This window comes from Arvicanthis niloticus, chromosome 1, assembly GCF_011762505.2.
Source record: "Arvicanthis niloticus isolate mArvNil1 chromosome 1, mArvNil1.pat.X, whole genome shotgun sequence".
Classification (NCBI taxonomy): domain Eukaryota; kingdom Metazoa; phylum Chordata; class Mammalia; order Rodentia; family Muridae; genus Arvicanthis; species Arvicanthis niloticus.
Window position 1 is genome coordinate 99,106,036 of NC_047658.1, and position 144,179 is coordinate 99,250,214.

The 144,179-nt window shown below is 47.2% G+C and overlaps 1 protein-coding gene and 1 pseudogene across 4 annotated transcripts; one reads left to right on the forward strand and one right to left on the reverse strand.

Annotated features, from left to right (window-relative positions):
- Positions 1-6,256: 6,256 nt before the first annotated feature.
- Chst15 (carbohydrate sulfotransferase 15) lies at positions 6,257-100,177 on the reverse strand. Of its 4 annotated transcripts, XM_034493827.2 has the most exons (9): positions 99,955-100,177; positions 58,243-58,293; positions 53,057-54,049; positions 51,923-52,262; positions 49,726-49,872; positions 45,674-45,830; positions 31,309-31,465; positions 25,129-25,276; positions 6,257-22,689 (listed from the first exon to the last, which is right to left on the reverse strand). In XM_034493827.2, the coding sequence occupies exons 3-9, from the start codon at positions 53,600-53,602 to the stop codon at positions 22,499-22,501; spliced, it is 1,686 nt and encodes a 561-aa protein (XP_034349718.1). In that variant the 5' UTR covers positions 53,603-54,049; positions 58,243-58,293; positions 99,955-100,177; the 3' UTR covers positions 6,257-22,498. The 4 variants fall into 4 exon arrangements, with proteins under 4 accessions (XP_034349718.1, XP_076768108.1, XP_076768124.1 ...); XM_076911993.1 differs by lacking the exon at positions 58,243-58,293; XM_076912009.1 differs by lacking the exons at positions 58,243-58,293; positions 99,955-100,177 and adding an exon at positions 99,355-99,843.
- A 36,570-nt stretch (positions 100,178-136,747) lies between these two features.
- LOC117721272 (interferon-induced transmembrane protein 2 pseudogene) lies at positions 136,748-137,314 on the forward strand (annotated as a pseudogene).
- Positions 137,315-144,179: the final 6,865 nt, after the last annotated feature.

Sequence of the window (144,179 nt, forward strand, 5' to 3'; positions counted from 1 at the left end):
TCCTGTGTAGGATAGACTGGAGTAGAGCGTGTTGGCAAGAATTCATTCTGGGACTTACCAGGAGCCACATTCACTGTGGGGACTGAGAGAATGGCCTCAAAGTGGCAGTGGAAGGGAGGCAGGGAGCCAGCCCTTCAGAAGATGCTGGCTCAGAGCCCCCAAGAGACAGATTCCAGTCCCGGAACAGGCAGACCCTACAGGAAGGCCAGGAACAGAGGACCTGGCCCAGAATTCCAGAGTTCTTTCTTTGGTGGGGAGGAAAGCAACCTGCCCCTAACTGGTGGCGAGTGGGGCTGTAGAGGACGCCAGCCCACCAGCCCTGTTTCCTAGGGGATTTGGGGAAACTGCATAGCTGGTGGAAAGGGAGCATTCCCAGCACATTCCCAGGCCCAGCCTGCCCCCTGCTGGCCAAAGGGAAGACATAAAAAGTCAGCCGCCTGCAAAGGTGGTCTTTGAGGAGCTCAGAGAGGCTTTAAATCCAACTCAATTTGAAAGGTTGGCAATTGTGTGTAAACTTGTGTCATCCATTCCAGCTACTCAGTGGATGGAGAACTTTCCTTTTCTGTCCATTTGCCTATGATATCACTGCATGGAAGGAACTAAACGTGTGGAATAGTTCAGTCACAGCTTGGGGTAGGAAGATGAGTATCAAAGTCCAGGGATAAACAAACTGGACTCCAGGGCCCCCTACCCCTGTGTTTTTGAAGTCCATTCATGGAAACAAGACTGTGACTGACTTAGAAGACTGACCCCTGGCCCACGTCAGCAGAACCTTGGTGAGAGCCCTTGGAATATGACTCTCAAGACATAAATGCCCAAAATATTTAACTCAAAACCCAAGAACAGAATCTCAAGCAAGTTTAGATGGCATGCATTCTCTTTCTGTTGGCACCATCAGATCTACAAATGTAAAAGCCCTTCCACAGTCACGTGATCCCGTAGGCTCTACAGACGCATGAGGCTGGCTGAGTCTTTCAATGATCCAAACTTAGTCACTAACAGAACCCAAGGCTGGCTCTCTGCTGGCTTCTGATGTTGACGTATTGGCAACGGAAAGTTCCAGATGTTGACTAGGACCCAGGGCTTCTATCTAAAGCAAGAATGAATGCCCAGTCTACAAGCAAAGCAGGTACTATGCTCTTTGAGCTGTACTTAATTTCAAAATCAAGCCCCCACTCACCTAATACCAGTATTATGAGCCCCTGAGGGTGGCCCCAATCTTTGAGAGGTGATTGGTTCATGAACACTGTGACTTCTTCCCCACTGTCTGGATGTCTGGACATAGGGGTCCCATTTTCCTGGAGCCGATTCAAAAAAATTAAAAAATAAACACAGGAGGACTTGATAATGGTGAAGAAAGTTTATTCAGAAGCAAAGCAATAGTGCAGACCGGATATGATGCAAGTAAGCAGCGGGCTCCTTGACTGTGGTACTCAACAGCATTAGTTATTGTTTGGGACTTCCTTTTATGGGGTCCATATGGAGCAAGAGTTAGTTACTAAGGTGCATACCATAGGTGGATCTCTTCTTTGATTGACAGATTTTAATTCTGCACATCTAGCTAGCTGTGTGCATCCTTTCCCACGGTGCATCTGATTTTAACCATATGCATACCCAATCATACACAGGCATAAAATGGTATCTCAGTCAGGGTTTCTATTGCTATGATTAAAACACCATGGCAAAAAGCATGGGAGGAAAGGGTTTATTTCATCTTACATTTTGTATTCCATCATCCAGGGAAGTCTAGGCAGAAACTCAAGGCAGGACATGACGCAGAGGCCCTGAGCAGTGCTGCTTACTGACATGTTTCTCATGAATTGCATGCTCAGCTTGCTTGCCTAAACAATCTAGGATGCCTTCTGGGAGGAAGGGCCCCTCATTCTCTCCCTTCCCCAAAGGATGTATAAGGTCCTTCATCCTCTCCCATCCCTAAGGATAAGTGGATTGATTTACTTACATCCTGTGTCTGTACTTCAACTTGGCATATTCAACTGGGTCAGGAATACACTTTGCTTTCTTGAATACCCAGTCATTTATGGATTTCTAATCTGGGAGCAACAGAACTCTGACCTCATTGCTGGTAGCAGCCCTATCCAGCTCTTGAAGTTCAAGACTCTTCAGAGCCTGTAGGACAATGACATTTGACTCATTCTTCCCTGGTTTTTGGCAAACTCTGAGCTGTACTTCTTTGAGTATTTCAGGCCTTGCCATTTCTCACACTTGTTCTTGTCTCCCTTTGTCTGAAGCCATTTTGCTGCTGATTCTGGTGCCGCCGACTTGCTGAGCTTCTGGGCACCACTGCTCTGAGCTGTGCTGGCCTATTCCAAGTTCTGGTGTTTGACCCCTTTCCCTTCCAGAAGCAGATGTGCCCCTTGCCATCTGCTGGCTTTAGTCAGAAAGGGGAGTGAATGTTGAGAAAGGGGGAATTTTTTAAATCTTTCTGAATCTTTTGCTTGTTCCTAGAACAAGGTTCTTGAACTTAAAAGCTAAGTAACCTTAACATTTTGTTTCAGTGGCAGTTTATCCTAGGGTGGTTAGTAGGGATTTACTGTAGTCACAGAACAGTTGAAGTCTTTGGGGGAAGTTAGAGCTCATGGGGACTTGGGTGGAAAGCTCAGTTGGTAGAAGCTTGTCTAGCATGCACAAAGCCCTGGGGTCTGTTCCCAGTAGTGCATAAACTGGGTGTGGTGGTGTACACTGTGAGCCTAGCACTTAGAAAGTAGAGGCAGGAGGATCAGAAGTATAAGATCACCCTTGGCTGCACAGCAAGTTCAAGGTCAGCCTAGGATACCTAGAACCCCCTCTGCAAAAACAAGGGTCCTAGTATCTAATTTTTTCCTATTCTGTTGCAGAGTGACACACATGGCTCTGCCTGGCCTGCCATCCTGGATGACTCCCAGCTTATGAATCCTCTCTTAGAAAGAGACCAAGTACCCTAATGTCCTGCCCTGACTGTGAGATGTCAACACCCTCTGGTGTATGACATTCTGCCCCCTGTCTTGACTCTCCGTGTAACTGTTTTGGGGCAAATGTGTCACAGCAGAAGCTTGAAGCAGGGTTTGGATTTTTCATTTTCTTGCTCCAGGAGGAGAGCAACATGAGGCAGAGCTAAGTGACCCCAGAATTCCTGCCACATCCCTCCTAGAACAGCCAGCCTGAGGCTGGCCACCACACAGGCAAACAAGCTTAGCCAGAACCAGAACTGCCCAGCTGAGCCTGCCCACGTCCCTGACCCTCTGACTCTAGTTACAATTAATACTGTGACATTAGGATGTTGCAGTTGGTGGGGGTTTTGTTTTTGTTTTGGGGTTTTGCTGTGTGTGTGTGTGTGTGTGTGTGTGTGTGTGTGTACATGAATGTATGCCTTCATAGTGTATATATTTGTGTATGAGTAGATGTTCATACAGTTGTCCTGGGAAGGTGGACCCAAACATGTAGAAGCCAGAAGTCAACACTGTGTGTCCTTCCTCAGGAACTGCCTACCTTGTTTTGCGAGACAGTGTCTTTTACTCATCTGGGGCTCATTTCTGGCTAGGCTTGCTGGCCAGCAAGCAGCAGAGATCCTCTTGTCTCAACAGCACTGAAGGTGAAAGCAAATGCCTGGCTTTTGTACTTTGGTCTCAGGGATTGAACTCAAGTCCTCACGAATGTGCAGCTAACACTTTGCTGACTGAATCATCTATCTCTCTTGCCCTGTGTCTGCATACATCTCCATATCTCCTCAGATTGAGTTGTCTCATCTCTGAGTGATCATTACATGGAGCAATTGTGGATCCGGGATGGTTTAAGAACTTTTTTTAGACATAGCTTGTTAACCTTTCACCACATCCCTGTAACGTGGAGATGTTTTGCATAGGAGAAGACTGAGCTACAGTGAGATTAACTGAGTAGATCAAGACACATGGCCAGTGCTGCTGCGTTAACTTTGTGTGTGTGTGTGTGTGTGTGTGTGTGTGTGTGTGTGCTGCATTAACTTTGTGTGTGTGTCTGTGTGTCTGTGTGTGTTTCTTTGAGCAGTGTGTAGAAGTATTCATGTGATGATATAAGATATGACATAAGACATAATATGATTGACATAACATGCTAATATGACATGATGAAAGATGGTATAGCATGAAGTTTCATGATATGACATGACATTGCATGACCTCATATGAGTGATATGAGTGGCATGACCTGCTAAAATATATGCTCAACATGACATGATGATATGCTACAATAAGATTGACATAATCGTGACATGATTAGTCATGGCATGGTATGATATGCATGGTATAACATGACAAGGCATGAAAAGACTTTACTGGCATGACATGACATTTAATTGACATATGGCATGACATGTTTTATAATATATAATATGGTAAGACATGATTGCTGTGGCATGATATATGATATACATTATTGACATGTGGCATGCCATGGTATGGTATGACATGATTAGTATGATGTGAAATATTGGTTGACATAATATGGCATGACACTGCATGATATAATATATGATATATTATTAACACAACCACTGATGCTATTAGAAGAACATGATATGGGATGACATTAGCATGGGGTATGAGTTACATGACATAATATTGATTAAACCAAATACATAGAAACAACTGGAAAATATGATATATATGTATGCATATATATACACATATATGTATATATATATATACACACATATATGTGTGTATATATATATATGCACAACACTTTCCTATAAATATTGGGCTTTGAATCCTTTTCCTTTTTAATTATGTTAGTTTCTTGGAAGTGAGTATTATCTTTTTGTAAGATGTAACCCTGTGGTGGAGGCTGACCCACATGCCTGAGGTTCTAGGCTTGATCGCTGACACTGATAAGATGCACCATTTTTAAAGCTCCTCTCCTCCAGTATTTACTGAATTCCTGTATCTCTCAGATAACACGGATGTCTGGCTTTGGAACTGCAGCCTTTGCGCTTTTATTGCTATTTACACAAGTCCTTTTGGTCCATCAACTTGGAAGAGAGCTATTGCAGGCCACTTTCCCTTAAACACACATTCCTGTGTGCGGACTAAAATCTGTATCTGTTAGAGGGGGGCTATGTTAGGGCAACACGTAGATTCAAAATACACAGTAGCACAAACATGAGAGAGATGGATCTGTGTGTCTAGCTGAGATTACAACCTGAGAGAGGCCACACCCCTAACCAAAATTGACTCTTCCCCCAGTGGCCATCAACCGCCAATAACTTTTCGTTAGGAGTTGAGCCTTGTGGGACCCTTTGATGTCTGAGCTGGACCAGCCTGACCTTGTGCAAGTCTTGTTCAGGCAAACTCAGTTGCTGTGAGCTCGTGAGCACAGTGGTCCTGCCATGTGAAGAAGACAGCATTTCCCAGCAGTCTCTCCAACCTCTGGTTCTTATATGCTTCCTACCTCCATATCTTCGATGCTTCCTGACCTTTGTGGGGACTGGCATGGCTGACCTGTTCATAATGATGAAAATTTGTCTTTGCTCTTCAAATTCAGCCCTGAAGACTCAGTTCCAGGCTCAGGTGCTGTAGACTCCGCTTAGCTCTTCCCAGCTCGGATGTTCTCACAAGTCTTTGAGTCATTGCTTCTTTTAATGGAGTTGAGCTGAGTGCTACTCCTAAGGTTTGAATTTTTCTAAGGTGAAAGGCTGAGTCTCTAGAGTTCCAGGAGCCTCTAATGCTCGGACTGATCCACATCGAGCTCTGTTTACCTTTGTTCCTGAGGTGGGCATCTTCTCATCAGAATCAGTGACAAAGCTTTCTATAGCCTGATCTAAGGATGTGTCTATTGGTAAGGCCAGTATCTCCTTTTAGGCTCTCTTCTTTCTCAACCGTCTCCTGATGATGCTGGGGAGGATACAGCTTTCAGAGAACATTCTTCTTACTGAGCACAAGAACATGAATGTACTTGTTGGAAGCTCCGAAGAGCCTCAACTGTCTTCTGATGATGCTGGGGAGGATACAGCTTTCAGAGAATATTCTTCCTACTGAGCACAATAACATGAATGTACTTGTTGGAAGCTCTGAAGAGCCTGGGAGGCCCCAGGATCAGAAGGCCAAGATTTCACAAAGATGTAAGTGGAAGGACTATACTCTGTGTGTGGGAATGTAAAATCAGTAAGGACACACCTCAAAAAAAATAAATAAATAAACCACACAAAAATAGAACTACAATATAATCTTGCTAAACCACTCCTGGGTATATGTCCAAAGGAAGTGAAGTCAGCATACCACAAAGAAACTTGCACATTGAGTGTTTATTGAAGATTATTCGAAGACCCAAGGTATGGAACCAGCCTAGGTATCCATCAACAGATGAATGGATAAAGAAAACGTGAAGTATATACCCAGCACAGCTTCATTCACCTACAGAGACAAAAAGAGGGAGGGATCCAAACACCCTTCAAAGACCATCTCCTGCCACCTCCCAATCATACTATCAATGGATTCGACCATTGATGAAGTCAGAGTCCCTGGTGACCCACACCCAATTCCTCCCACAACTTTCTAGACTGCTAAAGTCCCTACAACCTCCAAAACAGAGCCTTCAGCTGGAAACCGATTACTCAACCATCTGAGGCTGTGACCTCACTCATGTGGACATGTGCACATGCACCTGCACACACACACACATACACACACACACACACACACACACACACACCCTACAAGAAACGATATAAAAAGAGGACTGGCCCTGGGTCATGTAGCCCAGTGGGTAAAAAGCCTGACTAGTATATAAGGGGCTCTGGGTTCCCATCCAAACAAAGAAAAAGTGACAGTACCAGCTATGGGAGCATTTACAGGAAGATGCCACAGAAGCCAGGAAAATGTCACTTGTACAGACATAGCCTAAGCTCTAGGATGAGCCTTGAGAGCCATGAGGGAAGCTTGACCTACACGAAACTCTGCCCTGGGCAGAGTGAGCCCAACAGCACTACTCCTTCCAAGAAAACACAGAAAACCCAAAAGACAAGCCCAGAATAAATCAGGCTCTGCTCAGGAAAAGCACAGAAGAGCATAGAGTTAAAAGTGAAACCCACCCCAGTCAGATCCCAACAAAGTCAGTAAATCCCTCCCCTCTTGCAAAGAAATCAGTTTCTACTGCTGGGGACCACTCCAGCTCCACGGGGACACATGAACAGCCTTTGGAAAAATGTCAAGAGAGCTCAAAACCAACCAGCACTTCTTTATTATTTATTATTTTTTAATGCACATACAAAGTAATAGTTTTCCTTGCAGAGTTTTCTATGTTCTCCTACTTCCCAGCCTCCCCAGGCCCTTCACCTCCCAGGATTTCTCTTCCATTTTCATATAATTCCTTCAAAGTTACAGGCCTCACTTCCACTCAAAATAGGGGAAGTAAGTAGATACAATCACTGGGGTAACTGGGTCCCCTGGCACTCGCTAGCAATGTTCCAGATCAAATTACAAATCCAATGTTTAAAAAGATTAAATGCTTAAAAGGGAATAAAAAGTATATTGAAAGAACAATATTCTATGAGAACAAAATAGTAGCCAGATATGAAAAGAACCAAATTATAGTTTGGGAACTAAAAATAATTCCTCCCCAAATCATTTAAAATTTAATAGTTTTGATAGCACAGTCAATGGTATAGACCCATAGTAGGCTTAGTGACCTGGGAGGTAAACACATGGGATTTTATGGAGGCTGTGCAGATATGAGGGGGGAGAAAAACTACAAGAGGCTGATGCACAGGGAGGAGGGAGTGAGGAGGGACATCAGGAACATAGGAGGATTCTCAGCACAGTGGGGACCCATCCATATATGTGTCCTGGATGCTGGGATGCTGGGGTGCTGGGATGCTGGGGTGCTGGGGTGCTGGGAGGCTGGGGTGCTGGGAGGCTGGGGTGCTGGGGTGCTGGGAGGCTGGGTGCTGGGGTGCTGGGAGGCTGGGGTGCTGGGAGGCTGGGATGCTGGGGTGCTGGGATGCTGGGATGGGCATAGCTTGTCCTCTGGACACTTAGTCCATGTCTAACTTGGGCTGCTGAGGTAAGACCTTAATGAGTCACTTCTCAGTGGATGCTATGCAGGTTCCCATTAGACACTGACCTGAGCAGCCTGTACCCAAACAGGACATCTCTGAAGTGAAGAGCCTGGACAGTTGGACAGACCGAAGGACTGAAACTACACAGTTGCAAACTAGACCTTCCAAAAATGCTCAGAGTTCAGTTGGTATTCACCCAACGTCCTGGCATCTGGGATCTGGTTGAGGTGGGCTTGGCTTGGCTTCTTGTGGGAATTGTGAGCTGCCCTAGATCTGTGCTGCAGTAGCTGCCTTAGCTCCTCTGCCCTGGAGTGCTCCCTGGAGTAATCCAAACACAGTCATCTGTAGTGGTTAATCTTGATTGTCAGCCTGAACAGAGACTAGATAATGTAACTAGAGAAGTAACCAGGAGACTAAGTAAAGTGTTCCTTTGGTGTGTTGTGTGTCTATGAGAGAGTGTCTGGAGAAATCAGATAGGGGACATGCCCTGAAGGTGGGCAGTGCCATCTGAAATCCCAATAGGAGGCTCAAGTAGAATGACACAGAGGGAAGTGAGAAGTCATACCGCTCACTCTGTTGTTCAGTCTCCTTCCAGTCACCGTGATGCAACCTGCTCTTCTTGGCCACACCCTCCCTGCCATGCTGTACTAAAACCTCTGAAAACCCCAGTAAATACATCCTTGAGCTGTTTGTGTCAGGCATTTTGGTCAGTGATGAGAAAGCCAACCCACACTTCAGCCCAGTCTGGCCAAGCAAACCTTGTCATTGCTGAAGGGAGACAGCCAAAGGTCATGGGAGGAAGAACCCAAAAGCAGACAGGCAGGGAAGGACAGGCTTGCCCCACTTGGCCATTGCAAAACAGATTGAGACCCTATTGCCAAGATAAACCTGGACCTGTGTGTCCAAGCTAGACCTAATAGATGGTGATTAGCCCGAGGGGCAGCATGGGAAAGGGACAGGATGGAGTGAGTCACAGTTCCCTAGGCCTGACTGAGGTCTGGGAGGAAAGGGTCTGAGAGCAAAGACTAAGGGGTCAGAGGTGTGGAAGCTATTGCCTGGAACTAGGCATCCAGCCAGCAGGAAGGAGGGAGGAGAATAGAGAGCAGAGGGAAAGCCTGGGAGAAGCAGAAAGGAGAGGACAGAGCCAAGGTGAGTGAGAGCCTTGCTGATCTGCAGGAGGAACCTGATGCTGCCACAGGCCTTCCCACCTCCTCCAGTGGTCCTCTGGCAGAGGTAGAATCCCTCTGGTGTCTACAGTCACAGAGGGTTGCAGAAAGCTGGCTCTAGGGGAGATAGAGGAGGGGGTGGGGGGTTTGGCCACTACTAGCTACAAAGACCCTTGCAGGGGCGGTGTCTCAGCCTAGCCCATTCTCAGCTGTGCTCTAGGTCAGAGATAGACAGTGGTGGATAGAGGCCAGGCTGACAACTGTGCACCGTCTCCCAGCCTCACTTTCCTGAGGGCTATTGTCACGCTCTCCAGGACTTCCTGTAAGCCTCTACTGGGAACAAGTAGTATGTGGGACTTGCTACTAGGAGAATCCATAGTTACTGCTGAATCTCTTCAGAACCACAGCCCAATGACTGACTTCAGACATGTCTTTCAAATACCCCTTTGCTGAGGTTAACCCTGAACCAGGTCAAAGGTGATCCCTGTATTTAAAAGTGGCCCTCCTGTCTTGGTGGAGTTACTTGCTCAAAGACTAGTAAAGGCCTTTCTGGTGCAATACCTATGTTAACCACAAGAGAGCAGTGCAGGGCTGCCTTTCGGATCTTCCTGGTAGCTAGAATACCAAGGTGCTAGGGAGGGAATCGCCCACATTGCAGCCCCACCCTCTCTTCCACACCTTTTTGCAAAGACATTGTGGGAGTTAGTGGCTGGAACAAGTGGGTTGTTTCCAAAGTCAATAAAGGCCCCTTTGAAAATCTCTAGATTTAACCCCAATCAGAAGCCGGGAAACTGAAGCTGTCCAACTCTTCCTTTGGAGAGACTTGAACACTCTTAGAAATGCACTGCACTGCTGTGTGTCTGGGGATGGGGCCAGCTCTTGAAGAAGCAAAATAACCCTTGAAGTTGGCGTTGGGGTAAATAAGGAACCAATGCTATGGAGCAAGAGTGTGGAGAAAGACAGAGCGTGGTTCATGGGGGAGGGGAAGCGGGCCGTGACTCGGGGATAAGACATTTACCTAAGCCTAGTCCTTGTAGGCTGCCTTTTGAACTGCTGGCTCGCTCCCTTAGGAACTTTCCAGAATTCCATTTTGCTGACCGTGCTGTCCGTGGCAGGAGTTCCCTGGATTATCTCATGTGGAGGTGGGAGAAAACAGGCAGTTGCTATGGCCACTGCAGGGAGGTTCAATGGCCCCTCTGTGGGCTGGAGGGCAGCCCTGGAAGAAACCAACCTCAACCCCATTCCTCCATCATGATTCGAACCCACAGTAGCCCAAACTGCTGACCACGAGGCTCGTAAGCCAATTTATGGAACTGGCTGGCCGTGGCAACCCAGCGTTCCTAGCCTCTGCGGTAGCCTCATCTGAGAGGTGCGGGGTCCGCACGACACACAGAGCCTGTTATCCGGTGCAGGAAGGATGCACAGGGCATGAAAAGGAAGACTGAGACCACTGTGGCACTCCCATAGGGACAGAACTGGGTTAGAGCCAAGAGGGATCCCATTGGTTGTTTCTTGGGCTTTCGTGAGTGAATGGCATTAAAGCTGCTTCCCGGCCTGACCTTGGCCCTCACTACCCCTGCCTGGTGCTCTACTTTTAGAACTACCTGGCCTCCCAGCCCAGCCTCAGTCAGTCCTCTGGCTCCACTCGCCTCTTTAGGGATCTTTACACAGACTCTGATTTGAGAAGCTGCAGCTAGGATTGTCTCTGGGCCAACAGACCTAAGCGCAAGGCCCAGATCTGCCTCTCACAGGCTCAGGACCTCGGTATGTTCTTTGACGCCTCTGAATGTCCAGCCTATGGCCTTCATACTGGAACCAGAGCACAGATAGGACCTGCCCTAGAGGTTGATGGAGAGTCCAATGAGAAACTCACAGGTACCCTCTCAAGGGACCTGGTGCCTACCATGTGACAGCCAGTGGTAGCATGACTGGTCCCGCCCCTATCACCACAGATGCTTCACATCTGGTCTCTCCAGTGACAAGCTTTTTACCATGTCAGGAAACATCCCACAACGATGCTCAGGACATGTTTTAGCTCTCCCAGTTTTAGGCCATTGTGCAAAATGCTCCAGTCAATTTTACATCTACGACAATTTAATTATATTTGTTCCCAAGCCTCTTTATCCAGTTGTTTTGGACATTATAAAAATCCTATTTAATTAAATATTAGATAAATCAGCAGTTTTTCAAAATAGCTAGTCGCAGGAGCCTTTACAATCTTAATTACAGTCTTAACATTACTCAAGAGCACAGGAAGCAGCAACATATATTTTCTCTGTGTGTCTCTGTCTCTCTTTCTCTGATAACCCCCCCCCACACACACACACACACATAAAAATAGGAAAAGAAAAATAAAAGTGTGGAATAGTTAAGAAAGAAGCAGAAGTCAAGCTCTGGGCCTCCACAGGCATGCACATATGTGCACACAAGCCTGGCACACTTGGACACGCACAAAATACACAAGTGTGTAAGTGAAGTGCTTGCTGGAAACCAGGCCTATAGTTTCAGAAAGTCACCCACACGTGAGAGGAAACATCATCATGCCACAAGCAACAAGTGTGCTTGCTCCCAGTGGCTTTTCAAACCCCCACCCCCACCCCAGTTCCCAGGCTCCATGAGAAAAAAAACCAGAAAACAAAATGGGAAACCAGTGCTGACTCATCACACGTGGTTTCTGGAAGTTAGATAACACTGTGCAGACCTAGCCTAAGAAAAGACTCTGCCTTACACGAAGAGACAGACAAACAGGTGTACTTTCATATCTTAAGTAAAAATGGTGTTTAATAGTCTTGCAAGGTCCTGGGTTCAAGTCCCAGCACCATCAAATATTTTAAATGTTTAAGAAATGTCCGATGTTAGGATTGCCACCCTATCCAGGATGCCTATGACCCTAGCTCCACTCTGTTGCTGTGTGCTTCGAATGCAACTTGGCGTGTTGGGGGAGGGGCTTACATTTCTAGGTCACAGTCCATCATTAAAGGAAGTCATTATAGGAAATCAAGCAGAAACCATAGAGGAACACCGCTCAGTGCTTCATGCTTAGCTTTCTTACGAGCTTGGGACCAACTGCTCAGGAAAAGTGCTGCTCACAGTAGGCCAGGCCTTCCCAGATCAATTAATAATCAGGACAACCCCTCACAGACACACACACAGACCAATATAATCTAGACAATAATGACTCCAGTCTATGTCAAGTTGACAATTCAGGCTAGCCAAGACTCCAGACTAACTCCATTTACAGATGATGGCTCAACCAGGTGCCCTCACATCATGGCATCATAGCCTCCGGCTGGACACCAGCTCCGTCTCATCCTTGCCTTGGGCCATGTTGCCTTCAACCCCTCCCCCCAATCGTCTACCACTTTATTCTTCAGATAACAGAAGCCGGCCTCGTGGTCTTGAACACTGGTTTCTAAATGAATTTAAAGAAGCCACCAAACCTCTCTAATCCCCAGCATCCTCCATACACGTGAGCTTACTCCCACCAACAGCCAGGTATTCTTGTGGCATGCTGGTGCTGATGTCACATGCCACAAGCACGGTGCCTCGGAGGCAATCCTCACATGTCCACCCCACTCTATTCCCATCTCGGTGGCCTGTCACCAGGACCATCACAGGCTGTTGCCTCAGCCTCTCCTCCAGCTCTTCCACACCCACTCAGCAAAGCCCCAGAGCCCTGCTCTGACTCCGTGGCTGTTGGCTCAGAGGGTCAGGTGGGAGAGTCAGTGCAGCATCGACTCACCCGCCCTCGTCCACCTCTCTGGTGGAGCCTCACCTCCTAAGCACATAGCTGATACTTCCTTGACTGGGCTGTAGATGCCCAGAGCTAAATAAATTCCTTTCTGTGGTCAGAGAGAGTAGGCATGTCTCATTCTGCAGGGAAGAAGGCAAGGGCAGAATGGCACCAGGTCCTCTGTATGGAGCACACATATGAGCCAACGGAGGTCAGTCCATATGTCCTTGATTCCAGCCATTCTGGGAGACATTGAGACCTGTGCCCTCCCACCTCCTTGCCAGGCCTTTCTCCCAAGCTGATCTCCCTGCCCCCCTCCAGATCTTACCAGTCTTCAGGACTCTGCTTAACACCAACCATCTCCTCACCTGACTGGCTGGCAGCCCTCGCTATCTGCAGCCCCTGCCAGTGGTCTGAGCTTTCCAAAGATTTCTCTGCAAGTTTCTAAGGACTCATCCATGACCCTGGAGAAATCCCAAGGCCATGCCTCTTTGGTTTATAGCTTGAGGGCACCATTTTGCATTTTCTTGCTCTAAGGTTTGCTGAGTCTAGGTTCCGAGGACATGGCTATGGACAGAAAGATCTTCTGCCTAAAGCAGTTGATGGTTCTGGTGAATGGAAGGACCATAAGCCAAGCAGGACACAGATGGCAGATTTCAGGTGACTCTTATGTGATAAGTGCTCTTAACACAACCAAGTGATCAAGACTGGGAAATACACATACTCATACATAAACACAAACACACATATGCACACACACAAACACACATGCATGCACACACATAAACACAAACCCCATATAAACACACATGCATGTACACACTCACACATAAACACAAACACATGCACACATACTCACACATAAACACAATCACACATGCATGTACACACTCACACATAAACACAAACACATGCACACATACTCACACATAAACACCAACACTCATACACAAACACACATGCACATACTCATACATAAATACACTCACACACAAACACACTCACACACATACATGTGCATACATACATGCACACACACAAACACACATGCACGCAAACACACATGCACACAAAAACATTCACACTGAAAGGCACATGCACACACTCACACATAAACACAAACACACTCACATACAAATACACATGCACACACATACAGTCACACACAAACATACATGTACACACACTCACACATAAACACAAACACACATACAAATACACATGCACACACATACACTCACACACAAACATACATGCACACCCACACATAAGCACAAACACACATGCGCACACACACACAACATGTCAATGACCAGGTCTCAGACCTAGAAGGCTAGTGGGTCAAGGTATAGAGTATAGAGGGCGGCAGCAGCTGGAGCTGAAATGAGGGTGAGTTGGAGAAGCTGAAGTCTGTCTGAAGGAGCAACTGGGTAGAGAGGGCAGGCCTTCCCACTCCGTCCTGCATGAGCTGAGGATGCCAGGGCTCCAAAGAGGAGAGCAGCGGGTAGTGCAGGGCAGGGGTAGACAATGGTGGGTCCGGAAGAGAAATGTGGGGCTGTCAGGCTGCAGTGAGAAAGGATATTGAATGTTTTCTATTCCTCGCTCAGGTTTGGTGAGGCCAGTTCAGAGGTCCCTTAGAAAGCTTATCACTCACAGCTCCGCCATGGAGATGGGCCACCCTACACCATGTCACCCAGGGTTTCCAGGAGAGAGAGAAGGGGGGTAAGGACCTTGACTGTCCTCAAGTAAGTAGGTGTCAAGTAAGTGTGCTGTTGAGTAGTTTGAAATGGGGTGACCTGCCTTAGCCGTCTGGTACCTACCTGCTCTAGGGAATGAGGGAGGTAGAGAGGCCCCTTAAAGATCCATAAATGAGGGATTTCCTGGACTTTGCACTAATGTCCTTGCATATAAGTGACTCTCGGCGCAGCCCATGAGCAAACTGGAAACCATTAGGTACTACTAATCTAGCAGAGAGAAAAGGATTGCTCTCCAGTGAGGCTGGTGGGGTTCAAAATACAGGAACACAGCATGTTTGCTTGACAGGGATTCCTTCCGGGCTGAGTGACATTTAGCTTAACAAAGCTGGCACAGCCTCTCAGATAGATGGCAGGTGCCCTTCACAGATGCCATTTCTAGTTCAGACTCTTAGCCCCACAGGCCTCTCAGACGGCTTCCTTCTTCTGAAATGGTCATCCACCAGCCAAAATGGTGACTACCTCTCCTCCTACCTTCTCATGCCTGCAGCAGTGAGCCCCAGTAGACCAGGCTGCAACCCCCCTGCTCAAACAGCCTTTCCACAGCTGGTCATCACCAGTCCCTGACGTCATAGCTTCTCTCACTGAACTCCCAGCTCAAGGCCAGAATCCCAAGCTAGTGTACCTTCTGGGGTCAAAGGTGTCCTCTCCAGCCTGAGACAAGTGCGGTGAAGAGCCTGGGCTCCAATCTTCCCTGACAACACTCCCATACGGAGCCTACTTCAGCCTTTAGGCTGAGAGCCCTCCAGGGCTGACCCCTACACTTCTTACCTACTCTCTGGCTCCCACAAACCTTCATTGGGAGCCTCTCACCTTGGGTGTGGTTCCTTAAGGTCAACCTCTGTGTCCCCCCACTCCTCAGGTCCTGAGATCTCTCCTGTGCTGATTAAACATTATTCTTGGGGATCTCGAATACTTGCTGTCAACTGGGCTTTTAGAGCAAGAAGGTATCTGACACCTGCTGAGGGTGGATGGGGCCTGTGTAGTGGCTCTCATGGAGGACAGAGTGGAGACTCAGCAGGAGCCCAGTGCCAGTATGCCACCAGGGCCTAGGCATGCTGGAGAGCCATCCTTACCCTGCCTGGGGAAAACCAGATAGATCACTGTTCCCAGCCATGCTGTCAGGCTTGGTCTAAGGACTAAGCACACAGGGAGGTGACAAAGTACAGAGGAGGGTAAGAAGGGTGGGGAAGCCTCAGATTGAAGGTCTCACTGTCCCCGTCAGCTGTCTTCATGGCTGCCAGAATTCTGTGATACTTTGGGTAAAAGATCAACTTTTGTCCTCGGCAGCACCAGGCTCCATGCAGCTGGGGCTTGTTCTCCACTCAAATGCCAGGCACACATGGATGACCCACCAATACTTCCTGAAAATAGGAAGTATAGATGAATGTGCACACGAACTACAGGCCAGCCTCACCCCAATGCCTGGCTCAGTGCCTTGTGCAAAGTAGATGTTCAGAAAATATTTACTGAGAAAATGAAATGTTAGTTCTTTGAATAAGCTCTAGCTAGGGCGTGTACCTTGGTGCCGCCCAAGCAAGCCTGAGGCCAGAGGGTGGAACCCTTCTCTTTAGGTTGTGACTCAGGTCTTGGGGGACACCTCACCATAGGCTAGCCCCCAGTAGCCTGTCTGTGTGGGAGGCTTAGCCCATGGGCCATCCACCCTGAGGCAGGAAAGGGAGGGCACACAGCCGGGCTCAGCACAGCAAGTCTTTGAGTGGAGCAAGTGTCTTTAATGTGCTTTGGTTCCCATGTCAAAGTTTGTCACCATCCAGACCCCCAGCCTGGGTAACCTCAGAAGCAGCTCAGGGCATTTGAAATGAAGCCTGAAGAAAGTGAGTTATGACAGTCAGGATGCAGATGAAGAAACACCAGGGTGCCAAGGTCACACAGCATAGCACCAGGGCTAAAAGCGTTGACCTGGAAGTAAAAGATTAAATATTTCGAGTTGGCATTGTGCAACCCCTTTCTGAAGACCTGTACTTTGTGACTTCAGGCAGGTGTGCAGTCTCTGATACTCAGTTTGTCTCTGATACCAACAGAATACCCACTCATGAGGACATCAGAACTGTAGTGTCTCCATGGTTACAAAGAGGATCTGTCGGGACATGGGCCATTCCCAGGCTCACACTCTCCTTCCATGCTATTCTGGATGAATGGAATTTGAAAGTGTCAACTGGAGCATCCTTTTCGGTAAGGAATAGCTAAGGTCAGGGGAGGTGCCACCTCACCTTCGTTCCCAAGACCCATCCTTTCTCTATTTAGCCAGGAAGGGATTCTTCAAGGACTTGACAAGTTCAGTCCCTGTGGTCACCTCATTGTTTTGCCTTGGGCGAACCACAAGTGTACTATGTATGACCCATATCTCATCCTTAACTGAGATTCACCTGCTTCTAGATATGACCTGGGCCTGACTCTCTTGAGGCCTTTCAAAGTACAAAGAGCTTCTTATACACCCCATGAAAGCCCAGAAGAAGTTTGACTCCCCCAGACTGCTGCCCCAGTAAGGGGTTCTCCATGGTGAAATGGAAGGTTCATTTCATGTCTGTGGCTGTATCCCATCACACGTCCTGCCCAGCAGAGTCCATTCCTCTTCCTGCTGCCCTGAAGACTCTGCACAGGGCACACCCACTTACAGGTGGCAACTGAGGCACATGGTTGTTCCCCTCCAGCCGATATTCCTGATTGGCATGGTACCTGGAACTCACTCATCATTGAACCATGCATTCCCCCCTGCAGTTCCAAGGACCCCATGACTGCCCGTAGCCAGGCCTTCGGCCTGAACCATGCTCAGCAGCCAAGGAAGAAAAAGAGCCAGGTTGCTGGCCAGACTGGGAGGACCAGGCCCAGGGCCTATGCCAATGCAATAGGGCAGAGGGGAGGAAGACAAAGGCCAGCCCAGGCCATTATACAGATAGATGCCAGTAGGGTTGGAGGTCAGCCTAGCAAAAGGTAGGGGCAGGGAGGTTGTGAGCTTGAAACTCTCTTGGGAACTAAGAAAGGATTCTATTTTTGTAATATTTTTTTTACAAGCAGTTGTCTCTACAGCATGATGAACCCAACAACAGCCAAGCTTTGAAAACTAAAGCTGCCCAGTGGCTACAATGGAGGAACTGGCAGAGCAGATTCACAAGCACTAACAAGCAAAGGCAACCATAAGCCCTTGAAAGACACTTCTCATGTAGGTATGTGGTCCTGTCTAGGGCGCACAGCACTCGGCCAGGTGAGCTTCCTGAGGAAAGGAACAAGCCAAATGGCTTACAGTTGAAACTCCTGCCCCACTGCCCCATCATAGAACACTAGGGTATTACCTCAGAGCCTCCACTGTGCTGCTGCTCCCCCAGTCACGTTAAGGTCTCCCATGGAAAAGCTATAAAGGACCAGCCACTGAGCACCCATTGCATACCACTTGCTGGCCTGGCCAGCTCCCAAGGCCACTCCTGTGGTCAGCTGCATGATGGCTTCTAAATCTGTCCACAGCACAGGTGCCAGAACCTATTGATGAATTATTCCATTAACATGGCCAGAGACACTCTGTGAATGAGATGTTAAAATGGGGCAGTAACCACAGGTTATCCCATGTAACTCCAAGGGTCCTCCTCATGAGAGACAGGGTGTGAACAAGAGGCCATGTGACCAGGGAAGCAGAGGGAGATGAAGTCTAAATATGGCACTCTAGAAAGAAGCCTACAAGCCAAAGTACCTGGCAGCCTCCCAAAGCTGAGGAAGGTCTGGGCACAGCTTTCCCTGGGGTCCCAGGAGATGCACCCTAGCTCACACCCTGCTTCAGCCTATGGTGCCTGGTGTTAAGACTGCTGTCCTCTGGGACTGTACGATGAGAAATTCACTGTGTTTGAAGTCACCATGATGACCTTAGTGATCAATGGGAAGGGGCTGGGGTCATAGAAGTTAGACCAGCCTGAAGCCATCACAGAAATACATGCTAGAGAGGCTGACTTCCAAAGGTCAGGATTAAGAGAGTTACTCCTCAGAGCTCTCTGTGATAGCCAGGCATTCCAGATGAAATGAACTGTTACAGCAGTGGCTAAAAATTCACAGTCCCTGCCCCACCGCATTCCTTCCCTGGTGCCCTGCAGGGAAGCTGGTCCCAAAGTTCAAGGAAAACCAAACTCCTCAAAGCTAATTTTTCCTGCAAGTCTCTACTAGATCGGCCTCACCTACAGGGCCCAAGGCTCTCCTCGGGATGTGGTCTCCACCCTAACAGATAAATACCATCCTGCATAGTACCACCCAAGCTGTGGGGCTATAGGTCTGTTTCCTAGCAGCAAGGGTAGGGGAGAGCTCCAGGGAGAGGAAACTAGCTTTCAGAGGTATGCCCTGGCCTGTCTGGCTTCTCGAATCCACCATCCTCTATCCTCTCCAGGCAGGAGCATCCTTGCTGAGGGAAGCCAGCCCCAGGCTGTGCTGAGTCTAGCCCCACACTCAACATACCACAATGAGGATCAGTACTGGAAAGGTCCCGGAACTATGGGACTGACCAACGGACCATTCTCTGCTGAGCATGACCCAAGCTTCAAAGTGGGAGCTAAGCCCTCTCTGCAACTGCTTCTTTCCCCAAATTGATGTGTCAATGTCCCGAATAGGTTGAGCCTCTGAGTATAAAAGAGAAGTCCTTTTAAAAGGTTATGAAGTTAAATGAGATCCTTAATGGTGTCACTGGCATCTTTATGAAAAGAGAAAAAGGTATCATGGACATGCCCAGAGAGATGGTCATGTGACAAGGAGGTCAGAGAGCAGGCTCTGGGAGAAGAGGCCATAGGGAAAATAACATACTGGCCCCTTGAGTTCATACTTAACGCATGAACAGCGACAGTAAGCATGTGCTGTGTGGTGAATGGATGTCAAATGTCCCGGTCGGCTCCCACGGCTGAACACTTCAGCTGTTGGTGCTGATCAGTAATGCTGAGGCGCCTTTAAGGGGTGGAGCTACACTGGAAGAAAGTGTGTAAGGTACCCTGAGTTACTTTGTTACGGTGACCTGACCCATGCAGACTGGTACACCCTCTCCTTCTCTAAGCTCGCCCATGCTCCTTGAGTGCTAGCGGGACCCTGCCTACCATGGAATGAGACACACTCAGCTGCACCAAGGATCTCAAACTCAAGTTCTTAAAACCAATAGTCACCTCAGTTTTAGATTCCTTTGTCTGAAGACCACGTGAAGGGCACTTGAAGCTGGACAGAACCTCCCACCCTGACTCCCAACCACAGTAGGCCTCCACAGGAATTCCCAGAGAATGAGTATGGCCCTGTGCCCACTCTGAGCTTGTCAGTAAGGCAGGGGAAGTGCTGACCTTCCTGCCCGGGACTCTCTCACACACAGAGAACAGCACGGAAACAACTGGCCAGCAAACTTGTGATGGAGGGCCCGCTCTCGGCAGGCACCAGTTATGTGGGTCCATCTTTAATTAGTTTAAATATGAATAAAAGTACAGAATAAATGTGACTTGCATATCATACCTTACATGATAAGGGAGGGAGGGAAGGTGTCATACACCCTGGCACAGAGCTTTGGGAATATGAAGTGTCTTCGGTACCAGGTCTGCGTTTTGCTTTGGTTTGGGGTGACAGGCTCTAGAGCCATCACCCAAAACACTACCTGTGCTCTCAACAAGAGGGGGCTTCAACCGAGCAAAAGCAAAGGCGGTGCTGGTGACCCTTGGGGAGAGACCAACAGAGAGAAAACTGGGTCTGGATGGCCACGGGTGGCAGAAAGGAAGGGGCTGCACATATAAAAAAGACCAGCAATGAACCAAATAATATTGGAAATAATACCTTTGGCAATACTTCTGTAAGAAGCAGAATTACGCCACATGTTATTCACATGCATAGGAGTGCGCAAGAAAAATCTCTTCTAGTCGTGGGTGGTGTGGGGCGGTAAGATATGTCCTGGAAATGACAGGCTAACTGGTGGAGAAATTAATCCATAAAGACATCATGTCTCTAATGGAGGAGAAGTCCCATCAGCAAGACAGCTGAGAGGGGCCCCTCTCAGTATAAGCACACACACACACACACACACACACACACACACACACACACACACACACGGTATTCAAAATAAATACTCTCATTCTCTCTCTCTCTCTCTCTCTCTCTCTCTCTCTCTCTCTCTTTCCCTTCCTCCTTCCCTCCCTCCCTCCTTCCCTCCCTCTCTCCCTCCCTCGTCATTTCTTCCCAAAGCATCCTTGTACTCAGGCCAGATTTGCCCACTGGCTGCCGAGCCGAGTGGCACAGTGAGAGAAGGGGGAATTGTCTTGGAACACAGGCCACAAGACACATGGTCCCTTCAGTAGCCGCACTGGCCCAGTCCATGCTGATGCCCAGAGCTCTTCCCAATCCTTCCATTGGGCTGAGAATCCTATGTCCAACAAGGGTGGGCCACAGAAGGACTCACACAGCGGAGCAATCGCACATCCTCCGGCTGCCAAAGCCCAGCTTTTCCCACACGTCCAAGTGACAGTTGGGCATGTAGTGTGTACACTTTCTGATGCTGCTGGACAGGCTCCTGACCTGAGAACACAGCTTCATGGGCAGCATCCCTTGGCAATGCTCCAGTGAAAAGCTTTGTGACATTTCCACCTCATCCTGTGTGCCAAATGGGCTTAAGCTGTTCTCTCTGGTATTCCCTGGGGTCTTTCAAAAAAAATGACAAGACTTTCAGCATATCCATTGCAAACCAAGCTGCTAACAGGCCTGGAAAGGTCCATAAGAGCAAAGCTATCTCCTAGTCACACCACATGTGACCCGAACTTAGTTTGTGAGATGTTTCTGAGGACATGGGTGTCTTGAGACTCATCCTTAGTGAGTTTCAGAACTTTGGCTGTACGTGACAGAGAATGTGGATAAAAGAATCCTCCAACAGGAAGATGGAGGGGAGCCTGTAACCAGCCAGAACCAAAAACTGAAGCATCCTCATACTCTCCAGTGACCCTCCACAAATGGGGAGAGCTTCACTTCCTTTTCCACTGTTCCACGCCTTGAGGTTGTTCTATTCTGGCATTAACAGCAAAACTTCCCTTTCCAAATATAAACTGAATTCCTTGAGGAAAACATCCAAAAAAGCAGAAAAGAGAGGCAGGGCAGTCAAGTGCAAGAAGCAGTTTGTTTAAAAACGCTTCTTCTCTATGCTGGGCATAAACAAAGTCTACCGGCAGAGCAGGTCAGAGAGATGAGCCTGCTGCCAAAAGCTGACTTCTGGGTTTCTTCTGAGCTCAGCAAAGGGAACTGGGCTTATTTCTGATGTCACTGAAGGGCTGACTTGGAAATACAAAGAAAAATAAAAGAGCCTCCATTCTCCAAGCAGCTCCGTTCTCTGCCCACATGGGGTTATCAATTTATGCAAGGCCTGCTGGGATACAACATGTGAAGGATAGCCCCAGAGCATGGCCTTAATCAGATCCCAGAGCTGTCCAACCCTACACCCAGACAAACTCTCCTGGAGGAAGGAAGGCAGGGCTGGTCTGTGGCCTCCCATGGCCTCCTCTTCCTACCTACTTGGTGCCAGAGATCCATTACCCTCCTGAGATCCAGGGCACTCTGGGAACAGACAGAAACCTACCCCCAGGGTACTTTCCAAGGCTGCAGGTGGAAGAGCCTAGTGATCAAGAGCAGAACCGCTGAACATGGCAAGGAAATTTTCAAAAATAGTTCCTACAACAGGTGCCTTGGGAGAAAAAGACTGGGTGGGGTTCCAGCGGTTTTCTCCACACTGTGGGGGACAGTTCTCCACCTGGAGACTTTTAAAGTCATGGCAATGACAGACTCAGTGGGCCCAGTTTCTGCAGAAGGGACTCAGCTCTCACGTTGTCTTCCAGGCAAATGCTTCATCCTCCAAGACCTGTGCCAGTCTTGTGTTGAAAGGCCCGTAGAATTCCCTCAGGATCTTCTGGGTGATTGGCCACATGGGTCCCAGGCTACGATCCTCAGGACGCCGTGTGTTGGATGCCGGACTCTTGGTCATCAAAGCTTCTTGCTTCTCACTTAGAGGCCCTAGAATGAGAAAGAAATTGGTCCTGTAAAGCTGGAGGTGTCACTTGAAGTAGAGGGGACTGAGCTGACCTTCAGGCTTAGCCAAGGCTTTCCTAAAAGAAGATATGGTTGGACTGGAAAGATAGTTTAGTAGTTAATAGCACTTACTCTTGCAGAGGACCTAACTTCGATTCCCAGCCCCTATGAGGGACTCACAATCATCCATAACTCCACTTCTAGGGGATCTGATATACTCTTCTGACCTCTAAAGACTCCAGGCACACACGTGATACACATATATACATGCAAACAGAATGAATGTAAACATTAAATAAAACAAATACATCTTTTTAGAAATAAAAATAGATTTGGTTGGATTCACTTGGAGAAACCAAGGAAGGGAGAAACTACGAGACCCTGCAAAGCAACTCTAAAGCCCAGGCTCATGCTGGCCATCAGGGAAGCCCTGCTGATAGTGAGATGGCATCCCTTCACCTTTGGGCCACCTGAGAGTTCATGTCCATCTACTCTGCGTGGGCTGCCTTCGAGGCCCATCACTTGTCCCAAGTAACTATGCACAGGGACTTCTGTTTCCTGGAACTCTGCCACCATTGGTTCCAGTTTGGGTTCCCGTGTGACACAAAAGGACTTGGGCCTGAGTGAATTCTGCTTCCTCTTTCTTGCTGTGACATGCCAGAAGGGTGGGAGGAATGGCGGCCCCTGTATCTGTAGCAATTATATTGTAGAGAGATGCCCCAGTGCAGGCCAGAAGAGGCTGTAAATGATGCTCTACCACTCCATCCCAAATGTCTGGGTCACCAGCTGCTTGCTGGCCCAACTTCTGGTCACTAGACCACCAGCTCCTCACGCTTCTGGACCACAAGCATGTAGGTAGGACCCAGCCAAAATAATGGCCCAGTGTCTCAGGGTTATACAAGGCAGAAAACTGACCTTACAGTCCTGTCCCTCTTAGAAACAGGAACCACATTAAGGCAAGACAGCTCTAGGTGGCCAAATGAAAGAAAACATGGATCTAAGTCTTCAATGGGAAATGGAGTGTCTATATTCAAGCCCATTACCAGCCCTCAAAGGGGGGGGGGGGCGGGGAGAAAGGAGAGGAAGGAAGGAAGGGAGGAAGAAAGAAAGGAAAGAAAAAAGAAAGTTAATTCACTGGCTGAGAGTTCTAAATTCCATTGGTGGCTAGATATATTTCAAGAAATATTCAGTTAATAAAATTTCTAAGCTAGGTCATTAAATAGAACTATAGGAAATGTCCCGTGAAGAAAAGTGGCCTGTGAAGAATGTGAAGATGTCCTGTGAAGAAAATTTAGAGCCTCCACAGTTGTCCTTGGGTGACTTACACACCCACACCCAGGCAGGACACCTCAACTCTGTATGTGCTTCTGCTAACCTGTGCATGGTCAGTTAGCGGAGCCTGTCAGCTGGTCTCCTCAGGCTGACAGCAGGCCATGAGCCTCTGACTCCAGAGACTCCCAAGCAACATCTGCCATGATGTAATACCCCAGCCATTCTCAACCTATGGGTCATGACCCCCTTGGCAAGTGTCTAGTTCTATAAGTACTTACATTACAATTCCTAACAGTAGCAAAATTATAGTAATGAGGTAGCAACAAAAATAATTTTATAGTTGGGGGTCACCACAACATGAGGAACTGTATTAGGAAGGTTAAGAACCACTGTACTAGTCAGGCCTCACATTACTATAGGACTGTCCTAGTCACCTACTTGAGCAGCTTCAGAATTCAATCCATCTCCTCTTCTCTTTCATTAATGCTTCTCTGGTACCCTCAGCAGTGCTGGTTCCCCTTCATTACTAGTCCCACTGTGAAAGCATCTAACTTCCCCCTCTGGGATACAGTCATTTCCTGAGTAAGACTAGGCTTCCTTCAGCCAAGTTGAAAGATCTCAGAGGAGTGCCTCTTCTCCAGAGCTTGCCCCCTATCCCATGCACAGTGCTCCAAGTAGCAGTCACTAGGTGAGCAGGAACTGAGCTGGCATCTCTTCAGGAGTCCCTCAGCCTCCCTCAGCCTATCTCTTCCTAATTTACATTTAACTTAGAGCCTTCCTAAAGAGCCCACATGCCATGGGGAGGGGGAGCAACTCCCTCAGAGGGTGAAGTGCTCATGAGTGTTTGTTCTGCAGGCATGAAGACCTGAGATTAAATCGGCAGTATGCCCCTAAAAAGCTGGGTGTGACAGCGTGTGCCTATAATCCTTACACTGGGAAGGATGAGCTAGACAGACCCTCACACTCCTGACTAGTCAGTCTAATCAAAACAACAAGCTGGGTTCAATGAAACATCAGACGAAAATACCAATGTTGACATTTTACCTGTACACACACTGCAAACACACACACACACACACACACACACACACTGCAAAAACCCATATCCCTGGAGTTTGTGCTGAGCCCCACTGTCTGAAGCACGACACATACCCAGGTTTAAAAACTGGAAGACCTTGTGCATGGTATACTTGACATTGGATGCGTGGTCTTCCAGACGTAGAATAAGGAATTGCTCCTTACTAAAGACAGTGAGCCAGTCCAGAAGGTACACAGCATACAGGCCGACCTGGAGCCTCACCTAGAAAGAAGGAAGAGGGTGTTACTGCAGGAAAACCTTCTCCAGCCCTTGGAGGTGCATTCCCAAAGCATGATGGACATTTCTCTAACTAACATAGTCACCTGAGCAAACAATTACCTTCCACAGTCAAATCTTAACACAAGGCTCTCTGTGCCATATGTGCAAAGAATCCCTACCCTTAGCGTTGCATTAGTCTTCCCAACAGGTGGCTCCAATCTCTCCTCATAAGTGGGAAGCACAGGAAGGATCTCAAGGGCATACAAGTTCTTCGAATAACATGGGAGGCTGTCTCCCCACTGTCGATCACAATAGACTTCGAAAAGTCAAACCAGACTCCTAAAGGCAACCTAGACATTGTAATACATAAGGACAACCATGTCCATGGAACTGTGTGATGTCCCATGAATGTAAGCATGGGCTGGAGGGGTAAAACCAAGGCAAGGGAAAGCCTTCCTCCTTCCCTCTGACCCATGTCCCAAATCCTTGCCTGGTTCCTTCCCTTATGCCAAACTGCAAGCTAGGAGTAAAGAACTGACCACTCAAAGATGGTCTGGTTCCTGCCCTCTGCCCTGGGAGATGACTGCCAAAGCCCCTCCCTGGTTTGCTTTGCTCAACAGGAGCAATTTGATTTCCCTAGAAAGTCAAGCTAACACAGTGATTTCTGACGGAGCTCGGTATGTTGATGGAGCCCCAGTAAGAGCTCTGGACACCGCAGCTTGGGGTGACAAGCTTCCTCATTGTAGTCATGTGAGCATCTACCATGGCTAGGAGGTACTGGCAACTCTTGTGACTCTGGAGGGAGAAGTGGACTAGAGGCTCTGCCCATTCACTTTCCCTCGCTGATGTGACCCTGAATCCTTGCCATGCCTTGAGTTGTGGCCATGGTCACAGCAGCCTTTGGTGAGTCCTGTGAACCCTACTCTAATACCAGACTTGCAGATGGTTGGTGACTTTGCCCCAGAACTCACAGCTGGTGTCAGAAGAGAGAGCAACTCACCTCAGCCACCTCCCTAGTCAGAACCCCTCTCTTTGTCCACTCCCAACAGCACCTGCTAAACACCCACAGGCTCCTGGATGGTTTTCCCATCAATCACTTCAATACTCTGTCCTCCAGTCACATGCTTTGTAAAGCTGTGAGCAGGCCTCTGGCTGGCCCTGGCTTAGGGCCCAGGACTCTCCATCCGGGACTCTCCATTTGGAAGCTGCTTTCAGCTCCCAGTTCATTCTTCCTCCATAGCCCCTCCCAGTTCTAAGCTCCTCCTCCAGGCCTTCCTGTTTTTGAGGCAAACATTCTTCATCATTCTCCCTGACAAACATGATTTTGAGATTCCTGGGGACAGGGCCATCAAGTCACCATGGGCAAAGCCTTGTGTCAGCATGCACGGTGGCTCTTGGTAGAACTGTTGAACTCAGTGTTAACCCACTAAGAAAATATTTGACCAAGCGCACAAGGGTGCTTACTGGTTTCATCTCTCACTGTTCTTTTTCCATTGCACCATTTTTTTTTTTTTCTAACTATGCAGGAAGATGCAAAGGAACGAAAACAATAGAGCAAATAGCTAAGTTGCTCCCAAAATCCATTAGCTGACATTCTAAACCTCGCCTTGGCACTCATCAAGATATCAAGCTAGACTGAAAAAGATGAACATAACACACACACATGTGGCCTCCAACATGGAGCAGATATGCAAACACCATGCAAGGTCAGGAACTCATAGGTTTTTTGCCATCTCTTCCCAGCCAGCTTGGAGCCAGCTTTGTCTCATCTCTTTCAGAGAAATGACTTTTTATAACTTGACAACTTTCCAGTAGGAAAGGAAGTAACTGTCAGGGACAGGACACTGGTGTTAGAGTAGTTGTTTCCTGTCCCTGTATCTACCTCAGGGACAAAACATCCTCCAAAACCATCTTGGTGAAAGTCGAGCGTTGTCCTTCAAGACCTGTAGAGTCCTGACTGTACAGGGCCTTCCTCACAGGCAGATTTGGTCCAAGGAGGGAGGACATGGGATTCCTAGCTATGTGCTAGCTCCAAGGAGCGAGAGTCCTTCCAATCCACTGGTTCCAGAACCCTTTTCCTCAGCCAGGGAGCGCTCTGGGCCCCTCAGGAACACCATCTATGCATGCAAGACCACCAGCGTGACTGGGAACCATGAAGACACCCTAAGACAGCAGCAGACAACGTCTCATTTCCCCCACGTCTGTCCACAGGGAAAGAACCAAAATAGAACAAGAATCAAAACAGAACCGATGTACAGAAGCTATTTAGGGCAAGGGCCCAATCCATGTAAGATCAGAAACCACCAAGGCCAAGGGGAGCCTTTGAGCTTCTGGATGCTTGGTGACTCACTGACAAAGAACCAAGACCAGGAGGGCACGGCTGTCTGCCTGGACTCAGCAGCTAACTCCTGACAAAGCCAAGTCAGAAGGTCAGTCCCTCATGGATGTGACACTTGTTCCACTACAGAGCAGCTCTGGCACAGAGTGAGCACCCTACAGGTTCCATGAGGTGCCTCAGATGGCCAGGGAGCACCTGATGGGGAGCCCAGGGAACACCTTAGGGAGGCACAGGGTCCTAAGAAGTGCCTTGAGGAATCTAAAGACCACTGGGGACATCTCATGGGAATCCCAGAAGGCACCTAGGAGGGGTTCAGAAAGCACCTGAGGGGATTCAGGTTTAAGCTAAACCTGGTCACATCCCAACTCTGCTACAGACGGGTACCCAATCCTCCTTGTTTCTTCAATTTCAGTCGGCACTCCCCACCCACCCTTCCTTCTGTCCCCCAACTCCCCACTCAGACATTCATTTCTTCATCAGTTTATCGAATGCTGTATGTTCACACGGTTTATCAGGCACCACACTAGGTAGTGGAGATGCCAAGGCCACTTAACAGGCGTGGCCCTGACTGCTCAGAGATGCCTCTAAACTGATAAAGGAACAGACACCTGTCATCACCGACCCTGACACCTGTTATGGGGTAAGGGCGGGGGGGTGGGGGGAGCGAGTCAGAGTAAAGAAAGATCTGAAGGACAAGAAGCTCTTGGACTGGCAGGGGAAGCATGTCATGGGAGAAGCATGGGGAAGGCTCCCGAGCCCGTGGTTCCCACACCGGAGCACATGCTCATGCGCAGAAGGCCTGTTAAGCAGCCATGTCTTACCATCTGCACTCTCCCCTCAAGGCTTAGACGAGTGACTACAGCTGAACCCTCCATATATGACATCTAGGAGGAACCTTGCATTTCTGATCAGCTTTCGGGGACCTCTCTCTACGAACCCTGCTCAAAGGCATGGCCACCTGAGGACCTAACTCGGGGAAATGTGGCCATGACACAGTGATAGGGCAGGAGAGGCTGTAGGGAAGGGAGGAGGCCCACAGGCAGGAAGGTGCCACATGAAGGCCTTAATATAGACCACGCAGGGCTAGCTGTAACAGGCACACCTGCAGTGCCAGGACCGGGAGGCTAACCACATTCCCCCATGCTGTAGACGGGATGCAGCAGCAGCTAGAAGGGAACTTTTTTCCCATCCCAGAGGGGGGAAAACCATCTCCCAAAGCAGTGTGCTCACCATCCCTAACTGCCCACCCACCTCTTCCTGTGAAGAGTCCCTCCTGGACCTCAGCTACTCTGACAACTGCCACACCACTGGAGCTCTCCCTTAGACAAGAGGTGCTAAGCTATGGTGTTGTCATGTTAGACCTGTCATGAGATTTACAGTGCATGCCTCGGAACCATTTTTAATAGCAAGGAAAGGAAGACAGATTTCAAAGGCCATCAGAATTGTTATTAGCTGCAGGTGAAGTACACCTTCAGTGAGCCTCACTGGCCCCATCTGTAAAATGGGAACAACTTTAGAGGTCAGTTTGGAACTAAAGTTTAGGATATCACCCAGTGAGCAACAAACTGAAGTGAGATACTTCCTATCTCTCACCAGTGGACTTGACAAACATTAAATAAGGATGTATCTAGCACACCCAGAGGTGGAGAGACTCACACGGCAACCCATGAACTTCCTGCCCAATCACAATGGTGTTCCCATGTTCAGTTGGCCTGAAGACAGCAAGGAGAGGAAACACACCAGGCACACCCCCTCTTCTCTGTGAGAGGATGTAGCTGAGATATCCGGTCTCTAGGAAGCCTATTTAGAGGCAGCCAGAATGCATCTAACTTAGTTCTGCATTTCCTAGGGCATACCTCAGGGTGGGATGTAAATATCACATCCGGATCTGCTTATATCAGACACTGTTCCTTCTGTAGGGCAGGAGAAGCCCTGGTTTTAAACGCAACTATGCCTGTGTCAGGACTCCCAAAGCCCTGCCTCTTTCTACCCAAGACATCCGGATGACTTAGGCTGGTATGAGCCTACATTTGCCCCTCCCTCTCTGAATTCTCAGGAGATCTCCCAAAGAAAGAGCTGGGTGGTGACTGCTTGGGTGACTTCCTGCCCCTTCTAGGAACCACCTTAGCCAAGTACCTCACCCCTCACTCTTCATCTGGCCTGTTCCTGCCTCTCTCCGCCCCTCTCATCCCACCTACTACTTTGCAGGCTCAGGTTGAGAGTTTCATAGCATCATCAAAACCAGGAAATTCCAAAAAGACCAGGGTGGAAGCAACCCTGAGGCAGGCTGCATCCAGGCACATCCGGATTCTCCTAACTGGCTACCTGCCTTCTCCCACCCTCCAGAGCTTGCCACACAGCAATAGCTAAAGAAGAAACCTCTGGAGGCACACCAGAGCCCTGAAGAAAGCTGGGGTTTCAAAGCCTAGACTTGAGCCTTGGATTCTCCCCCCCCCCCCCCAATCAACTGGGTAGCTGGCTACAGACGGCAACCTGACAGAGCCTTGGTAGCCACACATGTTAAAGCAAGCCCCAGCAATAGGGGAGCCCGCATCAAAGCGCAGCCCTGGGCTGCTGGGCAGCCAATGCTGGCAAAATCTATCACTTTCCTATCAGGTTGGAGCACTTCCACCCCTCGGTTGGCTCTGCCTCTGTGTGCCAGGGTGCAGTACTATAGTTTGTCAGCATGGCACATGTAAATGACTCTCAGTCTCCAGTTCCCATAACAGCCTAGAATAAAGCAATTGAATTTCAGAGAGGCTAAGACACATGAGCAAAGCCAGGAAAAGCCAGAATGAACCCACACCACAAGTTGCTTCCAAAGCTTACCTGACCGAAAATGTGGTTATCTATGTTGAAACCTCCTTGCTTTCAAACTACAATGAGTACAAGAAGACAGCCCGGAGTCCTGCTTGCTGGCCCTGACTTAAGAAAAGATGGACAGAGGAACTGACATCTTTCCCCTGAGCCTCATTGCCCTGAGGTGGGGCACATCCACATCTGTGAATGCCCCAGGTGAAACATGGCCATGCATGGAGCAGGTAGCTACCTGATTCGAGAGCCCTGCTGGGGAAGCACTTAGACCTGGGAGCCTTGCTTGGGAGGTGTGACCTCAGGTAACTTAACAGGATTTGCTGCCAGCAAGAGTTTTTACATATGACTGCAATGTTAGCTGTATTCCTTCAGAGGAGAATAACAGAGGGGTGGAGAGAGAATATCTTCAGTGGAGAGCCTGCTGGAGCTTTCAGTCACTGGTGGGTAATTCTGAAAGCCAATAAAGACCCCCAATGCTACAGAGATGCTTTGAAACAATCTGAGGACTGGGTGTCCTCCTGTCTGCCAGCTCTAATTGCAGAGCTTCGTTCAGAGCCTCACTAAATGGCAGGCCTCCTAAGTGCACCCTGGGTCTCTAGGAGAGGGAGGGGGATGCATGATGCAAAGTGTCTGGGTGACAGGCAAGGAAGGACACAGACAGCAGGCTCGAAGGCCCAGCTGCTGCCCTGCCTCTCTCAGCCTCTCGGCCGGGAGTATTTGCTTTCACATTAGCCACTGTTCAAAGGCAGCTGGCTCAGTTTCATTTGCACATTCAAACACGCGGTCCCCCATCTCTGCACTAAAACCCTGTTCACAATGCTCCCTGTGCATAATAGCATCAGAGTGTGCCTTCTCTGTATGGGCTGGCTTGGTGAATACGCACGGGCATGGCATTGTTCAGGGTGTTGTTGTAGACACAGGCGCGCAGTGAATAATCCAGCATGCAATTTTCAAACAGCTGCAGAGCCTCCGTCACTTTCTCATGGAAGTCATCTGCGGATTTATTTGAACTTGCAAAGTAGAGATAGTCTGAGTACAACCTGCGAATAAAATAAATGGATAATCTTACCATCCGAGGATGTGAAATCACACCATGTGGGCGACAATGAAAATCAGCTTACTGTTACATTAGCTGGTTTGATTTATTAAAACACAACAATTTTCTTCTCTTTCTTTCAAATGAGTCCCTACCCCCTCCCTTCTTGCTCCCACCCGTAACATACTGCCCACCCTTCTTGCTCAGATCCGTCTACACTGGCCCCAAACACTAACCAATACTGTACTGTTATTAGTTTGTGATTTTTTTCTCTTTCTTTCTTTTGTTAAATTTATTTTATTTATTAGTGGGGTGTGGGGAGGTCATGCCAACACAGCACAGGTGTGGAGACCAGATGACAGCTCTGTGCAGCCAGGTCTCTCCTTCCACCTTTATACAGGTTCCAGAAAGGAAACTCATGTCCAGGCTTGTCGCTAAGTCGCCTTGCCTACCTTTGCTTTAAAAAACAAACCAACCGAGCCGGGCGGTGGTGGCGCGCACCTTTAATCCCAGCACTTGGGAGGCAGAGGCAGGCAGATTTCTGAGTTTGAGGCCAGCCTGGTCTACAGAGTGAGTTCCAGGACAGCCAAGGCTATACAGAGAAACCCTGTCTCAGGAAAAAAAAAAAAAAACCCACCAAACAACAACAACAAAACCCCACAATTATTTTTGGGGAGTGGGGTGGCATAGTGTGTCACAGTATACATGCAGAGGTCAGACCACAACATGTGGTTCTCTCCATCAACCATGTGTGTCCAGGGATTGAACTCATGCTGTCAGCAGAAGGCACCTTTACTCACAGCAAAGAGAAGCCATGAAAAGTTGTATACTGTCCCATCCCCTTCTCTTGAGGGGAAACCAGGGCACCTGCCATCCACGCAGGATTACAACCCCATGTGAAATTCCTGACTTTTCCCATTGATACTCTGAATGTCTAAAGTTACATTTAAAATTGGACATGACTGTTCATGCCTGTAATCTCAATATAGGTAGGGGATCACTGAAGTCCGGGGTCTGTAAGGGATAGGTAGCAACTTATCAGGCCAATTTTGGCTATAGTGTAAAAATCCTGTCTCAAAACGGAATAAAAGCCTCCACACATAGGCACAGAAACCTCTGCAGACCGGTATGTTCAAGAGTCCAAGCAAACACCACATATACGTGCATTTGCATGTAGCCACATTTTCCACAGGAGTTGCCAGTCTCCCTTGACAGTTACTGGTCCGATTTTATGTTTGCAGTGTGCCATGTTAGCAAGAATCTTGCTGTTAAAGGAAATCTTAGGAATGGTGAAGACCTGTGATCCCAGCACTCAGGAGTGCTGAGGAGGAAAAATCTTGAGTTCAAAGACAACCTGAACCACATAGTGAGTTCAAGGTCAGATTTGACTACATATCTAGGCCCCTGGGACAAGGATGAGAGAAGAGAAGACAGAAAGGGAGAGAAGGGGTCAGCAGGAGAAATGGGGGAGGAAAAATTCATGGGAGGCAATTAGCTCCTCCAACTAAATAAATCTGTTGACGTTTCAGTTGTAGACATCGCCAAGCTGGTTTGGCTATAACCCACTCCTACTCCCAAAACTTGACCACCGCCTGACCTGGTGGATCCTCTGACGGCAATCCTCCTAGCCCAGCAGATGTCTTGTTGGCCTGCTGAGGGAAGAATCCTAGCGCAGCAGTTTAGCCAGGCTCCCCCTTACCCTCTGTGTTCCCTGTTAGTGACTTTCCACTCCTAGCCCTGCTTCTTGCTTATAAACTCCCACTCCCCGCTGTGCTCCAGGCTGAGTCCAACTGCTCTCCTGTGCGGCTGAGCCTCATCACGGCAGTCCTACACCTCTGGCAACAGCCGGAAATGAAGTCTGTCTGAATGTTTCAGCAGATGTTGGGATAATTTCTTCACTTTGCGAACTCCCGGGACATGCTTCCTACTCCCTTTCTGCTTGCAGAAAGGGAATAAGGATTACCCCCTTTCAGCTTTGTTTTTCCAGATGTTTCTCTCCCCACTCCTGCAAACACCTGCCCATAGGAGCTCTGTAGGACTCCCTTCATGAAGCCCTAGCTGTCATCTCCTACCAAGGGCGATGCTGGGCCACCATCAGGTGACTACGGCTCTATGGCATGCTGCCCTCTCTCCCCCCAGCTCTGTGCTCTCTAGTCCCCTGCATCGCCAGCTTGACACCTCTCTTTCCAGTGGGTCTCCTCATCTTTGTGTATCTACAAGAGGGGTACCTTCACTGAGTATCACCCCATGGTTCCACGTCCACTGAGCATCGTGCGTGTGCTACAGAGGTCACGACCCCTACCAGGCCTGCTCACCCAGATGATGCCATAACAACCCAGGCGACATGTAATAAAGATCTTATTTGCCTCACCCTTACCTGACACAGTGTCCCCAAGTATTCTTTTAAGATGTCTTAGGGTGTTTGGGGTTACTCAGAGGTTGCCTAAAATCAGGACACAGGTTGAAATAAAGTGTGCTTTGCTTATTTCAGCGTGGCCAGCTAAACCTTTCAAAAGACCTTGCCTTGAGCCACCAAGATGGCTCAGTAGATAAAAGTGACTACCACTTAGCCTGTCAATCTGAGATTAATCCCTGGGACCTATGTCGTGGGTAAGAGGTCCTTGTGCACACAGATAAGCACTGGAGAAGCCAGGAAAGTTAAACAGGCAGGCTTGTCTCTTCAGATAAAGAAGATGTTTACCCGTCCTCCGCCCAGAATGCTTGGAAAGGCTGCAGCTTACAACATGGTGGTCCTTCACTATCTGTAGGACCAGGCTGTACCGGAATCCCCCAGCATATTATATTTGTTTGTCCCAGACCTTTCCCACCAAATCTTGAACATTGTTTCTCAGTTCATAAAACACATTCTTATGAGGGACAGCACTTGTATTTTACAACAGTCTAAGTAACTTCTCTGTTATCTCACGGCCAGGCCAACCCTGACTCCCCCAGGTAATACGTTTACCTCAGTCATTCTTCTTCGACCCTTATCTTGAGCATTGTTTCTAAGTCAACAGCACCCATCTTTAAGGAAGAAGCCATATGTACTTTGTAAAAAAAAAAAAAAGTTTCAATGTAAATACACCTTAAGCTTTGTTGTACTCAGGGGACTGAGTTAACTGTCATCAAGAAACTTTTTTCCAAAATTGTGCTGTGCTTCAATATGACTAACTACACTGGCTGGTGTCACATTCTGTAAGTCTGAATCAGTGATGGCTAACCAGAGCCAGACTGAACCGACTTCCATTTTTACCTCTCCTGGTATCGTTCTACTGCTGGACTTAGAGCTTGCAGGAAACCCCATAGGACCCACATGGTAGAAGGAGAGAAACAACTCTAGAAAGTTATCCTATGACCTTCACATGCATGTGACTATGCAGGCATACATACACAACCACAATGCCAATTAAAAAAACAAAAAAGATTACTTTTAAAACAACTTGCCTCCCGACACTACATATTTTCATGAGCCATGAGCAGAATTCATGTCTACCAGAGTTCATATGTCCACCCAAGTTTAAGCAATGCTGGTGGCCCCAGTACTGGTTGAACTATTATACTTGAATGAGAACATCCCTACAAGGCACTCAGGCAGAGCTAGTAATCACATTTGCATGAACCTCAGCACACAGGTCAGTCACACAAACTGAGACTGAGGGGCCCACTTGGAAATCTGTATGATAGGGTACCCTTCCTGCTTCACATGTATCCTAGCATCTCTGCCAGTCAAGAGTATGGCTCAACCCAAGAGACTGTGCCAGAGGAAATTACAGCTGCAGCTGTTCCAACTCTCAGCCAGCCCTGCATGTAATCCACCCAAGCCTGACCCTTCCTCGTGATGCCCACAGAGCTACCACAGAAACTCCCTCAGAAAAACCCAGTCATTGGCCCAAAGTTCCTGTCTGACACTCTCCCCGGCCCTCATGGTGATAACAGTTCTTAGAGGCACTTGATTCATAAATAAAGCAAAAGTTATTAAAGCCTGTCTCAATTCTTGGGGGGGGGGGGGAGGAGAAAGGCTGATGATTCCATGAAGTTCTTCAGAGATAGGGAAGTAATCCCTGGGGAAACTCTGGAATGTGTTCAATGTATCTTAGCTACTTCATAACCCACCTGGGTAAGGTTATGGGGTACCCATAGCTTTGCATATTTGGGATACCCAGAGGCAAACTCATGTATACTAACTACCTTTTAACCTCTTGAAGTAGTAGGGGCAACTCTGATGACAAGGTGAAAGGAGATTTCTGGGGCAGAGATTGGACTCTGGTAGCCAATTACAGAACACCAAAGATCACAGAAAGCCACCAGAAACTGCAAGCCTGGGCCAGACAGATCCAGACCCAGCAGAGGGTACAAACCTGTGACATCCTGATTTCTGACTTCCGGTCTCCAGACCAGGATAGAAAATCATGTCTGTTGCTTTAAGCCTCTGAGTGTGAGATGATTTATTGGAGCAGCACTAGAAGAAATGAGCAAGGATGACAAAGGGGCTATCTGATCCAGTGCGACTCTCCTCCAGGGACCCTGAACATCAGTGCCAAATGTACAGAAAGGACTGGCCATGAGGTCATATTTCCATAAGGAAACAAGGAAGTGGGGAGGTGAGGTCACAGCAAGGCAAGATCTGAGTCCTCCAAGGAACAAGGACAAAGCATTAACAAGGCTGAGGACCATGGATGACTGACAAGCAGCTTGGATGATTAGAGACCCTCAGAAAACAACAGCAAACAAATCAAGAATATGTATTCAGCAGGCACAGGAGTGTAGCAACATAACATGGAAAGGTACAGACCTAAACACTCAAGAGTTCTGGCTTTAACATCAATAGCACTGTGGTGACAGAAGACAGAGCGGTCGGTATGAATCATCACTGTAGGGACACCGATGCCACCTGAGGGTGCACTCACAAAAACAACAGCAAAAGTCTGGGGAGGATACAAGAAAGTGACAGGCAGTCAGACACCTAGAGGGACACCCAAAGCTCTTGGTGCAGGTGCCAGATGGTGATGGGCAAAGACTGGCATCCACAGGGAAATAGACTCAGTAGAATGGGTTGCTCTCTTCTGAACCCCTGAAGGACAGACCAGTGGGTGGAAAGCTCAACTTCACAAAAGGGGAATTTTTTCCAGGAGGGCAGTTGCTCCAGCAACCTGGACTGAAAGGGATGAAGGTTTCACAGTGGCAAGCACAGGGTCTGAAAGCCCCCAGTCCTCTGTATCAGGGCTGCCCAGCCCCCTCCTGCAATCCACTTCATCTTCTCTCGGTCTCAAACCACTCTGAACAGATGGGTGTTACATTTGGCCAAGACTGTTTCCAACGGCAATTCCAAATATAAGCCCAAGAACATTCCAGGCCTTCTGTGCTGTGGTTATTTTAGATGCCTGCTGGTGCAGATCTGTAACTGTGGGCCTGTGTGAAGGCCAGCCATGCTTTGTCAGTTCTATAGAGGAACCTCAGGAGTTCTGGAACCCCAGAAGAGGTGATAAAAGGATGTGTTTGTGGACAAAAGAGGGTTCCTCTTAAAATTATCAAATATTCCCACAGAGACAGACAATGCCTTATCATATACCTGGGTGGGTAGCTCGGTGCCCTCACTGCTCAGTTAAGGGGCTCTGCTTTGAGTTAGCACAAGTGGAGGTCAGCCAACTGATAGCAGTTAAATAGGATCTGGGGCTTGAATGTGGCTCAGTGTCTGAGCACTTGGTTGGCTTCCTTGTATAAGACTCTTTTGCAGACCCCACAGTTGGGGCAGTGGGGCTGGGGTGGGCTGGGGGAAAGTAAAGCAATCGTTGGTTCCTGGGCTTTGCAAAGGCCAAATTAGGTTAGCCCCAGAAATTCTCTCCATTCTGAGCCTGCGACCATTCGTGAGGGACTTGCAAGAGGCTCTGTGCTAGGTATAGCCCACAGGCTCTCATTCTGTCCCCACAGCCACCCCATGAGAGCTGCAATCCTATCACAGAGAAAACTAGAGTTAAGACAGGTTCAGTGGATCACTCCAGGTCACACCTCCCAGAAACAAACCAAGGTCTGCCCAACCTCAAAGCCCACAAGCCCTACTACCTCTCCCAACTTAGGGTAGGAGACAAGCCAGTGGCTAACCAAGGTGGCCGCCAGCCATTTGAGTCAATGGTTTGAGGATATTGCTTAATGTCTCTATCACTTTAGGTATATGATGACTTAAAAACAAAGAGTCAATTTTGTTGTAGAACTGCTTAATAAGTCACAGTAGACTAGAACTGCTTAATAAGAGACTGGTATAAAATTACAACATGTGACCGAGCTACAGACACAATGACACGAGGAACGACACTGCCAATCGTCACAAAAAAAAAAAAAAAAAGCCAGAGTGTCATGGCATGCCACGCTGCTCATCTACAAAAATGACAACAGCAATAAATGGGTGTTCTGGAGCCCGGCATACACCGGCACATGCTGTGGTCACTTATCACTCAGACAGCCTAATGGCGCTTGCATCGCTCTGTAGCCGTCAGCACTGTTTGTTCCTAATGACAACTGGTCTCTTCATCACCCTCCCCTCCCCATGGGTGCTCTGCAAACGCAGGCTCCAGGTCACTAGTTTGATGAAACCTCCCTCTATAGCAGCTTTCTCTTTTCATAATGTTTTTGCTCCTAACCCTTTTATAGGCAGATACAACCACGCACTATAGGATTCGGTGGACAAGCCAGTATAGTTACACAACCACTAACATGATCTAATTCCAGAACATGCTCGATACCCAGCGAGCAGCAACTGATTTTAACAGGAAGGGTCATGTCAGAAGTCACTCTGTCCAGCTCACAGGCACACACCAGATCACAGCCTTCAATGTCAGGCTTAAATGCCAAAGAACAATGTTCCATGGCTTCACCTGGGAGGGAATGTTCCTTCCCGTGGCTGCTCCATGCTTGACTTCTCAGAGATACATTTTGAGAAAGGGCCCAAAGCCAACACTAGTATAATGATCATTGGGTTTACTGCCGATGCCTCCTCCTCGTGAGCTGGCTTCCCCCAGAACACTGTTTCCTCTCTCAGCTCTGCAACCATGGTCACACACATCCCACCAACCTGACATGCTCTTATGTCAATGTCTGCACTTCCTCACCCAAGAACCCCTGAAAGGTAGACACACTCATATCTTCCAAATAACTCTCCACCCCACCTCCCAGTGTCGTAGTCATGTGAGGGTCACGGTAAATGGGACACTAGACAGACACCAGAGCAGCTGGCCTCAGTCCCCATTTGCCAGCATCCACATTCTAATCACAGATCAATCCCAGGCTCTGATATGGTGCATCAATAATCATTATAGATATCTTTCCTACAAGAAAAAAAAAACATACCTCCAGAATTACAAACTGTGACTATTTCATCAAGAGTTATGATGAGACAGGCCAGGCCAGGTGGGTTGGAGAAATGTCTAGGGTTACTTTAGGCCAGATAGGTGACACAAAGAAGGCACAGTTAAGAACATCTAGGTAAGAGATGTACCGTATCTAAGTGATACAAGGTTCTTCACTCCTCACTAGGACACTGAACAGGGGTTTCCTTTCCCTCCCCATGGAGTCCAAGGCTTCTTGAGCAGAAGTGGATTTTGTGTCTACCTCTCCATCTTTCAGTGTGTCCATCACACCAGAGTTAATGGAATGAGGACAAATCTTCTAGTGACATTACAAGAACTCCTGGCATCCCTGCATCCCAGGGCTTACACAAGACCTCTCACTACCCACTTGTGATCCTGATAGCAGACAGAGATTCTGCATAGATGTCAATCATGGAGCCGCCACTGGAAGGAACATTCCCTCCCAGGTGAAGCCACCAAACATTGTACTTCTGGATTTCAGCCTGACACTGAAGGCTGTGATTTGGTGTGTGCCTGTGAGCTGAACTGAGTGCCTTCTGACATGACCCTTCAAAATCAGGAGGCTCCAAGACAGCCTAGGTCTGGGGTGTAGGACCCTCATTTTGAACGGGTGGCTACCATACCAGAGCTGGCCAATGGCTGACATGCACTGGCCTTTTCCTATAACATAGCCCCAGAATCATGTGTGACAAGTCTGGACAGTCTCCCAAGCTACCCAGAGTCAGTTCCCAGATGCCAGCCCATCAGAACACCCCTCCTAGTCCCATCTCAGCAGGTAAAGAAACACTTTTCTTGCTTCATGGTGCTTCCTCCACTGTCCCCACTGAATTGCCCTTTGCAAACAGTCTTTGTGGGAAAAATCAGGATGGCCAATGGCCTGTAAATGTACCCTCAAAGTAAACAGCTTGGAAGCTGAAGGATTTAAGTCTCAAAGTCTGTCTTCCAATCACAAGTGGTAGCCCCTCATCTGGTGGCCACCCCTATATAGTCTTCACACAACATCCCAACAAAGACACCGGCTGTTCTGTGGTATGGCTGCTGCAAATGGCTCCTCTCTCCTCAGTGATCTGAAGTCAATGCTCCCAGGCCCAGAGAGGCCCAGATGGGAGGAAGGTTTTGGCAGCAAACGATCCCTACCTCAGGTCAAAGGTCTACAGCCACAGCCATTCGGAGTCCTCTCTGGGCCAGCTCCTTCCTTAGTTTAGACTTTACTCTTTTGGATGCTAAAATAAGTGAACGAGGCCAGTCTAGGCTTAGTCCCCCATGTCCTCCCTTTTTCTGCTCTCACAAACTGCAAAACCTGAAACCTCTCCTCCTTTCTTACCAGAACAGCCCCTCCCCCAAACACACACTTCACCTGAAAGACTCACCTCACCCAGGGGAAACCCACAAAGAATTCACATCCAATGGCTAATGGATGAGAACTTCCCCAACCACTGACAATGCTGAAGCATGGTCACAGCACCCCCACCCCCCCCCCAATATCCCCAACAAACTATGGAGTCAGCTGATGCCTCTGTGGGATACATCAGAGACCCATCCTTGCCCTGCCGGTCCTGTTTTCACACTCCTCACAGAGTGTTTTGCTGAATCCGGCTTCACACAATAGCAGCTTTCAGTGCCCATGCTAGGATGGAGCCACCACAGGGGAGACATCCTTGGCTCTGTAAGACCCAGGCATAATGGCTACTTACTCATCACGAAGAGCTAAGGAACATAAAAGGAGAGAGCCATCGACCTCATGTGTGCATGTGTCACACGCCCCTCTCACCTGCTGACAAAGCCAAGTGAGGCAAGATCTGAGCGGGGCATGGCACAGCACTCAGGTGAGCACCGACCTCGCTGAAGCCTGTGCTCACACCCCCACTAGTCATGGGCTCCACGAAGCAGATGGATGGCTTAGCATCATAGGCACACAGTGCCTTCAGTGCATCGAGAGTGCTCGATAGTATCTGGTGAGTGAATGGTATGCATACACATTTAATTTAATAACAGCCTACTTCCCCCATTTCACTGATGAGAAAATAAGACACAGAGAGCTTAAGTTACTTGCTTCAGGTGGCAAAGCCATGACAGGCAGGGCTAGGATCTGGAGGCAAGCTGTTTGGGTATCCAGGAGTGGTCCCTATGGCACACCATACGCTTGCACATCTGTGTACACACTCAATGGTAGAAGCTGCTCCCTGCCTGCATACCTCTGCACATTCTGCAGAATATGGGGACTCAATCAAGTCTACATCTCTGTCCAAATGCTTGGCCTCGCTGTTACTGTGCTCCCCGTGAGCATGAACGATTACAAAGGAATGGGCATACTTCATCTAATGCCGCCGTCCCTTCCTAGTCCATATGTAGATTAATTACTTACCCAGTCCAGAGGGTCGCTGAAAAGTCAGTTTATATAAGCAGATGAAGAACACAGCTCTTCAGGCCTCAAGGCTCAAGGGATTACGGTCAAGATGGAAGTCTACTTAATTGAGTAGAGCCCTGATTCCCTGTAGACCCATCATCATGAAATATGGAAAGCAATCTTTCCTGGATGGTCAGTTCTGGGCATCGCACTATGACTACACAGAATTAAAAACAAAACTGTAGACATATAAAAAGCCTTAACAGATGGTGCCCGGCCCCTCTCCTAATGTCCCTTGAACAGAAGAAGAATGTGACAGGGGCACTGGAGTTGATGTCTTCCTCATGACCCATGCCTCATATAGATTAGGGGAGTGGCCCTGAGTGAAGAAGCAAGCTTTTCTCACAAACAAGAGAGAAAAGAGTGGATCATTCCAGAGAAGGATTAAGTGAAGGAATCTCTGCCTGTCTGTTGGTGGCTTCTTTTTAATTAAGTGGACAATTTAGCCCAGGAATCCATTAGCTCTAAATTGTTGCAGTCTCTTACAGAGAGACTTAAACCATGAATTCATGGCCGGCCTCTGCCATTTGAAGCACCCCCACACCCATTTCTTCATTATTCCTCTATCTTCCCCCAGAGTGGGGGTTAGATTTACTGCTTCTGTCTTTCTCTGGGAACTTAAAAGTCATTAGGATTAGCCTTCTCCAATCCCAGTATGTTCAATCCCTCTGCCTTTAATCAATTAACAGAAATAAAGGCTAACCGTGAATCAGAAACTACAAACGGCCCTTCCTCCACCTCAGCTGACTTGTAGAACTAAACGAACAATTTGGACCAATCCAACCGGTGTGGATCAGCCCAAGGAATCTCCCACGTGCCGGAGGCAAAGCCGGGGAACAGCTAAAACGGGCCAAAGGCCCAGGAGCCAGTTTCACTAATGGGGACATGGGCTCTAGTATTTGTTTCTCCATGAGTAGTCTAAACGCACAATATTTATCATTCTTTCCAGCTGAGATAGAAAAGGAGCTGAGCTGGCCACTCCAGATAGGCCATGAGCTATGGGTTTCAAAAGTCAGACTTCCCACTGCTGCATATGTTTGGTAATGTTTAAGAAGCAGCAAACAGCTGCTGTTCTCACTAACTAACTCACAGCAGAGCACGCATGTGACAGCCTCCTTCAGGCGCTGGAGCGGACACCAAGTTGAAGTTACTCAACCTCTGGGCTCCAGGGCTCCAGAGTTCCAGGTTTCCAAGCACCAGGTAGGAAATAAACAGCCAGGAGAAAGGCTAGAGCAGGGGATTTGTCTGTGACACACAAAATATGGCAACTGTACTGAGACGGCAGACTGGCAATTGATCACAATTGATCACAACTGATCTGCTAGCCAACCTCTCCCTTGCTGCTTTGATGGCCTCATCAGCCAGGCTGGAAAAGCCTAAAGGCCAGGGATAGAGGGACACCTCCAGCTGAGTCAGAAAAGAACAGGGGTCTCTGCTCCAACAGCCCTGCAGAAAATCAGTTTTGTCACAGCCATGTGACTGTGGGACCTAATCGGCCCCCCTCCCAAGCCTTTGGATGAGACCCCCAACACTTACAGACACCTTAGCCCTGAAGCAGAAAACTCAGTGATGAAGCTACTGATCCCCAGAGGGATCCCCAGAAACTCAGAGACAGTAAGTGGGCAGCAGGAGCTGGGACACCTTGGAGCAGCCTGTCACACTGCTAGCTATCCAACACTGTAGGCCACCCGCCTACCACAGGCTCCTACTAGGCATCCTGCCCTCCCCACTTCACACTCCAGTATTATCACACAGGTCATGACACAGTTGATACCTGCAGCCCCAGACCGATTGCTATCGTAGCCTGCCACTCAACAGCTAAGCACCCAGCAGAGCAGCCAGGGCTCAGTAAGTGTCTTCACTGATGATGTATTTGTGTTACGCTGAGGACAAGAAAGGATGAAAGCTTTTTACCTTCAGTTTCTGGCAGAGGTCATTTGTTCCTTTAAAAAAAAAAAAATACAAGCAAGAAGGAAACACAGAGCAGGCCAGTTTAACCTCCTGCAAGGTAGAGGTCCAGAGTCAGGCCAGAAAGGCAGGTAGATCGGGTCCTAATTCCATCTATGAGTCTGAGCCTGGCTAGCATGGCTAGCATGGCCGTCCCGATGTTCCAGGGCTCAATTTCCTTTCACTCCTGTCCTCCGAGCTGGAAGCACAATACCAGGAAAGGCTACTCTGGGACTCAATCTCCAGCAAGAAGACATATATGTCTCCAAATGTGGTATCTCCTCTGCTCAGGGTGGTTTTCTCCTTGGATTACCTTCCATCCTTGCCTGTATGGCAAACTCCTACTCATCCTTTAAAACCCAGCCCAGGAACAGCTCCTCCAGTTGAGTGGTCCTCAGTACTTAGAAGCTTGCTCCTCTCTCTCCCTTTTAGCTGTAGTTGGTAGGACAGAGACAAACAGTGGCAACACATCTGTCTCCCCAGCTAGCTCGGGAGTTCCAGTGGACAGGTACTGAGTGGGGCTGGTACACACAGAAGCCAGTCAGACAGCTCAGTTCTCATCTGTCCAGAGTGCTTGCCAAAGCCTCGGTTCTCAGGGTTTGAAACTGGGCACTATCTGACCTTGCTTAGAAATAAGCAACAGGAAGGACAGTAGGGAGGTGTGTAGTGATCAGAAAGAATGTTCTACCAGAGAACTTGGGCTGAGGTGGCATGGGGGATGGAGGAGAAGCAGCTGTCAAAATACCTCAGCGGGTGGTGAGGGTCAGTTTCCTCAAGCCTGTCTTTTGCAGAGTTATGTAATCCTGTCCACAGGAATGTACCCCCGGCCCAGCTGTTCTAGGCCAGAAAATCCCAGCCCACTCCACGAAAAGAGGGTCAACTTCCTGCCTAGAAGAGAAAGTAGACATGGCTGCCTTGGTAACAACATGAATTGGTTGCCCCTTGGTGTGGACCCAGAAGACTGCCCCAGAGAGACGATCCTCTCTCTGTCCAATAATCTTCTAAAGAGTTGGGGCCCTTCTGGAGCCTCATGGGGATTTGGAAATCCAGCTCAGCAAATAGGAGAAGCAAGCATATGTTCTTGTGCAGTCATGAGAGAAGCTAGGCTGCATATTTACAAGACTGTACTCAAGGAGGCAGACGTATGGCACATGTGTGCATCGGAGAGGAAAGAAGTCTGGAAGGATACACAAGAACACATAACTAATAGTTCTGTGCATGGGAGATCATACACGGGCCAGTTCCTTTAGAGCTTCTGATGCTATAATTCCCTTTAAACTTTTACAGTAAACACAGCAGGAGTTAAAGTCGGGTCCAGGAAGCCATGCCATCTGAGGAAGAAGTCAAATGGGCACTTCCTAGGGCTGTGGTAACCAAGTGCTACACAGTACTGACACATGACAAGAAGCTCTTCATCCATCACTCAGAAAGCTGGACTTGTGAAAGGTTAACTTGTGAAAAGTTAACAGGGCTGGCTTTTTCTGATGTTCCATGCCTCTCTCCCAGCTTTTAATAAGTGCACCAAGCCTTGGCATCCCTTGGCTTGTGGCCACATCCTTCAATCCCTTCACACAGTAAATCCCCTAATCTATCTGCAAAGGCCTAATATACAGATACAGCTACCAGGACCAAGGATTTCAGCATATCTTACTTGGGGCAGGGGTCATAATTCAACCCCTAGGAAAACTTGGGAAATGAGGAACAAAGAGCTGTAGGCAGTGTCTGCCAGTGTCAGGCAGCTATCAGAGTTTGACATGGTTACATTGGATTGTATGGCTTGGGAGAATAAGTGGGAACAAGGTGTAGACAAGACAGTTGATCTCCAGATAGGAGGCTGAGCTGTTCTGACCTAGATTGGCCATCTTGAGTGGAGACCCCCTCATTCCTGATGTGACAGTATTTGGAGGGCACGGCAGATTGAGTGACATAAAGGTCCTGGCATAAAGGCCCTGGTGGTTTACTGTACACGCAACATCACCACCCTGGTACTTTCTGTTCAACTGTACCAGCCCTGCTTCATTCAGACCTGGGTAAGCCCTGACCTTATCAGACATAGAGCAAGCTGTCAGTCATGTACTCCTTTGGTTTCCAGGGAAGCAGGGTACATGTTCAGAGCTGAGGGAGAGCCACCAACTAAAGAAACAAGGAATTCTGGGAGTTAGAACACTCAGAGAATCCCAACAGCCCTGACACTAAAGGTATCCCCAAAACCTAACAGCACTTGTATCCTTCATCCCTTGGTCAGAGCCCTCAGAGGTTAACACCCACAGACCACAGTCAAAACTGCTGAGAGAGTAGGCCACAATTTGTTTAAATGCAGGGAGGATTTCCCTAAGAATAACATTTATGTAAGAAGCAGCAGTAACATCACAAGCGATGTCTGTTTATTATTCTTCTTAAACAAGCAAATCTTAATCTGCAAAGGGAAGGAAGCACTGTGCTCCAAAAAGCCCCTTCTTTTCACCAAAAATGCAAAACATGGCTCCCCCCCACTCACCTTTCCACAGGATCCCTGAGCATGACAATGAGCTTGGCTTCAGGCTGAAAGGCATGGATGAAGTCTTGGGTCAGGAATGGTGGCTCACCATCTGTGCTGTTGTCATAGAAGAAGGTCCAGGCATTGTTATCCCACATTGTGGAGGCACTGGCCTCTCCTGCAAACAGACATAGAGCAGATGCTGGGCCACAGAGTATGGGCTCCCACTGTGAGCCAGAGGCCAAGCCTGGCTCCTGTGCCTTCCTCTTAAATAGCCATGACAGGCAAGCTTATCAGCCATTGTTGGCAGATGGGACTCCCAGGTCTGATAAAAGAACAACTGGTCCCCATCCCTGCCAGAGCCACCCCACCCCCAGCTTCTTGCCTCAGAAGGGACAAAAATACAACCTTTATTAACACCTAGGACTTTAATTTCACAATACTTAGCTTTGCTGGAAGCTCATAGCTCTGTGGCATTTTAAGGGCCCACTGAGAATCTACTAGAAAGTTTTTTCAAAATGTGTCAGGAAGAGAAAAGAGTCATTTGGGGAAGCTGCCCCTCAATGGAAAGCTGGATACAATTCACATCTATCTTTCCTTGGAGCCATAACATTTAGTCACAGGCACAATCTCTAGGACCAAATGAGAGGAAGATTTTGCCAAAAGCCCAGGGGTTCTCAGTCTCAGCCCCTGCTTCCCAGAATGGCCAGCAGTCTACTACCCATGCCTCACCCCCTGCTTTTTATACAGCTAGTATGTCATGCTGGGTGGATGAAAAGGGCCCAACTCTGTTTAATCAGAGTCTGCCCCAACCAGAGGATGAAACTGTGAAGTAAAGCTTTGGAAAGAGAAGTGCCCAAGACCCAGGCACTTAAACAACACAGACTCCTGGATAATTGAACCAGTTGTTGTTGTTGTTACTGTTGTGTATGAGTGGGAGGGTGGGGAAATGACACCTGTATTCCCATGTGCACACATATGTCTACCTGCTCATAAAGACCAGACAAAGAATATCTCCCTTTATTGTTCAACCTTTTTTGAATCTGGGTCTCTTCACTGAGCCCAGAGCTTGCCAATTGCTTAGACAAGCTGTCCAGCAAGCCCTGGGATGCCTCTGCCTCCACGTCCCCAACACTGGGATTATAGAAGCATATGGCCATGCCCAGCTTTCTCATGGTGCCGGAAATCCAAACTCAGGCCCTCATGTTTGTACAGGTGCTTGCAAATAAGCAATCTTCCCAGTCGAATGTCTCTTGTTCTGTGACTGCAGAAATGTACAAGGAAAGGGACTCCAAGGACCCAGGCAGAGGACTACTGGTTCCCACCCCTTCCATTCCAGCACTGCCCCAGCACAGTCCTTCAGGATGAACAATCCAGTCAGCTCTCCACTTGACTTCTGGATATACACCTCGTACCACATGCCACTCATTCAGGGACAATCTGAACTAAATGAGCCTCTCTAGTCGGTGATAAGCACATTGTAGTCATGTGTGAAGACCGTAGGCCCTGTGCCTTCTGCTTGGTTTCCGATCATGTCAGGTGAACACTTGCAACCCAGCCCTCTTTCCTTTCTTAGGGGTTTTCTTTTAACATAAGGAAGAGAGAAAAGACAAGTCAATGAGACATTTTTTGGTAAATCTTCTCCAGGTGATGTAGGCAATAGGAAATGCAAGTGGAATGTCTGAAAAAAAATTGCCACAAATTCTGTCAGATCTCAAAAGGGAGCTGCTTCTAGAACCATGCAGGCATTGGTCCATCTTCTCATCTCTCTGTCTACCCAGCCTTTATTCATTTGATGTCTAATTTTTGCCCCACACTGTCTAGGCACTGGGACGGATGAGGGGAACAAGACAGGCATAGACTGTCTCCTCGAAGAAGAAATCAGAAATACCAGAAGCCATCAGTTACCAAGTGAGTGGACAGGAACAAGAAACCTTGCAGGCATGGCAGAGCCTTTCAGCATCCTCAGCCCCACAGATCCTGGCTGCCTCAGCCATGAGCACCTGAGAATCTCTCCTGTCAGCAGATGCTGAGAGGATGGACCTCCTCTGGCCAATGGCACATCACCCAAGGTGATGTGACCCTTTGACCTCTATCAATGCCTTCATTGGGAGGCAGATCTGAAAGGGGCTGAGTCACGCTGGGAGAAGCAGGGTCCTGACCTGCTCCAATAATCCCATCTTATAGACCTGTAGACCAGATGAAAACAAAGGCCTGAGTTATCACATAGCACAGAGCTGGCTGGTGACACAAGCAGAGCCAGATGCCATCTTGTCATCTGCTTCTCCACACTGCCTGTCACACCAAGAGGCTCTCAGACACAGCACCAAGTAATGGTGCTTGGCTTGGAGTAAATATCAGCATGGCATTTTTATTTCTTGTTCTTTTTCAAATATAGCAGTAATTCTAATTAGGAACCCAAACAAAGGCTTTCCTCTCTCATTCATTTTCTAAGTGTGTTTCTTGGTTTTGTGGAGAATATTTTTAGCTCTTTCATAGATCCTGAGATTTCCCCAAAGGCATATGGTATGAGAGTCTCAGCAAAATATTAATTAGACTTATTAAATGGGGTATTTGCACCCCTGAGTTTGAAATTAAAAAAAAAAAAAAAAAGCTAACAGCCAATTCATACTGTAGGTGTGAGGGTGGGTAGACTACATTCCCAGTGGATCCCAGAGATTTTTACTTATGAATTTTAAGAAAAAAATTGATCCACTGAGCAGTCTGGGCTTTGGCAGGAGCCAGAATCTCCTCAGAGTCAGATACAGGGTCCTCAGCCAAGCAGCTGGTCACAATCCATCCTACTCACTGAGAGATTCATTTGATTTAGAGAATCAAAATGTAATGGATCCAGGAACACAAAATAGATCATTGCCTCAGGGAACGAATTTAAGTGAAACGTATGATTCAATTTCTCCTTTACAGAAGGCGTTGGAGATAAACGTCTCATCCCAAGCTGAATCTGATGAAGTGTTCTTTCGGGTGAAATGAGTCTAACATCCAAAGCCCAGTCAGGCCTGGAGATGGCAATGCCCCACTGTGTACTGTCATTTGCTGAGGGAGGCTTCAGGTATGCTTGCCATTTTAAAAAATGAAAAGGATGAAGGGAGGATGAAGGAACAAATATGCTGATTTGATTAGCTGTAGTAATCATTCAACACGTGTGTACCGAAATGTACATATCTAAATATAAACAACTGTCTTTTTTGAGATGGGAAGGGGTTGTGTGTGTGTGTGTGTGTGTGTGTGTGTGTGTGTGTGTGTGTGTGTGACAGAGAGAGACAGAGAGAGAGAGACAGACAGAGAGAGACAGAGAGAGACAGAGAGAGACAGAGAGAGACAGAGACATAGAATGTGTGTAGCCCTGGCTGTCCTGGAACTCACTCTGTAGACCAGGCTGGTCTCGAACTCAAGAGATCTCCCTGCCTCTGCCTCCCAAGTGCTGGGATTAAAGGTGTGCACCACCACCGCCTAGCTTACATTGTTTGCTTCATTTGTTCAGCTTTGCTCAGTTTTGTTTTGTTGATGTAGGGTCTTGGTAATGAGCCAAAGCAAGCCTCAAACTCAAAATTCTCCTGCCTCTGTGTCCTGAGCACGTGCTGCTCAAAAAACTTCATTTTGAATGCTCAAAGGCACTTGGGTTACCCAGAGACTCGTCCCAGGGGGTGCAGAGCTCTGATGAGGCCAAGAGGAGATGCTGCCTCCTTCCTGCAGCCCTGGCATCCAATCAGTGGCTCATGAGGAAGCTAACTCCAGTCAGGGCATTGTGAGAGGAAAGAAAGCACACCTGCTTAATTTAAGGAAAAACAAAGCAATGGCAACTCTCTTAAAAAGCCATTTCAGCCATCCTTGAGTCTGCACAGAATAAGCAAGCTCATTACATGTTTCTGCTTTAAAGTAACAGTATAAATGGGGTGACGGTTTTACCTGGGGCTAACAGTGACAGCCACAGCAGGAAGGGACTCACCTGCAAACACTGCAGGTAAGACAGAGCTGGCCCCAGAACATAGACCAGGACCCCACAGAGTCTGCTTCTGCCAGCTCCCCTGAAGCTACCCAGAAGCCATACCTACCAATAATGATCTTATTCATCTTGCTCGGCTGCTCTGCAGAGGCAGCCTGCAGTCCTTGATGGATCTGGTGTGCAGCCAAGTCAAAGAGGTCCAGGTAATCTTCCACAGGGTAGCGGTCTCGAAGTCCGTCCCTCAGGCGGACAATTCCTACCAGAACCAAAAGGTAAGTTACTGAAGACAATGTTGCCACTGATAAGGTCTGGAGAAGGACAGAAAGGTCAAGGAGACCTAACATTATCAGCGAAAGGTTTGATGCAGGTAAACTTCTTGAGGAGGCCCATAGCCGTGGGATGGAGAAATCTGTCAATGCCTGCCTGTTTCAACGTGTACATGCCTCACAGGGAGAAAGACACCAATTACCACTGCCACTGGGTAGTAGCCACTTAAAAGATGTCACACGTACTCAAGAGGTAGAAAAGGGATACGTGGAGGGCTCGAGTTGAGAACTGCTTAACATTCCCACCAAGAGATTAAAGCAAGCACGCAATGGTGCACCTAGGATTTGGTGGTGTGCCAAATATGGAAAAGAACAAAAGAAAGGAAGCAAGGAAGTCGCATCCTGTCACCTCCAAAGGGTCTCTTTCTTCAGTGCCCAACGGGTTCTCTATAGGGAGGTATTCCATCAAGCAACCATGGTGAACTGACAGTGTTGTTAGTGCCCTCCATGGACACAGACTCTGGCATAAGCCCCACATATCTGAAATTTTCTCCCTGCCTTAAAATAGCTCGTAAACATTTCAAAACCATACACTGCCCAGCACCACAGCTACCAGAGTTACTGCAAAGTAGAAAGAAAACAGTTCTGGCCAAAATAACAAGAGATTCAAGGTGACATTGAATATTAGCAGCAGAGGTGTGCCCTGTCCTTCCCTCCTTCCTGCCAGGAGAAAGAAAGCTGTTTCTCATTAGGAGAAACACTGGGCGTGGTGGGAAATCATGCGTTAGACCTTGGCTACTTGGTGGCTACTGTAGCCTGCCTGCCTCCACACACACATGCAGCCACTCCAGAATGAAGACTAAAATGATGATATTGAACATTTGTCAGGAACAATTTAGCCAAAGGAAAACATCGAAGATTCTCTTCTAGTGACCTGGGTCCTTTTATGTGGAAAGTGCCTTCATGGCCCGCCCAGACTTTGGCAGACAACAGGCCATGTATCACCCATTAGCTTCAGTGACCAAATGTCTCCTGGCAGAAAGAAAAGGTTATGGACAGGAAACAGTGACCGAGGGCCACAGGGTGCCTGAGGCTGGGTGGAACAGAAACCAGCCTGCAAGGAGGGGTAGGGCAGGCGGGGCCCACAGTGAACCTTGTTGACCAGGGGAGAACATATCCCCACTGCACTGTAAACACATGAGGTAGACAGGGCAGGTCATACAGCTGAGACCTGAAGCTGCATCTCCTCCAGGTGTGCTGGCTTCAGTTAAGCTGCCCAGGGCTGAGTGCCAGCCACCCCAGTCCTTGGCATAGATTGAACCCTGCTAAGGTTGTGTGTTAAAGTTCTTGAGAACAACTAAAAGTGCTAGGGATATAACTCTCAGTCTCACACACACACAGGCGCGCACACACACACACGCACACGCACACTAACTCCACCAGAAGCCTCCATTCTGCACCTGCTCCCTTGCCCTGCACACATGTAGTATTCAACCAGTGCTCACTAAGTGGGTCTTTGCCTGTGAAGTCCTGTTTGGTTTGAGGGTATTCCCCAGAAGCTCATGTGCTGGAAGCTTGGAGAGGCTGGTACCGAGGGTGAGATGCTGAGGGTCACAGTCCTTTTAAAAAGCAGGGTACAATGGAAAGTGATTACAGAATGGGCGCTTTGCCTGGAAAGAGTTTAATGCTATTCTTTTGCAGAGACTTTGTTCCTGTGAACGTGGGTTACTATAAAGCCAGGTCCACCATAAACTTGGCCTCTGCTACACGTGGCTAGTCACCTTTTCCTTTCTCTGCCATCTTGTGATGTAGCCAACAACCTCTCACCAGGACATCAACAACGGACTTTTTGGAACCTTTAGTCCCTAGAATCATGAACCAAATAAACACTGGCATTTTGTTGTTATAACTGTCTAATGACAAGTGTCATGCCTCTGAATCTCAATGTATCTTCTCTCCAAACCTTACCATGCCGTGCCCTCACCATCCACAACATATATCCACAGAACGACTGAGAAAAACATGAGAGGCAACACTTACCAAAGCGCTTCCTGGTCCACCAGTGGGGCTCCTTGATGGCTGAGAATTTCACTTCCGGATGCAGCCGGAGGCGGTCATAGAGGTCAGTGGTCCCGCACTTGGGCTGACCAATGATGTAGAAGTGGGGCAGGCAGCGCAGGCGGAAGTGCTTGCCGCGCACATGGGACAGGTGGCCCCAGAAAGCCTTCCGCAGAGCGTCAAAGGTAGAGCGGAACCGCTTGGAGTACAGCACGTAGGAATTGGTCAGGTAGGGGTCTGTGGTGTTCCTGCCGGAGAACTCCTCATACCAACAAGGACTCTTGCTAGTCGGAAGGAATTTATTGGGGATTACGGAAAACATCTGCAATCAAAGAACGAAGGAGACAGACACAACAGAAGAAAGCAATTAGCAAAAACATTCTGAACTAGGAGTGGTGACCCGCACCTGTAATCCCTGCCCTTGGGAAGCGGAAGCAGGTGGGTCTCTGTGAGCTCAAGGCCAGCCTGGTCTACAGAGTTCCAGGACAGCCTAGGCTACATAGAGAGGCTCTGTCTCAAAAAAAACAAACAAACAAACAAACAAAAAAACCCAACAACAACATCTAAATGGTGCGGCTGGAGAGGTGGCTCCATAGTTGAGAGTGTACACTGCTCTTCGACAAGATCAGATGTGCTCCCTGCACCCACAGCAGGCAGCTCACAACCACTTGGGACTCCAGCTCCAGGGGATGAGGCTTCAACTCTGGTTTCCAAGGGCAACTGCCCTCACATGAACACACCCGTATACAGGCATACACAAGTACATATGGCTAAAAATAAATCTTTTTTTTTTTTAAATACTAAATACTGGTGATCTACAAAAGCGACTAGAACCGCCATGACCCCATTCCAGGCAAGAAAGCCCCATATGCAATGACAAGAAGGGATCATCTTTAAACATCTCTAAAGCCATTTGGGATAGCAAATTCCCTCCCTGGTATTTCCACAGCATAAATATACCGAGCTTTCTCATCCCTGAGGCTGCCGAATTATCCTTGCAGTCAGACATCCAGGAAATGCCTGTCATGTTCCACTTCCGTTCCCAAAAATGGTGGTAGGGAAGGAAGCATCCATTCTTTAAAAGTCAATCATCAAGACCGACAGGAGACTACTCACGTGCAACTCTTGTCTCTTGAGATCTTGTAAGTCCGGGAGCTGCCTGGTTGTGAACTCAATCCTGGCAGCGATGCTGTCGATAATCAGTTTAATGCTTGGATAGTCCTTCACATAGGAGATGTTATTTACAGAAGGCTGGTAGTGATGTTCTTTCACGTCACTCGGGTTCTCGCTGTCCATCACACTGGGGTTGCTGGGAAAGGCCCCAGAGTGGAAAGGGGAAGAAATCAGAAGTTCCTGATGAGCCCCGGAAAGGATGTAAGAAGCCATCACCAAGGTCATTATTATCAATCCAAAGACCAGGCTACATCGCTTTCCCTTCCTGAAGCGCAAGAACCCACCCCAGTTTTCATTGCCCTCAGTTCTCACTTCGAGAACAGCAAGCAAGTTCATCTGCTTACTGTCCACACGAAACAGAATTTTGTTTTCTCCTTTGCAAGTGGGGCACGCCTGATGACTGTGGTGGGGGCCTCCTTGGCAGGCAACTTGCTGTTTGTGTGTGTCTTCAGGGAACAGCTGGATGCAGCAATTAATGCAGTGCCTCATGGTAGAGTCCTTGGACAGCTGGCTTAGAGAGCCATGGGCCAGCCCTCGAGGAGTCCGCTGAGAAATTTTAAGGGTGTCCCGTGATGACAGAAGGCAATGGGAAGGCACAAGCGACAGAAATGAATGAGGAAGAGAGCAGACACCAACGCACTAGAGAACGAGGCACATTCTTTGGTTCAGATACAAAGGGCAACACACAAGAGCGAATTCCAAGTCTGCTCTGCACCAGTCATGCAACACTGAAGTGACCACAGGTTTGGAGGTGACTCGGCTCATGCTTCAGGTTTTTCCCATGGCACCAAAGAAAGTTGGAGTGGCATCAGTGGAGAGCATGGAGCCACACTGAAGGTGAGAAGACATTATGGGCTCCTGGTTGACAGGTAGACTGGCATGCCTTCAGAATATTTTCTCTTCATGGGGAGCAGATTCCTACTAATGCCAGGTGACCTAAACATAAAGAAAGACAAGTTTTGTTGCATTATGTGGTAACTATGGCAGCACAAGAGTTGCTTCCCAGAGAAGAGCAGGTGTTTATCTTGACTCTTCTGCCTCTCAGTTCCAGCCACACTTACTTGTTCATAAGCAAGTCACAGATCATCTATATAAAATAAATGGAGGTGTTTGGGGCCTTTGTACTTGGGCCTCTGCTTTCACACATCTGAGCTATGGCATCCCAGAGTCTCAAGATTGTGTAACGACAACGACCGTCGTTAGGTTTCTGCTGCTATGATGAAACACCATGACCAAAGCAACTTGAGGAGGCCAGGACTATTTCATCTTACACTTTCACATCACAGTCAATCATTGAAAGAAGTCAGGGCAGGAACTCAAGGCAGGAACCCAGAGGTAAGGACTGAAGCAGAGACCGTAGAGAAAACCCTGCTTACTAAGGGCTTGCTCCTCGTGGCTTTCTTACACAACCCAGGAGCAACAGCTGAGGAGTGGTACCACCCACAGTGACAAAGCTGGGGTTTGTCAAAAACTGCCCTAAAGACATGCCTGCAGGCCAGTCTGATGGAGGAGGAGTTTTCTCAATTGAGGTTTCTCTTCCCACATAACTTCAGCTTTTGTCAAGTTGAAGGGGGGGGGAAAGGAGGGAGGGAGGGAGGGAGGGAGGGAGGGAAGAAAGAGAACCAAGACTATCAATGACTTCCAGTTTGAAGGATGAATCAAAGTACCATTTTTTAACTCTGAAGAACGGTAAGGAGGGGGATGGGAAGTGGGGGGAAGCCCAGGGACCCAGGGACCCAGGGACCCAGGGACCCAGGGACCCAGGGACCCAGGGACCCAGGGACCCAGGGACCCAGGGACCCAGGGACCCAGGGACCCAGGGACCCAGGGACCCAGGGACCCAGGGACCCAGGGACCCAGGGACCCAGGGACCCAGGGACCCAGGGACCCAGGGACCCAGGCTGCCTCTTCACAGCTTCTGCAGTCCCTCAGCTACAGTTTAGGAAGCAAAAGTTAATGAAAATTTTAGCAACAATGATATGATCCCCTTCTTCAGTCAAGTGTATCTTTTTTTTAAAAAAAAAAAAAAATCTGGCTTTAAGTTATTAAGCAATTAAAGCCAATGTACAGTATTCCCCAGAGCCATGGGACACCTCAGACCCTGAAGTCATTTCTCACTTTCCTCATCCCTGGAAAGACGTGATTCTTAAAAATCCATTAACATAATGCCATGGCTCTAAAAAGTATTTTTTCCCAAATGACACTTCCTTGGAGATGTCATTAAAGGGGAATGGATGAACTAATGAAAGATCTTGACGTGGTTTCTAGCTGCCACAAACACACACCCCACGGGCTGTGTGACTTTAAGCTTGTCAACTTCTCTGAGTTCTCATTTCCTCAAGGACCGTAAAACTAGAATAATAGCAGTTCATCCCTGTGACTTTTTTTTAAGGCACAAAATTAATGTGTGTCAAGAGTTTGCATAGGCCCAACATGTGTTTAGTGACCCAGTAAACGAACACAACACAGATAACAGTGTCATCGATGGCCACATCACAATCTTTAATGGCCAGCAAGTTCTAAAAGCGTATAATACGTAATTCCACATAGGATACCCTAAGCCACATTCTTTTCCCTTAAGGTGACACTTACCCGTGGACTCACATCCCATTGTCCTCATACCCACCTCAAAGAACCCTCTGTCCCCAGAGAGGTGGCACTAACTAAATCTTCCTTACAGACTCTATATATTGGCCAGAGACCTAAAGTCACAACCCTGCAGTAGAAACCTTCATGTCACTTGGATCCAAAGCCTATGTTTCCTTGAAATACATTGGCAAAGAATTAGCAAAGTGGCGTTTCTTCCACCCACAGAGTATTCTGCACACTGCCAGCATTTGTACTTAAATATTTAGAGGAGAGGTGCACTGGATAAATTCAATACAGTTCATTACAGTGGCACTTTGTGGATTGCTCAGATAAATGAACCTTGTGAATTTATAGCTAGGAATATAATAAACAAAAGTTGCATTGTACAGGACTAGGGAGATGGCTCGGTAGATAAAGCATTTGTTACATAAGCATTTGTTACCTTAGATCACCAGAACCCAGACCCCTTAACTCACTTCATTTTATGGAAGATATGGGCAGAGGCAAGAGAATTATCGGAAGTTTGTGGGCTGGTTAACTTAGTATATACAGCAGTGAACAGGAGAGACTCTGCCTCAAAGAAGGTGAGAGACCAAGACTGGCATCCGAGAGCATCTGACCTCCACATACATACCATGGTATGTGCCCAAAACACTCTCTCTCTCTCTCTCTCTCTCTCTCTCTCTCTCTCTCTCTCTCTCTCTCTCACACACACACACACACACATGCTTTACAGAGTTGTTCATGGAATTATCACTAAAACTAGGAGGCCAGATTGAGAAGTACTGATCTGAGGAGCTAAGAGTCAGGCAGAGCCTGTGACAGCAGGAGAAGCAGACTTGAGGAGAATGGGAGGAGACTCCCTGGGACCAAACTGGGTCCCTCTCCTCCCTTAGGACAGCTGGTAGGGCAAGCCAGGAGCCTCTGCTTCCAACTTGCTCCTTCACCCCTGACCCGACACTGGGTACAAACAATTTTTCCAAATTAAAGAAACAAAAGGGCAAGATCCCCCTTTGGAAAACTCCATCCCTGAAGCCAAGAAAACTTTTTTTTTTTTAATTCACTGGTCAAAGACAAGGCCAAGGCAGGGTTAAAATGAGGCTCCAAGCAGGGACTCAGTGGGAGGGTGTTCACACTCTTCTGTCTCACTGTTAGTTTTTGGTTTTGATTTTTTTTTTTTTTTAAGAATGAAAGGAGGAAAAAAACAAACAAGGACTTTGAAGCCACAGAACAAGAATGTACAACATCTGAACCCAACAGAATGGGCAAAACATTCCTAACCAAGAGCTAAGCTATCTTATTTCAAGCAAAATAAATAAACCCCGGGACTGGGGAAGGCTGACAATCTTAATGGGGGTGGATGAGACAGAAGACAGGCTCAAACATGCTTGGTGTTCCTCTGTCTAGCAGTTGCACCTCCAGTTAGGCAAACCACTCCAAGATAGGTTTTTTACTCATTAAAGAAAGCACTCCAAAAATGCTCTAATGCAGTGTGTTCTCATTTCATTCATTCATTCACTAGTTCAGCACATACTTTCTTAAGACTGACTGTGTGCTGGCACATCCTAGGGTGGGGACCAGAAGTCAATATAAAATGTCGCATGTAGGTATGTGTGCACAGAGATGTATAGTTGGTATTCAGCCTCATGCCCCCAGCACACCACTTGGAATCTTTCTTGGGTGTTAGGAGCTGCTCCTTTCAATCACACCTGAGGTTATTTAATGAAGTGACCCTTAGTGAAGACAGGAGCCACCAGGAGATTCAAGGATGGAGGTCTTTCAAAAAAAGACCAAGGCTTGATTAAAGCTTAAACTCCCAGGTACGATGAAGAACAGCTAGAGACCAAACCCTTGGTGAAGGATGATATAAGGCATCTCCCCTGTGTTGTGAGACCTCTGCCCAAACTCAAAACCTCTGGGATCTGACGGCATCAGGGCTGATGAGTACAGAGCTGGATGAAGCCTGGAGAATCATGGGTATTTCTCCCTATGCCTGACTGCTGGCCAGTCCTGATCAAATTCTTGTGATAAGCTGCTGCTTGGGCCCTTCTGGAGATCGATTTATTCCTCTGGAAACTTCCGGAAAACACTCAGGAAACGCTGGGAACCTTTGGCTCTCCAGCCAGCTCAGACACAGTGTGGGTGTTGGAAACACTCCTGCTGGGGATTGAAAATGGAGCAATCTCTTGGGAATGTGACCTCAGGCTCCAAGCATTTAGTGTTGACCTTGAACGTCGAGACTCCAGGCTGGTGTCTAGAAGTTGAAGAGGTTTGTACTGATGATACTTTTGGAGGAAGGGGACAGAGTCTTCTTCAAGAAAAAGGTATAAACTGTCTTCCCCAACCCCCAAACCATACAGTCTCTTTATCATATGTGAAGTACATCTCAGTTAAGTCGATTAAGACCCATCCTGTGGCCAGGTAATGAGGTGGCTGGTGCCTCCTAAGTGCAGAGTGTGGACCTTCATTGCCTCTGGACAAGCCAGTTCCTAGACAGACAAGAAAGGAGCAGACAGGCCCATGACAGAGGACTCTCCCACCTGAGCTGGCTTTTATTCCACCTTGGCCAGGAGTGCTGCAGGGCCATCAATCTGTAAAGACATCATAAGTACATAAGATAACCTCACGTGACAAATGTCTCAAACAGTGAAACCATTAGACACCACTGTCCAGTGCCACAGTGCAGGGCCTGGCTGGATAATTCCTCAGCACAGGCTGTCCCTGTACTGTAGGACATGCAAGGTCAGCTCTGTCCATGGCTTCCACCGCTAGATGCTAGTAGAACCCATTCTCTAAGATAGGGTAAGCAAAACCAGGTCCAGACATAGGCAAAGGTTCCCCCTGGGGACCTATTCTCACTAGGTGGAGCTTGTCTTAGAGACACTGTGAGCAGAGAGTGACTTCAGAGTTGCTATTGAGCAGAGTCTGAGGGACTTGACCGAAGCAGAGTTCCACTAAGATGAAGGGAGAGGGAGGCTCTGTGGGAAATCAAAGCTGCTGAGAACCACCTGTCAGTAGATCCTTGGGGACTTGTGCTGGTTTGGAGCCGGTGTCAACCACATGGGGCTAAGGCAGAGATTAGATTCTATACAGCCTTAAAAGCTGGTGTCAAGGGTGATATTGGTCCAAGTGCATAAAAAGAGGCATGCTACATATTCTTTTTCAGCTAATGAAAAAAAATCCCATTCATGTCGGCTGTACTAGAAGGAGAATGGATTGCTATCGTGCCCCTTAGTTGGCTTTTCCCACACACTGCAGATGATCCCAGGGATAGCCACTCCGAAACTTAACACTCAAGTGTTCTTCCCTCAGAAACAGGTAATGCATTCCGTGTGTACTTCACCTGGCTGGAATGCCGGCACTTGGTGCCAGTCGGCTCAGGTTAGACAGGACCTCTGGTGCTCATTCATGTAGTAAACCAAGGTACTCAGGGATACATTACAGCCCTGTCGCTCCCAGCCAGGGCTCCACGCTGTACCCCGTGGATGCAGACCAAAACTATGGGAACCCAGTGCCACTGCAAGAGATCAGATAACTGGTCCCCAAATAGAAAGCATTCAATTACCCAGCCTTTGCTTGGATGCCCCCTATTAACCTATGTACCCCAGGCATCATTAGCAAACCATTTATAACAAAATTGTAATTGAGAGACCCAGAAATACCACTTTAGATTAAGTAATTGAATGCCCCTCAGTGAAAGATCGATAAAGGGCATCCAATTTCACCCTAGGAAAAACTTATTAAATTATTGTAGCTAGAAGCTGATAGAGCAGAAGAAAGATGTATGAAACTTCAAAGGAAATCTGGATGGACTTCAATAAATAGCTTCATTTAGCTGAAACATTCATGTATGCCCTCTGGGGGAGGGGGAGGGGAAAATAGCTAATTACACAATTTCACTTTTATGTTTTAAGGGGAAATTTTTTGATGGGTCTTAATTAACCTTTACCAAAAACACAAAGCCTTTTTCTGGTTAGTATGTCTAAATGCTGACATCTCTCCTTGGGCTATGTATATGAACATACTCTTTTTTTTAATCAAGAAATATTAATCAGTAAGTAGAGGAAGGAATTTTTTTAACTCAGCTCAAAGATATCATAAAGAGACTTCTGAGTCCAAGAAGAAAGCTAACAGAGTTCTGTACAAGCAATAAGCAGTGTCAGTGTGTGTGTGTGTGTATGTGTGTGTGTGTGTGTGCACAGACGCACATGTACACTCACACTCATGTAGAAGCAAAAGGTTCACATCAAATGTCATCATCAATAGGTATCCTCATTATTTTTTGAGACAACATCTCTCAGTGACGTGGAGCTCACCAATTTAGCTAGACTGACTGGCCAACAAGCCCCAGGGATCCTCCACATGGATGCTAGGGATGTGAGCACAGGGCCTTATTTTGTACAGTAAGAGCTTGACCAATTAAGCCATCTCCCAGGTTCCAGTGTCAATCTTATACCTGAGGCTTTTCAGTCAATTAACTGAAAGGACTTGCTCCTCACCTTGAAAATCAGTGTCCTCTAGCTTGTAGAAAGCACATAGCGATCAGGGAGGTCAGCATTCCAAGCTCTTATCTACGAAGGGACTTCAGACAAGTGACTTATCTGGGCCTTTGTGTTCTCCAATGGCACACAGGCAAGCATAGATCACCCACAGCTTGGGAGTTAAGAGCCTGACTGTTGTGGCCAAATTGATTGGGTTTGACCTTGACAGGACATTAAACCTTTCTCCTCTCTGTTTCCTTGAACAAGAAGTGAGAATAACCAAAGGACCTATAGAATACCACCGCCATAGGTATCAAGTGAGCTAACACATATAACATATTTATGAGGATAATCCATTGTAAATACTTAATAAATGTTAGTTAACATTGCATACACATAGTGCTGGCATATAGTATTATGAATGCTAATTATTATTCATAACTACTATTTAGGATAGATTGCACTACTGGGCCTTATTCATTACTCCTCCCTATAGTCTCACTCTTGTCATGTGAATCACTTTGCACTTTACAATAAAGGAGTAGACTATTTCTTCACCCTTCAGTTTGAGTCAGGTCACCTGCTTTGGACAACAGGATGAGGTCGAAGAGATCACCTGCCAATCTCAAGCCCAAGTGAAAAGGGACAGGGCATGTCTACTCAACCCACAGCCATGTTTGCTGTCATCACGAGAAGAACATGGCTGGGTGGATAGAAGGATGACAGACACATGAAGGAAAGCCGAGGCCAACATGGAGGAGCTGGAACCCAACTGACCCAGCCTCCCCTCCAGAGACATTGTTTGAGTCATTCACTACATAGTAAAAGCTGACCAATATTCTCTGCTATGGGTCATGAGCCATCGGAGCTACAAATAACAGCTCCAACGACTGTGTAACAAGTTTCACAGAGCACATGGAAAGCTTGTGAGGGGCCAACGCAGGCCAAAGCAACTCACCAGGGATGTAGCTAGTTATGGAGTCCACTGCTTATTCTGAAAGCCTCTCTCTCCCCTAACACCAGAAGCAGAGAACACCATGCTATAGCAACAATGGAAGCCAGAAGGGAGTTCTCCTGAGATTAGGCCACAGCCACGCTAACACACCGCACTTTCTTCAGGCAGATTTGTGTTTAGGATAGCCACTGCTGTTTTGTTCCAGTTATCTGGACAACTGACCCCATCCCCCCAGTAGGATGGACAGGCCTCCCCTCTAGCCTCTATGCAGTTATTGTCATTTCTTCCTGTGTCCTCTTCCCCTAGCAAGCCCATGCTGTAATGTGACCCTGATAGGTTCCTTGCCAAATTTAATCTTTCCTGATGCCTGGAGCCTCTTATCAGTGTTCCTCTGCAAGTGTCCCCTTACCATGGTCAGCAGGCTCTTCCTGTTTGGCACCAAGTGTGTATCATATGTACCATGGGAGTTTTATTTTGTTCTTTTGAGATAGGGTTTGCTGCATAAAAAGACTCTTCCTGGGGAAATGAACATCTACTCACCCCAGATAATGAGCCCATGACAGACCAAAGTACAGATAACTGCCAAAATCCAACATGGGGAACCAATGGGTTTTACTGGGGTTACTTATAAGAATATGGGTGAGGGGTTACTCACAGGAGCAGAAATGACTCAAAGACAGCTGCATCACAAAGGCCCACCCAAGGTCACCCAGCATGGGTGACAACTCACCAAAGCTGGGAAGCCTGGAACATACTGTACAATCTACAGCCTGCTCAAGAGGCTGGAGAATGTCCTTTCCAGGTGCCTCGGTTGGTCTAAATGTCGTGCAGGCAGCTAGGCTGGTTTTTGCTTCTTTCAGGCATCTGGTCTGGTCTCAGAGTCTTCTTTTCAGTATGTCTTGTCTGAGAATATTTTTGGAGTTCAACCTCCTTCCATCTGAGACAACTCCCAGCCTTAATTGCATTTATTTGGGCAGGGAGGGGCCTATTGAACCTGGTCAGTTTCAGGGACTTCCTGAAGCTATTTTTGAGTTATTTACCTTCCTTCTTAAAGAAGGTCCTATGAGAGGGATACAACAGGGTCTCACAATATAGTCCTGGCTGCCCTGGAACTCCCTATGTAGGCCAGGCTGGCCTTGGATTTACAGAGAAGTCCCTATGGCATCCTGGGATTAAAGGCATGCACCGCCATACCTTGCATACCACAGGAGGTTTTATAAATTACGTACTTGGCTGTATAATAATTTTACCATCAACATTGTTTTTGTTAGTAACAATGACTTTTTACATACATCACAACATAGAAAGAAACCATAGAAAAAGCTATCATTTCATGACCCATATCTGTGAGAAACTGGCATACTCACAAAGATCCAATCTCCATAGCCAATAGCCCTGCTCTCTCTTATACCCCAGCATGACACCCAGAGCCTCAATTTAGTAGAGAGGTGGAACACAGGAAAAAGGGTTTCCGTGAAGTCAAAGCATTAAGCCAGGCCTCAAAGTAGGCAGACTCACCTTTTAATTCAACTCAAATGTTACCAACTCTATGAACTTACACAATAAACTGAGCCATCCTGAGACTCATATTTTCATGTATAGTACGGGAGTAAAGCCATTGTTGCCCTCCAGCATGAATTTGAAGAGGTAATAGACAGAAAATGCACGACCTCCACCTGGCACACAGCAAGCTTCCGTAAGTAAAACACAGTCTTTGCATCACTAGACAGGGCCTCAAGCCCTTACTCCAGTGCTACCTGCTTCTACTCACCTATAAACATATGTCTAGATGTCCAACGTCCCCACCTGCATCCAATGTGAGGACACGAATTACAAGAAGAGACAGGTGGTAGCCCAATCTCCAGAATTATGCCTGTCCCTAAGTGTCTGAAGGAAGCTAGGAAGAGAGTTGCAACAGGGAGAAACCCACAGGGGAACCCTAGGAACTTCTAAAGAGCCGTTCATGGTGGGAAACCTCTAACATATCTTGAAGATGACAGTGGGCATAGTCAGAGCCCAGGTGAACCCATGCTCTCTAGAGTTATCAACCAAGTACAAGCCTATAGGTACCTGCTCACCCAGGCCTGCCTTTCAATAGAGAAAAGAGGTGCAGCCTGGTTCTTTGCTTCCCAAGAACATGAAGCTCGTAAGAGACAGGTAGAGCAAGAGACAGATAAGGTAAGAGACTCAAGGGCCTGGTACCCCACCTTCACCATCTGTACCTCTACAGACCTCAGCCCATCATCTGGCTTAGCCTCAAGTGGTCCAGCAGTTCATCCAGGCCCATGGTTCCTTCCATCCCTGGCCCCTTCAAGACTCAACCTAAAGATCAGCTTCTCAGTCTCCCAGGGTCTCTGCATAAGGAGGAGAGGAAGGCTCAACCAAAGACTCCTCAAATGAGGAGGAGACGATGTGGCCCACTTTCAAGCCTTCTCTGAATCCCTTGTTAGCAGAGGCACTGAGTCTCACACCATCTCAATTCTTACTTGCATTTGAAGCTGATGAGCTAAAAGTTTACACTCAGAGAGAGAAGGGATGAGGGGATACTGGCTGGTCTGGTGCCATGTGTCCTGCACAGAGAAGAAACCACAGGAAAAAAAAAATGCCTGTACCGGGTGCTGGTTGGAAGAGGTGAAAGAAGAGGCAGTCTGAGTGCACTGACACACCTGAGACCACAGAAACACAAAAATGACCTTGCACAGCAGGCAGGTCCAGGAGACCACCTGTACAAGAACTTCCCTTGTCACTCCTGCAGGTGCAGGTAGACAGGCTGGGTTCTACGATATTAGTTAGCCATGTTGTAGCAATGCCCTGGAAGCTGAGCACCAAGCAGGGGCTTCCTTGAAAGGCTGTTTCAAAACCTGAAAATCTAAATACCCTACTAGCATAGCAGAGATTTTCTGGGTAGGGAAGGTCCTGAGCAGAACTCCCCACATCTCTCAAACCAGACTCAAACCCTGGCTGGTCACCCTTATGAGCCATAGCCTCTCTCTGGGCCTTAGCTTTACCATATGGAAGCCATGCCCTGGGGACTGCCCCTTTCAGTTTTAACACTTTCAGACATAGGATCTGAGATTAATTTCTCTTTAACAAAAACGTGCCATCATCACTTCCTTCTGTCTTTTGTGGCTGCTCAGTGTCTAGTTTTCAGCAACTGTTAAAAGCTGGCACAGGCTTTGCTTTATCAGCCTCCAGAGAAGCCAGACAGTCAGTCTTAAAGGTTAATTCATCATGGGTTTTCTCCCAATAGAAGCCCACCCTTCCCCCCTACCACTACCCTATTCGTCCATCACATGGTATCAGCCACTTGCACTATGCTCAAACCTGCATTTGCTGGGGCCACTAATATGAGGACCACACAGCCCAGAGCTCAGGAGCATCTAGCTAACTCCAGAGCAAAGACTCCAGGGACTTCCAGAGACATGATCACCTTGTCATTCCAGAACTGTTTGGTCCAGTAAAGGAATGGTCAGTCCTAAAGCATCCACCTGGTGCCAGGTAATCTATAAAAGACACACCATGGCTTAGGGGCTAGAGACACTCTAACACAGTGATGATGCTTAGAGCCACAGTCTCCAACAGCAGGGACAGGTGGGTGGGTGGGGCTGTCCATCTGTTCCAGCTCTGACCCAGCCAAACCCAGCCAGATGCCTGTCTCACCAACAGCCATGACATAACTCAGGTTTGCTCCACAAAAGGCATAGTGGGCAAAGGGCTTCAAATATGTTCACACTGCAGTTCTCACCCAGTGACTTCCCCATGCACAAAAGACTCCAAAGGTCTGTGCGACACAACAGACAATTTTCTTTTTCTGAAAAAAGGCACGCTTTTTCCCAGCGTGTCTACACGGGAAACTCTTTTAGAACACTCGTTTTGTTATTTCCGGTAGTAATTCAAATCACCAGGGCACAGGCTCTTCCATTCAAGCCTGTCTAGTAACTGTCTGCCATCCCACTCAGGTGAAACCCACAAGCCTGGGAGCTTCAAGCTGTGCTTCAGAGCTGACCCACCAAAATAGCTCTGGGGAACATAGTGACCATGACCTTTGCCCAGAACTCCCAGGGGAGCATGTAGACTTCAGTTTTCAATGGCCTCAGAAATAGTGAAAGGAAGAAATAATACTGGTACAGTGTCAGCCATGTGTGGGAGGCCACATACAACTGTCCTTAATTGTAGCTCTCTGATGTCAGTATGCAGAGCTTCAACGTACATGTGGGAAACTGAGGCACAGAAGGGTTATACACACACCCAGAGTCACACAGCTAGCCAGTGGCTATTTTGGTGGGCAGGCTCAGAAGCAACATAGGAAGCTTGGTTTCTATAGGCTGCACCTAAGTGGAATGATACAGGCAGTGACTAGACAACCATGGATCTGTTTGGCTACAAAGAATGTGACCTTTGATCTATATACCCAATGTGGCTGCCACCAACAAAGGCTGTCAGAGTGGTATATCAGCTATCATCTGACTGACCAGCCTGGATTTGAGACTGCTCAAGCAAGGCAGCCAGGCTAGGCCATGAGCTTCACACAAGCACAGGGCCGCACAGGGCCACACAGGGCCAGTGATGCTCAGCCCAGGAGAGCATGGACCTCACTCTGGGTGGGTGCTCAGTAAATATTCCCACCTTAGTGACAGAAGAAAACTCCAGTATGTTCCATTGAGATCCTAGGAATGCTCCAGAACAGGGATTTCTCGGCTTGGTAACAGCAGTGACACCAGTGGACCATACACCAGCCTAGAGTTAATGTGAATGACTGGGTTTAAATGACCTGATAATGTTAAAAACAAGTATAACCATTAGCCCCGTTGTACAGATGGTTCGACTATGAATTTAATATCATATACTTCTTGCTCTGTGTGACTTACAGAGACAGGAGAGTATATGGGCCAGGGGAGGGAGCTGGATATCTAAAGACCCCAGAATCTGCACTGGGCCCCAGCCACAACATTGGAATAGCAGCCATGTGACTATAGGCAATCTCCTCTGCCACTGAGACCATCATCTTCATTTCCTCTAGGTCAACATGAAAGGCTTGGTGTTGAATTCTCTCCTAAGCTATGTCTCTACCCTCTCAAACAGCCATACCACAAACACGAATCAGGTAATGCAGTTTGTCAAGCACAATCGGCAGTTTGTAAAGGACTCAATTCGGCTGGTTAAAAGATGTACCAAACCCAATAGAAAAGAATTCCAGAAGATCGCCATGGCCACAGCCATAGGATTTGCTATCATGGGATTCATTGGTTTCTCTGTGAAACTGATCCATATCCTATTAATAGCATTATTGGTGGCTGAGTCCTTTCTCATCATGGGACGAGTGAACCAAGTGAACCATGGGACAAGATCATGAAGTAAAATGTTGCCTGAAAGAAAGAGAGAGAGAGAGAGAGAGAGAGAGAGAGAGAGAGAGAGAGAAAGAGAGAGAGAGAGAAAGAAAGGCTTTATGATGTCAAATAGGCCCAATATCCTCAAGAAACCAGCTACTCTTCTTGCATGTTTGTGAAGTTTACTGCATGTGCAGCAGCAAACCTTACCTGCCAGGGGAGAGGGATCTGCTTCCCGACATTATGGCTCTCCTGTGGCTGGAGTACAAGTCGTTAAGCAGTGGCACTGTGGCCATAGTCCAACGATTCCCATAACACAACGGGGGAAATGAATGAAAGAAGATATGCCCAGGGAGTGAGTATGCTTGTTTGTGTGTGTGTGTGTGTGTGTGTGTGTGTGTGTGTGTGTGTGTGCATGTAAGAGAGTGTGTGTGTATTTGTGTTAGAGAGGAAGAGTGCATGTGTGTAAGACAGTGTGTGTATGTGTTAGAGAGGTAGAGTGTGTAAGAGTGTGTGTGTATGAGAGAGAGACTGTGTGTGTGTGCATGAGAGAGAACGTGTAGGAGAGAGTGAAAAATGTGTAGGAATGAGAGAAAGCATTGTGTGAGAGAGGAGAGAGTGTATGGGAGGGAAAAAGAGCGAGCAAGAGAGAGAGAGCAAGAGAGACAGAGACAGAGACAGAGAGAGACACCCAAAGGAACAGGGTAGCTCTGTCCACCTTTGTGTCCCTAGTCCCTTCCTGCCCAAGACAGACTCTGGAGAGAGGAGGGAAGACCCTGAGTAGCATGAGACAGCCCGCCCAGATGCCCTTCAGGTCTCTCACAGAACATCAGGTCTTTCACAGAACAGAACTCACACATTGCGAGTTCACAGAATGTGAATGACGGTCTCTCAATGTACAGCAGAGGCCTAGAGTGAATAAATTAAAGGCAGCACAATGGAAAGGGAGAGCAGCTGTGTGCTCCCCGCCAGATGGCCTCCCTGATCGGAATACTTTTAAATATTGTTTTATTTTCAAAGATAAGCAAAATAAGAGTCTGGTTAACCCTTGAATGGGGAGAACCTCCTGAGATACCTCAGTGGCATTTCCTTCTGATGGAAAGAGCAGGCAGCCTATCTGACAGTGTCCTCTAGATGGTTTTACAAGGTGAAGCTGGACACAGCATGCACTACCCATCCCCGAGCAGAGCAGCCCTTACCAGGCCTGGTAAGAGGTAAGAGAGTGGCTGGTGCATCTGCCCCAGCCAGTATGGCCATGGAGACCTCTGGGATATGATGGTGAGCACCTGGGGGTGGGGAGGTTTACAAGAACCTGCATGACAAATCTTCAACGCCATGTTTAGAAAGTTTAGAGAGTTTTAACATCATTTTAAAATTAAGTTGTAGGCAAGTCCATGACAAATCGACAGGTCATGCTACCATTTGCCTTTAGGGTAACATGGAGGGAAGCTGGGTAGGAAGACCTCCTCTGAATCATAGCACAGCAGGAGGCAGAGCTAGACACAGCAGAAGCCCCAGCTGACCCTTTCCACGGAGCACTGTGACTTCTACATCCCACAGCAATCGTTTCCAGGAGTGACTGTGGGTGGAGCTCAGGGCCCTTCGGCTCACACTCGCACAGCCCCATCTGGCTTAGAAGTTCACTTGGAAAGACCAAGTATTCCTCTTGCAACTACAATAGCAGTAAAGAAACAATAAACACTAAGTAACAAAGGAGGGGCAGAGAAAGGCAGGCTGGAACCAGGTCTGGTAAATCACACCCTCGGCTCCATTTTCCCTCCTTGCACTCAGTGCATACTCCTTCCTCTCCCATCATGGAGATGAGGCAGAGGGACGGCCTGAGGGCTAGAGATGGCCAAGCTAAAGGGTTGAATGCAAAGAACAACAGGGGAGTTACCTCAATGTTTCACTTTAATCCCTTATTTCTCAAGTATCTTTGAATTAATAACATTCCCCCACTAGCCACAGCATGATGCTCAGCTGTTGCCCTCCTTGTGGTAGATTATCATCATCATCATCATCACCACCACCACCACCACCATCATCAACCAATCCAGCAATTTCCCAGTTGACTGAAAATCATGTACTTGAGAGCCATCTCAGGAAGGACACTGTTTCTTGCCTCCTCTGTAACAATGATGGAAAAACCAAGACAGACCACAGAATTCCCCAGTGGGTGTAGAGCTTTATAAACATGTACAAGTCAAAGGCAGAGGCCCAGGAGCACATGGGACACCATGGCTCTGGAAGACACTGTTTTCTGAGTATTCACCTATGTGAACCTGGAACAGAGATGCCCTTGGATGAGGCTCCATGTGACCTGTGACCACACTGGCCATGAGATGGACAGGTACACTCTGGTTGAAAGAGAAACATGGAGGAAAGCAAAAAATGAGAATTCCAAACCAAGGAATGTTAATCACAGTCCCACACCTTGATGGAATCCACCTCTTCCTGGCTGTGTGTCCCCAGGCCAATTGCTTTACAATTCTGGGCTTGTTTGCTTCCCTTCCGAATAGAGAAAATTACAGGAGGAAATGCTGGAGGATTAATGGGATCATCCATTCAAAATGTTTCCTTAATGCCACTAACCCCCCAGAGCTTGAAAAGCCCTGCCATAGCCACCTCCCCCAGCCCCTCCTCCATTCCGCTTTCCAAGGTCTGCAAAGATCACAGGCAGCAATAGAAACTTTGGTCCGGTGTCTGAAGCCCCAGCCAGTCCTGGATGATGACAGAATTCTTAAGGCAGCAGACTAGCAGGGGATTTCAACAAGCTCATACAGAGGACACCCCATCACCCCACAGTGCATCAGAGACCACAAGGGAACCCCAGAACACTGGCAACCTATGGCCAGAAAAAGCCTCCAGAAGAAAACCCACCTTTTAGACTCCAATAGACCCAGGTTTCTGAAATCTCAATTCATACCTAGAATCTATATTCCCAGTCTCTGTAAAGTAGGCCAACCGAGCATTTATTTATAGATAAATCACCCAAGTTACTAAACACAGATATGATGTATATATCAAAAGGGCAACCCCGTGCCATGGTTCTCTATTAGTCTAACAATTTAAAAGTCCTAATTTAAAAAGGTGGGTTTTTTCTTCATTATTTCCTCCCCAAGTCTCCATAGTTGAAGCTGGGGGAGGGAGGACCTTCAATGAACATTTGGACAAGGGTATGTTCTCCAAGAATCCTGGTGTCTGCCAGGTACTGCTAGGACACATCAGGACCGTGGCTGTCTATGACCAGTGTGTCAAGGACACCACCAGCCCTGGAGGGAAGCTGACACTCACAGCTCTGTGAGTCCAGGTGAGAACATGAGAGGCTGCAACAAAGTCGCTGAAGCCAGCCAGCTGGCTCCAAGAGCAGCTGTGCCCTCTGCTCTATGTACACAAGTATATATATATATATATATATATATATATATATATATATATATATATATAAAAGTACTAGTTCAAAAAATAATCAGTACATCTCGGCTCAGGCACTGACTCCCACAAAGCAAATGATGTGTGTTATGGGAAAGCTGTAATCTCAGACTTAACTGCAGACTAGAGCAAAGTCACAGAGACCAGGGAGACCCCGCCACAGCCCTGTGAAGTTAAGGCTTATCCTCAGAGGGTCAGACTTCCTCCTGGGCTTAAAACCAAGAGTCTGAAAAATAAAAGATAGGTAGATAGACAGATCGGTAGACAGATAGATGGACAGATAGACAGATAGATAGATAGACAGACAGATGAATAAATAAAACCTTGCAACTAACTTCCTATCGAGGGCTGCTCTGGTCTCTCTTAGAAAACAAACATTTGACCCAACAGTTCTGTCCTTAGGTCAGTTCACAGCATCAGTAGCCACGCCTGTCAAGTGCCCACCTGATACAATCCAACACTTACAAAAATGCAGTGGCAGACAAGAGCACCTGACTTGGAGAGATTCAGGCGAGCAGAGCTGAAGGTTGGTGGCACTTACAGATCAGTGGACACCCAAGGTCAGGCAGCAACACAGCTACTGTGTGGCCTCGGGGAAAGAGCTGCCTCCAGTCCTTCCTCTATCTCCGGTCTGGTACCCAGAGCCACTCGCTGCTGTCCTGTCTGCCTCTGTGTATCAGCCTCTGGCCAGTATCATTTCCCCAATGCCAGCAGTCCCCCTGGCCTATCGCTGCTGCCCAGGCTCTAGACCTGAACCAAAGCCCTGAGTCCCTCGAACATCAGACCTAGCTCTTGCTCCTCAAGGCCCTTCCAGTCGTCGTCATCTTTGTGGGTGTCCAACAGCACCTGCCTCAACCTCTGGATGATGAGCTCAGGGGAGGTGGGAAAGGCTCTGTTCACTTTTACAAAAATGTCCCAAAGGAATGAAATCTAAGAAGGACATGGAAAATAAGTAGCATGTAGCAAAACCCCATACAGCCATACATAAAAAACTCCTGATAGAGGTTTCGATTTTTACATATAAAATAGAATTTAAAAATTCTGCCTTTCTGGGACTAGCGTCTGTCGTTGGAAACATGTATCTTGGTATCTTGCTGGTGGATGTGGTCACTAATGTGGGGGTGTGTGGGAAGCTGGTGCTGGCTCCACTGGCCTGAGGGACTCCAGTGCCCACACCCACTCTGCAGGAGCAGAGACCAAGGACTGCAAGGGCCCTGGGACTTGTTACTCCTGCCCACCCCAGCAGGCCTCTCTACCCTTTCTAAATTAGCTTTCACACTTCAGGAAACAACAGAATGGTATGCCTTGGTAAATTATATGATTCTGATCTGTGTGCAGAAGTTCTGTTTTCTCCATTTTCTTTCGTTTTGCTCATTCTCGGTTCTTACACCGCCGTCAGGCAGATTTCCCGGTGTCTTCAGAGCGTGCCATTTTTCACTACATGCTATAAAAACCAGGTACTGAGCTCAGGACAAAAGAGGTGGGGGAGGGGTCAGTCGTCCTTCCTCTCTGCAGATGCTTCATTCCTTTCCCATAAAGGAAATCTGGAAGTGTTTCAAAAAAACATTCACTATTCAGAGAAAACTAAAATTACCTTGCTCCTCCCATCTCTCTCCCTTGCTGTGAGTGGCTCCCTCAGCTGCTTCTCTCCCTTCTACACTTCAGAAAGGATACACTATGTGATACTTGGAGACATCTTCTGGGTTTTATGGGAAGCTAGACACGGAGTTCCATAGATTCCCTATGAGAGAGTGCCAAGGCCAGGAGTCTCCTCCCGAGTGGGAAGAGTTGGAGATGCAGATGAGAGAAGCAGAGACTGCTGCTCCTTATCCTTTGTGCTAGCCAGTCAGGGCTGGGACTCGAGTCCATGGCTGGCTGCCTCTACCTTACCAATAGTCAAAGCACTCCTAGTGACCATCCTGATGTTCTTTTTTTTTTGTTTTTGTTTTTTTTGTTTTTTGTTTTTGTTTTTGTTTTTTAAGGCAGGGTTTCTCTGTGTAGTCCTGGCTGTCCTGGAACTCACTCTGAAGACCAGGCTGGCCTCGAACTCAGAAATCCGCCTGCCTCTGCCTCCCAAGTACTGGGATAACGCCCGGCTCATCCTGATGTTCTTAGGCTAGGATTGTTTTCACTGTCCAGCTGCAGTACAGTCAGCTGGTGACCTCACCAGACAGGGCTCGGCTGACTGTATTTCTGAGATTTTTCACATCCAAACACTTGAAGGAACATAAAAAAAAATATGATCATAAATGATCAAATATTGCTGCCCCTTCACTGGCCCCCAAAACATTTATTTCACAAGTTATAAAAGGTCTTAGAGACATTTCTTTTATGAAGGGGGAACCCCAACCTAGACCAAACATCTCCATGCTGGAGCCAAGGGCCTGCTGTCTCTCTGTGTCCTGCCCTGCTCTCTCAATGACCAAAGCCCAACCCTACCACAGATTTCTGAGACAACAGGCCTTTTGGTGTCCACAGGGCTGTGCAGTGTCTGCCACAGGCTCAGCCTTCTCTTTCGTCCCATTTGCTACCATCCCTATGGCTCTGACCCACCTCAGAGGGGCTTTGACCTGAAGCAGAAGAAGGCGACCTGCAAATCCCACAGTAACTGGCTGAACTCAGAGCATAGGTGGACACAGCCCCCAGTGCCAGGTAACAAGATACCCCCAGGCAGGGCACCCCACAAACACATATCTCAACACTACTGAGGTGCCAGGACTGTCTCAAGCAGCATATTTCAAGGCTCCTTAGAATCACCATCAAGGATTACAAAGGATGAGGTGCTCACATGTCCCTCTCTGCGGATGGTTCCTGACCTGCCGTTTCATTCACATCACCTATTGAAGCCACTGGCAGGTTTCAGGCTTCTTCAGCCCGGTCTGATCAGTCATCAGCACTAAGGAAGGAAGCAAAGAAGGGCAGGCCTCTGCCCTGGGTCCTAAGACATTCCACCCAAGCGGGCACCACGGCCACTGGACAGAAGCTCAGATGCAAACAGCAGCACTAGTACACAGTCTTGCTTAGTGCTTGAGACTCCTAGCTGAGGAGCAGGGTGACAACCGGCTTAAGACCAAGGCTGGACTATATACTTTGAGTGTGTGTGTGTGTGTGTGTGTGTGTGTGTGTGTGTGTGTGTGTGTGTGTGTGTTCCTCTATTGAATGCCACTTTATTGTTTGAGACAGGGTTTCTCACTGAATCAGAAGCTCATTGTTGTTCATGAGCCTGGGGGGTGGGGGGTGGGGGGTGGGGGGGAAGGCAGTTAGTTCATGGGCCCACCTTTCAATGCTGGGGTTATAGAGCAGGCATGCTTGGCCTTTAGGTGGGCACTGTGGATTTGAACTCAGGTCTTCTTGTTTTACAGCAAGTTGTCTAAGTCATCTCCCAGCCCATTCATATCCATTTTAAGATGAAGAACTGAAACAGGCTTAGTGATGAGAACCTATGCCCTTGTAAGCATCCCTCTGCTCCCCAGGGTTCAGCACATGAACCAGTCCACATAGAATCAGTGAGCTGCCATCTCCATACTTTCCTTGGGGCCTCCAGCCCCTCAGAAGGTGAGAAGTTGGGCCAGATATTCCTGGAATTGCCTGTGGAATCTCCCATATGCTCCTTTTCTGCTTCAGTTACCTCACTAATTGAGGCAAAGGTGCTGAGAATTTTGACATGAGTAATTGCTTGTTGTCTCTTCACTTCCTGTGCTTAGATACAGCCTTTCGCTGGCTGAAAAAACCAACTCTATTTGGGGAGGAAAGACATGAACTTCAGTTTCTAACTTGCTTTGAGTTATAAATTAATTGCCTGACAAAATTCTCCAACTTGCCTGCTTCTCAGTCTTGAAGCCTTGCCCTGGTTTTGAGCCTGATACAAATCTGCAACAATCCATGGAAAGTTCTGCCAGGCGACTATGATCCTTATTTCCATCACTGCCCCATCACCATGTCTATAGTTTGTGTTTAGGGACATGTGAGTGTGTCTACAGTCTGCTCTGGTCTCTACCATGCAGGTTACGTGTCTTTCTCGTCTCTTCTAGAAACCAGGCTCCTCGAAATGCATCAGAAGTGAGCTGCTACCCCATCAGTTCCAACAGCTGATCCTTCACACTAAACCAGGAAAAGATGAGCCACATGCATTTTAATATCTTCTCTACATCAGCTGTTCCTGCTCTCAAATAGGAAATAAATCAGAGGAAATGTTACTTTTAAAATGATACCTTTTCTTGCGAATGGCTCTATCACGTTTAATTTTAATAAAACATAAATTTAAATGATAAAAACAAGGTCTTTCTTTCTTTCTCTTTCTTTCTTCTTTCTTTCTTTTTCTCTTTTTCTTTCTTTCTTTCTTTCAAGAATGTTCTGTCTTTTGGGCCCTGAGCACACAAAGAAAGTATAGCAAGATGATCCAAGCCAGAAAGTGTCAGAGTATGCCTGCCTGGGCATGTGTCCCTAGACTTGCTGCCACAGGCATGGTGGGACAGGACTAGGCAAGTCCAACACAAGCCTCTTTACCATGAAGCAGTACAGAGACTCCTGAACTCTTTATCAACCCCCAATCCCACCTTGGGACGATCTCAAGGGGACCTTGGTCTGGGCTTTGCACTCACTGACCAAGTTGTAAATGCCCACGATCCAGCACCCCATTGAGTCCCCAACTGACAGGACAGGCTCAACTGAATCTTGCAGGTGTGGCCTCATATAAATCAATGCCTTATAACCAGGAAGCACTAGTCTTGCAAGGTTTACCCCAAAAACTTTCAGGGCTCCCTCCCTACTGGTAGCATGGTACAGTGGACTACAAGCAGAGACACCAAGACAGGGTAATACAGAATACTTCATCAGGACTGGCCCTGGGGATTTTAGAACGGACTCAGAGTAGTCCTGGCCTGCACTGTGATATCACATCAAGAGTGACAGTGTAGGAGAAATAGGACCAAGAAGAGCAGCATGGAAGGTCTGCGACCTAGAGAAGGCAAAAGTGGACTTGAGGACCCAAGCTGAAAGTTTCAGGCAGTAGATATATGTATCACTGGCTTTAAACAGAGAGGCAGTCCCAGCTACACAAGCTGGAAGAGTCTTCCTTCACAAACTTCCTTTGGGGAACACCTGCACACAGAGGCCAGCCTGAGACCAGTACACCCACAGGTAGCCAGCTTGTCCTTGCCAGAGCAGACCCCAATCTTCTTGAGAAGGAACACAGATTTTCTATCACACAACCTGGTACTTGACTTCAGCCCGAGGGACTGAGCAATCAGGATTTACAAATACCAGCATGGAGAAGTCACCCAAGATGAATGTTCCCCTGAATTTGAAATCCAGCCATTGCTCTCCGTAATTGTAGAACTTTGGACAACTGGCCATGCCTGCTTCCCCAAGGCACTTGAAAATGGTGAGATGGCCACCATGCTCCAGGAGAAGGTAACAAGGATGATTGGGGAAACTTTGTAAAGAAAAAACAAAACAAAACAATGTAGTGAACACAAAGCTGATCTCAGATTGACAAATATTATAGGTTTTCTCTCTCATGTGGTACCTGGATTTTTATACAGGTAAGTAAAATATTATATGGCATGAAAGTAGACTAGAAACTGTGTAGGGCAACAAAAGGGATGAACTGCAGGAAGTTCAGGGTGAGACCTGCCCTGTGGGGAGAGGTGAGACAAACGAATAGTGGGGATAGAATATGCACAACATACAGTGTGTGCTTACATTAAAATGGCCTGAGTGACACGGGACCACATACAATGACATTTGGGGCATTAAAAATTCAAAAGTAAACACCCAGCTTCAAGGGAAGAGACTTGTCAACTGAGGTGGGAAGATGCTTGAGGAGAAGTGGCAGGAAGGACAGGCCCCAGCTTTGCCAGAGTTCCCTTTGTGGACAAAGAACAATGGGCAGGAATGCTGCAAGCCAACCAAGCCCAAAAGACCCACTGGAGCAACCAGGGGTCCTCAGGAGTAGTCCTTCCCAAAGCCACTCCCAGGTAATGGGACGCACCTTTGAACTCCCTGCTGGAATTCCAGTAAGACAGGGCCTGAGCTTGGGCTCAGGGAAGAGTTCATTTGCATGCACTGTTCAACCCAACATTTTCAAGATGCCACCATTTCCATACATCTTTCTATAGAAGCTGTTAATGAAAAATTCTCATTTATAGCATGTCCCATTTTGGGTGCTAAAGTCCCATCTGACCCGAGAGTAACTGATCTGTACTTATTTTACAATATAATTTTATAGGAGTTATGTGCCCAAGCTGCTCCAAATACTCTTTAAAAAAAAAAAATTCTTCATGCAGTGGAGTTAAGAATCTGCTTTTAAATTTAAATTGAGTAAAATTAGGAGATGTTAAACGAAACGTAAAAATCTCATTCCCTTGGTTTTACTGGTCACATTACAAGGGTCCGCTGGCTACATGGTGTCACCAGGAAGGATCATGCAGATAGATGCAACTGGACAGAGAGCCCAGAATCACAGGAAGGTTGGGACTGCTGGGGCTGTGGCACTGGACGGCAAGGTTAGAGTCTCATGTTTCACTCTTCTTGCAGACCAGCCAGCCAGAAATTTGGAAAGTCATCTCCCAGGGCTGCTATAAAACTGTGCAATGCCTGTCCCAGTGAATGAATGAATCCATGTGGCTGGGGTCATGCAGGTAGGCAACAGCCTAGGTGTGGCAGCTTTAAGTCCTTTCCTCTTGCATTTCCTGAAGACCCTGTATGATTGAGCCACAGACTCTCCTCACAGGAGGGAGAACTCCACGCTGGCTTCTAAACCAACCACTTCCATCACAAATATTAGCCAATAACGCAAAAGATTACCGCACATACCCCAGAATACCAAGAGTAAATTGTTGGTCCTAGACTTTCCTTAGGGATTAACCAATCCTCATAGCCCAAATTTAGACACAGACTACTTCCCATGACACGTGAGTTGGGGATACAGAGCCCCATTGGGACAGGGGGATCTTTAAGCTCACCCACCATAAGAGCTCACACCTAGTATATTTTGCAGAAGTCTTACACTGCAGGTGGCCTATCTTGATGACTTGAAGGGCTGCAGAATCCTGAGGTAAGCTCATGCCCAGCCCAGCCATCTACCCCTGCGCACATGCCCAGAGACACCTCCCAGATCTACCAAAATACACAAGCTAGAACAGCCAAAGTTCCATTTGCAATGCTCCAAACCATAAATCTCACAGTGGAATGGATGAACACAGCCCAACTACAAAAATGAACTCGCAAAATGAGGGAAGAATTTTATAAATGTAATATTGAACGAAAGAGACCAAATATAAAGGCAAATACACCACACGATTCCACTGTCATGGAGTCCAAGATGCAAGCGAAAAGATCAAGGTTATGGTAGTGAGGACAGGTTTCCCATAAGCAGGGTGGGGAGGTGGTTAGTGACCTATATGGCAGGGCCAGGGACTTGTAAGGTTGCTGTGCATACTCCTGTTGGTCGTCCTTGGGAGAGCTGTTTGTGGAAGTCCTTCAGGCTCTACACTTACAGCAGATATTTTTCATGTACGTTGTATTCTAATTTAAAAACAGCCCATAAGCTCATGCTTATAATCTCAGAACTCAGGAGGAAAAAAGCAGGATCAGGAGTTTAAGGCCAACCGGGGCTATATAAGGTCTTATCTCAAAAAAAAAAAAAAAAAAAAGGTAAAAATAGTTCATCATGTTTAATGGGTAGAGTTAAGTTTCTACCAGTAGAGAGGTGAAGATCTCATGGGCCGTTCTAACTGCCTATCCCTTCACCTCCACCGTGAAGGGGAGTGCTCTTCCATCAGACCAATGCCATTTCCTTTCAGAGGTGCCAAACCGAACTTCCGCTATCCATACATTTTTTAAAGGGTTAGCAGCATTCATAAGCACTTAGGACTTATTTTATGATCCAGCATGCAGTCAGACAGCTAATGACCTCCAGGTGCCAAGGTCTTGAATGACTCCTCTCCAGCAGAGTCAGGCAGGAGGCTACAAGCCTTGCTTCACCCAGTGACCACCAAGTCAGGGGAGAAATCTTCAGTGGGCATTTCAAGAAATGCCAAATACCTACTCCTTTTGGCATCTTTCCTTACAAGGCTTTCTAGGGCAGAAGCATGAATAGTAATCCTAGGCTGCTCCTGCTACACCCCACCCCAGAAGGGTTTGCTGTTTAATCCCAGAATCCTCAGGTCACTTCACAGAGCCAGCATCCCCATGTAAGGAAGCCTTCTTTCTAGTCACTGGGCTGTCATAAAGTTTCTACTTTACAAGATGCTTCCAGGAAATGTCTCAAACCTCCCTCAAAGAGAGTGAAAGCAAATCACTGGGACCCTAAGTGATGGTCATAGATGCCTAGAACCATCAGAGACTCTGAACATGTAAGCCACTGGACTGAAGGGGGTGAAACTCTGGGGTGGTCAAGGAAGAGTATAAGATAAGGAAAATAGGGGGCTATATCTGGAGAGATGTCTCAGCTTTTAAGAGCATTGGCTGCTCTTCCAGAAGACCAGTGTTCAATTCCTAGCACCCACATGGTAGCTCACAACTGTCTGTAACATGCAAGCAAAACACCCATACACATGAAAGAAAGAAAGAGAGAGAGAGAGAGATCGAGAGAGAGAGACCGAGAGACAGAAAGAAGAAGAAGAAGAAGAAGAAGAAGAAGAAGAAGAAGAAGAAGAAGAAGAAGAAGAAGAAGAAGAAGAAGAAGAAGGAAAGAAGGAAGGAAGGAAGGAAGGAAGGAAGGAAGGAAAGAAAGAAAGAAAGAAAGAAAGAAAGAAAGAAAGAAAGAAACAAAGAAAGAAAGAAAGAAAGAGAAAGATTATTAATAAAGAAAATGGCCTGTTGGGAAATCAATGCAGTTCTCCAGAACAGGCTTCTAGCATATTCTAAAGCTTAGAAGAAGAGCCACAGATTCACAAGCCATGCTGACATTTGGGTAACCTTTTCCCTGATGATTTCTGATACCAACACCATGCTCACAGAATGCCTGAAAACCTGCCTTCAAGGGGTCTTCCTGGTTTTTCCCTCCCCTTGCTTCTGGATTCAGACCTTCTGTGCCTTTCCAGACTTCCTCTGCCATAGCCTGGAGCTCTGGGACACTGCCCAGCACTCTTCCCAGAGTGGACTCACTGCACTCACATAACACACCACTCAGCAGTTTGCCACTATGCCCCTAGCTGCAACCAGCAAGGTCACATGGTTCACCCTAAGGCTCTAAGAAGTAACTCTGTGGAGGTAGGACCTCTATAAAATCATGCCACCTGCCTCTGCAAACTAGAGAAATTGACTTATGAGCTATGAAAAACATGGGCCACAGTGTCCAAACACTGCAGCCTGATTTTCTTCTAACTCCATAGCTTGCCTTCATCAGAAAGCATTGTCCAGGATGCTTGAGTCGGAGGCACTAAGAGGAATCTAGTACCTGGTTCTTTCACTCATTGACAGATTCCACTGAATGCCACTGTGCCAGGCTCTGGGCACAGTAAACAGACACAACAGAGGAGAACTTGTCCTACTCAAAAGCTGCTGGTGTTCTGCAGAGGGCAGAAATGGCTTTAGGTTCTCTCTCTCTCTCTCTCTCTCTCTCTCTCTCTCTCTCTCTCTCTCTCTCTCTCTCCCTTTCCCTCTTCCTCTCTCCCCCACCATTGAGACAGTTTTTCTCCAGTATCTTTAAACCAGACCTAGCCAAGTCTATCAGCTAATGAGCGTATCATAGATTTTTAACCCTATTGTTCTCCTTTAAAGTAAAAATCCCAGTGACTCTGGCTCTCTTACCAGAGAAAATGAATAAAACCAGCTTTCAGCTGAATGTATAAGCTCTGTATTTGTTATTCACTCACTATGTTAAACACTGGTTCAGTACTCCACTGTCCATGAGGATTCAATTCCAGACAAGCAGGTATAGCTGACCGCCACTCGCTACACCCCAGAACACCTGGCTACCTACCACACTTTCTCCTCATAGCCAGGGGGCATAAAAGACAGTAATTTTCTTTCAAGAGGCACAGTTCCATTCAGATTTATCAACTTGTGACAACACAGCGTGAGAGCAGAGTCCTGGATGTCTGGGGATTCACGAGTCCAGTGGCCTCTGTACAAACTGAGGACAAAGGTGGTGACCATCAAGGCCGTTCTACACCACTACCCAGTGCCCCATCTCCAAAGCAGTGTGGCATGGGGCAGCTCTCCTTGTTTACATAACTTTCCCTAATGTTTAGGTAACCTTAATCCTCATTCAAGATTATGATTTCCAACCAAAAACCGTGTTAAGTCTGAACTGTCCTGGACTGGGAGTGTCCCTCTCTGGCAGACAGCCCTTGACACTGTTCTCAGTTCTATCAGCTTCTAAGAACAGGGCACCTATCATGTCTGGACCAGTCTAGGAAAAGTTCCTGCCAAGTTCTACAGCCACTTGCTCCAGAGGAGAGATATCCTCCCCCAAATGCCCTGTCCTACCCTGGAAACCCCCTGACTTTACACATTGGCATTCTTCACGGTGACTAGGGTGACCTCTGGTGGCCTTTGCTATCTTGGGCTCTCTCCAAGGACATTCCACTCAGCTACAAAGGACAAAGCCCAAGCAGAAAATATCAGAGGTAGGAAAGCCAAGAGGAATGAGGAGATGAACTTCTCCATCTTGGGACTGAGACAGAGAGGCAAAAAGCCAGGAAGAGATTTGTCTTCAAGGCAGATCTGTGAAGACATTAGGTGTCATAGATATCTAGATCCTGTCCCCATTCATTCTGAATTACTCCAGGGGTAATTACAACAGAGCCACATGAAATCGCAGCTCTGATTAGGAAAATCATGATGTGTTGCTTCAGTTCCTCAAGCATTCCTAAGAGTGTCTCCAGACTGGCACCCTGTGTCCCCAGAATGGCACCTTGCCAAACCCCTCAGAGATCTGTACATGGAGTACAACACACCTCTACCATCTGGATATTTACACTATAACTCTCCCAAGCGCCCTACATCAGAGCCCTCCAGTTTCACTATCATGCAAGTTTCCAGAGCCAGTTGTATGGACAAGGACCCAACAGTCATAAAGTCAATCCATGTTCAACCCCTCTGTGTACTTGATATAATGCTCTGCTAGCTACATTTTAAAGTTCTGGTTTCTTTAATATGGGGCTACTATGACCAACCAAGCTGCACCAGAGCCTGAAAATCACATTGTCGGTCTATAGATTCATAAAAAAGTTTAATAATGAAAACTAGGCATCTCACTCAGTTCGGAATGATGATGGCTTTCATACACTCATGTTTGAATATTTGGTCCCCAGTTGGTGGAACTGTTTGAGAAGGACTAGGAGATATGGCCTTGGAGGAGGTGTGTCACTGGAGGTCAGGCTTTGAGGTTCCAAAAGACTAGCAATATTCCCACTGTCACTTTTTCCACCATCAAGGATTCAAATCCTCTGAAACCATCAGCACCGTATTAAATGCTTTCTTTTTTATGTTGCTTTGATCACATGTTTTATCACTAAGATGGTTGGTAAGAATGTTTGCCTGGCATAGACATAGTCTTGGGTTCAATCCTCAGCACCGCATAAACCAAATGTGGTGACACACATCTGCAGTCCAAAGATGAGAAGATCAGAAAGTCACGGTCATCCTTGGCTACATATTTAGTTTAAAGGTAACCTAGAATAAATGAGACACTAGATATATGATAGATAGATAGATAGATAGATAGATAGATAGATAGATAGATAGATATAGATAGACAGACAGACAGATGACAGATAGATAAAATGACAATAAAGATCGAATGAGGAAAACATACCCAGGAATTTCTTCCTATGCATTCTAACTGATGAAGAATCATTCAGAAAATTACCTTCTGTCTCAGATTCAGGATCATCACTGGGACCTTTCTAGGAGTGCTTGGGAATGAGGATGAGAGTGGTCCCTTTCCTAAGAGGAGCTAGCAGAAGCCTGTTCATCACAAGTCCAATCTCAGGACCAGCTCCCATGCAGCTCTGCCTGACAATTTAGCCAACACTAGACCCTTTAATTTATCGCGCTAATGTGGTTAGACACTGGTCCCCGGAGTCAGGCCATCTCACAGACTCTGAGGAGAGGCCATGGAGGAAATTTATGAGCCAAGGCTTATCCCTCACAGCTTCTATAAATGGGAAAATCTTTACCTTCGTGGAGTAATGTGTTTGGTTCCCAACCAGAAGAGAAAATTAAGCCCTTCACCCAGTGCTCTGCACTGTTGGTTTTTACAGCTTGTCCCCAAGCCTGTGCAGCTTAAACACCATTTATAAGCAGGCTTCATTTTAACCCTCCTTGGTAGAGAATACAAACCCAATTAGGTATATGAAGATAAAGTTCCCACATTCCATTCTAGTGGCATGTCACCATTAATGGTACCCATGATGGGGAGAGAGGGATGCACACACACCATTTGAGTCCTGAGCTAAGTACATGAGGGTGCTGGGCTGGCCAGCCACTTGGGATTTTGCATCTTGAAATCAGTTTGCAGATGGCCTAATTAAAACACACCAAAAGATAATTCAATGGGAACTAAGGCTCCTATCACATTAAATACGACTATAGAAATCCCACCTTAAAGCACCTCCAAGGGCTAGGGTGGGAATTTTGCTTTCTTTTTGAGGGCTCCCAGCTCTGCCAAAAGAGCCATTTCACCAGGAGAGCCACTGCACTTACATTAAGAGATGTGATAATTCTTAGACAACCCCATCTCAGAGCTGGGAGGCAACAGATGCGCAGAGCAACCAGGACACAGTCAGTGAGAACCAGGCCAGAAAAGTGTGTAGATCTGCTGGAAGGACTAAGCCATAACAGGCTGTAAGCACTCTGATTCAGATCACCTAGGTTCAAGTCCCAACTCTACTACTGAGTTGCAAGAATTTGAACTGTGAAATGGGGGCACTTGGGGTGTTAGGTAACCCCATGCATGCTGGTTACTGTGATAAGATCTCAAGAGCCCAGTTTTCCATCCTATGCTCCATTACACTACACTGACCTGAACCATCCCTTGTCTCCAGAAATTCCTCAAACCCAGATAAAAGGTTCTCTGGGTCCACCCTTCAGGGATAGGAACCCACAGAGCACCATGCAAGATCCAGCATTCGTGAAAAGCATTAAAGTGGCCCTTCAAGGATTTATTGACCTGGCAGAAACTAATGTCATTGACTGCCAATTGGAAAGGATCCAAAAATCATCGAAAAGATAAAAGACGGGGCTGCACTTCGTGAAATTCTAAAATGCTTCCAGAGTGCTGTGGATCCCTGGGTTTAATAACATCAGAAGGCGCAGAATGCAGCCTGCAGCTTGGTTAATGAGATTGGGCCAGCCTCAATTTCCTGGCTTTTATGGGGTCCCAGGGTCACAGATGATGTTATCCTGGTAGGAAGCTGGGCAAAGGGTACATAGGAACACTGCAACTTCCTGCTTGTCTAAAATCATTTCAAAACAGTTAAAATTATGAGGCAGCGTTAGAAGTGGGGAGAGATTAAGGGGGTCCTTGGCAGGTTTTCAGCCTGTCAAGACAGCTTCCAGGCGGGCTTGGAAAAGAGAGATCCTGGGTAAACATCTGGAATGATTCTAAATGGAGCTACTCTGAAAAAAGAAGAAAGAAAGAAAGAAAGAAAGAAAGAAAGAAAGAAAGAAAGAAAGAAAGAAAGCAAGCTCACTATTTTCTCTTCTCTTTACTTACTAAAATACAAGGAAGTTTATATTTTATCCACAACTTTAAAAAGTTAATCTTAAGCAGTGGGAAGCAGATCTGTGTATTGCTGCATAATAAACATTTACTTTCAAGTGTGATCGTCATGTTAGGGCATCTGAGGAGGACAGGGGTGGGGCCGGGGGAGACCTAATGCACTAAAAGGGACTAAGGATAATCTGCTGAGGATCTGCCAGCGTGTTTGCAGGGCAGAAAGGCTGGGGTTCACATGTCATCAGCACAGAATACTACACGTTATCTGTAGCAGCCCAGCTGTAGACAGGTGTAGAGTGTCCTGACAGAGGGCCAGGGAACCACAGTATTGTTCCCTGTGGGTGACAGCAGGGTATGAGATGGGCATTCAGCCTGGGGGTCCACTAGGAGGACACAGAGGCAGCAACAGCAAAGGGGAAACCCATGGCAGGACCCTCCAGAGAACTATCTAAAAGCAGCAATGGGAAAAAGCAAGAACATTCTATGGAAGAGGACAAGGCAAGACAGCGTTGGTCGGTGAGGTAATTGGGCCAGTGTGGACATTTACAGTGCCTAGTTCCTGTCCCTGACCCAAGCTGTCTGAATTACCATTGAAATCAGGTTAACAGCCCATGCTCACCTCTGGGCTCTGTGCTTATTTCAGTATTGTTTTAATTTAACAGTATGGTTCTAGCTGTCCACCATGGCTTCCTCCTCTAGCTCCTGTTCACAAGCCAACCACTACAAAGGAGATGAGACTCCCAGTATTTTCTTTTTTTTTCAATCTCTCTTCTTTCCCTAGTTTCTGAACCTCAAAGCAGTTGCTGGCCAGCAAGGCACAGACGAGTGTTCATGACCTATAGATGAAACTGTCCATGACAATTTGGGGTCAGACTATGGGTTCTTAAGAAGAGGGCTGAAAGGTAAATCAAGCCATTCTCTACAGGCAGTGACAGGGTGGGACCAAACGGATGGGAAAGACTGCAGCCATCGTAGCACTGTGGGCCAAAGTTTTCAATTCCCCAAAACACTTCTGCCCATTCTTGCCTGCCTTCTTTCCATCCATCAGCCTGGCTACACATCCACTCAACTGCCCGATACTCTCCTTCCAATCATGGATAAGATTCATTTCCTATTTCAGAGGGACCGAGTGGCAGAGATAAAGCAAAGGCAAGTATGTGCCATCAGCTCACTGTCACAGATGATACCCAAGCCTCTGGCTTGGCGGCTGTAGAAATAGAGGGTGGGACCACTCACAAAGAGAGGAAAAACAAATTTAAAGCACACACACAGCAGAGCAAGGGAAAGTGGGTTGTATCTAGCAAATCTGGACATGAGACATGAAGACAGTCACAGAGGAAGTTGCAACATACACTGAGGACAGATGAGACTCATTGCCATAATCACTGTTCTGATTACCTATCCCTCATCTTCAATGTGAATGAACTACAAATGCCCCTCAGAAAATGATTGTAATCACTGCCAAGTTCCAGAGAGTGCTTCCTAGCTAAAGAGCTGGACCCATACAGTACTATGTATATAGGTGTACGCACATGTGACCTATGCACACATAGATGCCTCCAACAATCTAATGCAATCAAACAAGAAACCAAAGGACGCCCTTGTCTTTCTTGTGAGGTTTCTGATACAGCACCCCTGATTTAGGGTCTCTAACTTTCCTCCCAATTTTACTTCTTTCCACAGTTATGAAGGGCATTACTTGGAGTGTTAGCATCAACACCATGACAGAGCTATGCTGATTCATTTGGGAGGTGGGGGGATGAACAATGTTTCAGCTCAGATCTATCATTTCCACCTTCCTTATGCACCTTTTTCTAGGGTGATCTTAACTGGACCCTTGAGGTTTAGCCCCCCATGTTAGGCTATTCTCTCTACCTCCGGCACAATGTGAACATACTCATCTCATACGCCCAGTGCCAGCTTCACCTAAGATAGAAAGAAAGCAGTACCCTTTAGCTCCCTACCTCAGGGACTGATGGCAGTTTCTTGTTTTCCCTTGGGTCATTTCACATCCCAGCCTGTCTTCTCCAGCATCTCTCTACTACATCTCCAACAATGATGTCAAGGTTTGTGGGTTTGAACCTAGTTCAGAATAGGAAGAAGCCAGATGTTTCTTTGTTGGGCAGCGAGATGCTGCTTGTCTCCCTCACTTGGTCCATAATCCCCCATTTTCCCACAGGGTGGACTCTCGTTAGCATGACCACTTCTTTAAATTCAGGCTTCTCTTTCTATATACTATCTCCTACCTCTCAGAGTGCTGAAAAGTTCTGCAAAACTGGGGGCGCCTCTGGGGTTTCCCCTGTGTTCTCTGTGCACCGCCATGTATAAGTAGGCAGAGCAGGCATCTGGCTTTCTGGTTTCCTGAAGTCAGCTTTGGCCACGTGGCTATCTTGTTTGCTAGTCTGGGTGGCAAAGGGCCAGTTCAGAGTTCCCCAGTATCCTCCAGAGCCCTTTCATAAAGATCAGGCAGAACTCTCCTAAATGGAGAGACCATCTCAGCCACAAAACATGCAGATTCACCACAGTGAAGCTCAAGAGAGACTTGGAAACAAAGCATGTGCAAGCCTGGCCTGGGGACACAGTCAGACCCCCAGGACTGCACACTCTTGTCCACTGCCAACCCTGGCCAGGGAGGCCTCCAGCTTGGCCTCAGTGGAGTTTTTCACATGTTTTAGCCCAGCACAAGTCCTTAAAACGCAACTTTTTGATGTCTCTTGGAGTCACAATCACAGCCCCTTGTTTATGGATGTGGCCAGATCAGATAAAATTTCATTCTCTGAATTGGTTCCTAATCTAATTACTCCACCAGATCAGCAGCGGACTCCTCGGTGCTGCAGGGAAAAAGAGGTAGAAAGTCACTGGCGCCAGACTTGCAGCTCTCATCAGTATCTGGTGAAGATGAGACTCCTGGGCCTTTTGTTAGGTTAGGAATGGGCTGGGGCAGGCAGGAGAGTCACCATCTGTCCACCCACCCTTGCCTTCTCCCCAGGCTGGTCAAGAAGGCAGCCTGGGGTTTTACAAAGAATTAGGAGGAACATAGAGAATAACTGAATTGTAACTCAGAAACTTGGATTCATCCCTGGCTCTCTGTGAGCTCTGGGTCTATAAGGAGAATCTGGACTATGTTCAGCAGAGGTCCTTCAGTCTCAACAAGTCAGACTCTTCAGTATCTTTTCAAGCATCACAACAAGGAAAGTCAAGACCCCATGTATAAAGCAATACTGGACCAGAAAAGGGAAAATAAATAAACCTTGTTTTGGAAGAAAGTAAAAATATCTTTAAAACAAAACAAATAAATGTAACCCTAGAAATGGAAACACAGTCACATGAAAAACCTAGACATGAATGTTCACAATAATGACGCTCATGAGAACCAAAGCCTGGAGACAGTGGAAATGAGTGCCAAGGGGACACTAGAGTCAACAGAGCTGTGGTCAGTCCCCCTCACAGAATGTCATCTGGCCGTTAGAAAAATGGACTTCATATGCTAACGTAAATACTACAGAGTGAAGGAAGCCATTCCCAGAACACAACATTCTTCAGGATTCAGACTTGAGGAACTAGATTGACAAAGACCAAAAGTTGATCTGTGACTTTCAGGGCTAGGCGTGGTGGTGGTTGGAAGGGGAGCAGTGGTGGTAGCAAGCAAGATGGTACAGGCTTTCTTGCTCAGTGGGTGAAGTGCCATAACATCAGCTGATGTAATGCACACACCTGTGAACACACAAAACATTACATTGTATACTTCACGTGGGTGAAACATATAGCACCCGTGACTGGTCAACTGGACTAAATTTGGAATCACCATGGAAGACACCTGTGGTACATCTGCGAGGGTGTTTCCTGAAAGAGCTAACTAGAGAGGGAAGACAAGACCCGCGCTGAATGTGGGAAGAAGCCATTTCCACTTGCTGGGGTCCCCTACTGAATAAAAGGGAGGAGCGAGCGGAGCCGAGCACCAGCATTTGCCTCTGTCTGCTTCCTGACTGTGGCTGCAGCATGACCAGCAGCCTCATGTTCCTGTTACCATGCCTTTTGCCACCACAGCAAATTGTACCCTCCAAGTGTGAGCCAAAATAAACCCTTGTTCTTGTTACTTTTGTCTGATATTTTTGTCAACGGCAATGAGAAAAGTAACTAACACAGCATGTAGTGTCTCAAAAAAGCTGCTTTTAAAAGAAAACGTTGAATGGGGTTGTGTTTTTTTTTTTTGTTTTTTTTTTTTGTTTTTTTTTTTTTTTAAGGCCTGTTATATGACTTTCAAAAATCAACCAGATGAGAGCGATGTTCTGCATATACGAGCACGGGAGCCAGCCAGTTCCTAGGCCATCTGAAGGGGAAGCCCTGTGAATAGACAGAGCTTCCTCTTGTAAATCGGAGGACTGGAGAGTGAGCAGCGCTGCTGCGGTTTTTCCATTGATTTGTTTGCAACAGCTGAAAGCAAATTTATCTTCTACCACTCAGACAGCAAGGATACTTCACCTGTTTTTTAATACATCATTTTTATTCTGAGCTAAATCATACACAAGGCAAAAGATTCGTGGATTTCCCGTTGTTGGCTAGGAAGCAAATGTTTCTCCCTGCTTTGGCCTAACAGATAATTCTGAAGAAGGGGTCTAAAGCACTAGCTTCCTTCTCTGGCTTCATGTGCCCACCCACAGGCACCTCACTAAAATGTTTTCAAGGGGGTATCAAATAGCTTCTCGGAGTTAGCACAATGTAAATGCCACGCTGATACAGTTCTCATAATGGACACCCTTTCATTCCCCATCCTGTCTTTCTGGTCACTTACTTAGACAACTTCAACACTTCCTAGATGCAGCTACTTCCTCAGTTTCAATGTAACACCCTCCTATTACCGGACCGAGGCCTGCCTGGAACAGGTTATCTGTGTTTAAAACAATAACAAACAATGAGGGCCACACCACTGTGAATCAAGCCAAATAAACACAGATAAGAGTAGTGTGTTTCCTTAGTTCAACACCTTGAACCCACAAGCTGTCCCTTCCCAGGGTCCTCACATCCAAGCCCTATAAACTGTCCTTAGGGTGAGGTAGGTTACCTAGGGCTGGTCAAAGGAAAATGGGAAGTTCCACGTTTGGTAGTGGGTAACACAGAACGATACTTCTCCGCCATTGGGCCACCTTCCCATTCACTTCCTTTTCCTTATGGGGCTCAGTATCCCAAGACTGTTATGAAGGAAAAGCTCCCAAGCAGGACAGGAGACATTCCTAGAAGTCCATGCCATTTGAGAGACAGAGATGAAAAAGGAAAGATGGATCATCCTGCCTCAGGGAGTCTTCACCCAACGCTGGCAGTGTTCAGTGGATGGAGAAGGCAGCCTCATCCAAGAGAAGCTGTAGGGGCTGGCTAGGAAGTAAGGACAATGGAGATTCCAGCTTCAGAAGGAGCCAGAGGAGGGCGGGGTCAAAAGCCCTTCAAGTGCCTTTCTAGGATCCTCCCAGTTCTCTTTCATTTGCCCTTCACCCTACACTGAGGAGGCAGCTCCATGAAGGGCCAGCTCCTGGTGTCTCAGACTCAGTAGCCTGTTTCCCTCCTCTTCCCCATAGTATCCTCCAAGCCAAAGGGTTGTTATTTGTTTGTGGTTGTTGTGTTGCTGCCATTTGAGATGGGACCTCACCACACTGACTAGTCTGATCTTGAACTCCTGGCTTCAAGAAATCTACCCATCTCATCCTCCTCCTAAGAGGTTAAAATTTCAGTTTTAAAGAATTAAGGAAATGTCACCTGATTCATCAGCTTTCCTCATCACTGCGCTGCATTCTCTGACAAAGCAACCAAAGGGACGATGTACGGTGGGCTCCAGGTCTATTGTGGTTGAGAAAGATAAAGACCAGCAACTCCATCCATCGACGGGAGCTTACAGCAAGCATACCCTATTCACTTCTCAGCAGCCAACCATGAGATGAGAACTAGGACCAGAAAGACAGCCAGGCTATGGTATTCTAGACCTATCCCTCAGGTCCCTCAGCTGCCACTCAGACCCCATCTGCAAAAGTTCCACAACCTCCCCAAAACCCAACATGGCAAACACCAAATCCTGTAACTTCATATCTATCCCCCAATACTTGTAATGTAGTCATCTGGACTCCAATAGGCTCAGGTAAGCCTGCCCTTAAAGTCTTGTCACCTGTAATACATGTAATACATGTAGCCTCTTAGGTGTCTAGTTTCACCCAGTACCTGTAGTACTTTCTTTTATTTTATGTATATGGGTGTTTTGCTTATATGTGCACCTCATACATGCCTGGTACCATTGATTACCTGGAACTGGAGTTACATTTGAAAGCAGCTATGTGGGTACTGGGTATTGAACCTGCGTCCTTTGTACAGGAGCAGCCAGTGCTCTTAACCACTGAGCTATCTCTCCAATCCTGCCTGTAGCTTTTAACAGATGGTCCCTTTTCCCATCATGTAGAACAACCCTGGGTCTCTGTTGCAAATCAGGCTTTATCCTCACAGCTCCACACTCAGAATGTGATCTTCCTCTACATTGCTTGTCCTTCACAGTTGTTTTCTGGAACATTGGTGCAAGTCTCCATGACCCCACAGCTCTTGAGCTTTGCATACCCAAGCCAGAACTATTTGGACAAAGTCTAATTCTGCCAAAAAGCTCAAAATGAAGCCTGGCTCCTTTAGATCTTTGGCTGCAGTGGCCCCAAGGGCCTGGATGCCTGAACCTAGAAAAACATTTGCCTAGGCAATTGTGTTGGAGGAGGGTACCCTGGAGACTTTATCTTCTGGCTTTGAGATATGGTTTCTCTGTGTTAACAGCCCTAACTGTCCTGGAACTCCATTTGCAGACTAGTGTAACCTTGAACTCACAGAGATCCAGCTGCCTCCGCCTCCCTATGCAGGGAGTAGAGAAGCGTGCCACCACACCAGCTGGCTTTATCTTTTTAAGTGCTTTCTTTTCTTTTCTTTTCTTTTCTTTTCTTTTCTTTTCTTTTCTCTTCTTTTCTTTCTTTTTTTTTTTTCAAGATATAATTTCTCTGTATAGTGTTAGCTGTCCCAGTACTCATTCTGTAGACCAGGCTAGCCTTGAACTCAAAGATCAGCCTGCCTCTGCCAACCAAGTACTGGGATTAAAGCTGTCTACCATACCCTGATCCCCAGGTTCTCATCAGTGTGGAAAGGCACCTAACCCAGGCAGACTCACCTCTTCTTCTGGTAGTTGTTCTAAGATAGCATTTGTTACCCTGAGACTTTAGCTGCAAAGCATTTGCTGACCATGCAAACAAGACTTACCCCTACCCTCTTGCCATGTGTGGGCATTCCCCCGGAGACTCAAGTCCTGCTCCTTTCTCTAGCTCAGGATGACCTTCAACCATCCCTCCTTTTCTTCCCACATTCTAGTGTGTGAGTATGTGTGTATAATCAGCTATGTTCCTCCTTCTGTCCATCTGTCTCGTGTCAGTTTAATTTGTAACCCAGCCAAGAATCTAGATGTGAAGGGAAGACACTTTTCACCCTGTTATGCTTTCAGTCCAAGGCTGATTCAGAGAAAGTCCCAGAATTGACTCCCCCCACGCAGGGCAGGAGGTCTAGCCCAGTTCCCATCAGCCACTAGATTTGAACCCAGAAAATAAGGCAGGCCAGAGAAGCAAGCAAACACTTGACAGATCTGGGCTAGTTTCCAGAGGATGAGTAAAAAACCAAACTGTCCCAAATATGGTGGTGGAGGAAGTTGTCACACAGATCTGCAAAGCTCAACACCAGCCCGGCAATTCTAGAACAGTGGCTCTCAACCTGTGGGTCACAACCCCAACCAGAGTCACACACCAGATATCCTGCATATCACATATTTACATTGCGATTTGGAACAGTACCAAAATTACAGTTATGAAGAAGCAACAAAAATAACTTTTTGGTCAGGGGTCACCACACCATGAGGAACTGTATTAAAGGGTTGCAGCATCAGGACAGTTGAGGACCACTGTTCTGGAGCAATAAACAGTTCTGAAACAAAGTACATGGTTAGAAGGCACAGAGATCAACCAGCCCATGAACGGGAAACTAAACCAGAAAACAGAGTTAGATGATCCTGTGGGGCCTGGGCCCAAAGTCTGCTACTGTTCCAGATAGCTCTGCAACTCAAAAAAGGAGGGAAGGAGCAGCAATGTGCACTGAGACTCGCCAGCAGCAGCCCAGATTCATTAGGGCCACTACTTTCCTGGAGGCCTGGAGATCCCTCATGCACACAAAGTAAACATGGTCTGGTATGTGTACATTTGGAAGACTCCTTGTATAAACAGGTTCACAGATTGGAGGAAAACAATCCTCTGTAGACCAATAGTCTGATTTGAGGTTTAGAAACTACAGTCACTAAAAATACACACTAGGACATACTTTATATTTTCAATGCAAATATTTACATTCCAAACAAAGGAGACTGGAACCTTAACACAAGCTATATGTTCCAGGCACACAAAACGCTAACGGGCCCTGGCTCTTGCCTGAGTAGATGATTCCTGTTTATATTCTTGGAGCAGCAACCAAATTCCCATAACATTCTCCCCACGACTCTCAAGTCACACAAAAAAACTGTGATCACTCTTATAATAAATAACCCCTCAAATATGATACCAGGAATCCAGAGTCATTACACCAGGCTCTTCTAGAAGGACAACAAGTGTCAACTCCTGCATCACGGTACCAAGTCCAGAATCCCTATTTTCCGAGTATATACAAGCATCCCCAGGAGACCAGCTCTCAGGTGGATTTTTGTAAACCGATGCATGAATTCAATACATAGCAATCAGTCTCAACTAAGAGTAGGTTCCAAAAGTGACAAGAGCCCAGACCCTCTCCTTGCTGTTAAGGGGATCACTAAGCCAGACAAACAGACATTGCCTAGAAAACCAGAACATACTGCACATGGAAATGGTTCAAATCTGAGAAATACAAGAGAGTGGAGGTACAGAAGCTCAGAGGAAGGATGGTGTGTGTGGATGGGGCAGGGGCACACACATGAGAGATGGCGGCAGGGATCCTAAGTGAGGGTCAGGATACAAGGAAGAATAAGCAGATGCAGGGGCTCCCCTCTCAGTGGTTAGGGGACTTGAGTGCAGCCAAGTCTAGGCTGGCTGGTCAGGGAACTTAGTACAAAGACAGAACTACCTAGCAAGAGTGTAAGCCAGTAGCAGTAGCAGGCACACTGTATGCCGACTGTTCCAGCATAACACGTAAGTTCAGCAGTTTGAGACCAACCTCAGCTACATAGCAAGACAAAATGGAGGAAGGGGGAGTGGAGAGAGAACTACACTGTCAGTTGAGGGACACTCCCATTCGAAAAAAAAGAAGGAGGAGGAGGAGGAGGAGGAGGAGGAGGAGGAGGAGGAGGAGGAGGAGGAGGAGGAGGAGGAGAAAGGAAAGGAAAAGAAGAAGAAAAGAAAAGAAAAAAGAAAAGAAAAGAAAGGAAAAGAAAAAGAAAGGGCCCCTGGCTAGCAGTCAGCCATTACCTCCATCCAAGTGAACTGCATTCCACTTTGAATGGAGCCTCAGATCTAAATAGGATCACTCCTCAGAATGATAAGTCAGGTAATCTCCAAGTGATGACAGGGATCAACCCTTTACTATGGGCCAGACACTGGGCCCAGCACTTTGCTTTCTGCCAGAGGAAGAAAGCAGCATGTGTCCCCCCTCCAGTGTCCACACCAGGAAGTATCTACACAGTCCTGGGAATACAGAAGTAAGACAGACCCTCACTGCCTGCCTCTTGGCAAGCAGACACTTCTCTTGCTGCCTACAGCAAGGAGAAAAGGGCCTGTCCAGAAGGGACCAATTCCCCCCAACACACACATACACACACACACACAAACACACACACACCGTGTGCAGACTTGCTGAGGAAGTCAGACTGTCTCATGATATCATGATATACCTGACCCATCATACTGGCTCACCACACTTGCCAACTTCAGCTTCAAATAAGAACAAAAGTCACATTTGATCTCCACCAGAAAGGTGGCTAGATGTGGGAAGTATCCCCGAACCCCAGCTTGTACTAACAAGCAGAAGTTGTTGGCTTGGGTGTTTAGATGAAGAAACTATAATACATTGAGCCTTGCAGCCAGGGTCATGGGAAATAAGAGGAAAGCACAGCAGGGACTTGAATCAGAATTGCCATGAAGGCAGGACAGGCTCTGCCCGGGACTTAGGTGGTTTCTCTGAGTGGTTAGGGTGTCTAAGCCCTGAGCTAGGAGAATGTCTGCACTGTGGCCCTAAACATGCTGACCGGAAGTGCTGGCTACTCATCTTCACATTGGCTGATCATTCACAAGCAGATAAAGCGCAGACATGGTCCAAGTTCAATGCACCAAGGGTGCCGTCTAACACTGCAATGTTCCTCTCTTCTAACCTCTGCTACTCAAAAATGCAGGTTGGATTATGTGCTGAGGGAGTCATGAGCCCAGTACCCGCAGGGAAGCTAGCACAGAAAAGCATGTCCTCCTCCTAGGTGGCCGTTGCACTATCTTTTTGACCGCAAAGAACAAAACAGCCCAGCAGGCACATATTCCATTTCCAGAGAAAATGTGAAACCATCGGCCCCAGAACACTGTAAGGAAAACATAATTGTGCCCAGCCTGTGTCTAATTATCTGCCCATGTTGGGGTATTTTCCAGACACCTGGGTGACTAGGCTGCCTGCTTCAGCGTTCCTACCATAAACACAGTTCTGGACAGTACCCAAGTTTTCAATTTTTTTTTTAATGACACCCTCTGCTTTTGAGGATCTGCCAGCCTTACTTTCCTCAGAAATCTAAAATGCCTGAACCAAGATGAGTTCTAGAGATGTAGGTGTCAGGAGCTCGTGCCCCAGCCAGGAGCTCGTTCCCATGCCCATTCCTCTTTCAAGCTCCCAGAAGGGCTCAAGATGTGACATTCAGAGGCCATCTAACCAACACTTTTTTTTTTTTTTTTTTTTTTTTTGAGAATAGCCTGGTTTCCACATTGCTTAATGTAATGGTGTCAAATAGCACCCATCGCCTGTCCACAAGACCAACTAAAGGAGCTTAGAGGGGCAGCTGGAGCCTCTGTCCTCTCTGGACCCAGACCAGCCTCAGGAAACCTAGCTGGGACAAGTCTCTCTCTCTCTCTCTCTCTCTCTCTCTCTCTCTCTCTCTCTCTCTCTCTCTCTCCTTCTCCCCCTCCTTCTCCCTCTCTCTCCCTCTCTCTCTCTCAATGCTTTTCTATTTTTTTCTTTGCATATGATAGGCAAGCCCTCTATCACTGTACTATAATCTTAGCCACAGTTGGATATATTGCTCTAGGCCAGTGGTTCTCCACCGTCCTAACACTGGCCCTTTACTACAGTTCCTCATGTTGTGGTAAGCCCCAACCATACAGTCATTTTCATTGCTACTTCATAACTGAAACTTTGCTACTGTTGTGAACTGTAATGTAAATATCTGTGTTTTCCAGTGGTCTTAGGCGACCCCTGTGAAAAGGCTGTTTGACTGCCAAAGTAATCACAACCCACAGGTTGAGAAACACTGTTCTAAGGAAATGTACATATGAGGGGTCGGGGTGGAGGGTGCCATGATACCTTAGGCCTCAGAGATATCTCTCCATCTTCGGTTATGACTTCTATAAACAAAACAAAACTAAAAAAATAAAAATAAAAATAAAAAACCACAAAAGCCAGTGCTCACTGAGTGCCGTTTGCCAGGCATTGTCCCCAGCACCTGGCAGGGGCTTTGCTCTTCTATAGGACACCTGGGTGAAATCATCCCAGAGGCTCCCACCCCTGAGCCACTCACCAGCCTCCCACTGTACTTTCCCAAGGCCCCTCAAAGACGCCTGTCAGCAGCATTATGTAATTCTGACTTGCACAAGTTCTGCCTCGCCCACTAATCTCATCGCTGTGCAGGGACTGCGTGCTGAGAGCTGACTCTCTGCCCCCGTGCACCTGGCCCGGGGCCACACCTAAAGGGAATGCATAAGTACTGTACAGAGCTGCTGCAGATGACAGAGGAGAGGCTCCCCTTCCCTCGGCATCCTAGCAAATTCTGTAAAGGACAAAAATCACTTCCCACTTGCCAACACACACACACACACACACACACACACACACACACTTAACCACTTACGATCTGCACAGCCAATCAATCTCCTTCTGAGTCCTGTCCCCACTCCACTACCATCATCCCTCCCTGCACATATAAATAACCAAAATCATGGGGGTCTCCATTGCCCTTCCCTGGACCTCAATGAGAGGTGAAGAGATAGATACATCTGTGGGACCTGCCCAGCACAGGGCTGGCTGTGAATGTATAGGGACACGGCTAATGACAGCTGGTACAAAAAGTGCCTGCTCCTCGATTCTCATGTTTTAGGAAAACAATCCCTATTGGCCCGCATTGACACAAACCCTTTACTTCCTGAACATTAGGCTGGATAAGGTAAGCATGCGCCCTGCCACCTTTATGTTCACCTCAGGATGTGAAGAGCCAGGATCCAGGTCTCCATGTGCATCATTAGGTGTTTCAGAGGAGAAGCAGTCTCAGGGAACACACCAGACCCCAATACTTGAGGACAATAAAGAAATCCACTGTGTGGGTTGAAACACCCTGTCTGTACAATCAGCCAGTTAAGAGCAAACAAGATCTCTTTATTCTCAGCTGGAGGACCAAACTGCCCTTTGAAGTCACTTAATATCTATGGTACCTGAGCCTCCTTACAACCCAGAAAGAGACGCAGGTTGAATGCTTATTCCCATTGACTTAACTGTACACTGCTGAAGACACATCTTCTGAGTGACTGCTCAAATGACTGACACTCCTGGGCCAGCTACCACTTTTGAAAAACATCTCCTCTCTCATACAAACGGTCTTCAAACGTCTCTACAAATAGGGGCCAGCTGAAGCACCAGGAAGAGAAACAGGCTCAAAGTGACAGCTGCCAACTCCAAGGAGTGTCTTTATCTGGGACATTTTAAGAGACCCAAGCCAGTACAGTGGCCATGAAGAGCCCCAGCCCAGGCTCCTCTCCTGTCCCCACAGCCAACCCCTCTCTTGCACTTGCTTTGTCTCACTCTTGCTCTTAACTTAAGAGCCTGCAACTTCAGGATCATTTGTCTGTCAGACACCAGCATGTCTGTCTGCCCCTCTTAAAAGGCAAGCCCTTTGTCTATCCCATCCCCAGGGTATCCCTAGGCTCAACTGTAGGGTCTACTCGGTAAGTCAGTATAAAAAAAGTTTTATGTAAAGTCTCACTGTCCATTAAGGCAGTGCCTGGATTGACTTTGGACACATGACACACAGCATGTGGAGGAGCCTAGGCAAGCCCCAGGCATGACAAGTAGTACATTACATTAGTCCTTGTCTGTATCAGTGTGGATCTTCTCTGACATAGCACCATGGGGCCAGATGTGGAGCTTTGAACTGGAGAAGAACATTCACCACCACCACCACCATCATCACCATCATTACCACCATCACCACCATCACCACCACCCCACCTCTATCATTCTGAGACTCCAGCCCACACATCCGTATCTAGGGTTAAGAACTATGTTAAAATTACAAGACCCATGAACAACTGGCTAGAGCTGAGTGGAGGTTTTCCTCTGTGTTGTTCACCTGCTAAAGGCATCTCCCTCCTCTTCCCAGCACACACACAGACACACACACACAGACACACACACCACTAATCTCCAGCTTGCTCTCTCCAGGTTCAAAGCTCCCCAGCTTCCAGGACCCAACTTGATAATCTGAAATTATTCCTCAGTTCCTTCTCAAGGCATTGAATAAGCAAAGTCTACTTGGCTCTGGCCCCAATCTTTCCTTCATGTGTAGCTTCTTCCTGATGCAATGATTAATCTCTTGGGAATGTGGAAAGCAAGGCCCCTCTTCAGACACCAGGAAGAAAGGATGATGAAGGACAATGGCAGGTAACAACACTGGATCTTTGGCTAGGACAGTGGTCCAGGTTCTGCATGCATCAAAAAGCAAGCATGATCAACCAGCCTCCTCAGTGCTGTGTTTCCTTCAGGAGACCTTGAGATAGCTACCTGGTGAGCAAGACCTTAGGGGTGGGGGGTTGGGGGGGGGGAAGCCTGGACCCAGAGCTTCACTTCCTGTTCACCTCTGCTCTAGTAGAGAAACAACAATAGCAAGCCACTTCCCCTCCAAACTCTATCTCTTGAAATGGCAAAAAAAGAAAAATTATTTTCTTTAGATTGGGGAGAAGCAAACTTGTTGGTCAAACCCAACCCAATTATAAGGCATTTTTCTTCCCAGGCTACTTTGAACAAAACCATATGTGTCAACAGATCAGTCAACTTTGTAAAACCAGTAAATGTCATATTCTGCAGAAGGGGGTCTTGATTTTCCAATGAGACAGCTGACAGAAAAAATCAGTTGGAGAACAAGGGAGTTCCAAGAGAAACTTTGGGAAAGCCTCCAGGCCTCAGTTTCCTCCGTCACAAATGGAGTAGAGATGAGTAGAGATGTTCTCAGAGGAACTTTTGGGATCATCACCCTAACCCAGGAAGTGATCCACACCATCCAGTCAGGAATTGCAAAGGTGGATGCTCTGAAGACCTAGTCCTCACTAACAGAGGCACCCCACTGGCCTGAAGTAGCAGTTGATAAAAAGAGTAACTAAGCTCAGAGTCGCTGGCCACAGGCTCTGTCACAAGGCTTTCCTGAACTTCATTCTTGAAAACTCCATGCCGTTAAGTTACTCAACACAGACAAAAGACACAGTGAGAGTCCAGCAGATCTATAAGGAGACTTAGGACAAGGTACCCACTCCCAGCAGCTGGTTCCAACCCCAACAAAGCGCGCTTACTAGAGGTGCCCACATCCAGCCACCAGTAGCCTGGCAGTAAGCAACCCAGCCCTAGCATTGGGCTGCTCTCTCTAGCGGCTCCAGCAGTTTCGTCTACCCTGAGGCTCAAGACAGGCAGGCAACGTGGACACTCGACCACGGTGGGGCAGTCAAACGAGGGTGTGCGGGACCTCGGAGTCCTAAACGTGGACACAAATGAGCCCAAGTCGGCCAATCGATTCGCCAGAAGGAGAAAGAAGGCGCTTTTCTAGGTCTCCATTCATTCCCTGCACAGCCTGGCTCCCCTGGCCCTGGCGCCATCCAGGATCCCCCAGGCTCCTCCCGGGCAAGTGCGCCAAGACCCGCTACCAGACAAAACGCCCGCTTCCACTCCATCGGAGCACACAGCCCTACCGACTAGTACACTATCGCCATCCCCAGCGTCGCCCCCCCAACCCCCCGCGTCCGGGCCGCTGCCTTCTCCGCTCCCCGCCGCCACCGCCGCCCCCAAGGCTTAGCTCAAAGCAGCCTCCTTCTGCTCTCTGCTCCCTAGCCGGCGGGAGTCTCGGCTGTGACTCCTTAGTCAGACTGCTTCGGGGAGACTAGGTTACAGGGATGAAGGAAAAAGCGGCGACTAAAAAAAAAAGTTGAGAATGCTCCCTCGATTCCTCCCAGGCCTATCCCCACAGCCCCTCCTCGGGAATCATGGTCCCACAGACGCTGTCGCCTGGGGCTGTTCCCCGAGACCCACACGTGCCTTTCCACCCAGAAAGGCGGTGCGGCTAGAGCCGGGGTTCCCGAGGCGGCTCCGATTGGTACCCAGAGACAGTGGCAGATGCCCACGTACCTGCCCCAGGCTACGCCTGGAAACTTCCCCCAAAGTGTGAGGGGGAGGGGTAGTGAGCACGACTAGGGGAATCCCGGTCCCCAGCTCTGCCGGTGGAGAGCCCGCTCCAGAAAATCACCGATCTACCTACCCATTGGCCTTACATTCAGTCGTCCTTCCCCCTCAGATCCTGGCCGACCCAGGTTAGCGCTAATTCTGACTCCTTGGGGTGGTTCTGCGGGACAGCCAGCCGGTGCGTGCCCCGCGGCGTGCGTCTTCCGCCGGCCTCCAGCTATCCACAGCGCCACCACGCCAGTACCCGGTCCTCTGTCTCGGAGCTCGGACCACATTCGCTCTGTCTAGGGAGGGGGCGTGTGAGCCCCGGAGCCGCCACAGGCAGTCCTTCCTGCAGGGTCCCCAAGCGTGCTGGACACCTAGAGCACGGCCAGGACCGCGCAGCGAAAGGGACGCCTCCTACAGGGGATCGTGCCTGGAGCGAGGAGGCCTGACCGAGGGGTGCGGGCCCAAACCTGCCGGAGCTCGGCGCGCTCCAAGTTCATTGTCTGCCTGGGCCGCCGCCGCCTCCGCGTCCGGAGCCTCCGCGCAGGGAGTGAGGCTGCACACAGCCCCTGCCGACCGGACTCCCAACGCCCGGTCCCGGCCAACCTGAGCGGAACCCGCACGGGGCACCGGAACCCGGAGCCAAACCTCCGCCCGCCGCTTCTGGCCGCCCCCAGCCCAGTCATCCAGCGCCCAACTTGTACCTGAAAAGCCCAAGACGAGCTCGGAAGCCTCTGCAGCTCCGACTCCGCGGGAGCGCGCGCCCAGCCCCGCGCCTAGCACCCCGCATCCAGGGCGCGTCAACCTGACTCCCCGAGCGCTGGGAGGAAAAGTTTGGGAGTGACTTGCAGATGGCGAATGAAACCTCTGAGCAGAACCCTCCCCCCGCCCCATGTCGCGCTGACACACATCAGCTCGAGTCTGGAATGCAAGATCAAGGCGTGCGCGCCCTGCTGAGCGGTGGGTTTGGTCCCCGCCCCCTCGCCCAGCAAGTAAATACAGTTTGTGTATTGCGGTGACTCCAACAAGACAAAACCGAAACCTGGTATGTGTGGCAGTGACCCGGCTACCGGAGACAGTTTTAAGGAACTTGGCAGTCTAGAGACAGCCCATACATTGATATTCAAGGCCACTGACGCTGGTGGTTTCGGCGCCCTCTGTTGTATTTTTGCATCCTACGAAGGCTGCCTAGCTCTTGGGCCCTGTAGGTTTGCTTCTTCTGGGAGGTAAGGTTCTACAGGACCCTAAGTGTCTGCCGCAGTGGCCCATGGGGCTGCTCCAAGGAAAGGCTCCAGTGATCGACCTATCGGCTGTGGGCTGAAGATGAATCAGTTAATGTAAAGAAGACACCTTAAACTCTTAACACTTGTTCGGGACAGCCTTTGGAGCACCAAACCCATACTCTGAGGAACAGGATAGAAGCCACAGTCTTTGGCCTGCCAATTCCCACTGCCATAGTCCAGCACCTTCTTTCTTGAAGTAACCAGGAAAATGCTCCCTAACTGTAAAATGATGGTGTATGTGCTAAAAGTGATTCTAGACAAACGGGAGTCCCTTTCTCTCTTGCCTGAGGTTCCTACCTCACCCCTCACCCCCCCCCAGAAGCTATAACCACCCTGAAATCCTAAAGTTCTGGGTCAGCATCCATGGCGACTGATTCAGAGGTCATAATCAGAGGATTTTGGCTGCAGACGGGAGCCCTGGAGGACAGGGGAATTCTTCAAAACCACTGTCTTGATTACCAACAAATACTGCCTCTTACATAAAAATCTGCAAAGAAAGATTAATGAAGCAATGAGTCTGCCCTCCCAGTCGGTAGACTGGATTGCTTTTTCCCCATGTAGACTCGGCTTGGTGATTTGGAGGTCTTTATTATTTTTTTTTTAAACAAAACCCTTTTTTTCTAAAAATACAATGAGCTGGTTTTTGCAGAGTTCACAATTCCCAATAGATAATGATGCCATTTTTCATGGTCTTACACACGTTGTGGCTTTGGGGTTTATTTATTAGCTCCGGAGAAAAGACTGCCTTTCAGTAAGGTTTATATATTCGAGTAATTGCACTGGGACACAGTGCAGGTTGCTGTTTAAGAGGGTGGGTTGTGCAGGCGCCTGCAAGCAAAGTCCTGGGCCAGGCAGCTGTCAGACCAGGGCATGCAGCCGGTTTAAGCAAACACAGGGAAAGTTCTTTGGAAACAGCAAGAAGGAAATCCCTTCCTGTAAGAGTGTGTGGAACATGATCCCTGGGCCACACGTATGGGGACTTTCCAATACATGCCCCATTATGGAGATGGCGCTGGGCCCACCCAGATGACTTTCAAATTCAGGTGTCAGAAATCACAGCTGACATGGGAACAAATTGTTTTTAAGTAAAATCCCCGGACCACTTTGATAGGAGTTCCACCGGGACTTTCCAAGGTATTATACATGTTCCTGAGATTACCTGGAGAAGAATTTTTATTTTCCTTCCTCAACTTCAAAAAATTAGCCTGTTACTCCATAAAGCTCTGACAACACCCAGTTGCCTCATGTGAATGACGACAGGGAGAGGAAGATAGATGCATAGGTCTGTGAGAACAGCTTGTGCTCAGGCCTTCAGCAATTCCTGTGTAGGAAGCATGTGCAGAGCCAGGCATTGGGGTCTGCGCCTTTAATTCCAGCACTGGGGAGGCAGAGGCAGGTAGATCTCTGTGAGTGCAGCCTGGTCTAAAGAGGGAGTTCCAGGATAGCCAAGACTACACAGAGAAACCCTGTCTTGGGAAGGGGCAGGAGGTGAAACAAAATAAACAAAAAACAAACAAGCCTGAAACAGGGAGAAACAAATGCAGAAAGTGTAAGACAATAAGCAGCCCACGCCCTCCCCGGGCATTAATCTCCAGATTGCCTAGGTTCAAACTCTACTTCTACCACCTACAAGCACCGCTGAGTAATTCGCTTCTTTCTGAGCTACTAGTGGTACATTGAGTTATTGAGCCCAGCTCTTCAATCTTCCACAGTGCTTACCCAAGTACATTTTGTGTCACAATAACAAAATACCTAAAGCTGGGTAGTACCATAAAGAAAAAGGGTTTACTTACCTCAGGCTCCTGGAAGCTCAAGAGCCAGTATCTATCTGGCAGACTCCCAAGGTGGTCGGTCCATTACACAGCTGGGATCACCTGTCTGTCTGTCTGTCTGTCTGTCTCCCCCCCCCCATGTGTGTGTGTGTGGTGTGTGTGTGTGTGTGTGTGTGTGTGTGTGTGTGTGTGTGTGTGTTCTGGTCTCTCTCTTTTCTTATAAAGCCACAGGTATCTAATTACAGTACTTCCTACTCTGATGACCCTTTTTGATTCTGATTACAGAGCCTCACCTAAAAACACTATAGTCGAGTGAAATTTCTACCCTTTAATGTCACAATGAGGATTACATTTCACCATATGCACGCTCGGCAGACACACTTCCAAATGCCAACAGTGACATATATCTCCCCTGCCACCACCTCATGGTATACAGGCTACATCCCTCCATGACTTGACTTTTGACTTGGTTTGGGGTTGTTTGTTTGTTTGTTTGTTTGTTTGTTTTTGACAATGTGATATTGAAGAACAACTAGGTCATTGGCTGGAAATGCTCTTCCGAGGCCCAGCTTGCTTTGTTATATTCTAGTGGCCCACCTTCTAAAGAACATGTCTTAAATGGGGGTTTCTCTTCCAGCAAGACTCCAGAATGAACACCCTGAGTTCCAGAATGAAGCAGACCTGAGTTCAGCGTGCACCCTGGAGGCAAGTTATCCTAGCTCCAGCTGACTCACACACAGAGACCGGGGTAGGGAATGCTGACTTGTTACACAGCACTGTTATGGCGGTAGCTGACTGCTCTGTCGCAGCAATGGGTTTGTAGCAAATATTTGAAACACTCTAAGCATGGGGGGTGGGAGAAATAGCTCCACAGTTAGGAGTGCTGGCTGCTCTTACAGAGGACCGGGATTCGGTTCTCAGCGCCCACACAATGGCTCACAGCTATCTGTAACAACAATATCAGGGTATCCAGTGTCCGTTTCTGGCAGGCATTCACACTGTGTATGGACATACACAAAGGCAAAAGATCCAGATCTATAAAAACAAAAATAAATCTTTAAAAATAGAAAATGATAAGTGCAATTATCAGGCTATAGGAATCAACACATTAGCTATTATAAATAAGTATCATTGTTGAGAGCTTTGCGTATTGTTGGCACATAATTGACAATGAATTAAATGTGTGACAATTCTAACTTGAATGGAGACTTTATAAGGGGCAGCACAAGAACCTCAGAGCATTGTAACAAGGACCCCCACCACAGCCCTCACAGTCACACTCATTTCAGCTGTAAATATTCCCTGAGCACCTACTGTGTGCCTGCCACACACTAAGATGAAGAGGGAGTTGTTGAGATAACAAAGGTCCATTCTCTTCCTAAGGAACATTCAAAGGCCCCATGAGACAAGCAGTACTTTCTCATTCTGCATCCTTAATCCTTTCCAACCATCAATGTTGCTCGTGCCCATCCTTCAGGCTGGAAAACTGAGGCTCAAAAATCAAGCATGCAGAAGCAGACTTAAAGTCACTCTTGTACCATAAATGTATACTGATGTCAATGATATCAAGCAATGATATCTAATGGCAAAACCATTAGAACTGGGTTTGTGTCACCTTTGGTCCCTCACTCATGCCAGGGCTTAGTAAACATGAGGCCTACAAAGGCACAAATTCTGCTTCTGCCATGAAAAGGGCTTGGCCCAGGGGCCCTAGATGCCATTGCCGGGGCTCTTGGATTTGGCAGCCCTGGCTTCAGATTTCTGCAACGACCTGCCTCCCACCCCGTGACTTTGACAAATTTAGACTTCTCAGTAACCCGAAGTGCATTTCAATTTTATAAATTTAGAAATCCTCTGGTTGGGCGGAGCCCTCCCGCAGGAATGCATCCATTAAGTGCACTTTAAACCAATTTCGGTATGCTAATCCATCACAAATCGACGTGAAATTTGGGTTCTTGTGAAAATTTCCTACACTCGATCTAAGCCTTCTACAGGATTTAAGATAGTAAGAGGTTCCCTAAAGAAGCAGACTTGACTTGGCATTGAACATTTGGGGAACAAAGGCCGGAGCTAGTTTTCAGCAAACATTCACACTCACATGAAAGCTCTGTAAAGGTGGGAGGAGGGCAGTTTACTGATTCCAAAACAATGCTGCCAGATCATTAAGATTTCAGACTCTTCTAGTCTTGCCTTTTACTGTATTCCTAGCCCAGAGCTCAGAATCTGTTGCCACAGACACACCCACTAGGTGCTTGGCAAATGGCTCTACTAGAGTCACCTGCTTGGCTCCTCTGCCAGCCTTTGCCTCCTGGGATCATCATTGCTCCCTAAAAGTCAGATCCTCTCCCCACCAGTGGAACTCAGGGGTGCTACAAGCACAGACAGAGCTCCAGGAAAACCAAATGAACACGAAAGCATGGTCCCAGAAGCCAGGGGAGAGCACGTGCCAGGTAATTGGCAGCATAAAGAACCCAGGGGTGATAAAAGAGACATAATGTCACTGTTATCACCACCCAGGACTCTGGTTGCTACCGGTTGTTGAAGGGCAGTGCCTATTAACTAGATGTTTTTAGCTGCATAATAGACAGTTTGCCAATAAGATCAAGTTTACGGCCGGGAGCATTTCACTTACTAGCTTCTGCCATAAGATAGATCTACAACCCACACCCAACAAGAAGAACGAGCTGTTGATGTGGCAAATTGCAAGCATCATCACTTGCCCTAAATGTGAAATATCTGCACCCTCTAAATAAATTTCTTTTTCCTGGTTGCGGGCTTAATGCAGCCCAATGTTACCAAGTGGTGCTTGGGAAGATAATGGAAAGGCACCCACAGGCAGGTGCTGGGAGCTGACTGTGATGTATACTTCTTCCTTACCTCTCCTTCCTGTGGATCCAACTTCCCACCACCCCAGTTCTATGATGCTATCAAGTACACCTGCCTGGGTGCCTTCAAGAGTGCCACCCATATGTCTTGACACTGCATTATCCCCGGGGCAGTTAGCTGCTGTCCTGGTCCCAAGTCTCTGAGGAATTTGAAAATGTAGAATCCTGGGTCCTGATAAGTTACATGTCACAAGCTCCCTGAACTCATGTCCATTCTTTCTTGGGGCTGTTACTTTAGCTCATTCTCCTGCTAACTAGCTGTTTCCTCCCTTGGTCCCACTTACTGAGTCTTCCTTCATATACATACACCAGTATCTTCCCCAAACATTATCTGGTCCTGTCAGTCTTCTGGTTAAAACCTTGACACTCATATCTCAAGCCTCCCTTGGCACAAACAAGACAACTGAGGTCTGTATAGCCAGATATGGGCCAAGGCCCCCACAATGGTGGGCCCTGCCTCTTCACTGGTTCCATCTCTCATCAGCTCTTGTTGATTCGGACAGGACCTCTGTATCAATGGCATCATGAAACACCGGTGTCTATGTCCAGAAACTATCTACTCTTAGATAGATGTCAACTGGAGAAAATTCAGCCCTCTTAGAAATCACTCTGATAGGGTCAAGAGAGATGGCTCAGTGGTTTAGAACACTCCAGACGAGTTCGATTCCTAGCAACCACATGGGGGCTCACAACCATCTGTAATGGGATCTGATGTCCTCTTCTGGTGTGTCTGAAGACAGTGACAGTGTACTCATATATAAATAATAAATAATTAAATCTTAGAAGGAAGGAAGGAAAGAAAGAAAGAAAGAAAGAAAGAAAGAAAGAAAGAAAGAAAGAAAGAAAGAAAGGAAGAAAGGAAGAAAGAAAGAAAGACTCTGACAAAATTAACACCCAGTGTCTGTATAGCTTTGGCTATGGGTGCATATCTGGGAAGGGACGCACCCAGATCGAGACCCTCTCCTCTATTCCACCAGGGCCTTTATAGATGCATAATGATATTCCAGAGAATGGCTACAAGCACCCAGGCTCTGGTTTGAACTTCATTTGCATTGACAGCTCTGTATCTCACATCCTGCCTTGGGAAATGAATGGTAGGACTGGATGGTCTCAAGTTGACATCAGAGTCCTCGTTACCCATCCAGAGAAGTGGACACTGTAGGACTGGCTCAGTACTTTTGTCAGTCTCCTGTTGCTATGTAACATGCCATCCCAAACCCAGTGATAATGAGCAACACAATGCAATAGCTCACAAAGTCAAGAGAAGATTGGTACAGAGAGAACCCTTTCTCACTCAACCTGTTCCTATATACAAGCTCTCAACTGATTGGATGAGGCCCACTCTCAGGAAGGAGAGCAATCACCTGTACTCAGTCCACTGATTCCAGTGTCCCTCTCACAGATACACCCAGCATACACCATCTCTGCTGATCCCAGTGTCCATCTCACAGATACACCCAGCATACCATCTCTGCTGATCCCAGTGTCCCTCTCACAGATACACCCAGCATACCATCTCTGCTGATCCCAGTGTCCCTCTCACAGATACACCCAGCATACCATCTCTGCTGATCCCAGTGTCCCTCTCACAGATACACCCAGCATACCATCTCTGCTGACCCCAGTGTCCATCTCACAGATACACCCAGCATACCATCTCTGCTAATCCCAGTGTCCCTCTCACAGATACACCCAGCATACCATTGGCATCTCAAGGCTCAGCCAAGTGCTGCATAAGATTGGTCATCACAGGGGTCCTTTAAACTTCTGGCTCACTTTCTCTTCTACATCAGGAAGTAAACAAGCTTGCTCATTCACTTCCTCCTAAGCACAGCCAGGAGCCTCAAGGGCCCCACTCTACCCTTAGAGGCCCAGAGTCTGCAAGGACATGACAAACCAGGGCTAAAACTAGCTGGTTCTTGCCTATTCTCTTAAAGACTTGGTGAGGAGCTAGCCTGAGCAGAGATCACCAACCTCAGCCACTCCATGTCCTTTAGGTGTTTGCCCTGTGCCACAATTTTCACTTCCAACCCCACATTCTATCAACACAATCTCGGGAAAACATTCTTAGCCTAAAATACAGGCAGAAAGAGCTGCGCAGCTGCTGGGAGCTGTCTCTGTGATGGGGAATGGGGAAAGGTGGCTTAGGCTAGAGGGCAGATGCTTCCAAGGCATCTCCAGTATCATTTATATTGGGAAATAATCCACTATGAGAAGATCTTCAGCAGTACCCATAAAGGATAATTTGTTTTCACTGAAATAAAAAGAGCAGTATCGTTTACTATTTTAAAAATTCACAAAATAAACAGACTGAAAAGTAAACAACTGCTTTACATTAGAACAGGGCTGTGAGTAAGGGCTGGAGGACAAGAGCCAGAGCACCGTGGGTTTTTTCACTGGGAAAACTTTCTAAGACTTCTCAGGAGACTATACTTGCTTCTGATCCCTGCTGCTGGAAGACTGAAACAGAATTGCTGTAAGTTCAAGGCCAGCCTGGACTGAATAATGTCTCACCAAACCAAGGAAACAAAATTCAAATTAAATTGTAAGGATTTTGCTGAAAAGATAAATTCTCAATATGTGAACCTTTATCTTTTTAAAGTATCTTTCTCTGTTAACTTTTTTTTTTTTAATCTTTTTCTATTGGATATTTTCTTTATTTACATTTCAAATGTTATCCCCTTTCCCGTTCCCCCCAACCTGAAACCTCATCTCCCATCCCCCTTCCCTGCTTCTATGAGGGTGTTCCCCCACCTACACACTCACTTCCTCCTCCCTGCCCTGGCATTCCCATATACTGCTGGGGCATCGAGCTTTCACTGGATGAGCCATCTCTCCAGCACACCTTTTATCTTTAACAGCTCATCCATGCACCTCCTAAACCCCACCCCCAAGGAATAGGTGAGCCCTAAGGCCCCCACCAACCCTGTGGCATCTTAGCTGGTGACTATGATGCACAAGAACAGGGAGGGTGTTTAGACTGGAGGGGGGTTAGAGAGTGGAGAAGCCCTAAGCAACCAGGGGTCTGCATTTCAAAAAGAAAAGATTGGACTCACTCCTGGCCTCCTGGCTTTGCCTCTCTTAGTTAGTTTCTATTGTTGTGATTAAACACTGGCCCAAAGCAAGTTGCTCCTTCTAGCCTGCTCAGTTCACTTTCTTATACATCCCAGGGCCATTTGCCCAAGGGAGACAGTGCCCACCATGGGCTGGGCCATTCCACATCAATCATCAATCAATAAAATACCCCACAGGCTTGCCTACAGTTCAGTCTTATGGGGATGTTTGCTTGGTTGAGATTTCCTCTTATCAGATAACTACAATTTGTATTATTAGATCCACCAACTCTGACAAGTGCCTACACCACCTCTTCCTCCTCTTCTTTCTCCTCCTCCTCTTCCTCTACAGGGTCTCACTATGTATCCATGGCTGGCCTTCAGCCTGCTATGTAGAGCAGGCTGGCACCTGCTCCCCTCAAGAGCTAGGATGAAAGGCATAGGCTGCCACCCTGGGCCTCACTACACTTCTATCCTCAACTATCCTATCAAGTTTTCCCTCCTGAGGTTGGGATAGCGCCTAATTACTAGGCAGCTGTAAAAACAGTTATTTCTTCTTGCAGTTTAGTCAGAGAACTGAACAGGTGATGGAAAAATTGAGAAATATACTCAGAGACTACTGGGATGGAGGTAGGGAGGTAGATAGACAGACAGACAGATTGTTTCTTTGTTTTAAAAATAGGGTCTCATATAGACTAGGTTTGCCTCAAACTAGCTGTATAATCTAGGAGAATCTTAAAGTTCTGATCTTCCTGCCTCTACCTCCCAGGAGCTGGGATTACAAACATGTACCACCTCACCATACCTAGTTCACACATGCTATGCAAGCACTCCACCACCTGAGCCACCCCAGCTCTTGAGTAACTCTCCTCTGAAGTATTGATTGTGAACAAGAGCCATCCCATGGAAACAAGGTTCCTTAGCTGTTCAGGACCTACTCCGTGCCAAAAATAATTATGCTTTGGTCTTCTCTAGAGCTTTACAGTTTATAAACTCTTCCTTATCACTCTGGTCCTTTGAGCTAGTTCATAAAACCTGCTGTTCATAGAGGAAATACCTGTGCACTATTTGGTAATGTTAACAACAGAGTGAGAAAGGAGACACCTCATATTCAGAAAACCACAGTTAATAGCTCATCAGTACACCATGCAGGATTGATGGTATGGCTCACTGCTAGGACACTTTCCAAACATATTCAAGGCCAGGGGTCAATGTCCAGCATGGCAAATGAATAAATAAACAGATAAAATCAAATCTAAAGCTTGGGAAATCTCAAGGTCCTCAGACCTCTGAGGAGTTAATATTCTTTGGCTTATTTCATAAATAAGAAACTTGCTTTGACCCCTTTGGAAGACTGCTAGACCATCCACTCGTCTACTCACCCCTCCACAGGACCTGGGACCCACAGGGGTGGTGTGTCTACTGCACACTTGGTGTTCAAGCTCTCAGCCTTGGGCTTTAAAAAAAATATCAACACAGGGAACCCACAAGACACGGGGTTTGCTGCACCTTGGCAGATTTCCTGCTGACTCAGCTCTGCTGGGAAGGAGCCAACCATGGTAATTTCTCTGGCCTGTGTGAGGAGTATTTATTGTAGAATGGTCTTCTGTCTAATAAAAGGCACCAGGGCCTCTTGCCTGGGCAGAGGGCTTTGCAAGCACAGCTGAGTTCCTCAGCCTGCCATTTCCCTGTGGGATTCTTTAGGCATAGGGTTCTCCTCCATGACTCTAGCAGGCTGTGTTGTCCTCTGCAGAGAGTAGAAAGCAGCCAGGATTCATATTTGCCAGCTCCTGCCTCCCTTTCTTCTCCTTGCCTTTTCTTCCTCAGTGACTTAGCCCTCTGGCTCACCTTCACTATCTGTGAAACGGCTAGAGCGAAAGGCAGGACTTGATGCATTTGCAAAGAATGTTCTTCCGGTGGGTCCTTGAATTCTTCCGGGTTCTCTAGAGACACAGAACTGATAGAATGAATCCTATCAGCTTATTAGAATGGGTGACAGGCTATAGTCTGACTATTGCAACAGTGGCTGTCTCCCAACAGAAAGTCCAAGAATCCAATAGCTGTTTAGTTCATAAGCTGGATGCCTCAGCTGGCCTTCAGGCTACACCAGAATCCTGAAGAAGTGGGCTCTAATGCCAATGAAGCAAGAGTAAGCACAAGCAGGCTGAACACACGCTCCCATCTTCCATGCCCTTTATGTAGGCCAGTGAGTGGTTCTCAATCATTCCAATGCTGCAATCCTTCTTCCTCATAACACCATGGGTAACCCCCAACCATAAAATTATTCTGCTGCCACTTTATAACTGTGATTTTGCTACTGTTATGAATTGTGATGTAAATATCTGATATACAGTATATCTGATATGGGATCCCTGTGAAAAAGTCATTCTATCCCCAAAGGGGTCTAGAGCCACAGATTGAGAATCACTGATTTAGGCAGAAGGTATGTCCCAGATTTAGGGTGGGTCCTCCCGTTTTAAATGATCCCATCAAGAAAAACCCCTTACAGGTGTACCCAGCCATTTGAGCTTTAGTTAATTCTAGTTGGTTAATTAATTTAGTTAATTAATTTAGTTAATTCTAGATGGAGTCAAGTTGACAACCAAGAGTAGTCATCACGGTTCCCAGTACCCAGAAGTAAGATAAGAGCTCCTGATAAGGGTAGTGGGGTCTTGTTCCTGAGCTTGAAGTTACTTAAAAGTGATTCTTCAAGGGGCTACAAATATGGCTCAGCAGTTCATAGCACTGACTGTTCTCTCAAACGTGCTGAGTTCAGTTCCCAGCACCCACATGATGGCTCACAACCATCTGTAATGGGATCTGATGCCTTCCTCTGGTCTGTCTGAAGACAGCTACAGTGTACTCATAAATCTAAATAAAATAAATAAATTATTTATTTGTTATAATATATTATAAATAAAATAAATAAATCTTTTTTTTAAAAGTGATCATTCAGATGCTAGAAAACAGTAGAAGAAACACGAAGGCCCTTTAATTCCAGCACAGAGGCAGAGACAGAGGCAGATTTCTGTTAGTTCAAGGCTGGCCTGGTCAACAACGCTGGATGATGCCTGGCGCAGACCTTTAATTCTAGCACTTGGGAGGCAGAGGCAAGTGGATCTCTCTCTCGAGTTAGAGTAGATTAAGGTCCTAGAACATACCAACTACCCTACTATTCAATAGCACACAAGGTTTGTGTGTCCAGGTTCTCTGCATTACAAGATCAAACCACTTGATACAGGGTCTATGTCCCAACCTAGTTGCCATCCCCAGGTTAGATTTGTTCACATTAGGAATCTTATCTACTACCAGAATCAGAACTTTGGCTCCAAGCTAGTGTGTGAACTTTTCAATCTGAATGTATTTGTCTCTGGATTGTAGAAATGGTTGGTTTGGTTTCCCGGTTTCTTTAGTCAGGCAAGCTGAAAGTAAGAGAGGAAGGCCCTTTAGCCAATGCTAGGTTTTGTTAGCTGAGTGGTGCAGTCAGTGGATAGCTCCATGGTCAGGCCTGTGTATCCTAAGCCTTCAAAGCTGACTTCCTTTATATGCTGGCGCATCCACTTCTGAGCTCCTGGTTGTCCATTGAAGCTGATCCTAACTCTGAATCACACCTGAGACACAACAGTCACTGGATGAAGAGCTAGAGAACTGCCATTATCTTCTACCTGGTGACATTTCTCCTCCCCCCTAACCCACTGCCATAGGCCCAATTTAGGCCTGCACCCATCCCCTTGATCAGATCCCTAGAATAGGTTCCCACAGTGTCTCCTTATCCCAACCTTGGCTGGCCCTTCACACCATCACCTTCACTGTGGCCAGAGCTCATGAACACAACTGGCTGAATGTCTTATCCTGGAGATTATCTAGCCCCAATCCAACACGTATTCTCTCTCCCCACTAGCAATGAGTTGCTCAGAGCTGCTCAGAGCTTCTCAGAGCTTCCACAGCAGTGACCTCTTCTTGTCCCTCCCCATAGCCTAGAAGGCACTCTGCCACACCCTATATGCACACAATATTGCCCATTGAGCAGCCATGAGTCCTCCTGTACTTCATAGCTGCCTTCTCATGGAATTAATGCCTGTGATGAGTTCTTGCCAAGGAACTAGGAATGGGATGGCAAGTGTCATTTCTGGTTGAATGGGGAAAAGCAGATGCTGTGTTATTCAGCTTCCTATTGATGCCGAGATGCTGGACCACTGAAGCCAAAGCCATGTCAATTACTGAACTTTTCTAAGGACACCAGGTGCTGAGCCCTTGGACACAACCTCTGCATGGTACAAACAGGTAGATTAAATGTTTAACCAGTGAAGTCTGGGGTAGCAGACAGTAGCAGAAGCCAAGCTTGCCTACCTAGACTAGTACATTTAAGCCACCCTCTAGCAAGCTACACACTAAACTCTGTTCAATGGCTTCCTACAATTTCCACAAATGAGAAACTTGGTCATTGTCACTTCCCATTTTTTGTTTGTTTGTCTCTCTCTCTCTCTCTCTCTCTCTCTCTCTCTCTCTCTCAATATGTGTGTATAAGAATGTGTATGTTTGTATGTGTGTGAGTATACGTGTATGTTTGTTCACATGTATATATGTATGCAGGTGAAGGCATTCAGGAATTGTCCTCTGCCTCTGCCTTTTGAAGGACACCGCACCCACCCAGCACCCACCCACATGGGCCCTAGAGATCTGAATTCCAGTCTTCATGCGTGCACTGCATGCACTAAAACCACGGACCCATCTCCCAACTCCATCTGTCATTTACACTTGACACACACTGCGTCTCATCCAGTTCTCATGAGCCCTCTCTGAAGAGGAACATTAATTCTTCCCATTTTGTGCATCGGTCATGTATTGTCCCAAAGGGTCACGTAGCCGGATTAGGCATCTAGTTCTCAGAGTCTATCTCCCCAAGCTCTTAGCTGATGTGCCTCAGTGCTGCTAGTCTTTTCCCGTTCCTCCTCCTAAATCCCTAACACTTAGTACAGAATCAGCATCCAAGAAGTACTTGGTGAAGTTTGTTGTGTGAATACTTAAGAGACACACTGCTTTATGACCTCCCTTTTATGTGGTGGAGGCTCATGGGAAAGATAGAACCTGCTAGGTGGTGGGAAGAGGTGAGGTATGCCCAGAAGGTGCCCTCCCAAGCTTTTTCACCAGGCTAGCTAGCTCTAGAAATTCCCTTTCAGCTTCATTCAACAAATAATTCTATTAAAAAGGCAGATGGGGACTGGGGAGATAGCTCAGTGAGCAAAGATCTTGCTATGCAACCATGAGAACCTAAGTTCAACCTTTAGCAGGGAGTGATGGCATATGTTTATAATCCCTGCACTCTGAAGGAGGAGACAGGTGGATCCCTGAAGCTCACTGACTGGCCATGCCTGTTGAATCGTAAGTCCTAGGTCCCAGGGAAAGATGCTATCTCAAAAGATCAGGAGGAACAACATCCAAGGTTGACCTCTCTCCTAGTTAGGGTTTCTATTGCTGTGATAAAACACCATGCCCCAAAGCATGCTGAAGAGAAAAGGGTTTATTTTAGCTTATAGGTATAAGTCCATCATCCAGGGAAGTCAGAGCAGGAACTCAAACAGGGAAGGAACCTAGAGGCAGGAACTAAAGCAGAGGCCATGGAAGGGTGCTGCTTATTGGCTTTCTCCCATGGCTTGCTGCTTTTCTATACCATCCAGGACCATCTGTTGAGGGGTTGCACTGTCTCTAGTGAGCTGGGCATCAATCACTAGTTAAGACAAATCTCCACAGACATGCCCATAGGCCAATCTAAGGAAGGCATGTTCTCAATTGAGAATGCCTCTTTTTAAATGATTATAATTTGTGTAAAGTTCACACACACACACACACACACACACAAATAAAGCAAGCCAGGACAGCCTCTGGAAAAAACTAGCAAGGACAACCTCTGAGTTCCATAGGCATACACACTCAAGCATAGACACACAAACAAACACACACACACAATGGATGGCCACAGGCTCCATCCCTGACTTCTACCAGGGCACTCAACTCAATGGCTTCTGTTGGACCAAAGGCTGTCTAGGTCCAGAGTCCACTTGACTGCCCCACCTTCTGTCATCTATTTACAAAGGTGGAGAAGTTTGTGGGTCTGAGGCACCTCAGTTGCAGGCACAGGGAGCAAAGCAAGGCAGAAGGGAAGCAAAGCAGGCAGTGCTGGCAGGCTTGCTTTTGTATCACATGCAACACAAGGGGGCCATTATGCCCACTGTCTTCAGTACTGGGCAAGAAAAAAAGTGACCCTAGGTAACAAGCAGGAAGACTGTTAGAAGGCCAGGGGAGGTCAGCTCCCAGAGTGGGTGTGACAGCAGGAAGACGGCTGGGAGGGGAGCAGACAGCTTGTATTTTGTTCTTCACCAACTGGCTGCTAATGTCAAGCTCTGGGGGAAAGGGACTCTCGGTGCTATCTTGGGGCAGATGTTTGCTGAAATGGCTGTGGTCCTCCCACTAGCTACTGGGCTCCAAGAATCCACTGAAGGTGGTTGTTTGTTGATCTTTTCCCATTGGACCTGGCCTGACTTATGACAGGCCACAGAGTCCACACTTGAAGATCACCTTCTGGCTTCTCTTGGGATAAAGAGAAAGCCAAAGCCTGTCTTCCATCTGCCCTGCCCAGCCCTGCCCTGCCGTCTACAAAAAGAAGACAAAGGAAGAGAGACTCCTTCTTATTCCTGGACAGTGTCATATTTGTCATGATGCATCCAGTCTAAGGAAGAAATCAACAAACATAATTGGGCAAAGCCAATGGGATAGAAGAGAGGTGGAGTCAGAGTCATCCTACTTGGAAGTGTAGCCATTTCTATACTTCCGAGCTGAGATAGCGAATATCCTTATAGCTCAAATTAGTTGGAATTGAGGCTTTCTGTTACTTAGAGCAAAAGCATCCTAAATTGATAAATAGAAACCTGAGATTTTTTCTGGAGGCCATGGAGAATATGTCATGAATATATCATGAATAGATGGATGGGTGGAAGGATGGAGGGATAGAGGGAGGGAGGGATAGAAGAAGGGAGGGAAGGATGAGGGATGAAGGGATGGGGATGGAGGGATGGATGGAGGGAGGAATGGAGGGATGAGGGGATGGAGGGATACATGGAGGGAAGGAGGGAGGGAGAGATGGAGGGATAGAGGGATGGAGGGATGAGGGATGGGGGATGGGGATGGAGGGAAGGAGGGAAGGAGTGAGGGATAGAGGGATGAGGGATGGAGGGATAGGGATGGAGGGATGGATGGAGGGAAGGAAGGAGGGATAGATGGAGGGAAGGAGGGAGGGATGGAGGGATGAGGGATGGAGGGATAGGGATGGAGGGATGGATAGAGGGAAGGAGGGAGGGGTGGAGGGATGAGGGATGGAGGGATGGATACTGCCTGGTCAAAAGCACAAAGCTACTATAAAGATGATGAGCTCTTCAGAAGGGAGTTTTGTGAGCTAAGAGCAGGAAAGATTGGAAGCAAGTAAAAGCTGAAGGCCCCCAGTCTGTGCCACCCCCACCCTTGCAAAGAGACTTCACCAGGAGCAGACAACCTTGGAGCAGCCCACCCAGAACCTGAGACTATCACAACCTAGGAAGACACCAGTCACCCAGTGCAACAGGCTCCTCTCCATGCTGCCAGGCTGATGTAAGTAAGAACTCCCCAGAGACACAGCCTTTCCACCTAGGAAGACCAGTGCCTTGTCTCCTTGTATCAACACCAAGTTCTTAGAAAACATGTGTAATTGAAAACACAGCCACATAAGTGCAGGCATCACTTTCTTGCTCCATTCACCAATAAACAACGCAGGAAGTCTCAGTCCCTAAGCTCAGGAAATGGTAGTGTAAGGACTTGGGAAAAACAGATCACAGAAATGAGGGCGTGCGGTCCCTTCTGAGATGCTTGGATAAGCCACACTGCCTGAGGCAGCCGCCTAATGCATCCTAAACACCCATTAGATGTTTGGTAAATGGACAACCGGATGCTTGGAGCACTTAAGGGACATTTGTGTGAAGTTAATCCAAAATCTCTCGGGAGCCCCATTGTGGACGGCATGTAGAATCACAGACTTGGGTTAGTATAATAACTCAGCTTTCTCTTTGTTTCCTCATGACTCTAGGCACTGGTCCCTTTATGCCTTAGGACCTCAATTTCCCCAAGAGTCACATGAAAAGGGAGACTTGCTTTTTGTGTGGATTCATTTGCACATGGGGGTGGAACTTGGCTCTGTGGAGGACGGAAGACAAAGAATTAAGCTGGGTGGAGGGAACATGCATGTGGGGGAAGGAGAGGAACGAGAGAGGTTAGAGACATAGGCTTGCCATTGGGCATGAATACTCATGGGTGATGGTGTTCAGCCTCCTAAAATGTAATCTTTCCTAGGAAATAATATTACACTGGTATTCTGTTTAAAGAGAATGTCCCTCTGTTTTCTGGAAATGAGACTGACTAAGACTTCCCTCAGTTGTATTAGCTGAGTGGCAGCCTCCTGAATCTACAATCACACCCCCCAAAAGGGCAGTGCTCTGAGAGGTTCGCAGGCTTCCTCCAATGTCACCTGCACTCTGCTGGCCAGCTTGGTCACAGCCTTCATGTTTATATCCCACTTCAAACCCTTGAAGCTCACAGATCCCTCTTCCCTTGTATAAGGGTTGGAGGGAAGCAGGGAGGTAGGTCCTTAGAGGGGGCATCTCAGAGTAAGTATCCTCCAAAAAGATACTTAGTAGTTTTTCTTTCCGCTTTCGGGATGGCTTTCGGGATCGTCCTTGTGTCTTCAGGGTCTCAGCCTACTGGGCTAGCATTAAAATGAACCCAAGGTATTCGGTAAAAGCTCACACTGTGCAGCTTCCAGAAACAGATAGTTAAGCCTAAAATTACAGAATTGATATTAGTTCCCATGGGATGTTTCATCTAAGAAGCTAGTGTAAAAGGTGCCTTGGTTCTAGAACATTCTCAGTATCTCTCTCATGATCTGATCTATACTCTCCTTTACCCTACCTTATACAAATGTCTCTGGGGCCAGCTGACCCTATTAGCATACGAAAACGTTTCCCATCCATTGCTGACCACAGCCCCTACCTGAACCCTGCTATACTCCCCAGAGCCCTGAGAGCAATGCATAGTGTAAAAGCAGGAAGCAGAATGGAAGATGAAGAGAGAGAACTGAGAGTTAAGATCCAGTAAAACCTTTGCTCGGAGTATCTCACCTAGGAGAGAGAGTTGGCAAGAGCTGGACAGGGCAACATAGTCATGACCAAGAAGGCAATTCCCTTCTCAAGGTAGTACAGAAACTCAGGCAAAGGTCAACACTGGGACTAGGCAGGTATAGTGGAAGAGAGAAAAGATGCCAACAGTGGCTCAGGGGTGCTCCTTAAAATACTGGCACAGAGAGACTTCAGAGCAAAGGGCCTCAGACGCTTCTATTTCCTCCTCAGGGCCCTGGCAACTGTGGTAGAAAGGCTCCTGAAGGGTAGTAGGCAACGTCCCTAATGGGTGTAACTGTCACTCGCCACTCCCACTGTGTATGGCCTTCTATGGGCCCTTCTAGCAGCTGGACTGGAAAAGGCCACATTGAGTTCTATACCATTTTAAAGACTGTCCATAAAGAATGAGGGCAGGGGCATTTGATGAAATCGGAAGTAAAATGTTCTGCTCTTGTTTCGAATGGACCAGGGATGCATGAGCCACTGAAGCCAGAAGAACGCTCTTCTGGGTAATATTAATTATCTTTGGGGGCAGAAACTCTTCTGTAGTTGTTGCTGATTGAAAGGTTTTCTATTAATTCTTACTGGAGGACAGAATCAGGAATATTGAATGCCTAATTGCCTCTGAATTAATTACACCCCCAAATGTAATATCTTAACCAACACATCATGCAATCAATGTCTTGCCGAATGCTGGTGGTTCAGGAGGCCACGGAAGGTCATCGCTGGATGAAGGAGGAGAGCACTATGACACTGATCCACAAGGCTAATGCAGGTCACCTCCTACCTGAGTCTAGGTCCTCACTTAATATTTACCCATTAGGAAAGTTAGTGCACAGAAGCCTCCTCTCTTCAAGAATCCAGAAAAACAGAAGCAAGGAGGGACTTTTGCTGGGAAGAACCATCAGAGAATGGATGAAGCACAGAGCAGAGTCAGAGGCAGGACTTCAGAGACTTGACCCATTACCATCATGGTCCAGAGACATCAAGCTGCTTCTGGTGCCTTATGTCCTACACTTACATATGCAAAACAGTGGGTCCTGGTTTTGCATAACTCATTCATGCATGTGAGGGTATTTCACAGTCTGTGAATTCTGCTTATTGTTTAAAAATATCTATTTAGTTCTTCCCTGTTCCACGCGCCTCCCGTGTCCCCTCCGCCTGTGGAAGAGGTACACGTGAGACAGAATTCGGGTAGTTACCACAGCAAGGGTTTAATCTGTATCAGCAGACGTGAAGAACACGGAAGGGCCCAAGACAGGAAGAGGCACAGCTTAAATACACCCTAGAGTGACTTACTCACTTCTGATTGGCTGTTCACTCATTACCCATAATACGCCCCGGGATGGGCAGTGACTTTTGGCGCGCTTTTGCCTTTTTGCACCTGCACAGTCCATTGTTTACTTGTGGAGGACACGATGCCTGCGCCATCTTGGAATGGCGCATATATCACCGCTGACCACGGCTTCCTACACTTCCCAATACCAGCACTGATCTAGGTGTTAAGGTTACAGCCTTACCCATTAGGAAAGTTAGTGCACAGAAGCCTCCTCTCTTCAAGGATCCAGAAAAACAGAAGCAAGGAGGGACTTATGCTGGAAAGAACCATCGGAGAAGTAAATAGATTGAATCCCGACCTCAGAGCGCTGGAAGAAGGTGCCGAGCCAGGTGTATAAATGCAGTCATCTCTCCATATCCTCTAGTTCTATATGAGAGGACTCAACTACAGATTGAAAATATTTGAAACACATTGCATTTGTAGTGGACATGTGCAGACACTTCTTGTTATCGTTCTCTAAACAATACGGCATAACAAGTATTTACACAACACATTATCCTGGGTGCTATAAGTAATTATTTGTATCATTTCCAATGTAGGGAAGGATATGCATAGGTTATAGGTTAGTATTATAGTGGACCTGATATGAAATGGAGTCTTAGAGCCAATTCCTGGTGGATATCGAGGTATATTGTAAAATATATGTCATGCCAAGACCATGTCAATGAGGGGGACAATTACTCAGAGAAGAGTAAAATGAAACAAGGAGACCACAAAGACTGACAAGAGAGAATAGACAGTGTCCTCAAGAAATGTAGCTCTGACAGGAAGCAGATGAGCAGGGTGTGCCCAGAGCAGAAATAGAATCACAAGATGAGTTTTGTTCTGTGGGGGGAAAGTACAGCATGTTTGAATAGCTTTGGGTATCTGTTAACCCACAAAGGAAGAAAGTTTTGGTTCAGAGGAAGTCAGAAACTGCTAGAAGAATGTCTAGAAGCAGGTGAGAGAAGGTGGGATTTGGCATCATAGATTAGGTCTCACCTAGCTACAGAGACCTGTCCACAGGGAGAGGAGAGATTGGGAGGGGAAGGGGCAATCGGGCAGAGAGCGGGGGTATCTTAGGTGGCTTTGTGTTTTCACTGAAGCAGGTACAAGGACATGGGATTGGAGTATTTGGAAAGGCCCGAGAATAGGAGTGTGACCAGAAGTCTGGGGTCACAGTTCAGAGCTCAAGGAGAAGCCACATGGCATAGCTATGTTTTCTGGTAGCCACACTGACATCCCAGGGTACAGGCTTTTGTGGGACGGACAGAAAGCTAGACTTCCAAGAGCATGGTGATTTAATAAAAAAGCATCACAGGCAGAGAGGGGCTAGTTGGAGGGTAGATAGCAAGCAGGGACTGCCATGACAGCCTGGTGACTTCATGCTGGAAGAGAAATAGGAGAAAGGCCGGTGAGAAGAGAGCAGATCTCAGGGAAAGGCCTCAAGAAACCAATGAGGCAGAGGGAGGATCAGACACCAGCTACAGCTTTGACTGAGGCAAATCTTCACTCAAGCATCTAACTTAAGAATCCCCATCTGCTCTGAGGCATTTATTTATTTATTACAAAACATACCTGGAGTCCACCCAACAAACCCATTTTACAGGTAGAATAAATAAGACTCAATAAGGAGGAAGGCTTCTCGATAGCCATGTCTACAGAATGCAGAAGAGAACACCCTTGCAATTTCAAGCCACCAGCCCAGGCTCCCATCTTGTTTTTTGTTTTACTACAGGTGGTTTGTGAGCCACCTGCCATGGGTGCCGGGAACTGACTCGGACCCTTAAGAGCAGGATGTCCATGCTCTTTACCACTGAGCACTCTTCCCAGCCTCCACCCTCATTCTATACTTTCTCACCAAGTGTCTCGTTCATCCTCACCAACTTTCAAGTGGAACTGACAATTTAGCAGGGTTCAGCAATCTGACCCTCAGTCTGACTGAGTGAGTGGTCTGGAGACTTTCCCGAGAATGGAGCAGGCTTGCTTCTCAGGGCGGGCATGGTGACCTTCTTGCTGCCCACGGTCCTCCTCGTGCCTGAACTGTCTCCTCGTGCAGCTGGGATCAGGCTGCTATTATCCTTAGGTTCCTAACTTGAAAAATGGAGCATCCTTCAAGCTTTTTTTTTCCCTTTCTCTCTCTTTCCAGTGGGAACCCAGCTTGCATTTATAATTTGATCACCATTAGCACACCACTTTCAGAGCACTTTGGGGATTTTAAAGCGACTGCTCTAATTGCCCCTGATCAGCCCCCTGAATATTTTTTTTAAATGCTAATAGTCATATGTTCTGCTGAGAATTTGAAAAAGAAAATGAAATCGTACTTTTATAAAAATTATTCACTGTTACCCTAAAAACACATTCCATTTGAGATTTTATTTCATTTCTGAAGACAAGGCTGAGAGGGGGTGGGAGCAGGCTGAGGCAGATCTGCAACAGGAGAACACCACAGAGGGACTGTTTCCCAGGTGAGCGCCCGTTCAGGCCCCACTTCAGATAACAGACTTGGCTCTGATCCTCACTTGATAAAATCAGCCCTTCAGCCAAGCTGCTTCAGAGGGCCTCTGTGGCTGGGGATATAGAAGGGAGATCTATTTTCCTCCATATCCCTCCCAGTCAGTTTCATAAACAACGCCAAGACACCAGTCCAGGAGGCTAAGGCTCCTTCCTACCTCTGTGCGTGGCTGGCAGAGGCTGAAGCTGAGGAAGCCTGTCCCTCTGAGTGCATGTGGTCTCATGGCTCTCAGAGTCCCCTGCTGAATGGGGACCCAGGCATAGTTGTCAGAGCCCCCATCCCCCAGTCATAGCTGATACAGAAGGGTCCAGAAGGACAGGAGTGCCACCAGAAACAGACTTGCTTATGGTAAAAATAAACAAGGCCCAAATCAACACTCATCCCAGAAGCTGCAACTGTGCCCCAGTCCCTTCTGGGGCCAAGGCCATGTATTTGATGTTGCTAATTTAACCCACTGCTTGGATGACTTAGTGGGAAGCTGAGCCGGGGAGGGTCTCATCTTGGAGATGAGTCTATCTCTAAGCCAATATTCTGAAGCTCCTGAGCCAGCTATACTTTTATGCAGAGTGTGTGGGACTAGGCAGAGAACCAGCATGAGGTGGCTTTTGCAGGGACCGCTCCCACCCAGTCTCAGTAGCCCAGCTGTGACCCAAGCTGGGATTCCATCTATCTGTATCCTTTTAATTTTCTATCAGCCACCAATCGACAGTGGCCTGCCAGCAGGCACCCTGAGGGATGACACAAAACAGCTGGACTGTATTATTAAGATCGGAAGTTGGAAAATGATAACTTTCCCCTTGCCATATTGTAAAAGAAGTAATTTTGGAAGGAAACAGACTGTGAGAGCCAGCAGCACCTCACCTACCAGCTTTGCTTGATGGAGGGAGGCACGTGAAGGGGTGAGGAGGGTAGGTAAGTTTTGGACAAGCACCCTCCAGATCTAGGAGGAAAGTCCCCAGGCTGAGCTGATTTTTCAGGCAAGTGTTGGCCAAGCACCCCTCTAGATGGATCTAGGAGGAGGGCTCCCAGGAAGAGCTGATTAGGCAGTTTGGTTCAGCCAGCTCACCCTGGGCAGGGATCACTTATTGGAAGCCCCTTTCCAGAACCCAGAGGAGGTGTTCTTCTTCCTCACTAAAAAGCCCCACCCTCATCCCAGGAGACTTGTCTTTGTCCTGGCTGCTCCCTGTACTCAGCTACAGTGCAGTGGGAACTAATGATTGTTGTTGTTATTGTTCGTTCGTTTGTTTGTTTTTGCTGTTGTTTTCTGTACATCCATCCAGGTATGGTGAGGTGGAAATGTTTGTTTGTTTGTTTGTTTGTTTGTTTTTTTGTTTTTGTTTTCTGCTTTGTTTTGTTTTACTTTATTCCCAAAGCCAACCTGGCCTGGTGACCCAGACACTGCAGAAGAGAGTTCAAACCTTACCTTTTCTTCCTAGTTGTGGCATTACTCCTATCAGGCTCTATCTCTTTCATTGCCAACATCGGGGTAGAATGGAGCCCAGCTCTGAGGTGACACAGAGGGAGGGACTAACTACATGCCCATAGTCCCCATGCCCATAGCCAGCACCAACAAAGATGAGGAATATCTGCTCCCCACCAAATGCTATGAGTGTCTCTTTCTAATTCTCCTTTGCTCTCCCTCATAGACACGATGAATATTCAGCAGTTATGTGCTGAAGCAGTGGCAAAGGGCTTGAAGAGAGGCGTAGGCTTGCTCCTCCTGGAACCACCACAAAATCAGCACAAAAAGCTACCCTCCCGTCCTTGAGGAACACTGGCCATCCTGTAGTCATTTCCTCCCCCACAAACACCCAGCTTCAAACACATTTCCCTGGAACAATAAGAGGAAATGAGAAGGAACTGGGAACCCAGCCTGAATCCTGCTGAATGGCTCCGAAGCCTGCGTTTAGGATGCTGGTGGTGTGAAGCAGAGAGAAGGGAGAGGGTCGGCTTGACAATGAAGGACAGCAGGAAATGCCTGTCTCTATGGCTCTCTCTGTCTCCACTCTGTCTCTCCCTCTCTGCCTTCCCCCCACCTTTCTCTTTCTATTTCTCTCTCTCTCCCTGTGTGTGTGTGTGTGTGAGAGAGAGAGAGAGAGAGAGAGAGAGAGAGAGAGAGAGAGAGGTGTATAGTGTGGCTATCTGTAGGCAAATGTGTGGGTGTCTGTTATATGGTGTGATATGTATATGATGTATGTGAATGATTTGTGTGTGAATGGTATGTTAGTGTGGGTATATACATGGCATCTGTGTATGTGGTATATGGTACATATGTGGTATGTAGTATTTAGGTAGACAAGTTGTGGGAGGAATACTGCCTATCAGTGCGAGACCAGAGCCACTGATGGGTGTAATGTGTGTGTGTTTATGATTTTCATGAATTTTTCAGCAAACTTAGTCAATGCCTTTGTCTTTGCAGATGCAAAGTGTCTTATCATAGCTCTGCATATCAGTGAGTTGACATACCAAAAAGTAGACATAGCTTCATTCTGAGGAATTAGCTGCAGGTAGCACTCAGATCTGCAACACCTCTGAAGCTCTGGAGTCACATGATGTGACTTTTCCTTCTGTAGCTGATTGAACCAGAGTGACAGACTCCAAGGCCATCAGTCTTTTGGTTTCCACCACTTAGCTTCTTTCTCTAGAGAATTAGAAGTTCAAAATAAGCCCATAGAGTCAACCTGCCTCACGCTCCCTGTGTTCCTTTAGCTTACAGTGCCAGGCTCATGGTGGCATGTCACAGATGCTAGTTGAAGGGAGGACCAGAGCAAGTGATCTAGAGATGAGGCAATGTCCGGGATGTGGACACTTCGGGATCAAATTGCTATGGTAGATAGAAAGAGCTGGAGAGAAAATGCCATTCAGAGAGAAGAGAGGGAACATGGAGGTGCAGACAGAAACAGACTCAGGGAGAGATGAAGTCTCAGAGATGACCTACTCCACCTGAGTTCTGATGACCTCACAGCCCAGGCCTTCTGCAGTGTTCCTGACCTGCCTACAGCAAACACATGGTTCCTGCCTCCATCATAGGGTCTGTTCTGTTGGGTGGCATTTCCTGACTTCACCATCTCTTACTCTGGAAATGATCATTTTCCAAAGCCCAAGCTCCTCTGAACACCAGTTTCCCTGAGAGCTCTCTGTGCTTTTCATAATCTGCTTTGACCTTGTCAACCTGCTGGAGACCATTGTTCTGCTCTGGGAGTTGCCCTGTCTGAGAAACTTCTAAGAGACAGGAAGTACCCAGTTTCAGTGGCCTTGGTCCCCTTCTTATTGACAGCTCTTCCCACAACATCCCTCACACACACATACACAAACAAACACACAAACTCACACACAAACACACACACACTCACCCACATGTTGTTTTCCATGATGACAAATATCCTGTCCAGGCCATTAGCAAATACAAAATGATCTGGTTTGCCCCCATCCTGATGGCTGGAGCTTTGTCACAACAGAAGAAACCATGTGCCAAGATGCGGTAGCAGCATGGTGTCTCCATATCCTTGATGTTGCCATAACCTCATTCATCCTTTCAGCAGCCAAATGACTTGGTTCGGTTACCTAGTTTCACTGAGACTACAGCTTAAGGAGGGCTTCCTGTAGGAGACAGCCAGGGCAGAAACCTGGCAGGCAGCACCAACCTCCTGCCCTTCCCAGGACTGAGAACTTTTGTGCCAACAATATAGTTAAGACAGCCACTAAGGTAACATCGGAGCCCATAATCCATGCAAAACAGTGTGGTGGATGCTCTGCAGTGAAAGAAGAGTGATAAGCAGGACAAACCCTTGCTTGTTGAGACACCATCTGGGGGAGATACAACACAGAGAAATGCCTAAATGGGAGGTGGAAGAAAACAGCTTCACACAGATGTTCAAGCTGAAGGCTATGGCAAAAAAAAAAAAAAAAAAAAAACAACAACAACAACAACAACAACAAAAAAACAGATGAACATTCAAGAAAGTTGCTGCCAAAAGATGTCTTAGACAGTATCTGTTAACCATTGCTGTAGCAGACAGCCATCTGCCAATGAACTACCTCTCCCAGCAGCCCTTTCAGGAGGTGTGGGTGGCCATATGACTGGTCTCATCAGAGAAAGCAAATGAGATACTCTGTTTCCCACCTGTCCCATCAAAACCTTCCATAGGTGTTCAATGCTTGTTCTCTTTCAGCTCATGAGAACAGACAGTCCAGTGAGACCCCAGAGATGGCTGAAGATGGCATTGAGGATAGAAGGACCTAGAATAAATCAATAATGTCTTGGTAGATAGCTATTAGGACATTTCATGGATTGCTACAAGAGTGAGAACAAAGTTAGGCATGGTGGTACATGCCTTAATTCCAGTGCTCAGGAGGCAGAGGCAGTTGGATCTTTGAGTTCAAAGCCAGCCTTGCCTATAGAGCAAGGTCCAGTATAGCCAGGGCTACATAGAGAAACTCTAAAAAACAAAAAACAGTGGGGAGAGAGAGAGAGAGAGAGAGAGAGAGAGAGAGAGAGAACAAAGGCTGATCACGTTAAACTGGTGAGATCTGGGGAGCAGTATAAGAAGTTAACATTTTCTTACAAAAGCACCTCAAAACTTTGGATCATACTAAAATCATGTGGCGCTTATTAGACACCCAAATCCCTTGAACATGGTCCAGATATCCTGACTTGGTAAATTTGGCATGTGGTCTGAGTATACACACCTTGAAAAATCAGCCATAAAGATTCTGAAGTAGGCGTTGGTGAGCATCGTCCTTAGGTGCAATCAAAGTGTACACAAATATTCTTGTGGAACATTATCTGACTTTGGGGAATCAAACAGAATGTTCATTTGCACATGCATTTTCCTCTTCTACCTTTGAGGTCAATCTAGGTTCTATTCTCTGCCATCAAACTGCAATTTTCTGGGTGCTGGGAGTTGATCCTGACCCAGCCCCAGGCCACAGGTCTCACTGCAGGCCACCTCTGCTTGCTGTCTGATGGCCCAGCTAGAGATAACTCCTCTGACTCAGTGAAAGCACAGCTGTTGGGGGGGGGGGAGATAGCTAGTTCCCCAGAGCCTTTTTCTGCTCATCTCTGCATTGGCAGGCCCAGGTCTTGAGTTTGTTCTGCATCAAGGTCTGTTGAAAGTCTGATTTCCGATCTGTGGACCATTGCAACATTCAGACCTGGCCTAGTTATACACACAGCCTAGCTGTTTGAAATGCTTTGCTAATTTCACTGCGTGCGCCATAGCTCCTCCGGTTATAAACTAGTCCTGTTTACAAGCTAATATTTTCCAGCTATATTATTATCCTGGTGGACCCCTGGTGTGACGTTGCTCTGGTATCATGCTTATCAAACCATATGGGTATTGCCATTCTCAGGCCTGTCTCGAAACCCAGCTGGACCAAGCTCTGGGTGTATCCAAGCCATTTAGGAATCCCTCTGCCTGCCTCTCTTCCTTTCCCTATTCTCCACCACACAGCTCAGCACCCAGTGGGCCTCAGCACCCAGTAGGTACTTTGGCCCTGTGAGCTCACAGTTTCAGCCTGGAGCCAGCACTGTGAGATTTTTGTCAGCTTTCCTGAAAATGAGATCTTAGTTGCAAGCTGGTGAATATTTGGACACAGCAGCCACCTCTGGAAATGTCACCCTCACCAAGAGGGCTTAATTCCATTCCATTTCTGCATTTACCACAGGAAAACAAAATTTACCTAGGGAACTCTGAAGAAAATTCCACCCCCATACTTTAAAGTTATAACTGAGATTTCTAATTTTCTAATGGATTATAACAGGAAAGAAATTACCCCTTAATTAAGAATTCTGGACAGACACCCAATCTGCCCTCATTTTGAGTTGAGCTGTATGACCTCTGAGCTGCAGAGCCCCCCCCCCCCTCGTCCCTTGGGCACCAAACTGAAAACATCCATGGAACCAGAGCTTGGAGACTCACTGGGGCTAATGAAACAAAACCAAAGGGAGAAGCACATACATGTTCCTCTCTAAAATACATCATCAAAGATTCAGGGTGAGGCGGGCAGGATGGCTCAGCAGGCAAACAAAGGTTCTTGCCTCCAAGCCTGAGAGTATGAGTTCAATCCCTGGGACCCACATGCAAGCAGAACTGACTTCTAAAAGTTGTCTTCTGAACTCCACACGCATTCACAGCCCCTCACCACACACCACAAATACATGTTCCAAAAGAAAATCCTGGGTGATTCAGAGATGACGAAGGCAGGGTGGCCAGCTGTCATTCATCAGCTCAGGCTGTGACAACAGAGGACCACAGACTGGACAGGCATTCATTCTGGCCAATGTAGAGGTTGGAAATCCAGGGTCAGAACAGAAGCTGGACTGAATTCTGATGAGGGCGCTTCCCCACTGGTAAATGAAACCTTCTTGGTGTGCCCTCATGTGCAGAGAGGGAGGTGGAGAGAGAGAGAAGAAACTACTCCTCAATGCCCCCTCCAAGGTCTCAGAAAAACAACAAAAGGATCTTTTCGCCTTCCCCACTTTGTAAGACTTGTAAATGTTTTAACCCTCTCCATCCACTAAAACTGTTTGATCACTCACTGGCCCACTGCTCAGCCCTTCTCTCATTGGAGCAGTGATGATCTTTGCCCCGCCTCCTTCACTTCCTGTGCATCAGTTCTTTTCAGAGTAGCCAATTAAATAAGATAGTGTGAGCACCAGCCAGCTGAGGCGGGGTTTCACAAACATCATCTCCTCAGAATAAAAACCAAACACACTTCCCATCTCCCCGTGTGTTCACTCTTCCCGGAGCACACCCTCCTGATTGCGGTAAAGTTAGCCTTTTCCAGACACTTTGGTTGGAATGGTGGCCCCTTTCTTTGCTGCTCCGCACTTATTTCTAACACAGCTTTCAGTCCAGCTGCAAACTGAACACAACCTTCATTAGGTTGCAAAGGGTGCTTCAAATAGACATACAACATACATCTACTCCCAGCCCCTACCCCCTCCTCAAACCACTCACTGCTATGTTAGCCCAGTGCAGGCCCTCACCGCATCTTCTTTCTTGCTTGAGACTAGAAGAGGGTTCCAACATGGCTATGACCACCATTCCAGTCCCTCTACCTGGAGGTGAGAGACTAGGAGTTAGTTTCCCTATTGGCTGACAGATATAGGGAGTGGCCATGGCCAGGTAATAAAAGCCTAACAGCTTAAAACAAAGGCCTTGTGGGCTTTTTCTCCCACCAGCCTGGCCCTCTGCTGATGGACTGGCTCAAGGAGTTCAAGGCCTGATCCAGACAGCGACCCAATCAACGGTGCCCTCAAACAGTCCCTAATTAGAGAAGACTTTTAAAAAGAGAGGAAGACTGGATTTTTTTTTTTTTTTTTTTTTTTTTTTTTTTTTTTTTTTTTTGCCTTTCCCGCTCCCACCTCTGCTTTGCACAGGACCCTTTTCTCTGTATATCAGCTCCATGTGTTTCCTCACCCACTTCAACTGCTGACTGTGTGGTGTGAGATTTCTCTACCTTCCCTCAGGATTGCCTTTTATCCTTTAACTGGCCTAATTAAGACCCTATGACTGTATCAGAATGGCTCCATTGCCTAGGTAGAGTCCCAGCTGCAATTTAGGCCAGCTGGGAATGTCTGTCACGCTGGGCTGAAAAGAAACCCCCAGCAGAGTCTTTGGATTACAGTAGAGATGGAGCAGCTGGAAGCCCTCAGAGCTCCAGCCCTAGCTAGGTGCCAATTGTCAGCTGGATAGAAGGGCAGGACCTGCAGAGGGCTGGCACAGGGCACAGCCCACAAGGGGCCCAAGTCATGACTTGAAGACAGGAAGGCAGAGGTGACCGTGAGACTAACCCTTGAGTGCCTGGCAAGGCAAAGGGTGTGTGCAAAGACAGGGTTCCTAGAACAAGACTAGCCCACCATGCCAGACCCACTGAGGACACAGTCTCTGGTCCCAAAGATAAGAGAAAATGAAAGGTCTTGGGACTTCAGATAAGACACTAGCTTGTTCAGGTGGTGTCTTAGGATTTTCATTGCCATGAAGAGACACCATGACCAAGGCAACTCTTATAAGGACAGCATTTAATTGCAGCTGGCTTACAGGTTCATAGGTTCAGTCCAGTATCATCAATGTGGGAGCATGGCAGCATCCCAGCAGGCATGGTGCAGGAGGAGCTGAGAGTTCTACATCTTCATCTGAAGGTTGCTAAGAGAAGACTGAAGGCTGCTAGGAGAAGATTGGCTCCCACTTGGTTAGGAGGAAGATCTCGTTGTCTACCCCCACAGTGACACACTTCCTTTAACAAGGACACACCTCCCAAGGGTACCACTCTCTGGGCCACACAGATTCAAACCACCACTTTCTTTCCAAGGCTGGCTTAGTCTTGTGCCCAGAAGCACCCTCTTCCTCCCCCTAGACAATATCATGCTCAATTCCAGTTTTCCAAAGCCCGTAACTGCTCCACCATGGCTTTCATGGACCCCAAGGGTAGGCCAGAGGTCAGCCATCCTCCACCCCATCCCCTTCACTAGTGCTCAGTGACACTAGTGAAGCATTGGTCCCAGGTGGCCCTGGTGGCCTTTATGGTAGCAAGTGACCAAAGGCTGCATTATGAACAAGAATTCCTAGAAAGAAGCTGTGTTTACAAATCTGATTCACCGATTCAAACCTCAGTGACTGTGGTGAGTTCGGAATGTGGCCGAGTCAGAGTCTAATTACAATTTATCTTTTGCTATCTCTGGCCTCTAAGGAGTCACTCCTTGCCCATCTCTGTGTCAGACCTAACATAATAAACAGATAAAAATCTTTGGAATGTATTAGTTTAACGAGACCCTATTCTCACCAACCAAAGGGCTGGAATGCTATCAGATAACATCTGAGACCTGGACCTGAGATTTCTCCTCTACTGCTCTGCTGTTTCCACCGAGACAGACAGGCATCTTCAGAAGCAGAATAGGTCTTTAATCAGAACAGAAGGGCCTCACACAGTCTCTCCGGAAGTGGAGACTGTGCAGCGGAGTTGGTATGTTTTGTTTTATGATTTTCTTTGTTCTGTTACTTATAAAAACTTCATGAAACTGTTTCCACATTGGAGCATGGGGTTTGGGGGTATCTAATCTGTCTCTGGGCCATGGTCACTCAAATTTGGCTCCAGAATCAGCTATCTTTTCCTCCTGTGGTGCTAAGAGCTGTGTTTTGTGTTGACACTGTTGTCAGACTTCTAAAGGATCCTGGTTCAACCTGATGTCTGCTGTGGATCAGGTGAGATCGGATGGAGAGCCAGAGTTCGAATCCTGGCTCTGCCACCCAATGCCCTCTAAGAGAAGAAATACTTCACCTACAAACCTTGTTTTCCTCTTCTAAGGAAGCATGATGAAGAGGCCTCAAGGGGACGGTGAGATCACTAGAGCTTCCCTCCTTCTCTCTCTCCTCATCCTTTCTCCCTCCCTCCTCATTCTCCCTCTCTCCTCATCCTTCCTCCCTTCCTACCGCCTTTTTCTCTCTTTCCCAAGCTCCCAGTAACAGAACCTGGGTCTCCTGGTGACCCTGCTGTGTGACTTTGGGTGGATCATATCAACCTTGATGCAACCTCATCAGTAAATTAAGACTGAATCAGACACCCCTCAAGCCTTTTTCACTAAGCACCGCACCCCATCTCCAGAGTCTAGCACATCCCCGGAAACCCACAGGGTGCTGTGTTCACCCTGCTAACCACAGGCTCCAGCGATGATGCACTTCCTCTTTTCATATTTCATCACCATGACTCTTCACTTTCAAGTTACCCAGGGATAGGCCCAGCCCAGGGGGTGGGTGGAGCCAGCCGGGGGGTGGAGCCAGGTGGAGCAGCCTGGGAAATGAGCCAGGTTCCTACATTCTCCCAAGGGATCGCGGGTCCAAGCCTGTGGCATGTCAATACAGAGCCTCTCTTGGGGCACGGACTCCACCCAATGGGGCAATGTATAATTGATGAGCCTTCTTTTTTCCTATGCAGAGACTGAGCTGGTACAACCATAATGCAGGATGTTAAAAGCTTCCTGGGAAGCCACTGCAAGAGGGGTAATTAATGTAATGAAGGGCTTTCTAATCTTGCTTCTTGTTGCGCCTCCATTCCCTACAAATCCTCCTGAGAGGCTTCCAGAAGCACCCAGGTCTTTAGCACCTTCCCTTTTTCTTGCATGGATTCCAAATCTGTCAGTTTTTGGCAAACAGAAAGGAGAGGTGGGGGAGGGGGATAAGCCACGTCATGAAGCCAGGCCTGTATACCGTGTTAGACTGGGATTGATGGAGTGACATGGAAACAAAAGAACACAGACCGGTATCTCCAGAAACAGTCTTGTTCTTTATTCAGAACAACTGAAGGGCCTGTCTCTCCCGGGATTGGAGACTGTGTTTGGTGCGTGAATCTTCTGATCAGAAACTTCCATGGGCATTATCAGTCAAGTGTACCTTCCTGTCCAGAACTTCTCAGTCCACTTGAGGCATTTGGTGGTTAACCCTTCATATCCCAGACTATAGTCTGAGAGGGCTGAGCCATGTTTCTCAGACCCCCACTCCTTTTGTAACAACTTATCACTAGTCTCCAGGAGGACCATGTGGTAGAGCTGGGGCAACAGGAGCAGGGAACTCACTGGGAACACTGAGGCTCTGTGGACCAGCTGCTCGAACACGGGGCCTCCCAGCAGACTGGCAAAGCAGGTGAAGCAGTAGTTGTGATGTCACAGGTGTGAGTCTGAGCCCCAGAGAGGTGCTAAACACCAGCTACCTTCTGTTATAGATGCAAAAATAGCAGGACCAGGACTCAAGGCAAAGTTCTCCAAAAGCTGCTGGACCACACTATGAACAAGTATATCCCTGATAAGTTTCTGTCTCCTCTTTGGGCCTTTCCACAGGACGAGGAAGCCACAGCCCCCTTGCTGGAGGAAGCTGGAAGGTTCTGTTGTTTCCTTGCATGCAAGGTAGAGGGAAGCGCTCTACAGCCTCAAGTACACAGGTCACAGCCCCAACACAGTGGACTTACTTTGACTTGATATGCACAGTTAAAGTGAATCCTCAACTAGCCCCCTGCAGCACAAGAAATGGTTAAAAGGACTTTGGAAAGGACAGAGTCAGCTGGGCTGGGATCTACCAGGGGCAAAAGCTCAGGACCTCAGTAGGCTATTTGCTCATCAGGGAATCTGAGGCAGACACCCAGAAATGTAGAGCATCCTAATGATGCACAAGTACCTGGACTCAGGTCGTAGCCAGAGAGGAGATGCTGAGCCAGAAGCATGCCTTTGGGGGAAGCGCTAGTGGAACTCAGGCTACAAGGAGATACATTGGCATTGGCGGTCTAGGCAAGGGGTGTGGTCTCATTCCCTGCCCCTTCCCTGTACACTGTTTCTCCTTCACTTCTCTCTCTACCTCTTTTTGATTCTTGAGTTTTAGGTCCAATCAAGCTGTTTACTCCCAAGAGGACTTCAATGAACCCCTGAAAACAGGAGACGAACAAGAGGCGATGAGCTCTCAGGAACCATGAATAATGAAATAAGATAGAGAGGAAACAACTCAAAAACTAAGCTAGAAGAGAAAGCTTTTGCAATAATGTCATCCATGGCATTTTGCTGCACACATGGGGATTTCCTGCAGAAGCCAGGCCCCTCCTTTTCCTTTGTCACTTTGCCAATCTCTCCAGAGTCCCTGATATTTCTAGTTTTGCCTCAGGCTGGAACTCAGAAGTTCCTAGATATTAAAAATTAACATGACACATATACTTTTCTAAAAGCAAGAATGCTTTGCCATCAAGATTGTTTTTTAAAATTGTACAAAGTTGCATGAGTAAGGAGGAGGGCTGGATCTGGGAAGAGCTATGGGGGTTGACCATGATCAAAACATAGGAAATTTGAGACTCTAAAGAACTAATAAAAAATGTGATTAAAAAAAAATCAAGCTGGAAAAATGGCTCAGCAGTGAAGACCACTGGCTGCTCTTACAGAGGTCTGGGGTTCAGTCCCCAGCACCCATATAATGGCTTATAATTGTAACTCCAGTTCCAGAGGATCCAAAACCCTCTTCTGGTTGCATTAGGCACTGCTTGCATGTGGTACACAAACAGATGCAGGCAAACCAGCTATATACAAAATAAATAAATCTTAAACCAACTGCAGAGTAGTGGTCTGTTTGCCTGTGAGCATCCATAAAAATGTAAAGTTTTAAAAGGATTTAAAACGACAGCTACCTTTTGATTTGTTTCCCTGTACAACAGTTATAAGAAAACTAATAATTCTGTTCATTTGCTGCACAAGCGTTTGCCAGGCTCCTGCTTCGTTGTAAGGCTACTATTTGCCTCTGACATCTACGCACTGCCCAAGTCTCAGGTTATTTAATCCAATGATTTCTCAAACAAACAACTTCGTCGTCTGGTGTGAAGTACAGAGAGAGACAAAGGCAGTCGGATGAGAAACTGAGGAAGGATGATCACCTGAGGATGTTCTGGATTCCTCTGCCAGAGGGGGTGGGGCATGGAGAGACCCTATAGCGAACAATGTAGTAGCCAAGATTCCTTTGAACTCTTGTTTAGTGAGGGAACCTGTTGTCTTTGGTATAGCTGTGAGCTGCATAACGATGTTTCCTTCAAGGATCACAGAATGCATCAGTGGCCTCCCTCATGAGACTAGATAGCTCAGTGACATCATAGCTGCCCAGCTCACCCTGAGATGTTCGTACCACTATGATTTATCCTCTGACCATTCTATGGGAAAACAAGCCATGGCTGAACACACAAACCTAACTGATAGTATCTAAGGGAAATTAATTAGCAGGTCCCGAGGTCTTAGGTAGTCACACATGCGTAAGGGCATTCTTGGTTAATGTAATTTAAATTTTTATTTTGGGCTGAGAATCTGGCTCAGTGGTAAAGCACTCACTTATCAAGCATGAGGCCTGGAGTTAAATCTCAGGAAGTGGAAAAGCTTCTTTTTCTGACTTTGTCACATGCCAGTCTCCGCCATAAAAAATTAGCAGTAACTCACAAACGCCCACATATGTAAAGTAAACACACTTCGGCTGTCTGGGAAGACTATATGGAGCAAGCGAGCAGAAATGTCACTTGCACACGGTTGGACAATGAGGAGACATGACCCTGCCCAATTAACTTCAGATGCTGTCACTCTTCATGACACATCTCAGAGGACAACTTGTCCCTGCTGAGTATGGATCTTATCCATTAATACTACCAAAGTCCTTGAGGCAGGCAGCAAGTATAGATGCAATTTGAGCCAACCACAGCCTGATGACCAGGGAACATTTGCCAGTGCCCAGAACAAGCTGGGAAGAGGCATTTGTTTTACCTATTTATTATTTATTTATTTATTTATTTATTTATTTATTTATTTATTTGACAAGGGCGACTTGGGTCTTATCCTAAAGCCATGCAGTAAGTGACCCTTTTATGGAGCTTGGATACAACCCATATCCATCCCAAAGATAGGGAGGACCACAGCCAGCTCTACCACCACATGCACCTTTCCACAGGACATGGCAGAGAGGGTAGAAAACAGAGATATGAAACCCTGCCCACAGCTAGACACTTCCCATCCCTAAGGGCTAGGGTTGCATGGGGCCTGGTCTCTGTCTTAAATCAATACGACTCTAGTCTGTCTCACCTCTGGATTGCAGTGCCTGGGGGTAGAGTGAGTGGGCGGTTATCTCTCTTGCCACCTATAACCCACAGCCAGGTGCTATTTGTATCTATTGCAGCTACCTGCTGCCCGCATCACAAACCTAGATTCTTCCTGCCGGTGAATGGCAATATTCAATTCTTACCCTTGGTGAGCATCTATAATGTTCCAGCCCTGGTGCTGCACTGAGATGTAAATGAATGCGTCAGAGCATCTTCCCTCCAGGAGCTCAGGGCTCTTGGAAGAGACCAGAAGTGAGTTCTCAATATGGCGCTCTGCTCTAGGGGATTCTATTCAGTTTTGACATCTAGCTTCAGGGCCGTCTGCAGAGGGGTTTTGCTGGACATCTGTTTAAAACAAGCATCTCTGCTGTCTCTGTCAAACTGCATACGGACTTCTTTCATATAGTATTGATTTGATCATTCACCCGTGTTTCACTTGTCTTCCTGCCAGGATATAAACTCTACAAGAACAACAGTGGTGTAAGTCCATTCCCTCTGCAATCTAGCGCCTGAACCCTATAAGTACCCAATGCATTTTCTCCTTCTTTTATTTCTTTCGTTTTTCTTTTCTTTTCATTGTTTGTAAGTTTGAAGCAGGGTCTTGTGTAGCCCAGCATGGCCTCAAACTCACTGTTAGCTAAGGATGAGTTTGAACTTCTGATCCTCCTCTGCTTTTACTTCCCAAGTGATGTGCTTACAAGCCCTTATCACCACATTGGTTTTTATATGGTGCTGGGGTCAAATGCAAGGTTTGGTGCATGCTAGAAAATCACTCTACCAACTAAACCACATACCCAGCCCCCTGACTGCATAGTCATGGCTGGCCTGATACTATCGAGTTCAAGCTGGCCTTGAACCTCCTGCCTTAACCTTCTGGGTCTTGGAATTATAGGCCTGAGCCACCATGCTAGGCTCCAATAAGCATTTCTTGAGTGAAGATCTCTTTGAAGATTGCATTAAATCGCAGAGCCCTGTCTGTCCTACTATGGCACTCCTTGGATTGACTCAGTGTGTCTCAGTTTCATTTCCTTTGTTCCTCTCTAACATACTGCACAGCTCACTCATTTGAAGTAGTCACTGCTTTCTCCTACTAGGGCATAGAGTCTGAGAACAGGGATTTTTGCCTATTTTATTTCATGTGGATCCCCTGGCACATTTGACAGATATTCACTAACTACTGTTGTAGTGAATGGCAATGCCATCCTGTGTGGGAAGCAGCAGGAAGGTGATTTAGTCCAATATTGGCAGGGGAATCACAGAAGACTTCCTACAGTACCTGAGCTTCCTGTAAGTCCTAATGAATTTCTGCACCAAACAAGAGAAAACAAACCAAGAAACCAACAAAAAGAAAAAAAGTAAGACAAAATACATTTGAATTAGTGTCCAGAAAAACCCATAAGGCCCAGATGCTTTAGTGAAAAAGTTCTGTCAGACTTCCATGCACACACAAACATACATGTATACACATACACACATATACACACTTACACACATATACACACATACACACACATACACACATATGTGGCCTGGTGTCTGTCTTGAATGAACATGACTCTAGTCTGTACACACATATACACATACATGCTATACACACACAGAGATTCACATTACACACACATACAGACACACACACCACATACACACGTACGTATGCCCAGCCCAAGATGTTAAAAACTTAAGTCTATCCATACCTACTGATAAATAACACTTCATCACCAAGTGGAGTTATCCTAGAAATATGAAAGTATCTTATTATTAACAAATTATCAATGATTTCATTATATTAAGAGAATACAGAAGGCTGGATGGTCCCCTCAGTGATTCCCAGTACCACACAAACCAGGTATAGAAATTTATGCCTGGCTACAGAACCAGGGTAGCAGCAGCCATCCACCAGACGGGGCGATTGTTCCAGAGTCAATACCATGAGCCACAATTCTCAAGCCTTCTTGCCCACCAATGCCGGACTTCTCCAAGCTATGAGACAATCAAAGAGGAGTACGGGGTGACTGAGCTGGGGGAACCCAACAACTCATCTGTGGTGAGGACCACCGTGATCAACATGCCCAGAGAGGTCTCTGTGCCTGACCATGTGGTCTGGTCCCTATTCAATACACTCTTCTTCAATGCCTGCTGCCTGGGCTTCATTGCCTATGCCTACTCTGTGAAGTCCAGGGACAGGAAGATGGTGGGCGATGTGATTGGAGCCCAGGCCTATGCCTCCACTGCCAAGTGCCTGAACAGCAGCTCCCTGGTCTTCAGTGTCCTCATGGTCATTATCTGCATCATTATTTTCTCCACCACCTCTGAGGTAGTCTTTCAGTCGTTTTCACAAAGAGTGCCACATTCTGGGTTCTAGCTGCCCTGTGTTCCCCGGTCCACATCTGGCCCTCCCCCCAGGCTGAGGCCCTGACCCTTTACCCTATGCGTATGCAAATGTTACCTTCACTTGTCTGCCCACAGTGGATTCAATAAAGTACTTGGTGGAAACTCTGAAGAAAAAAAAAAAAAGAAATGTATGCCTGTAATTAAATCCCTATCTCAGACTACATGAGGTGGGGCAATAAGTAAATGAATGAATGAATGAATGAATGAATAAATAAATAAATAAAGGAAATAAACAAGTTAGCTAAGTTTTTGCAAATTTGTCAATCAAAGTGTACACAAAAGATGGTTTAGAAAAAATGGAGTAGGAAGGAACAGAGGAGGGACTTCCTGGGAGCTGGTGAGGGGGTGTGCAGCAGCAGCAGCAGCAGCAGCAATGGGCTGCAAGGAACTGTTGAAACTGAGCCCCATGACCCATGTTTCAAAAGGATTCTGACGCTGTGGGGAATGACTTCCCGGCATGTGGCTGTGTTCAGGTTCAAAGCAGAAGGTTCCAGCCTTCCCTGTATTGCCAAAGACAACTTAGAAGATGATACCAGGGAACACAGCTAAGCTCCTGGTGCTTTAATTACGTATTTATTGACATCTGCAGTGGCTCCTGTGAGCAGCCCTTGTTGTCAGGCCATGGCTGACACTGAATGATGGCTTCTCAGTTCTTCCTAATGGGTGTACACGTCTGAGCACTTACTCCAGAGCTGTGCCTCCCAGGACAGATGGTCTTCCAGCAAAACAAAGCCTTGGAGGAGTAAGTGATTTCTGACTTCAGTTAGCCACACTGACAACTCTGGACAAGGAAATTAGACATTCTGAGTTATTTCCAAATTGGCTAAATTATAATCGTAATTACAAAGCAAAGTCACAGAATCCCAGACATTTAACATCCGCTACTTAACAGGTCCCGTTCTTTTTGATAGTTGGTAATATGAGATCTTGGGGGGTAGAAACAGTGGCACCAAGGGGCAGGTCCTAAACATTCAGAGCACTTCCTGGGTGCCAGTGCTTTCCTAGGTGCTGGGGACCTCAGGGTGAACGGATGACATTCCTGTCCTCCAGTTAACCATCCCGTTGAGAGAAGATGAGAGTAATTACGTGAAATCTGCCATTCAGCCAGGTGCTTGGTTATCCCTTCCAGGATGGTGAGCAATATGTAATGAAAAGAGTCCCAAGCTACTTCCCCTGGGATGATGAGAAACAGCTTCTCCAAGGAACATCAATTGCTCTCCACTGAAGACAGCACATCGAGAAAGATTTTCTCTCTCTCTCTCTCTATCTCTATCTCTATCTCTAATTTTTGGAAACAGGGTTCTTGTGTTCTATGTTGCTCCTGAAATTTCCATGTAGGCAAGGATAACCTTGAACTTTTGGCCCTTCTATTTCTACCCCCCAAATGCTGGGATTATAGGTGAACACCCTGTTGGGAATCCAAACCAGACTTCATGCATGCCAGGCAAGCACTCTACTTACTGAGATACACCCTAAGGAAGAGAAATTTGTTAATATAGGGAATTAATTACAGAAAGCAGAAGGGACCAATTATATAGTTGCGGCTCTCTGGAAATCAGCTATCACGGGGGGCCACCCCAGCTCTATCTGGGAGATGGGGAGGCACAAGGTTCCAGAACACAGGCAGAGCAAAATGGGGACAGGACTGTTCAGCAAGATCTGGAACTGGAGTAGCTACTGGAGATGGTCCCCAGAGCAGCACCAGGGTGGGGCATTGTCTCTTCTCCCATACTTCAACCCATCACCAACATCTCCCACTGTAACCAGAAACCAAAGGACAAGATAAATTTCCAAAATGCTGGGGGATGTGAAAGAGGAGGCAGCTGCAGAGGATTAGAGGCAGGTCCTCTTGCAGTGTCTGAGCTTGATTTGCAATGCCATCTCTTCCACCCTGGAGCTAGAACCCACACCTGCATGTAGAGTTTACCCTGCAAGGTGAGGAAGGCATCGCTCTACACAGTTGGCAGCCAAGGAAACCTGAGCCAGGGGACTCAGGTTGATTAAATAACAGATTCAGAGGCACATAGCAAGAAGAAGGGCCTAGAGGTCCTTTCATTCAGTCAACCTGAGACTATTTAATGACTGTGCCTAGGGATCAGACTCTAAGAACAGAATGACATTTGAAATGGACACAAGACATAGGTTTCAGGGGAACACAGCAATTAAGCAGATAAGCATACTAGTGACAACGTTTACTGAAAACTGTCTGTCCCAATAAAACCTTTTAAGCCACACACATTGGCTCATGTTTGTAATCCAAGTGTTTGGGAAGCTAAGGCAGAAGAATTTTGAGGCCAGACTCCACTACATAGTGAGACCCCAATCCAAGCTAAATCAAACAAAAATTCAAAAACCCAGAATCTTGTTCACATGTTTCTCAGATGGAAGGAACGATTGTTTTGTTTTCTATTTTGTCAATTTCTGCTCTGATGTTTATCATTTTCCTTCTTTTCTTTTCCCAGGTACCTGAGTGGACTCCTTAGTTTATAATTAAGGCTATGCGTTTCTTCTGAGTATTGTTTTGTTGTCCCTCCTGGGCTTTTCCTATACTGTTCTTTATTCTCTACTCTTAGGTTTTGGTTTTGGTTTTGGTTTTGAATCGTTGTGCTGATTTACTATATTTAACTTCTATGTTACTTAAAGATATTTTAAAAACTTCTGTCCTTATCCATCCAGATGGATATGGATGGATGGAATATATATACATATGTATATATGTGTATATATATGTATATATGTGTGTATGTATATGTATATATATTTGTATACATGTATATACACATATATATGCATATATATGTATGTGTGTATGTGCATCTGTATGTGGATATGTATACAATCCCATAAATTGGGTAGTTTATGAATACCAAAACTTTTTTACAGTTCCAAATCTATGTGCTGGCAAATTTGATTATCTCCCAAAAGCCTGTTTTCCAACTCAGGTGACAGCTTCTTGTCTATGTCCTCACATAGAAGAAGTCAGGAGGCTCTTGTGAGGCAGTGATCCTGTCTCACTAGGGCAGTGATCCTGTCTGTGAGGTCCTGGGCACTAATACTGTCACCCTGGCAAGCAGAGCTGCAGCATCCTGAGGGGGGCACAGACATTCAGGCCAAAGCATCTTCCAAACACACATTTATCTCCATTGATGATTCTAAGTGTCAATGCTGAGGACAGTTAGTACCGTGTTAGCGCTCTTGTACTCACTGAGATTTAAGATTCACTAAATAATACATCTTTATAAGCAGCCACAAATTCTTTTAAAAATTATAAATATTGATTAGCTATGGAGTTGTTGATATATTCTTTCACTGATCAAAACTTTTCCATCTCTTGATTGATAAGGATATGTCACTATGTGAATGGAATTCTCTAGTTGTTCTATTTATGTTTTATAGCTGCCAACCAAAACCTACAGTCATCTGGGAACCTGGAGCCTCTACTTAAGAATTGCCCATATCAGACTGACCTACAGCCATGTTTGCAGGGACGTTTTCTTGACTGCTGATTAATGTAGGTGGACCCAGATGACTGTGGGCAGTGCCACCCATGCACATGTGGTCTTGAATTATACAAGGAAGCAGGCTGAGTAAGCCAGTAAGCATGACTTCTCTATGGCTTCTGCTTCAGGTCTTGCCTCCAGGTGCCTAGCTTGAATTCCTATCCTGATTTTCTTTAACGATAAACCATGACCTGGAAGTATAAGATGAAATAAATCCTTCGCTCCCCAAGTTCATTTGGTTGTGGTGTAGGAATAGAAGACCAATCTAGAACATTATCTGAAGTGTTCTGAGGGCTTTTGTTGACTTTGAACTACAAGTGTATGTTGGAACAAATTCTGTTTGTTGGTTGATTAGTAAAATTCTCAGGACAAGAGAGCACAAAGCTAAGCAGGAGACTCTTCTGAGCCCAGAGTTCTCTGTCCAGCCATCAAGCTGGCTGAGCTTGGATGTTTTAATTTGGACTATGTCTGGGAAGGGATGAGAAAGCGTCCCATGTCCATTCTTGGTTGGTAGGCCTTGGATTGTCAAGGACTGTGAGGATTAAAACCATTAGTAACACTATTGTTTCATTAAACATTGCCTGGTCCATGCGACTTGTAAGATGTAAGTTTCAGATAACTTTTGCATTTCCATTTGCTCTTGGCTGTGGGCAGATCTGCCTTCTGTTGAAGTCTCAGTCCCTGAGGCAATCTATTTAAAGTGATAGTCTGAGTTTTGCAGCAGACAAATGGTGTGTCCAGTGTGGAGGTTTACTGAACAGGGTGTAAAGAAAACTCTCCGTTCAGATGCAGCTGTCTTTGGTTAGCACATACCATCCTTGTAGAGGAATCTCTGGGGGCCGTGAAGTAAGTGGCTTTTTGCTTCTGGGGTTTTGTTCTGAAACCCAGAAAGGAATAAATAGCATCACTGTAAAAACATTCCTGCCTGGACGTTTGATCTTAGCCTGGCAGCTGTTGCAGGGTGTGCCTGCCCACTCACCCCTTGCGGGCACAGTCAGTATGGGGTTGCTCATAGGCTATAGGACTGGAGCAGCTATGAAATTATCCATCTCAACTCCAGAAGATGCCCAGGGAGGACAAGTAATGTGCTTAAGGGAACACAGCAAAAACAGTTGTAGCACTCCTTGTCTTCCCTCCCTCCTTCTCTCCCTCTCTCCCACTATGCAGGTTGTTATCTGGACTGGAAGGGATCGTTTGCAGAAGTAGATCCCTTTTATCTCAGAGAAACAATAATGGGGAGGGTTGCTAGAGGGCTCCTTAATCTCTTTATACTAGAGGACGGGCTCCTCTTATGCCATTGAAGAAGAGGAGAGTGGGGAACAAAGAAACTGCCAAGTGTGGAGCCTCACTGTCAGTCCTGTGACGCGGTTGGACAGGATCTTGTAGGGACTCTTTTCCAATCTGTGTCTGGTCTCAAAGCTCATTCCTGCCCACCTCAACTCGGCCCTTTCTGCACAGTTGCTGGGGTGCTCAGTGACCTGCTGGCTCACACAGCACCCTCAGCTCCTCATCCCTACAGAGTCCACCTATCACAGCCTGATACAACAATCCTTTCTGACACTCCTATCTGAAGAGCAAACGCTTCAGGGTGAAATGGTGATGGTTCTTCTCTCTCTTCCAAGCTTTATCCAGAACCTGGCCCAGCATAGGTGACTCAAATACTTTGTCCCCTTTGAGCTAAGACACCTCCCCCCATAGTCCTTATTCGCAGAGTCTCTTGGCCTCCATAAGTAAGCACATGGAACATTTTCAAGATGTTTCATAGGATCCCAGCTTCATCTTCTAGCTGGAAACTTGGTAACTTCATGGCTTCTAGAGTAGCATAGGGATCCTACCCCTAGCCGTCTTCCCAGTGGGCCTCTTTCTGTGTTTGTCCTTCCTTAGGGGTGATTGACAGGAGCTAGCACAGTTCTGGGCTCTTGTGTGTGTTTGTGTATGCACCTTTGTGTCTGACTATATAAGACTACATGAGACTGGGGATGATTCTACCTGTAAAACATTTGCCTTCCTTGCAAGTATGAGGACCTGAGTTTGATCCCCCAGAACCCACACAGAAATAGCAGTGTGGCCAAGTGCTCTTATAATCTCAGCACTGGGGAGGCAGAGATAGGGGTACTTTCGGGCATATTGACTTACCAGTCGAATCAGTGACCTCAGGCCAATGAGAGAGTGTGCCTCAAAGGAATTAGACAATGTATAAGGATGACCCTGGCCTTCATATATGTGCGTGTACAAACATGCACTTACGCACACATAATAATATGCATAAACAGACACTGGTTGGGTTCCCAGCACCTACAAATGATCTGCAACTCCAGTTCTAGGGCTTACAACACCCTCTATGTCTTCCATAGGCACTTCAGCCACAAGGAACACATGCAAACAAATGCTCACATTCATGAAAGAAAACTAAATCTTTAAAAATGTAAAGATGTGCTTGTGTCCAGGTGTGTGTGTGTGTGTGTGTGTGTGTGTGAATTTTGTTGGTGTGGGAGTATGCCTTTAGGTTTGATGTGATAACGTGTTAGTGTATTTCTATGAAGGTGAGAGCACGTCATGTGTATTTACACAGCTGCATTTCTACTCCCAAGGATGGATACCCATTCAATGTGGTGCTAATGTGTCACACAGGGCCCAGAGGCCAAGGTATCTTTGGCAACCAGCAGCCATCACTGCATCCCATGCTGACCTGTGACTTGGGCTTGTTTAGCCAGAGCCATGTTAAATTTTCCATTTCCTGTAAGGAGGGTGTCATTGACTGTTGCCTTGAAGGGTCTTTTCCTGGAATTTGCTGCCAGCAGAAATGCCTGTCAAGTGCATGACCCACAGTTCCATTCAAAGAACCCAAACAGACCAGGCAGGGGACATGGTGAACACATTCCATTCACCACGATGAAAATAATTCATTCCATTTTACAGATAAGAAGCAGAAACCAAATCCCAGCACACAGTGAGAAAAGAAAGAAAGATTTGTCATGCCACATCTTGTAAGCTGGACCAGGTCAGTGGGGGGAGTCTTTTCAAATCTGTGACTGCCAACCATGTCACCTCCCCCCCCCCCGCCCCCACTGCATCCCTGGGACCCCAAAGGGCAAGCAGAGGAACGCATCTGTCAGACACAGGAAGCTCAGAAGCAAAATGACAACTCAAGGCCACATAGAGCCCAGTCGGAGGTGGGGCCTGGTCTGATGACTCCAGGACCAGTTTTTCTGGGCCCAAGAGGCCACCACGAGACTTCCTGTGCACACCACTCAATGAAGGAAAACATCTTCAGCTGCCAGTTGTCCAAGTGAGGTAGTTTGCAGCCTGCTGCCAAGAGACACCGCCAAATCACTCTAAATTGGGCAATTAGCACGGTGGTTTGTGAAACGAGGAACAGGATATGCCTGACCCCTTGAACTTCTTCCCCACTG

What these genes read in the sequence shown, in the direction of transcription:
- Chst15 (XM_076911993.1), bottom strand. Translation starts at nt 53,602, where the DNA reads ATGAGGCACTGCATTAATTGCTGCATCCAGCTGTTCCCTGAAGACACA. An exon ending in TCAAGAGACAAGAGTTGCAC is followed by an intron (nt 52,263 to 53,056) that starts GTGAGTAGTCTC and finishes CTTTGATTGCAG; the next exon opens with ATGTTTTCCGTAATCCCCAA. An exon ending in CTTCCAGTTTTTAAACCTGG is followed by an intron (nt 22,690 to 25,128) that starts GTATGTGTCGTG and finishes TTCTCATTCTAG; the next exon opens with GGCCTCTAAGTGAGAAGCAA.